The sequence below is a fragment of the Choloepus didactylus genome, chromosome 13 (genome assembly GCF_015220235.1).
Source record: "Choloepus didactylus isolate mChoDid1 chromosome 13, mChoDid1.pri, whole genome shotgun sequence".
In the NCBI taxonomy this organism is placed as follows: domain Eukaryota; kingdom Metazoa; phylum Chordata; class Mammalia; order Pilosa; family Megalonychidae; genus Choloepus; species Choloepus didactylus.
In genome coordinates, this window is record NC_051319.1 from 6,679,519 (window position 1) to 6,823,697 (window position 144,179).

The window sequence follows — 144,179 nt, forward strand, 5'->3', positions numbered from 1 at the left end:
TGATGGATGTAGTAGGAACAAGTTCACTGAAATGTTGCTATAGTATGTAACTTTCTTGGGGTAAAGTAGGAACATGTTGGAAGTTAAGCAGTTATCTTAGGTTAGTTGTCTTTTCTTACTCCCTTGTTATGGTCTCTTTGAAATGTTCTTTTATTGTATGTTTGTTTTCTTTTTAACTTTTTTTTTCATACAGTTGATTTGAAAAAAGAAGGGAAAGTTAAAAAAAAAAAAAAAAAGAAAAAATAAAAACAAGGAAAAAAAAAAAAAAAAGATGTAGTGCCCCCTTGAGGAGCCTGTGGAGAATGCAGGGGTATTCGCCTACCCCACCTCCATGGTTGCTAACATGACCACAGACATAGGGGACTGGTGGTTTGATGGGTTGAGCCCTCTACCATAAGTTTTACCCTTGGGAAGACGGTTGCTGCAAAGGAGAGGCTAGGCCTCCCTGTATTTGTGCCTAAGAGTCTCCTCCTGAATGCCTCTTTGTTGCTCAGATGTGGCCCTCTCTCTCTGGCTAAGCCAACTTGAAAGGTGAAATCACTGCCCTCCCCCCTACGTGGGATCAGACACCCAGGGAAGTGAATCTCCCTGGCAACGTGGAATATGACTCCCGGGGAGGAATGTAGACCCGGCATCGTGGGATGGAGAACATCTTCTTGACCAAAAGGGGGATGTGAAAGGAAATGAAATAAGCTTCAGTGGCAGAGAGATTCCAAAACGAGCCGAGAGATCACTCTGGTGGGCACTCTTACGCACACTTTAGACAACCTTTTTTAGGTTCTAAAGAATTGGGGTAGCTGGTGGTGGATACCTGAAACTATTAAACTACAACCCAGAACCCATGAATCTCGAAGACAGTTGTATAAAAATGTAGCTTATGAGGGGTGACAGTGGGATTGGGAATGCCATAAGGACCAAACTCCACTTTGTCTAGTTTATGGATCGATGTGTAGAAAAGTAGGGGAAGCAAACAAACAGACAAAGGTACGTAGTGTTCTTTTTTACTTCAATTGCTCTTTTTCACTCTAATTATTATTCTTGTTATTTTTGTGTGTGTGCTAATGAAGGTGTCAGGGATTGATTTAGGTGATGAATGTACAACTATGTAATGGTACTGTAAACAATCGAAAGTACAATTTGTTTTGTATGACTGCGTGGTATGTGAATATATCTCAATAAAATGATGATTAAAAAAAAAATAAAAAAAAAAAATAAAGTCCCTAAAAAAAAAAAAAAAAAAAAAAAATGGACCAAAGATCTCAATATAAAAGAAAGTACCATAAAACTCCTAGAAGATAATGTAGGAAAACATCTTCAAGACCTTGTATTAGGCGGCCACTTCCTAGACTTTACACCCAAAGCACAAGCAACAAAAGAGAAAATAGATAAATGGGAACTCCTCAAGCTTAGAAGTTTCTGCACCTCAAAGGAATTTCTCAAAAAGGTAAAGAGGCAGCCAACTCAATGGGAAAAAAATTTTGGAAACCATGTATCTGACAAAAGACTGATATCTTGCATATATAAAGAAATCCTACAACTCAATGACAATAGTACAGTCGGCCCAATTATAAAATGGGCAAAAGATATGAAAAGACAGTTCTCTGAAGAGGAAATACAAATGGCCAAGAAACACATGAAAAAATGTTCAGCTTCTCTAGCTATTAGAGAGATGCAAATTAAGACCACAATGAGATACCATCTAACACCGGTTAGAATGGCTGCCATTAAACAAACAGGAAACTAGAAATGCTGGAGGGGATGTGGAGAAATTGGAACTCTTATTCCCTGTTGGTGGGACTGTATAATGGTTCAGCCACTCTGGAAGTCAGTCTGGCAGTTCCTTAGAAAACTAATATAGAGTTACCATTCGATCCAGCGATTGCACTTCTCGGTATATACCCGGAAGATCGGAAAGCAGTGACACGAACAGATATCTGCACGCCAATGTTCATAGCAGCATTATTCACAATTGCCAAGAGATGGAAACAACCCAAATGTCCTTCAACAGATGAGTGGATAAATAAAATGTGGTATATACCCACGATGGAATACTACGCGGCAGTAAGAAGGAACGATCTCGTGAAACATATGACAACATGGATGAACCTTGAAGACATAATGCTGAGCGAAATAAGCCAGGCACAAAAAGAGAAATATTATATGCTACCACTAATGTGAACTTTGAAAAATGTAAAACAAATGGCTTATAATGTAGAATGTTGGGGAACTAGCAGTAGAGAGCAATTAAGGAAGGGGGAACAATAATCCAAGAAGAACAGATAAGCTATTTAACGTTCTGGGGATGCCCAGGAATGACTATGGTCTGTTAATTTTTGATGGATATAGTAGGAGCAAGTTCACAGAAATGTTGCTATATTAGGTAACTTTCTTGGGGTAAAGTAGGAACATGTTGGAAGTTAAGCAGTTATCTTAGGTTAGTTGTCTTTTTCTTACTCCCTTGTTATGGTCTCTTTGAAATGTTCTTTTATGGTATGTTTGTTTTCTTTTTAAATTTTTTTTCATACAGTTGATTTAAAAAAGAAGGGAAAGTTAAAAAAAAAAAAAAAGAAAAACAAGGAAAAAAAAAAAGATGTAGTGCTCCCTTGAGGAGCCTGGGGAGAATGCAGGGGTATTCGCCTACCCCACCTCCATGGTTGCTAACATGACCACAGACATAGGGGACTGGTGGTTTGATGGGTTGAGCCCTCTACCACAGGTTTTACCCTTGGGAAGACGGTTGCTGCAAAGGAGAGGCTAGGCCTCCCTATGGTTGTGCCGAAGAGCCTCCTCCCGAATGCCTCTTTGTTGCTCAGATGTGGCCCTGTCTCTCTAGCTAAGCCAACTTGAAAGGTGAAATCACTGCCCTCCCCCCTACGTGGGCTCAGACACCCAGGGGAGTGAATCTCCCTGGCAACGTGGAATATGACTCCCGGGGAGGAATGTAGACCCGGCATCGTGGGATGGAGTACATCTTCTTGACCAAAAGGGGGATGTGAAAGGAAATGAAATAAGCTTCAGTGGCAGAGAGAATCCAAAAGGAGCCGAGAGGTCACTCTGGTGGGCACTCTTATGCACACTTTAGACAACCCATTTTAGGTTCTAAAGAATTGGGGTAGCTGGTGGTGGATACCTGAAACTATCAAACTAAAACCCAGAACCCATGAATCTCGAAGACAGTTGTATAAAAATGTAGCTTATGAGGGGTGAGAAGGGGATTGGGAAAGCCATAAGGACCACACTCCACTTTGTCTAGTTTATGGATGGATGAGTAGAAAAATAGGGGAAGGAAACAAACAGACAAAGGTACCCAGTGTTCTTTTTTACTTCAATTGCTCTTTTTCACTCTAATTATTATTCTTGTTATTTTTGTGTGTGTGCTAAGGAAGGTGTCAGGGATTGATTTAGGTGATGAATGTACAACTATGTAATGGTACTGTGAACAATCGAAAGTGCGATTTGTTTTGTATGACTGCATGGTATGTGAATATATCTCAATACAACGATTAAAACAAAAAAAGAAAAAGAGTGGGGGTTGGCGCTGGCAGTCACTGCTGAGCACTGTACTCATGGTTATTCACTGCAGTGTCCCAGCCTCTTTGTCCCACTCTTTTCTGGTTGCTGTACAATGCTCCCCTGGACTCCAGACCCCCAGATCAGTTGTTTGCAGACACTTTCTAACCTGTCCACTAGCTGTTTTTTGAGGAGTGAGTATTGCAGCTCACTACTCTGTCATCTTCCCAGGATTTCCGGCACCAATCCTTTTGATAATTTCTTTGGGAAGGTTTATAAATTCTGAGGCTGTGTAAATGTCCAAATCAAGGTATCATCAAGATGATACCTTCTTCCTGAAGACTGGCTGCCAGTGATCCCAGACTCCTCTGTCCCATAGTAGGACAAATGGCATTGTCTCAGGGATTAGGTTTTATCTTGCCAGGCTGACACACCTGGTCCTGAGCACAGGATGTATTTGTGGGTCCCAGGGAAAGGCAGCAGGCCACTCTTGAACTGTCCCCTACCACAATGGTTCTTGGACCATGTGTGGGAGTGTGCATAGCTAGGTGGAAATGTTTAAAAGGATTTCATTCATTCATTCTTGTAAGCAGTAATTGATCACTCTGCTAAGGGTGGCAGATACAAAGAAGAATAAACCCCTATCCTGAAGAAGTTCATAGCATGGGAAAGGAAGTTCACTGTCTTGCCTCCATCACCTCAGATTTACCAGAATCTGATGAACTTGTCAAGATGGCAGGTGCAACTTCCAGATGAGAAATGTTTTTATGTTATTTATAAACTCCTCTCTCACCCTTCATGTACATACCTATTTACTATCACATCACAATATTATTCTTTAAAGCCCTTATCATTATCAGAACTTTTTTTGCTTGTCTACAACCTCCCCTGCTTTATAAATGAAGACATCTTGTTTGTTTTCCACTGTATTCCCAGAGCCAGAAGAGCTCCTGCACACAGTAGACGTTGAATAAATATTTGTTTTTTGAATGAATAAATATTTCCTCTAAGGGTTTTATTTTTTAGGGCAGCGTGATGCCTGCTCGGTTTCCAGTCCTTTTATGAGGCTAAACTTTCTTAAGTACAGGAATATCCTTTATATTAGCAGACGAAGAAGAAAACAGCACGTAGAAGACGAACTGAAACTCATTCCGACAAAACTCAGCAAAGGTTAAGCCCGCTCCCCGCCGCAAGAGGCGGGGCCCCTGCAGGCGGGTCGCCACGCCCCCAGACTTCCGCGCCCGTGCTCGCGAGGGGACAGAGCCTCGCGCGGCTGCGCCTCTGCCCTTTATTGGTTGGGCCAGGGGGCGTGGCGGGCGGCACGCTCAGGCAAGCACTGGGATTCGCTGGGGAATCTGAGAGGAGGTTGCGCGGGGGTTGAGGCTTCTGGGAGGGAGAGCAAGGGAGGAAGACTGTGACTCTAGGTGGTTGAGTGCTGCTTTTTTGCTCACCTCCCTCCCCAGGTGCCCGCGGTGATGTGGGCCGCCCTGAGGTTAGTCTTGCGATCATTCGCCCGCGCCCGTGCCCCCGGGCTGCGCGCCTATCATGGGGACTCGGTGACTACGCTTGGCACCCAGCCGGACTCAAGCTCCGCCATCTACCAGGTAGGCTGGGTGAGCGCCCCTTGTCTTTGATTCCTTGTCCTCTTGTTCGCCGGTGCCGGCCGGAGGCGAGGAAGGGGTATTTCCTTTAATAGCTGCTCTTCTTTTCTCTGCAAACCAGTCATAGTTCTGGGACGCACTAGAATGTTGTGAAGTTTGAAAAAGAAGGTAATTCTGAATCAAATAAGTTGAAGTTCACTTTTTAAAAAGGCACTTAGTTTGTATCTTTGAAGACAGTGGTTCTCAGAACTGGCTTTAGTATTGTCACCTGGGAGGTTTGTTGAATATGCAAATGCATGAACCCCACCCTGGACCTTTCGGGTCTCTGGGTTGGGATCCTGGTATCTGCATTGTTAATGACGTCCTCAGGAGGTTTGGGGAGGCCAGCTTTGGGAACCACGGCCCAGCACGGTTGTTACCGGACTTTAGTTAAATAGTTGGTCCTATTGACAGAAAATACCCATACCACAGTATCTTTGAATGGCCTTTCTTGGAATTCAGAGGACATCACAAGGTAAAGGAAATAATTCACAGCCTGTGAAATATCAGAACTAGAAAATTTCAGTCTGTCCCATGGTTTCTAAGCCTATTCAGGTAACATTTAAATTGTCCCAGTGTCCTCCAGAGAAGACATTTTAAAGAGTCCCTGCCTTTGGGAAACAAAGATATTGAAAGAATATCGGCAGGCTGAGACAAACAGTATTCATTGAGAGAGGCCCAAGGGTTTTTAGGTTTCTTGGAGTCACGAGTGAAAGTTTAATTCAGAAATATTGTTTGCTATGTATGGTCTAGGAATTATTTTAGGTACTTGGTTTAGCTGTATAGAAATGGAGCTCATATTTTTGTGGGTAAAATGGACGTGAAAGCAGGTAACTAGTGCAGAGTGATAAGTAGTGCCTAAAGCTTGAAAAGATGGATACAGAAAGCTTTGAATGGGAAGTCATGAATGAGTTGAATCTTATTTTTTTCTAAATGGTATAAAACATTTTATTATGCTTATAGATCCTGTGCATTAAATTCAGACAGGGGACCGTGGAATGGTTTGTCTTTGCTCCCTGATGTCGGGGGCCTCAGGTGAGAAGACAGCTGCTGGGATGACTCAGTAGCTGGTAGCTGAGTCATCTGGTGTCTTCTTCACTCACAGGTCTGGTGATTAGTGCAGGATGACCTGAAAGCTGGGCTCAGCTGGGATTGTTAACTGGTATGAGTTGGGTCTTGATGGTTGAGTAGAAGTTGGCCAGGTTCAAGGTGTGGGATGGAAGAAGAGACTGTACAAGCCAAGGGAGTTACAAGAACATCGGTACTGAATTATTATGTGTGTAGTGGTTGGGAGTCCTTGAAAGTTGTGGCCAGGGAGTGGAATTCATGAGTTGTTTCTAGAGACGGGATTTATGATGGGGCCAGATGGAAGAGGGCCATGCATGCAGAAGCCACATTTAGATTTCATTTTGTAGGCAGTCACCTAAGATGTTTAAGTAGAGAAGTGGCATGATCTTATGGATATGGTGGGATCGTCAGTGTAGTGGCAGTGTGAAGGTTGGATTGGTGTGAGGAAGATGCTAGACTAGGGTAACAGTTGGAAGAGTTAAGTCATTAGATACTGGGGGCCAGAGTTACTGTTGTGTTTAGGGGGAGGAGTATGGGTACCAGAGGAGCAAAGAAGATTATAAATTTTTGTGACTGAGTGGAAAGGGAGGAGGTGAGGGAGGAGTCATGGATGACTTTGGGGTTTCTAACTTGGGCAAGGCATCTGAGTGGAGGCTAATGCCATTAATATGGGGTTTATAGGACCAGGAGTGGGTTTGATGGTTGAGGGAGATGGTTTTGGTGATGGGTTTTGTAATAGTCACCTTTTGCTAGGTTATGCTTAGTAACAATCTCAAAATCTCAGTGGCTCACAACAGCTATTTATTTCTTGCTCACATTATGCATTGGTAGTTGTGGTCCGTTGTGACTATTCCACTGCAGTGTGGGTTCAGGTCTTTTCCATGTCTTCCCATTCCTGGACTAAGGCTGAAGGAGCAGCCCTGATTGTACACGCCCTTCGCATAGCAGAGGGCAAACAAGGAAAAGGCTGAACGTAAATTGCATTTAAAGCTGAGAAAGTGATGAACTTCTTGGGTGCTCACATTCTGTTAGCCAAAGCGAGTCATGTGGCCAAGCTCAGCTTCAGTGAGGTGAGGGGCTGGGTATGGAAGAGGATATTTATGAACAGTAATGTCTACCACAAGCTTGTTGAATTAGAGTTTACTGTGTAATCTAGCCTCCAAATTGCATGACCTAGTTTGGTAGTGTTTCCTGATTAAAATAAGAACAATAGTAAATAATAGTAATAGTAGCAGAATTCTGTAGTGTGCCAATCATTTTTCTAAAGACTATATGAATTAACCCATTTAATCATCACAACGGTCCTGTGTAGTAGGTACTATTGTTATATCTGTTTCATAGATGGGGAAACAGATATGGAGAGGTCAAGAATTTGTCTGAAAGAACACAGCGAGGTAAGGGACAGAGCCTGAATTTGAAGCCAGACAGTCTGGCTCTTAACTATTGAGTCCGGGTTCATAACCATTTGTAATGCTTCTCACTCAGTCCTACTTTAGTGGGTTCTGTGGTTTAAAGGACTGGGTGGGAAAGTGTCAATGGCCCAGCTCAAATTCATTATAACCTACAGGTTGCTCAGCCTCACAAGAATCCTATAAGGTAGGTACTGTGATAATTTTGCAGGAGAAAAGGCTGGGGCTCTGAGGGGTCAGAATTTGCCCAAGGCCACAGTACCAGGAAGTGAGGAAGTTAAGATTTAAATTCAGGTCTGTCAGGCTTCCATATCTGCCCTTTTGCCGCTAAACTACACTGCCTCTCTGTGAATGAGGTTGGTTAACAGAGGACGGCCCTTGAGGTAGGTTCTGCCCCATACATAATGTAAGTCTGATGGGTTGACTCAGAGCCTTGCATAGATACTCCCCAGCCTAACTAGGCTCAGTTCAGCCACAGTGGGCAGATGCTTTTGATGATAGGCTGTTACCTAGGGTTTAGGGATTGTGGGACTGAGAATAGCTTCTTTCTGTATATAAAATATATTATGCTCTGGTCCAATCTGTGTACCAGTAATTAGAACAGGAAAGTAGCTGTGGAATAGAAGAAAAGATAGGCCTAGTATTTTGTGTATGCTAGAAACTAATATCCTAATTCCATGGGGAAAAAATTAGGGGAGCATGCTAAAATGTTACAGTGGCCCTAACAGGCAGTGCAGCATATTATTTAAGAGCGAGGTTCTTGAACTAGAGAGCCTGGGTTTGAATCCTAGTTCTACTACTTGCTATCTGAGTGACCTTGTGCTACCTACTTATGTTACCTCAGCTGTGTAATGGCATTAATAATTGTGCCTAGCTCATAGAATTATTGGGACAATTAATGACTTCTTAGAACAGTGTCTGGAATATAGTAATTTTAGAACATGGAAATATTAGCTCTTTGCTGTGTTTTTTTGTTGTTGTTGTTTTGTTTTTAGCAGTCCACAGTTTATTAAGCAGTATAACAGAAGAGAACCTCCATCATAATGAAATAAGGCAAGTACAGGATGGATCTCTGGTGTACATTTTTTATACAGACGAACAATTAAATTTAGGCTTTACAACTTGTAGCAGGCGTGATTTGTTGCATACCAACAGTCATCATTCCCCACTTCTTCCTTCTTAAAAGAGCCCTTATTTTATCAGAGGATGCAATTGTGTCATGTCCAGACAATGCCAACCACAGTCCCCTCTTTCTGGCTTTCCAATACTATCTTGTGAACCAGTACCTACTAACGAAATGTAAGAAGAAATTCTGCTAGGGACTTTGGGGGAAGATTTTCTTCCCAAATGAAAAGACAGAAACATGAAATGAGAAAGCCTTTTGCTCCCTACTCCCAGTCTTTGGGATTGAAATATCTGGAGCAGCAATAAACCATACTGTATTTATGAGGAAACAACCACTGAAGACAAAAAAACCAATATGATAAGGACCCAAGGAGGAAGGACAGAAAGAACCTGGGTCCTTGATAACATTGAGCTGCTTCACAAGCACTGAATTACCTACCATCTTTAGTGGCATTTTAAAAATTGTTCAGTGGCCTCTGAGATGTTTTCAACAGCTTTTTCCAATTTGTTTAACCCAATTCTGGCTCCATGATTCTCATGAACAAGTGAAAATCCAGCAAGATTCTCAGTTTTAAGAAAGATGCTTCCCCTGCACTATCCATAATATGTATGTGGAATGAGGCCTGATGACTTCTTTTGTGATATATCTCATAGTACAGGTACTTTTCCATTTCTGGGAGAGGACACTGTAGGTCCAGTTACCACAAAGACAGGATAGGTCTTTGCTTATGCAGAGCCAGCTAACTATAAGCCGTGGCATTTCTGCATGCTTTTGTGTAGCCTGGGTAGTTGTTGTCTGATAGACTCTGATTTATCTGACAGTGACCAGTTATCAATAAAATACACCTAGGCTATGGAAGCAAATCCAACAATTTAAACAGTTCCCCAAAGTAGTGAGGATCTGGGTCAGATTTAGAAATGAGGTTTTTTCTATCTTCCTTGGGCTACTAGGATAAAACCCTCTCAAGTCTCCATGACTTTGTTTAGAAGTTATTTGTTTGGGCCAAGTTTTTTGTTTAAGGGTTTTTCTGTTCTGGTCAAGATTAACTGTAATGCAGGGTTAAAACCAGCTACTCTGGATTAAATCAGTAGATATATAGAGATGGGAAAGGTTAGAGGGATTGACAGGTGACTGCTATAAGGGGTTTAGGGTTTTTCTTTTTGGAGTAATAATGAAAATGTTCTAAAATTGATTGTGGTGATGAATGCACAATTTTGTGATTATACTAAAAGCCATTGATTGTACACATTGGATGGCTTGTATGGTACGTGACTATCTCAATAAAACTGCTTTAAAAAAAAAACACAAAAAACTAGCTACTCTGGAGTCACGTATCCTTTTTCTAACCAGTGGAAGCCCCAGAAGAAATGGATGGCAAGCTTTTCCAAAGGTCTGTCTGGTGAGATTTTGGGGCGCCCACTCAAGTGGGAAAGACTAAGGAAGAACAAGGCTTTTGTTAGTAGGATTATCAGGGTAGCACTCAGGGCAATAATCAGCACTGTTAATACAGTCTAAGAATACTTGGTAACACTCATTTTCAACAAGTTCAGTTTGGTACAACCAATGGCCTAGTTCTAAACTAGGGAACCACTGTTGTCCACAGTCAGGGCAGTGTGAATTATCTGAGAACATCTGGGTCTACAAAAGCAACACTGGGGAAGCAATGTAACAGCAAGCGGCAGCAATGGTGAAGAGAGATTACCAAAATAGTATTATTACAGGTTTGGTTTAGCAATATCTCAGTCCAACCCACATTACTTGAAGAGTGTTAAATTTGACTTGTACTCCCATGCAGTTCTTCAAAATTTCCTTATTTTTCACTCAGTTGCAATTCGATCTCTGAACTCAGGGTCCCAATCAGTCTGTAATGTTATCAGTCACTTACTAGCAGCACAGATCTCAGAGTAGCTCCTTCAAATCCCTGCTTCTCAAGGTTAGATACGACTCTAGTCTAAACTAGTTATTTTTTTCTTTCATGTTATCAGTTGGTGATGGTATCATGCAGGGGCACTTGGCTTACTCTGCTTTGTTGATAAGGTTATTATGTCTGCTTGGTGAAACAGATGAGCTGACAGTCCAGTGGGTCTTTTGTTGCCTCTGGTGTTCTTGCTGTTGTAATACACGTACCCAAGTCTTAAGGCCTTGGCATTTTACGGCAATGTAGGGGAGTCAGGAAAACCTGGTAGAATCCTCTCTAGCGTGGATACATTGAAGCCTTTCTTGGGAAGACCTTTTTTAGGACCCAGTCACAGGAAAGAAGCTGATGGTGATATGGTTGGAAGGTCTGGGAATGCTTCATATACAAATTCTAGCGAGGTTTTAAATCATTGCCTGTCAATGACAGGGATGCCCTTCAGTGTTCTTTCGGCTCCAGTGCTGGTCTGCACCCCATGCGGCTGCTGCTGAACCTGCTGTTTTTCTTTTCTCCTTAAAGTCACCTCATGATTTGTATTAGCTAGCTTTTGCTTCAATAATGCTCTGTAGCAAAGAATTCTAAGCTCTCATTGTGCAAAAGAAAAAATCTTTAATTTTTGCTCATGGATCCGTGGATTGGCTGCTGTGGCTCTGTCCCAGGCAATGCATCAGATTCAGTCTTCTCTACTTTGCTGTTGGGGGATACTGCTCTCATGGTGGAGGGCAGGCACACAAGAGGGGAGTATGGAATCACATGGTCCCTCTTAAAGCCTCTGCTTTGAATTGGCACACATTTCACTGGTCAACACAAGTAAAATGGGCAGATTTCACTGGAGTGGGGAGGTATATTCTCACATTGAGCTTTGGCAAGGTTGGGAGGGGAGGAAGAATTTTTGAGCAAGTAATGCAATCTACCTCATTGTCCAAAATTGCTGCTTAAGTTCCAACCATTATGTCTGAGTTCCAGGTATAAAGTAGGAGGAAGAATAAGTAGGCAAAAGGACACTGTTGTGGTTTGCTGATGCAAATACCAGAAATGGATTGACTTTTATAAAGGGGGTTTATTTTGTTACACATTTATAGTCCTAAGGCCATAAAGGTGTCCAAACTAAGGCATCAACAAGATGATCCCTTCACTGAAGAATGGCTGATGGAGTCCAGAACACCTCTGTCAGCTTTCCACCTCTGTCAGCTGGGAAGGAACATGGCTGGCATCTGCTGTTCCTTTGCTCCCAGGTTGTGTTTCAAAATGACTTTCTCCAAAATGTCTCCGGGTCTCTCTTAGCTTCTTCAGCTCCTGTTCATCTAAGTGTCGGTGTCCTCTCTTAGCTTCTCTGGGGCAAATTCTGGGCTAGCATCTCCAAATGTCTCCCAGCATCCCCAAGTGTCAGCGTCAGTGTCCGTTCTTAGCTTCTCTCCAAAATGTCCCTCTCAGCTGCTTTGAGTCCCTTCTGTTTGTGAGCTCTTTTATAGGACTCCAGTGATTAAATCAAGACCCACTCTGAATGGGTGGGTCCATATCTCCGTGGATATAATTTAATCAAATCTGTCGCCCACAGTTGATTTAGTCACATCTCCATGGAAACAATCAAAAGATTCCAACCTAATCAACACTAATACATCTGCCCTTACAAGACTGCATTAAAGAATTTGGCTTTTGTGGGGACATAATAGATCCAAACTGGCACAGACACCTTCATTGCTTGTCTCCCTCCTACCCTGAGCAATTTTTATTAAAATCACTAGGAGTAAAAGGTTACAATTTAAAAAAAAATATATCCTAGAATCTCCTATGAGGAACAAGTGCTAGGTAATGAACACCAAACATAATAGTCTATAGGGCTCTAATGTGTATTATGTTAAACAACTTTTTATTTGTCTCATTAAGTCTGTCTTTTATCCAACTTAGGCAAAGGTTATAACAAAATAGGACATTTGTCATTTGAGTGGTTCGTGAAATGGGAGTTGTTGTGCTTCTGAATCTATGCATGTCACATAAAACATAGTTGTCCTGGTTTTGCTCCCTAAGAGATTACTAGCTGATGGTTCCAATCTTACAAGATAAACAGATATGGAAACCTTGTCCATATAATTAGTCCTGTCATTAGTGGAAGTATGACTTACTCATATGCTAAGTGCTTTATAAAGAAATAGCGTATTACGTGCAATTAAAATAGAGAAAAAGATAAAGTCAGATTTTTTCTAGCCATAAATAAATGTCTGTATTTAAAATTTATTAGTAAACAAATATCTGAGGATTTTCCTGTATTTCCAAATAAGATAATGTTGAACATATCTTATAGTGACCTTTTATATTTGACCTCCTTTTTTTTTGTAAATATGGTTGCAAAAACTGAGTGGCAGACCCTTCTTTTCAAAAATTCTCCCCTTTAGATGTGTGTATATATAAATATGTAATATATAATATATAAAAATATATATAATACTGACTTAAAAAATCAAATTCCCCCAACATACTTTTTAAAAATCTGTGCCAGGAATGTGTTTTCAGAGAAAATCTTATTCTCGTACTCAGACTTTGCATCATCACTTATTTGTTGCAGCATGGGCCCTGCCCCCATGACATGGAAGTTTCACGCAGCACCTGTATAAGAAGACAAGACCCTCCTCCTGTTACCTGGACCCTCCTCCCCACACACACACTTCCTAACACTTACTAACTTATGTAACTCTTTTTCTCATCACAGTTTTGTTTTGTGTGTCTATTGGATTACAATCTTTATTAAAAAATGCAACACACATACATACAGACACAAATTCTCCCCTTTAACACACACAAATTCTCCCCTTTAACAAACACCTCTTTCTGGGATGGGTAGAGACAATTTGACACACATGTTGTCAGGGAAGGGATGCCAGTGTTAAGAGAAAGACCTGTGGATCTCTGCTCAGCCCAAACTTCTCCATATAGAGAAGGAGCTATCACTGCATGTCTAGTTAGAGGCAGGAAGCAGAGGTTACCTCTCTATGGGGTTAAGCCTCCTTCCCATCACACACAGGGTAGGGAGCAGGAACCCCTGAAGTGATGCTGTCATGTCCACAGAGTAACTAGTAAACAGAGGAACAAACCCCAGTGGTGTACACTCCCAGGAGAGGACTTGGACAATTTTTGGGCACTGTCTTGGCTGCTATGTATGCAATAGTAATGCTTTTTTGCTATAGACCCAGGCATGCCTTCTGCCTGTCTCTGACATACCCCATATGCAAAAGCACAAAGATCATTTACCCATGCTTCTTTGTAGGGCTCCCGAGTGTGTGTGTGTCATAGAATGTCCACTTTGTGCAAGGCAGTACTTATCTACTCCTGCGGAAATGTTTCATGGGAAGGCCTGGCCAGATCTGGGCACATATACACAATTATAACAGTGGAAGAATGGGCAAGGCCCCTGTGCACTGTCATGCCATATACCATTCAGGTTAGAGATGTGTGCTTTCCTATTCCTATGCCTATGTAACCTTTTACTTATATTTGGACATTTCAGCAACTTGGTACAGTCCCCGTCCCTGTGTATATGTCCACAGACACACAAAGCTCCTGTGTTTCTGAACACCTCACCTGTGCCAAAAAGTTTAAAGTGTAATGGTTCAAAATTTATTGAAAGCTATTTTCTTGTAACTCATGACAGGGTCCTTATTTCCACTGAGAAGTATCTAATGTGGTCTAAAACCTCTGTTGGAGGCACTGCTCCCAGAACCCCTCAGCAAGGTTGAACAGCTTTGTAGTGACTGCTGGAAAGCTGTGGAAATGCACTCGTTTACTTCTGTGGGCTGCAGTGTGTACTTGTGCAGTGCATGTTTTGCAGATGGAAGGAGTAAGGAGATGCTATACCTGAGCAGGGCATCTCCTGTATGACCAGAGGTTTTCAAGATGCAAGGACAGCCACTGACACAGTTTCACAGAAAGCACACTGGAAGTGGTTTCATAAGGCCATAATGGGTACAAGGGATGTAGAAGTAACAAGAGTTTAAATGAAAGTAGGATGAAGCTATATGGAGGTTTATTAATATTTATTTTGAAGCTCAGGTAACTGCTTTGCACACTGTAGGTGTTCGTAACTGTCTTGTCAATGCTGTTGGGTATGTGATGTTGTTAAGGGCAAACTTGGAATACCTCACCGATTTCCCCAGATAACCTTCTCTTCTGAGCCTGCTAATTGTTGCAGTGGCTGAAAGAGTTGAATTGCCATGTATGCACTGAGGTATGTGAAGACACAAAAACTAGGTTTGCAGAGAGTTGAGGTGAGCTTCACCCCTCTGGGCTTAGTTTGGGAGGTGTAGTTAATCCATTTATATGATGAACTGGTTGGCATTGTGATTATACGGACCAGATTTATAAAGAAGGACAATTCCCAACATGGGAGCAGGTTGTACTCTGAAAGTTCATTTGCAAATCTGCTAGGGAGCGCTCTTGAAACATTTTCCCATGGAAGCCGTTATAAATATTGGCTAAATGGCTACTTAATTAACACTGTAGTTAAACTATGATATTTATGGTAACAAACATCTAAATTCTATAAGATTATGCTAATGTAAAGATGTAATCTGTTTGGTAACTTGAGCTACCAGGGACCTACCTGCACTCCAGGTGTACTCCAGGCCTGCAGAGGGTGGGTGCCTGGTGGTAACCTTGGGAATTGTAAGTCAAGCCTGCATACATTTTAGCACCAGTCACGTTCACCCTCTTACCCTAAGTGGCCCTGAATTCTCTGGGCATTCAGGCCCTTCAACCGTAAACCCCCAAAGGTCAGAGAAAGAAGCACTCTTATTCTCTGTCCCTTTGTCTCATGGAGAGCTTGTCATGGAACAGCTGTGTCTGGTTTGGATATATTATGTCCCTCAAAACTCCATGTTCTTTGATGCAGTCTTGTGTGGGCAGACGTATTAGTGTTGATTAAGATGGAACCCTTGGATTAGGTTGTTTCCATGGAGATGTGACTCACCCAACTGTAGGTGATAACTGATTAGATCATTTCCATGGAGGTGTGGCCCCGCCCATTCAGCGTGGGTCTTGATTAGTTTACTAGAGCCTTATAAAAGCTCAGACAGAAGGAGCTCACTGCTGTAGCTGAGACAGACATTTTGAAGATGGCCGTTGGAAGCTGATGCAGACATTTTGGAGAACACCATTTTGAAACACAACCTGGGAGCAAGCAGATGCCAGCCACATGCCTTTTGAGCTAACAGGTTTTCCAGATGTCAATGGCCATCCTTCAGTGAAGGTACACAATTGCTGATGCCTTACCTTGGACACTTTATGGCCTTCAGACTGTAACTTTGCAACGAAATAAACCCCCTTTATAAAAGCCAATCCATTTCTGGTATTTTGCTTAACCGGCAGCATTAGCAAACTAGAATAGATTTTGGTACCAGAAGAGGGGGGGTGCTGCTGAGCTTCCAAATAACCAACATGTTGGAATGGCTTTTTAAATGAATAAGGGGAAGATTCTGGAAGAATTGTGAGGAGCTTGATAGAAAAGGCCTAGATTGCTTTGAAGAGACTGTTGTGGAATCTAAAGATACTTCTGATGAGGCCTTGAGCAGAAATGTTGAATGTGTCATTGCAAACTGGAAGAAAGAAGATCCTTGTTTTAAAGTGGCAGAAAATTTGGCAAAATTGTGTCCTGATGTTAGATGAAAGACAGAATTTGAAAGCAATGAGCTGGGATACTTAGCTGAGATCTCCAGACTACTTGTGGAGGATGTAGTCTGGTTCCAAAGGGAAGGTGCAATTCAGTGACATGGAGAAGACCAGCAACTCAATCTCCCAGAGCTCTTCTGTCAAAGCTGTTTTGTTTGTACAAGGAGGCCTTTCCCTTACAAAGTCTATCCATTTATAAGGCTCTCTCAGACAAAAGAAGGACAAAACCCTTGCTTACAAGGTGTGGTGTCCACCAAGGAGGCTCTCAGTACAGAGGTATCTCTGCTTATGATGTAAGTTTCTGAAAGGCTGCTCTAGGTCTCTTTATACATTTCGAGTGACATACAAGCTACTCTAATGCCACCTCTTGGTGACAGGGTGAACAGACATTCTCTGGTGCAGAGTTTGTTTCTCTCTGAGACAATTCATAAATTGAGGAGTTTCCGTATTTGCTAAATGTGAATAAAAAGGATCTTATAACCTGGACTTAATAGAGCAAAGTACTAAAAATAAATTTCTTGGCTTCCCTTCCTCATGTTGTTGCTATCAACAGATACTATCTATGATAATTTAAGAAAGTTCTTGTGGTGCCAAGGGGGCTTTGCTTCTTACCCAGCCTTTTCTTTTGATATGTTCCCAGTTTACCCTGAGTGGAAACTCAGACATGGAGATTATAGGCTGGCTTTTCTCTATTTTAGCTGCACGTTAGAATCTCCCAGGGAATTTTTTTTTTTTTTTCCATACAAAACAAATTGTACTTTCGATTGTTTACAGTACCATTACATAGTTGTACATTCATCACCTAAATCAATCCCTGACACCTTCATTAGCACACACACAAAAATAACAAGAATAATAATTAGAGTGAAAAAGAGCAATTGAAGTAAAAAAGAACACTGGGTACCTTTGTCTATTTGTTTCCTTCCCCTACTTTTCTACACATCCATCCATAAACTAGACAAAGTGGAGTTTCCCAGGGAATTTTTAAAGATTCTAACGTGTAGGCCACATTCAGAATCAATTACATCAGAATCTCTGGGAGTAGGACCAGGCATCATATTTTTTTTAAAGCTCCCCAGTGGTCCACAGTGCAGCCAAGGTTGAGAAACACAATTCTAGGTAGAATCTTAAGTTCTCAGTAGGTTCCATTTTCCCTAGGATGCAATAGGGCTTGGTGGATTAGAAGGGAAGTACCTCACAGGGCTGTCAGACAGATGCTGTTTGGGAGTTAGGACCTAACTATTCCAGGGCAAAGGTTCTTCCCCCATACCATGTTGCTTCCTTAACTTTCTGGATTTTGGCGAGCAAGAAAATACAGCAGAAACCATGAACTTAGGAGCTCTTAGAGCTGTAGAAAATAGGAAATAATAGTGCCACATTGTAAAGACTGTAAATGCCTCTCATTTTATATAGCAGGAAAGCTGTTTAGCACCCTGTCACATACAAGAAATTCAGTAACCAGAGTTGTTAATCACATTTTGGGGAGCAATATGTGTTACTGAGACCAACTTAGAGGACTAGGAGCTTTCAAATTTAATATCTAAGTATTATTCCAAAATATATGCTCCTGATCAAACAAAATTTAATAATGTGCTTTTGGTTTCATATCTAATAATCCATTGCTGAAGACAAAGCACCCAGGTGAAAAAATGGGCAAATAACTTGAATAAACGTTTCTCCAAAGAAGACATGCAGATTGCCAATAAGCACATGAAAAGATGCTCAAAATAATTAGGCATTAGGGAAATGCAAATCCAAACCACCATGAGATACCACTGCACACTCTCTGGAATGGCTGCTATTAAAACACACACACACACATACACACACAAGAAATCACGAGTGTTGGTGAGGTTGTGGCGATATCAGAACTTCCAGGCATTGCTGATGGGAATGGAAAGTTGAAAACAGTTTGGTGGTTCCTCAAAAAGTTAAACTTAGAATTACTATGTGACACCCACCAATTTCATTCCTAGGTATATATCCCTCAAACTGGAAGTAAAACAAATATTTGTATACCGGTGTTCCTAGTAGCACTATTCTTGACAGCCCAAAGGTAGAAGCAACCCAAATGTCATCAACAGCTAATAGATAAATAGTGGAATATTATTCAGCCATAAAAAGGAATGGAGTTCTGATACAATATAGTTGAGCCTTAAAAGCATTATGCTCAATGAAATAAGCCAGGTACAAAAGGACAAATATTGTCTGATTCCATTTACACAAAATATCTAGAATAAACAAGTTCTTAGAGACAGAATTAGGTAAGAGGTTACCAGGGGGTGGGTGAAGGGGGAATGGGAAGGTATTACTTAATGGGTACAGAGTTTTTGTTTTGGGTGACAAAAAAGTTTTGGTAATGGATGGTATTGATTGGTAGCACAACATTGTAAATGTAATCAGTGCCACTGAATAGTACACTTAAAAATAGTTAAAATGACAAAATTTATGGTTTGGATATATATGTTACCGCAATTAAAAAATAAATTTAAAAAGAGTGTGTTTTTAATTGTAAAAAATTTGGAAAATACAAAAATGTATAGAGAAAATATACTGTTTGTAATGCCACCACTGTGAAGTAAAAAAACAAACAACAAAACCCTTAGAAAGATGAAAAGTTAGTTCCTCTACCCTTTCCTGCTTTACACTGTTAATATTTTCTTTTTTATTACTCCAGAAATGTTCTAAGCATATACAGAGTTTTCGTTTGTTTGTATGTTTTCTTTTTAAACATAAAATGGAATCCATTTTTTCCTGGGCTTTTTAAGTATAATTTGTCAGTAAACAAGTATTTCTGCATTGGTTGAAATTTCCTCAGGAATGTGATTGATGGCACAGGATAAATAAGATGACATTCTAACCCTCAAAGGGATTATATACCTTAAAATATGGAAACAAAGGCCAATTAAGTTTAAGGAAGAAAGATGCTGAAGTGAGCAGGAGTAGCCAGACATGGCATCAGTTACGGGATGGAACATGAATTAGGCTTTAAGAGCTGGGTAAGATGTGGGTAGGTGGAACAGGGAGAGGTGGTGGCAGTGAAGAAGAGCTTGAGCAAAGATAGAAAAGCAGTAATTAGCCTCCTTAGAATGAAGGAGACCACATGGGCGGGGGGTGGGGAGAGGTGGTCCAGACTGATGTTCTCTTTGAGCCTTAGTTTGGTAAGAAGAGAATTGCTTTCTGATATTTTCTTCTCACCCCCTTTTTTGTTTCTGTTTTAGGAAAACTATGAACAGATGAAAGCACTAGTGAATCAACTCCATGAACGAGCACAGTCTGTAAGACTAGGTAAATTCATTGTGTACTCTTCAGCTTATTTTTTAATTGAGATGTCCCTTTATAGCTATTGGTTTTAGGAAAAACATGTAGCATTAAGCATTTGGCTGTTCCAGAATAATTATGCATTTGTTGTTATGTGGACATTTTTTTTCCCCTCATTTTTTTTTTTCGCTATTATTTGGCCTGTTTTTTTCTGCTTATATAGCATTGCCACTGTTTGGGGAAAAGTAGAAACTCACATTCTTAAAATTTTAAACTATTATTCTTAAGGTTTTACTTCGGCCACAGCATCACACTGAAATTTTTGTTCTACTTAAAGCAACAAACATTTCCAGCCCATCAGTCATATTCATATTATATGCTAAATTTTGCATAATTATGCATTTTCTTCTGTGTTGTAAAGCTTGGAAATAATTTCTTCATGGATTTCTTGCTAATTAAATAAATGGAATTTCATAAAAACTTTGTAAATTTTCATTAGCTCCCATTTTTAAAATTGTGGACATAAAATACATTCTTTTGCTTGGAAGAAATGATATCAAAGGGAGGAATATAAAACAATTATGTATAAATGAATACCATGTATTATGATGAGATGTATTATTCTGTTTTATAGTCCTTGCTATATAAGACAGTTTTACTTTTTAAGGCCGTGTGACTTGAAACTAAAGAAACTAAGGAGACTGAGTACAGGCCATATTCAAAGTAAGATTCTTATTATATTACAGGTTTCTAACCAAGAAGAAGCTGTATGAATTTTGTTTAAGGGTATTGTTGCATTCTTAGGCATGATGTTATCACATCCAGAGGACAGATTCCCAGTATAAATAATTCCCTAATTAGATAAATAGTAAATAAAAATGTCACTATATGGTTTTTTCCTCTGAGGACTTTAAGGATGAAGGCAGTGTAATTGATATATGGTGATGAGTAAAGAGATGTTCTGAAGTTGCCTATTCAAGTGTAAAATATATTGGGGAAGAAATAGGCTCGGTATAGTGGTCCTTATAGAATTTGGAGAGTGGTAGGCTGAACTTTATTACTATTTTTTTAAATTCCAATAATTAGGCAACTTTGGCCAAATTATTTCATCCTTCTAGTGTATTCTCAGTACCTAATTTGTAACTTGAGACTTAGGAGTGTTTCTGTAAATTATAGTTATTATTCAGTATAAGAACACATGTCTGTCTTCTTTTGACTAAACAGATTAATCAAACTTAATGGAAAATAACAGAAAATAGAGCCATTTGAAAATGCCCTGTGTCTGAGCTCTTTAGTATCAGGTTACATATCAAACTTGTTTAATTCAGAAAGCAGCATTAATTGTTTTTTGTTTAATTTGGAAAGCAACATTAATTGTTTTTTGTAACCAAACCATGGAAAGGCAGTGTTGGCTAGATCCAGGGCTCCCTTAAGTCCTGCACTCACTCTCTTTGTCCCTCCATCTCATCTCATGATCTGTGGTGGACCTCATTCTCTTGGGCTTCTTTTCATGAAGTGAGGAACTAGATTGCTGGCAGGTCAGGGATGACATCCTCACATTTTACAACCTGAAGGAAAAGATAGTTATCCTTTCCTCTCCAATTTGGAAAATTCTGACTGGTTCACTTTGGTGGCATGGTCACTCCTTGGACCCATCACTGTGTCTGGGAGAGGTGGGGCTATGTGCCAGCCTGGCCCCATCTCCCCTAGGGCTTTGGCACACTGCGGCTGGGATAGCCCTGGAACTTCAAGGAGCTAGCAGTACTGTTTTTTTAGGAAAAGAGAAAAGAAAGCAGAGCAATCAAAAGTGATGAATGTCAATTATACTGACCCTAGCCTACCCTAATTTTCTCCCTTCTAATTAGGGCAGTGTAAGTAGGTGGTTTACTTGTAAAAACGAGCATAGTGGACATTTGCTGTTGTGTTTTTTTTGTTTGTTTGTTTGTTTGTTTTTTTTTTTGACCAGGCAGCTCTTGAACCCCGTACTAGTTTGGGAAAATGGTGTTAAAAAATGATGTGGGGTTTTGTCTTTTGGTTATGATTTGAGATGTAAAATACCCTGCTGGCATACTTTTCAGAAAAGGTGGCTGAAATTCCTACTTGTGAAGCCATTTTGGATTAAGGCATTGTCTGTAGGGGAAACAAAACAAAACAAAACACCTTGTTGAAATGAAAATATGTATGTGTGTGTTGTGTGTGTGTTTTTTGATTTTGGAATTTTGTATTCCTTGCTCTAGGTATTTTCTTCTGTGATTTTGCTACGTGAATGCTCATAGGTTGGCTTAGCAGTTGTGTTGATCAAGAATTAGGGAATTCTACTCATTTTCTTCTTTTTTTCTTTTTCTTTTGCCACTGTAGAATTTAGACAACGTGATTTAAAAAAAAATTCATACAGGAGCAAAAAGCAGGAGTTTCAAGTTACTTTATAAGAAGTTTTTCATTTGATAGAACTTGTGATAAATAACAAGGTTGGGGAAAAGTAGCCGACTCTTGCCCACCTTTTTGTTTTTTTCCTTTTTTTAATTGCTTTTGTTTTAGGTTTCTTCTGGGGGTACTCTTTATTCTCCTTTTGTTCTTGTTTGAGTGTGTCGAGTTGCTTGAGGAGAGACTTAGTCATTTCTGTAGGAGGAAAAGGATCAACCCAGCTGTGTTATAAGAACACAGAACTAAGTATTTTGATTAACACAAGTTAATTGAAGGGTTATGAGTTTTGATAGATTCAGAAGTTCTTAGTTTTTACACTAGATAGTAGCTTTACAACTAAAGAAAGATACGTATAGTTTTGGTGGTTAAAATGGAATTTTAACAACCTAAAGATAGGCCTGTGTGATTTTTTTTTTTAAAAGACATTTAAAATGGCATGGGTAGTATTAATAATGCATGTAACACAGTTGAAGTGACAGCAGTTTGACCTTTGCACATGCAGAGGCAACGACAGCTTTGTCATAACTATCCCCCTGGAAGACAGCAATTGGAAATAAATTGTAAAATGCTGGAGTCAGGAAGATTTCAGGGATGTTAGAATGTGAAAAAAGATGTGTCTTAGAATTGATGCAATATGGTAAATTAGATGCAATGAGATAAATGAGAATTTAAGGAAAACGTCATACTGTGGGAATGGAGATAATTAATGAAAATCCTGAAGAACAATCCTTGGAAACTAAGATGATGGTGTATTGCTGTCTTCTTGTGGTGGTCCAAATATTCTAGGCCAGTTAGAATGCCAGAGAAGCTTAATTCTGTGATCTGAGCGTCTGTATCAAAGCCAGCCCTCTTTCTGCTTCTTTCTAATAAAACCAGAATATTCCAGTTGCTGCTAATTAGCAAGGCCAAATTCTCGGCAGAATTAAGAAAGAGTGATGTTGCTTTTTTTTTTTTTTTAATTTCTTACCACCCTTAGTCACCACACCCTCCCCTGACACCTTCTCCCTTGCTAGCCTCTGGACACTAGTTATGTCAACTTCAGACTTAACAAGGGCCCTCTCCCAGGCATGGCCTTCTTTGCAGTGCCTTAAGTTTATATTCCTTTAATATTTATTTTTAAATGGCTTTATTGAGTTGTAGTTGACATACAATAAACTGCTCTGTTTAAAGTGTACAATTTAGTGAGTTTTGACATACGTATACACCCATGAAACCCTTAGGACAATTGTGATAATGAACATATCCATCTTGTCCAAAAGATCCTCTGTCCTTTTCTAACCCCTCCCTTGCTCTCCCACCCCTAAACATGCCTCAAGGCCTGCTCTGGTATGGATGGGAGAAAAGTAATCATACCTAATTCACACTGATAGGAAAGACGATTAAGCAAAGACTATATTAAGATGAAATTCTTGGGCAACAGTGAAAATAAGCATTCCAAGATGCAGTTTGACACTTTGTTCCTAATCTCTTACCTTGGTTTGCGAGTGGGTTATCGGGATCCCCCAGAGACTGAGCCCCGCAGCCCGTGGGTTGGCTGGTGACGCTTGGAGCACCGCTGGCCTTCAGCAGCCTGGATAAGTCACCTCAGCAGGCTCTTCAGTTACTGAAATTTTCTTTGTCTGTCATGACGTGAATAACATCAGGAAATACTTGAAGACAGTCTCTGACTCAAGATAACAATATTAAGAACTTTCAAATTGCCATATAAAATGTTCAACTCCGTCCCATTTGCAGGCCTAAAAACAAAATTGTGGGTCATTATTGGCACCTTTAGGTAAATTGTACTGTGCTTATCACAGAAGTCAATTCTGAAATAATGCTTTTACCTGGTACAACTTGAAGAGAGGAATTTTTCATATTTCCCATAGCATGTAGCATGGGGTCGACATATATGTATACATGTAATAGGTATTTAATAAATATAAGCGATAAGGCAGTAGTTGCAATGCATGAGTTGCTGAGAAAATGCTGTATAATTTCTTTAAGTCATTACTAAATAACTAGTGAATTCAGAACATGTTTTATATATGGTAGGATCAGGGATAGATTGGTTTTTTTAAAATGTCAGCCTCTTTACTTCAGAAAATTGGCAGCTAGTAAGTTGGTTGAATGATAAGAAAAATTAGTTTCTTGCAGGATAGGTTGAGCTTTTTAAAAGCCACTGTAGTTTGGACTAAACATTATGATTCTCTGACAATAAGTTAAATGAGGACCTTATATCATGTAAATCTAATCTAATGTTTTCTTCATAGGAGGTGGTGAGAAAGCCCGGGCACTTCACATATCAAGAGGAAAACTGTTACCCAGAGAAAGAATTGACAATCTTATAGACCCAGGGTTGGTATATACCCAGGTGCTAACTCAGTGTTCTCTGTTCCATGACACTTTATTAGACCATTTTGTAAATAAATGGTTTTGAATTCTGGTTCTTATTTTAATAATTGAAATAAATACTTTAAATAAAGAAGTATTATCACACTATAGGAAAATAAAGTCTCTTGTCCCACCACCCTGTCATAAATGCTTTTATCATTCATTCAACAACAAATGTTTATCAAGAGCCTGCTGTGTGTCAAGCACTGTTCTAAGCTCTACTGATATATCAGTGAAAAAAACATAGTTCCTTGCCCTGCTGGAGTTGATGTTATCGCAGGGGGAGACAGAAAATGAACAGTAAGCACAATATGTAAGTTACACAGTATGTTAAAAGGTGATAAATGCTGTGGGAAAAGAAAATAGACTAAGGGGAGGAAGGATGGGACAAGTTGCAGTTTCAAATGGTGTGATGAGGGTGGGCTTCTTTGAGAAGGCGACACTGGAGGGAGTAGCGATGGTCCTGCTATGTCTGGAAAAGAGTGTTCCATTCCAGGCAGAGGGGTCAACCCGTGCAGAGACCCAGAGATGCAAGTGCGTCTGATATGCACACGGAATAGCCGGGGGCCAGAGAGGCTGGGGCAGAGACAGTGAAGGGAGAGTAGTAGGACATGGGGCCAGATTACATAGGGCCTTGTCAGCCAATGTAAGGGTTTTTACTCTTGCCCTGAGAGAAATGGGGTGTCATTGCAGTTTTGAGCAGAACACTATTATGATCTTTCTAACTTATGTTTAAGAGTTTATGTGTAAGAGTTACTCTGGCTGCTGCATTTTGAGTAGACTATAGGACAGCAAGGGTGGAAGCAGGAACCAATTAGAAGGCTGTTGCAGTCATTTAAGAGAGAGATGGAACTCTGTATATTCTGCATGATTTTTTGGTAAACATACCAACTCATTTAATAAAAAAGAGAGAGATGATGAAGGCTTGGATTAGGGTAATAATAGAGGCAGTAAGAATGGTTGGATTCTGGATGTATTGTGACACTAGCGCCAACAAGATTTCCCTGACAGACTGGCTTTGGGGTAGAAAGAGGGAGAGTGAGGAGTAAATGAAATCTTAAAAAAAAAATGTCTGTTTTGTTAGGACAAGAGCAGTAGGTGCTAATACAGGAAATATTGCACATACATACACATGCACACAGCCACAAGTCCCACCAACCTGGAGACAAACACCTTTAACACCTAGTGTCTATCCTTCTAAACTATTTTTATGTCTATATATATCAGACAGCTACCTCTATGGTTTTCAAAAGCAAAAATGGAATCCTAGTAAATGTGTTTTGTAATCTCCTTCTTTTCTACTTAATGTATCTTGAAAGTTGAAGTAAGTGAGAGGTAGAGTAATGTGGTGAAGAGCCTGGTTTCAGGATCTGGACTGCTTAGAATAAAATGCTAGCTCTACCACTGACTGTTTTTGTGACTTTAGATGAGTTACTTAATCTTCCCGTGTCTCAGTTTCCTCATCAATATATGGGGATTGTAATAGGGTCCACCTCAGGGTAGTTCTGAGGAGTAAATGACTTAATGTTCTTGAAGCTCTTAGAAGAGTGCCTGGCACATGGTAAATGCTATGTAAGAGTTAGCTTCTGCTCTCTATATTAATAAACACATTTCTACAACATCTTTTAAAATAATTACCTAATGTTCTGTTGTATGGATATACCATATAAATCCCCAAAATATTAACACTGGGTTTTGTTTTAGATATTCTTTCTAGAGTTTATTTACAATATGCATATTTGAAACATCACCCCGTTAAAGAAAAAAAATCTTACCTTTTCCATGTGTAACTAGAACTTTATTTAAAAAATGTGATTTCTTTTCCTATGACATTAATTCAAGTAGTATCCTTTCTTCCCTGTAGGTCTCCGTTTCTGGAATTTTCTCAGTTTGCAGGTTACCAGCTGTATGATAATGAGGCGGTTCCTGCAGGTGGCATTATTACAGGCATTGGAAGAGTATCAGGGTGAGTACTCTGTGTGCACTCAGTAATGTGGGGCGGGAAGAAGACTGACGAGGTGTAGGCATCTGGCATTCACTTTCCCATATTAACATGCAAGTGTTGTGCTGTTTATATTATTTAAGACTGATAACAGTCTATGCAGAATTGTGTTAGAGTCATCTGTGAAGCTTTCAAGTCAAAAATTAAAGGAAAAAAAATGACAGGGAAAATCCTTGGGCTCCAGTCAGACCTCCCTATTCAATCAAAATCTCCAGATGCGGGCTTCACATGTAATTTCCAAAGGTTCCACAGGCATCTTTTTTTTTTTTTTGTAAATTGTGGCAACATATATACAACTTAAAATTTCCCATTTTAGCCACATTCAAGCATGCAATTCATGGCATTAATTGTATTCACAATGTGATGCTACCATCACTATCTTCCTTTACCAAAACTTTCATTAGCAACTTTGCACCCATTAAGCAACAACTGTCCATTCCCCAATCCCCTTTCCCCTGCCCCCCACCCCGGGAGCCTGTAATCTATCTTCTGTCTCTCTGAATTTTATATTCTGGTGACTTCATGTAAGTGAAATCATACAAAATCTGACCTTTTGTGCTTGGCTTATTTCATTCAACATGATGTCTTCAAGGTTCTTTCATGCTGAAGCATGTATCAGAACTTCATTCCTTTTTACAGCTGAATATTATTCCATTATATGTATATACCTCATTTGTTTATCCAGTTCATCCATTGATGCACACTTGGGTTTGCTTCCACCTTTGGTTAATGTGAAGAATGCTGCTATAAACTTTGATGTACAAATCATTTTGAGTCCCTGCTTTCAATTCTTCTGGGAATATGCTTAGAAGTGGGATTGCCAGGTCATGTGATGATTCTATACTGAACTGTCTGAGGAGCTGCCAAAATGTTTTCCACAGTGCCTGCACTATTTTACATTCCCACCAACCATGTACCAGGGTACTTTTTTTACATTTTTGTCAGCAGTTGGTATTTTGTTTTGTTTTTTTTCTTTTAAAGTAATAGCCACCCCACTGGGTATGAAGTGGTATCTCATTGTGGTTTTGATTTACATTTCTGTAATGGCTAATGATGAACATCTTTTCGTGTGCATGTTGGCCAATTTTTATCTTCTTTGAAATAAAAATTCTTTGAAGATAAAAATTCTTGGCCTATCCAAGTCCTCTACCCATATTTTAATTGGGTTGTTTGTTGTTTTGTTGTTGTTATAGGAGTTCTTTATATATCCAATGTAACTGGATATTAAGCCCTCATCATATATATAGTTTCCAAATATATTCTCCCATTCTTTAGGTTGTCTTTTACTTTTTTGCTAATGTCCTTTGATGCACAAAAGTTTTCAATTTTGATGAAGTCCAATTCATCTGTTTACTTTTTTTTGCTTGTGCCTTTGGTGTAAAGTCGAAGAAATCATTGCTCAACACAAAGTCCTGAAGATATTCCCCTATGTCATCTTATAGGATTTTTATAGTTTAAGTTCTTGTATTTAGGTCATTGAACCATTTTGAGTTAATTTTTGTATATGAGTATCCAGTTTTCCCAGCACCATTTGTTGAAGAGACTGATCTTTCCTCATTGAGAACGCTTGGTACCCTTTTCAAAAATCAGTTGTGCGGATTTGTTTCTGAGCTCCTAATTCTATATCACTGGTCTATATGTCTGTCCTTGTGTCAGTACCATGCTGTTTTGATTACTGTAGGTGTGTAATAGTTTTTACAACTGGGAAGTGTGAGTCCTCCAATATTGTTCTTTTTCAAGATAGTTTTGCCCTGTTGGGGCCCTTTGCCCTTCCATATGAATTTGATGATTGGCTTTTCCATTTCTGCAAAGAAGGATGTTGGAATTTTGATTGGGGTTGCATTGAATCTTTAAATTGCTTTGAATAGTATCAATGTCTTAACAATATTAAGTCTTCCAATTTATGACCATATTTAGGTCTTCTTAAATTTCTTTCATCAGTGTTTTGTAGTTGTCCAGTTACAAGTCCTTTACATCCTTGGTTAAATTTATTCTAGGTATTTTATTCTTTTTGTTGCTCTTGTAAATGGAGTTGTGTTCTTGGTTTCATTTTTTGATTGTTCATTGCTGATGTATAGCTGTATGTTGACTTTTGCCCCCCACACCCCATCCCCCATCAACACTTTCCTGAATTGCTTACTTATAAATTCTTTGGGATTTTCTCTATATAGGATCGTGGCATTTGTGAATAGGGATAGTTCTACTTCTTCTTTTCCAATTTGGATGACTTTTTCTTGCTTAATTCCTCTGGCTAGAATTTGCAGTACAGTGTTGAATAATAGCAGATGTCCTTGTTTTGTTCCTGATCTTGGGGGACAAGTTTTCAGGCTTTCACTATTGAGTATGATGTTAGCTGTAGGTTTTTCATAAATGCCCATTATCATGTTGAGGAAGTTGCTTTTATTCCTAGTTTTCTGAGTGTTTTTATCAAGAATGGGTGCTGGATTTTGTTCGATGCCTTTTCTGAGTCAATTGAGGTGACCTTTTTTTTTTTTGTCCTTTATTCTGTTAATATGGTTTATTACATTAATTGATTTTCTTATTTTGAACCACCTTTTGCATTCCTGAGATAAATCCCTCTTGGTCATGGTATATAATCCTTTTAATGTGCTATTGGATTTGGTTTCCTAATAGTTTGTTGAAGATTTTTACATCTATATTCCTAAGGGATATTGGTCATAATTTTTTTTTTCTTGTGGTATCTTTATCTGGCTTTGGCGAGATGTGATATTGACCTTAGAATGAATTAGGAAGGCTCCCCTCCTCTTCAATTTTTTGGAAGATCTGAGCAGGATTGATGTTAATTCTTCTTGGGATGTTTGGTAAAATTCAGCAGTGAAACAGTCTGGTTGTTGGCTTTTCTTTGTTGGGAGGTTTTTGATTACTTCAGTCTTTTTATTTGTTATTGGTCTGTTGAAGGTTTCTCTTTCCTCTTGAGTCAGTTTAGGAAGTTTGTGTGTCTAGGAATTTGTCCATTTTATAACTTACTGATTCTTAATTGGTAAGTTTGGTTATGGCTGGATCCAGGAGCTCAAAGATTATAATAAGGTCACAGGCTGTTTTCTGCTGCTGGGTCTGCTTGCCTGTGTTGGTTTTGTTCCTAGTCTTGCTGTCCAAACATAGGCAAAAATGGCCATAGGCAGTCCCTGGTTTAATAGTCTGTATGCTCAGTGGCTGCTGTGGAAGAGAGCTCCCACAGAAGTTGGGCCTGGGGCCTCTGCCTTTTGCCAAGTCAACAGTTTTGGATTTGATTAGAAATTCCTGTTTTTTTGGCTCACTTGTGAAACTGGGCTCTGGGCCTGCCCCACTTGAACCGCATGGATTAAGAATAGAGGAGGTATATTCTAGAAGGAAAAAGGAGTTCTGCTTATTGGAATAATGAATGCTAGATGGTCATAACCAACTGATGTCTAATACAAACATATTCTTGTGGATTAATTTTGTTTCCATTCTATAATATGTCTGTGACCTTTTAATAGGAAGCAAAAGTGTCTGTGACACTTACTGAAGTTCACATAATTAGCAAAGAGCAGAGCTAGAATTTCAGCTCTAGTTTTGCCCGACTTCACAGTCTGGCCTGTTTCCAGTTATCAGACGCTGCTTGAGTTTTTTTGGGTGCAGTATCCCTAATGGCAGAGAAGTGTGACCACACATCCAAAAGTATGGGGTTATGGTTCAGCAGCCTGCCATAAGCTTAAATTTCTTTTGATTTCTGGTTTGTTTAATGAAAGTCATTAAAAAGTTGTATTCCACCCTGTAAAATGTTAATTTTAATGTAGGAAAAGGTTTCCTATGACCTGGTCAATAAAATTGATGCTCCAAGGAGAGAAGCCATGTTTGGTCTGGTGTTGTGCTCTCGGGCCACAGATGCTAATAACCTGACTAACTCAGGTTGCATGTTTAGTTTGCTCTTCTCCACTTTTTTTTTTCCACACAAAATTCTATGAGTTATTCTAGAGTTTTCCACGGAATATGAAATGAGATAAAACATCATAAATATAAAAATAATTAAATTTTGTAAAGAACTCTTATCATTTCAAGTTTCAAATTAACTTCTGTTTTCAAGAGTTCTTGGCAGTGTTTAAAGGTTCTCCTTACTGGCTATCTTCACTTACCATACTGCCCTTTTTTTGTTACCTGTGGGCCCTTGTGCCCAACAAACTGAATTTCGTGAGAAAGGGATCTGTTGATGACTCATTATTCCTTTCATATGTTTAAATGTGCTATTTTAAAGTTTACATCTATTGTTGATAAGATAAAATTGTATTTTAAACTTAATTTATTTTTATAGAAAAGAATATGCAGCAACACTGAAGAACTTCTGAAAATATAAGAAATAAATATTACTACTCTTGACTGGTCAGTTTTCAGTTTTGCAAATTTCCTTCCAATGAGGAAACTTTGAAGGTTTATTCTGAGAGTTTCCCTCACCCTTGAGATTTGGAATTTTTTTTTTTTTTTAAATGATCTTGTTTAGGACGCTTTCATTTAAAGAAGCATTATGAAATACAGCTTAGTTTTTCACTGTTACTCTAGGATTGATGATTCTTTAAAAATTAAGTATGAATTTGTAAACTTGTTAAAGTGATTATTTTGTGTCATAGGAATGAATAACTGATAAAAGTTTGTTTTAAAACATAAGGTTGTCAACTAATATATGTCAATAGTGGTATGTGCTAGAAGTTGAAGGTTACACTGGAGTGTCTCGGAATGAGATGTGATTGACCTTTAATTTTTAAGAAATCACTCACATTCTCCTTCCAATTGAAATTTCTGCCTTTCAGAGTGGAATGTATGATTGTTGCTAATGATGCCACTGTCAAAGGATGGTACCTACTACCCAGTGACTGTGAAAAACATGTACGGGCACAAGAAATTGCACTGCAAAAACAGGCTTACGTGCATCTACTTGGGTAAGTCACAAGAGCTGTAAAGTAAACTATTATTAGACATTATCAATGGGTATTTTTAAAGATTGTTTCTCCTTTAATTACAAAGGAAATGCATGTTTTTTGGCTGAAAATTTGGGATTAGAGGGAGTAAACAAAAACCTTCCTATAATCTCACTTAGCAGTCACCCTTGATAATACCGTGGTGAATGCTATTTTTTATCTCTTGACATGTTGAATTTTTTCTCCTGTGACTCTTTTCTGTTAACCATAATGGGTTCAAACTATGAAAAATAATAATTGATATTTATAGATCTCTTGAGTGCCAGATACTATATTAAGTGATTATGTATAGAAATTGAGGCAACGTAATTTAAAATAAATTTAATTTGAAGTGAAAGTAAATTTATATTTGAAATTGAAATACTTTTAAACTTAAGAGTATTTCAAAAAGAACCTAAGAGAGGCTCCCGGCAAGATGGTGGCATAGAGAGGTGTTGGATTTAGTTAGTCCCCTGAAGCAACTAATAAACAACCAGGAACAACTAGTAAATAATCTGGAAAAACTGCTGGGGACAACCATGACTGTCCACACATTGTACACCAATCTGGATTGGGTGGAATGGCTGAGATTACAGTATAAAAGCTGTAAGTAAAAACTGTGGAATTGTGCGAGAAGCCCCCTTCCCCCACGGCAGGCTGAGCTGCAAGACCTTGCTGTGGGAGAAAGCAGCATTCCCAGAGCAAGTGAATATAGCGCAACCTAGCTTCAACTGGGATTTTAATTAACAATGTAGACTGCTGAATGCAAGCTACAAACATAGACAAACCCCTAATACGCAGCAGTGTACCCTGAGGTTGCTCCCAGTGGAGAAGAGGTGGGGATGATGGAAAAAAAATTAAATTAAAATAAAAAAAAATACAGAGGCTTTTAGAGACGACTGAACTTAAGAGAGCCAGAAAATGCCTGCTGCCCCAGGAAAGGGAGCCCAGATCAGGTGGTATCTCTGACCAATGGGCAAAATGGGGGGCTGTGAATGGCTCTGAAAAGGGGCTTTCTTTCCTTTTTCTCTCTCTCAACCTGAGTGGCTCAGTGGAGAGAGCCTCAGCCATTTTCAGTTTGCAAGCGCTCTTGACCCAGACAGGGGTGGAGTTCACAGAGTCAGAGGGACAAATGAGTAATTCACGTGTAGATGATAACACCCCCTAGGGGGTGTATCTTCACCTAAGAGGAAGGAGGTGGGGCCCAAGATCTAGTGCCTACCCTCCCATCAGAACTCAGACCCCAGCGCCTGGGGGAAAACAGTCAAAACAGAAACAACGTAAGCTGACTATAATTATAGGGGCCACCACCTCTTTACACCAGTCGGGAACAACAGGCTGACAGGTGCCACTGCTGGGCAGGTTAGGAAAACCACAGTGGCTAGAGGCCACATGGGAAAGTCTATCAGTCTTCTAAAACACACCCTCAGGGAAACTTGACACCGACTATAGCCCCATTCTGAGACCTGAACCCATTCTGGTGGGAAAATCTGATTGGGGGTAACCAAGGAAACCAGATGTCTAGACAACAGAAAACTGCAAATTACACTACAAAAACAAAGATATGGCCCAAAGGAACAATGTACACCTTAGTTGAGATACAGTTGAGATATTGTTTCACTTTAATGAAACAATCAATTAAAGATTTTCAAAGAAATATGCTAAATCAATTCAGAAACCAAGTCAACAAGTTCAGGGAAGATATGGCAAAAGAGATGAAGGATATAAAGAAAATACTGGGTGAATGTAAGGTAGAAATCTAAAGTTTGAAAAAACAGCTGGCAGAATCTATGGAAATGAAAGGCACAACACAAGATTTGAAAAACACAATGGAGACATACAACAGCAGAGTTCAAGAGGCAGAAGAAAACATTCAGGAACTGGAGAACAAGATACCTGAAATCCTACACACACAAAAAAACGGGAAACAATGGAACAATATGAGCAATGTTCCAGGGAATTGAATGACAACATGAAGTGCATAATGTACGTGTCATGAGTGTCCCAGAAGGAGAAGAGAAGGGAAAAGGGACAGAAGCAATAATAGAGGAAATAATCAATGAAAGTTTCCCATCTCTTATGAAAGACATAAAATTACAGATCCAAGAAAGACAGCATACCCCAAACAGAATAGATCTGAAAAGACCTGTGCAAAAACACTTAATAATCAGATTATCAAATGTCAAAGACAGAGAATCCTGAAAGCAGCAAGAGAAAAGCGATCCATCACAACAAAGGAAGCTTGATAAAACTATGTGCGGATTTCTCAGGAGAAACCATGAAGGCAAGTAGGAAGTGGTGTGATATATTTAAGATACTGAAAGAGAAAAACCACCAACCAGGAATCCTATATCCAGCAAAACTGTCCTTTAAATATGAGAGAGAGTTTAAAATATTCTCTGGCAAACAGACAATGAGAGAGTTTGTGAACAAGATACCTGCTCTATAGGAAATACGAAAGGGAGAACTACAGACAGATAGGAAAAGACAGGAGTGAGAGGTTTGGAACACAATTTTGGGTGATGGTAGCACAAGAATGTAAGTACAGTGAACAAAGATGACTGTGAATATGGTTGAAAGAAGAAGGTTAGGAGCATGTGGGACACCAGAAGGAAAGAGGAAAGATAGAGACTGGGACTGTATCACTCAGTGAAACCTAGAGTGCTCAACAATTGTGATAAAATGTACAAATATGTTTTTACATGAGGGAGAACAAATGAATGTCAACCTTGCAAGGTGTTAAAAATGGGATGGTATTGGGGAAAAAAATACAATCAATGCAAACTGTACACTTAACAGAAGCATTATATTATGCTTCCTTTAATGTAACAAAGGCAATATACCAAAGCTAAATGCCTATAGGTGGGGGATATAAGGGAGGTGTATGGGACTTTTGGCATTGATGATTCTGTCTCTTTATTTTACTTTTATTTTAATTGTCTTTCCTTTTGTTGCTTTTTAGCTATCATTTTTTTTCTTTCTTTCTCTTTTTCTTTTGTCTCTCTGTCTTCTTTGACTCTTCCTCCTTTGTGGAAGAAATGGAGATGTCCCTTATATAGATAGTGATGATGGTGGTGAATGCATAAATATATGATTATATAGGGAGCCCATCAATTGTTTACTTAGGACGGAATGTATGGTGAGTGAACAAAACCGACTTTAGAAAAAACAGGTTGGTGAAGAAACATTGAGGGAGGGCACTATATTGAGTGAAATAAGTCAGACACAAAAGGACAAATTTTGTATGGTCTCACTGATATGAACTAATTATAATATGTAAACTCATAGACATGAAATATAGATTACCAGGATATAGAATGAGGCTAAAGAATAAGAGCTGTTGCTTATTATGAGCAGAATGTTTACGTTAAACTTAAGTGTTTGGAAATGGACAGAGGTGACAGTAGCATGTTATTGTGAGAATAAATAACAGTGCTGAATAGTGTTTTAATGTGGTGGAAAGGGGAAGCTTAGAGTCACATATGTCACCAGAAGGAAAGTTGGAGGTTAAAATATGGGAATATATAAAACAGTGAATGTTGTAGTGGGCAATGTCCGTGATTAACTGTACAAATATTAGAATATCCTTTCATGAACTAGAACAATGTATGCAGTATAACTAAAGCTAATAATAGAGGGTTATATAGGGAAAAAGTATACCTATTGCAAACTATGTACTACAGTTAGTACTATTTTAACATTCTTTCATCAACAGTAACAAATGTACTATACCAATACTATGAGTCAGTAATGGGGGGGCAGGGTTAGGGGTATGGGAGGATTTGAGTTTTCTTTTGTGTTTTTATTTGTTTTCTGATGTAATGAAAATGTTCTAAAAATTGGGAAAAAAGATTAATTGTGGTGATGGATGCCCAGCTGTGTGATGGTACTGTGGGCAGTTGATTTGGATGATTGTATGATATGTTAACAATCTCAATAAAATTGAATTAAAAAAAAAAAGAACCTAAGAACAGGGAGTTTACAATTGGCACTTCCTGGATATTAGTTTAGTTTGGTAAAACTACAGCACATATTGTTCATGTGTGCAGGTATTTGATTAGGTACCTGGTTGACTCAGTGTGAATTGCTTTTCACATACAGAAAACAGCAAATAAGGCCCTGCTATTTGCAGGCACTTGCCAAACACTACGGAGGACACAATGAGAAGTTGTCCCTGTCCTTGGGGAACTTGTGATGATTTGGAGACCGAGTATAAAGTGTTAAATAATAATAAAGATTTAATACTTCTAGGCATTAGTAGTCGGTATAGGTCTAGCTAACTTTTTTTTTTAAAAAAACATGTACTGTGGTATATTCACAGTGTGTAGTGAATCAAGTGCTTTATATGCATTATTTCATTTTATCCTAACAACAGCTGTATGTGATAGCTACTGTAATCCTAATTTTACTGATGAGGAATCAAGGCATAGAATGGTCAGGAAATATTCCTATTATAACATAGCTATGAAGTAATGAAGCTCTGTTTTGAACCCAGCTGACATCTTATCCATTCCTCTATTCTGCAATAAAAATAGTATCAGAAGGCAATATGTGATAAAATGCCACATATGAATTCTATTTAGATTTATGTAGTGTGTTAGAAGGGGGAGAACTACTTTTTTAGCTGAACTAGTTAAGAATTTATGGTGTTTTGTGGGGGCTGTAGCTGGTCCTCAAAGGATGGAATGCCATAAACATTTCAAGTGGAATTTTGCACAGAGGTAGGAATGCCTAATAGGTGTTGGGAAAATAGTGAATCAGTTTGGCTGCTTTGGGTGACTGGAGAGAGAGAGTCTGGAATAGGCTGCAAAGAGAGGCTATTGTTTTGTGAATGTGATTCTGAGTGTCGTTGATAAAGTCTCCTTGTGTGTAACATGGAGATATACTTACTTCTCTCATTTCCCTTGTCTTCAGTTGATTCAGGAGGGGCAAATTTACCTCGACAAGCAGATGTATTTCCAGATCGAGATCACTTTGGCCGCATATTTTATAATCAGGCAATTATGTCTTCTAAAAATATTACACAGGTAATTTCTCCTTAATGAGATGTATTGCTTTTTTGTTTCAAATGTGTTTGCTAACCACATGCTCTGAGTTGACTTAAAAAAGAAAACAGAATTTAATTTTTTTTGCACAGCCAGTGTCTAAGGTTACCTCTCTCAGAGCCTTTGGTTAGTTATGAAAATGCTCCTTCCTATACTGCAGTAAAGATTACTTACCTAAGTAAAAACAGGTTTTAAAAAGAAAGGGTGCTCAGTAATTCCTTTCTAAGAGTCTAGGATTTCTTTCCAGTACTCTGTGTATAAGGAGACATTTATGACAGTTTGTTTTAGCATTGTGTGTTATAGCAAAAGCTTAAGAGTGATGTAAATGTCCATTAATGGGAGATTAAATAGTATAATTTTTAGCTGTTGAAATGAATGATCTAGAATTGCATGTATCACCATGAATGAGTCCTCAAAAAATCATAATGTGAGTAAAAAAAATAGAACCACAGGTATAGTCAATTACTACATTATTTAAACTAGTACCTTTATATTTATGTATAAACATGTACATGGGAGGATACACTTCAACTTTAGAACAGCGGTTACCTCTGAGGTAGGTAGGAGGGAGAAGAAAGGGGTCAGGTAGGAAGTATATTGAGGGCTTCAACTATGGCTGGAATATTTTATTCCTTTATCAAAAAGACCTGAAGTAAATATGGCCAAATGTCAAGATTTAGTAGAGCTGGATGTTGAGGGAATGGATGTTTATTTTATTATTCTCTAATCTTTTTTATGTGTTTGAAATATTTTGTAATACTTGGTGATAATCCGTTGTTGCCATTTTGTTAATTGAATTTTCTTAAGTTTGGAAAAACCTTTATTATTCTAATTAATGATCTTCATTTACTATTATTATCTTTTTGATTTATGTCAATATGGTAGGTCTTTATTTATTATATATTTTACTGATGTCTAGTGACCTTGCTTATCTCTATGCTTTATTTATCTAGATAGCAACTTCAGCGTTGCTTACTTTTGCACAAGCACCATGGCCCTTAGAACTTAGACAAGAGGTTCTTGAACTTCATATGATGCTTCTCGTATCTTATAAAAATTCTTACTTGCAATCTTGGGTTTTATAGGGGAAATTAGCCCTTTAAATCTGGTATTAGGATTTATATATCCCATAGTGACCTCCGTCACCTTGCATGCTTATTCTTTGCTCTTTCTATTTATGTAGTTTCTTAGTGGGAAATTATATAAAACAACAACTTACTTATTTATGGAGGGCTTCTGTGTGCCAGACACTGTGCTGGTGAATAAAACCAGGTAGGATCTTTGTTTCCATGAAACCTACAGCTTGATCCTCTTAATAGTCAGGTCTTTTTAAAATTAAAATTGTACATATGTATTTTTTTCAAATAGGCAATCCTTGCCTATGGTAAAAAATTCAAAATGTCTAAGGGGCATATGATAGAATGTCTCTCACCTATTTTAGTTTTGTTTTCCAAAAATTTTAATATTTCTTTAACTGGGGTAACTCCTATAGTATGTATGTATGTATGTATGTATGTTTGTATCTATCTATCTATCTATCTACCTACCTACCTACCTATCTATCTATCTATCTATCTATCTATCTATCTATCTGTATTTCTCCTGGATAGGACATTTAGGGTTTATGTCTGCCCTCCTCTATTCATACGAATCTTTAGGAATTAAAAAAAGAAAATTCTGATTGTAGTTGTATATACTCTTCTTCAGAGTGTCTATTCCAGTTCTTTCCGGGATATGAACTCTAAAGCTAAAGCTGCACTGAATACATGTTCATATTGCTTCATATTTTGCTGAAAAAGTCAGGCTATGTGTGAGCACTTTGTTCCTATTAAAAAGATTTCTTCTTACATCATCCTTCTTTTATACAAGAAAAGAATTGTCTGTCTTCTTCTCTAAGGCTCAACTCATTATTTATAATCTTTTTTCAACTCTTTTATTTACGGGTTGGCTTAGAGGGACTGATAAAAATAATTAAAAAAGTTAATTAAATTTGATTAAGTTTATTAAAAATAAAATAATTCTCTTCTGTTCTATAGATCAGTCTCTGTAACTCCAGTTATTTATTGTATGCATTTGATAGGGAACACTAACTTGTTTACCTCAAGTTCAGCCCTTTCCCCCTGCCAAGGTTGTTTTTTATTTAATGTTACTGACTTTGTCCATTGCTCAATACATTGAGCCCCTGATTTCTAAGATGGTACGTCTCTTAACAATTTTATTCTGCTATTTTCTATATCTTTGTAGCTGTGAAAATGTAGACAGAATCTTACAGGCTTTCAAGATTTATAATGTTATTTTGTTCTCCAGGAGAAAAGGCAGTTACACTTAGGAACTGACCCTTGGATTCTCTTCTGTTTCACCTATCTTCCTTCATGGTTAGGTCTTTGGGACCCCCTCTGTTTGCCTTTGAAGTTTAGTGGCTTGGTATGTTGATGTCTGGGGGCCTTTCATATGACTCGTATGTCCTGAGGGTACCTTTCTGAGACTTCTCCATATCCATGATTGATGCCATGATAACCTTGAAAATGTATTTATTTTCCTCATTGTGGTTACCATGTTTGCTGGCTTATATTATCTTGATAAGTAAGATCTTCGTATTTGCTTTTTTTAGGTCTCAGATTACCACTAACTTCTGTTGTTGTTATCACTAACTTTTAATAATTTTTGGTAGCCTGGTTTGCTGTAGATTGGTCTTTGCTCTGCTGTATCAATTCTCTTCTTTGTTTTACCATAATCCTTAGTATACCAACACCAAGGTGTTTTGTTTTTACTAACAGTTTATTACTTCTGAAGTGGGTAATATTCATCTAGCCATGTTACTTTATAGTTCTTCAGGCCTTTCACTTCTTTAAAATTGTGTTTCTGCCAGTTTGTTCTTTTTGGAAATAAGATTATTCCTAGGTTTCTCCCTCCCTCTCTACCTTCTTTCCTGTCCCTCCTATCCTTAATAATTTATTTATTAAATTTATCATGTTGGTTTTCTTTGCTTCAGACCTAGGTTATTGTTTCAGGGCTCTTAGGAGAGGCACTGCATAACTAATTGTTTTTAAACACATTTCAGTGTGTTCATGAAGCCAGATAGGGCTGGAGAGAAATGAAGTCACTCTGCTTGATTACTTTGAGGCTCTGATAAAAAGATTGAGGAAGAAACAGACTTTTCTGGGTAAGATGGACTTTTTGTATTTTGTGGGCATTTCAGCCTATCCAGTCAGCACAATTAAGCATGAGTACTCCAGAATCAGTGGTATTGAGCAGTCAGTATAGTTGATAACGTTGTTAAATCCTGGACAGCTATTGAATTAAGATGTGTATTTTGTGGCTTTTGGTTTTTAACAGTGGATCTTCAGGTCGAGACAGAAAAAATATGATACAGGCAGTATTTGTTTTGTTAAAATTGCTTAGAATTGAAGAAGAAATAACATGAGAGGTTAAAAAAAAAAAACAAAACCATATTACATTTTTAATGGCTGTTCCCCCAAGCAATAGGGGCTTTTTCCTCCATTACAAGTTATATTCATTTACCACAGTATTCCTTTGAACTGGATAGCCTTTTGCATTATTTTCAGTAGAAGAATGGAGGTCTAGAGTTCACACAGCTTTTCAGAATTTGGTTTCTAAAACCTCTTGACTCTGTCAGAGACTTTTTCCATAGAGCAGGTGCTGACCTACAATGTGTAATTTATTTTTGGTGCAGTGATAACCAGTCTCTTATTTGTTCAGGCAAGACCTGGAGGGTAATGAAATTTTGTCTAAAGTGTTTCCAGACTGTTGCATCTGTTTTATAGTGTACTGTTTTTCACATTTGCCTTTACTGAAAAATTTTGTTTATCCCTCTTGTAGAGGTGATACAAGTATTGTTGCTGTAGTTACACATTTTTCTTGGCTTCTTGCTGCTTTCTTACTCTTGATACAAGTCATATAAACACCATGGGCCTCCTTATCTGGTGAAAGGGGTCTCTTGGTTTGTCCATGTCACAGAGCAGGCCCACTTCACTGGTGTCGGGTGGGCAGGAGCCCTTTCCAGTGGAATTCTTTGGAGTGCACCTGTTTCCTGATGCAGATGAGGTCACTGTGTCATCTCCAAGCACAGGGCCCTGCATTGTGCCTCCAAGGCAAACCATATCTGTATATCTGAGTGTGGTCACAAAAGCTTATGGTCCTGCATCTTATGTGCTTTAATATCCTCCTAGTTTAGAATGCAGCAGATATTTTCCTCATGGGCTCAAGGTAATTTTTCGCAGTGAGGCTTCATGGAAGGTCTTGGTTTACAACAAACAGGTGCTTTGGGACATGGAAAAGTTGTCAGCACTGAGATCTCTCTTCTTTGTGAGAGGAAGCAGCAAACAGAGGACACATCTCAGTACACATCGCTCTGTTCCTGAATGTTCTCTTTCTATTTTGGAAGCGATTGAATTTCTCAGAATTGAATGATGAGAAGAGGGAATTGTAACAGTAAGGACTTCTCTTATCTGTGTTCTTTAATTTTTATTTCTATTATCAGAATTTGCTTTAGCAATATTAAGTTTTATGCTTCTTTTTTTTACTTGTGACTAGAATGGCATCTTTTTCTTATTATGAAAACATCTAGAATTTTGACTCCTACATACTTAGTAACTCTAGCTCTTGTTTTTTAGTATCAGCTTTATTGAGATATAATTCACAAACCACAAAGTTACACCCATTTAAAGTATATTAATTCAGTGGTTTTAGGATATTCACAGTTATGTAATCATCATTAAAAGAAACCCTGTATCCATTAGCTGTCACTTCTTATTTCCTCAGTCCTAGGCAACCACTAATTTTCCTTCTGTTTCTGTGGATTTGCCTATTCTGGACCTTTCATATAAATGGAATCATTTAATATGTAGCCTTTTCTGACTGGTTTCTTTCACTTTAGCATAATGGTCTCAAGGTTTATGTATAGTTGGCCCTTTTTTTGTTTTTTTTTTGTTTTTTTTTAATCACCCTCTGGGCTGGTACAGAATTCTGTTTGTGATCTGTCTCCTGTCTCTTCAATAGATGATCAGTTTTCACATCAATGCATTGTAGAAGAACAACAAAAATGCTTCCAAACAGAATTTGTCTCAAGTCTTTAGGTGTCCTTCAGTTTTGGTGACCTAAGGCAGACGGTTTTTTATCTGTATTATTTACCTCTTCCTGCAGAACAAATTACCCAAAACTTAGCAGTTTAATCACATTTATTATATCAGTTTCTATGGGCTGGGGATTTGGGCATGGCTTTATGAGCTGGGTCCACTGCCTCTGGGTCTCTCACAGACTGCAGCCATTACGTTCTTGCTCACTCACATGGCTGTTGGCTAGGTTCAGTTCCTTGCAGGCCATGGGACGGAGGCCACCCTCCTTTCCTTCTCAGATGGCCTCTCCATAGCACATCTCACAACACGTCAGCTGGTTTCATCAGCACAAAAAAAGGAGAGGGCAAGAAAGAATGCCAGCTAGGAAGAGAGAGCTAGCAAGAGGGGATCACAGTCTTTTGTAACCTAATCATGGAAGTGACATCCCATCACTTGCTCTGTTCTATTCATTAAAAGTAAGTCACTAGGGCCACCTCACTCGCAAGGGGTGGTGGTTATACTAGGGCTTGAATACCAGGAGCCAGGGATTATTAGGGCCATTTCAGAAGTCTGTCTACTACAACCTCCTATCCTTTTCTGAGCATAGGTTTTGTATATTAATGATGTATTAGCTGGTGTCAGAGAAGTGAACTATTGATTTTGGTTGTGGAGGAGCTGTGGAGAAAAGACATCTGAATTGCCCTTAGGTAAAATTCCCTAAAGTAGATATGCTAGTAATTTGTCAGCTATTCACTTGTGTGACCTCTTTTACTAAATTGGTAGATTTTTTTCTCCCCTCCAAGATGGCATGGTGGGCATTAGTTTCATTACTCTCATTTTTGTCCGACTACAGATTGATAAATAAGTGCTCTGTCTTTGTTTCCCCCCTGCCCCCAGCCTCTATCCTTGGTCTTTGAATACTTGTTGACACTTACCTACTCTTTTCTCTCTTCTTTCCTCTCTACTTGTTTTCATGGAACTTTCTATGCATGTTTTGTTCTTTAGGTCTTATTTTGAAAATTTTTCCCTTTGAGATTCTGCATCATTGTTACTCTTCTCTAATTTCCTTCACTTCTTGGGGAGGGTATTGAAACAGTTTTGAACTATACCTGGTGTTCTAGTACAGAGAATCTCCCCACAGAATCTTCTCTAGTTTTTTTTGGCTTAAATAAAATCCCATTAAATTTTCAAACATGCAGAAAAGTACAGAGAACAATGAAACGAACATACACGTATCTTTTAAGATTTAAGAAGTGTTAACATTCATTGTGTTACTTTTGACTCAGATTTTAGAAGACTTACTTATCAATATAATAGATTTACAATTCAAAATGTATTGATGGACATTTAGTTTTATTTGCAAACTTCTGTTAATATAATTCACTGCATGATTACTATTTCTTTATGCTCAGGGGCAAGAATTTTTCTAGCCATAGATATCTTTAAACAAACTTCTGGGTGATAGGTAAGCAAAACAATAAGTGGTAAACTCTTCTGAAATATGTTGAGAAATAAATGTTGTAGGCACTTTTAATAACATACATGAAAGCTTCAGTTAGGAAAAATGTGTTTTTTTTGTGACAAAGCCTATTAGATGGAAAAATGTTAACTCATATTACCTTTCAGATTTAGTTTAATATTAATGTGGCATGCTTTTTTAAAAAACAGATATTTGCATGACTGTATGGAAAACTTTTAGAATGTTGGAATTAGTAGCAAAAACTTCTTTCATATGATACATATTTTTTACAGTCTCCATGACATACTAATTTTCTTTGGTGATATTATTTATTCCTCTCTGGGGATATTCAGCCAAACTCAAATTTATTATTCTTTGTGCCATACTAATCTCTGAACAATAATTTTTTTTTTTTTTTTTTTTTTTTTTTTAATTTTATAATGGGAAATTTGAAACATAGGCCAAAGTAGAGAGAACAGTACGGTGAATCCCCATGTATTCATCACCCAGTTTTCATTCAGCTTTCTTTTGAGCAAGATTTTAACCCCAAGGTTAACATTAAATTTATATTTAGAAAGTATATTCAGGGTGACACAAAGAATTAACAACACTTATTTGGAGAATTATTCCTTATGAGGTAAGTGGTACTTGTTTAGAGGACTTAACTATTTTTAGATTTTTAACTTATCCTTTTGATACAGTTTTGCTAAATTATAGATGTATTGTGGGCTTTGTTTTTTCATTAGTGGCTCAGGCTAATAGTCTAATCAGCCCAGTCTTTTCTCTGACAGTCAGATTGTCCATAAACTTTGTGAAAGTATGACATAAGCCCTTCAAAATGCTTCGATACCAGAAGTTAAAAAACGTTTCCAAAGGTTTAGTGGACTCCTTTTTAAAATGAAGTCCAGGGACCAGCTGGTGACTTCCCCTAGTCACTGAAACATTTGTGGAACTATAGAGCCAAAGATTGTATCGTTCATTATTTCAGTTGTATCTCATGGGTGTGCTGTGTGCTTGGATTCCAGATTGCGGTTGTCATGGGCTCCTGTACGGCCGGCGGTGCTTACCTGCCTGCAATGGCTGATGAAAACATCATTGTACGCAAACAGGGTACCATTTTCTTGGCAGGCCCCCCTTTGGTAAGAACATAATCTCTTGACTAATGTGATTTAGAACATTCTATCCTGATTCTAAGTTTGGTCAGGTCACTGTTCTTAGTTTTCAGAACAAGTACTGGTAGAGATATATAATGAACCTTAAATTTTAATTGTCTGCCTTCATAATTATAATGTGATGTTGTTAAATAAGAAAGGGGAAATTTTAAAGAAAGAGGACAGATCATTGGTGTGATAGGTTTTCCATCAATCATGGGTTCAAATTTTCTTTCATGCCTATAAAAGTTCATATGCTGACATTCAATGTCTAACTTGCCTCACGTGCACAGGAAACCTGAAGATTATGGGAACTTTATTAAAGGTCTTAGAGATAAGTGATACAATCTGTCTAAACACATTTCGATTCTAATGAATATAGATTTTAAGTACCTCTCAAAGTGTCATGCTTTTTCCCCTTTCTTTTCTTTATTAATAGATTTTATTTTTCAGAGCAGTTTTAGGTTTACAGAAAAATTGAACTGGTAGTACAGAGAGTTCCCATATATCCACTCCACCCCTGAACACAATTTCCCCTATTATTAACTTCTTATATTAGCATATTACATTTGTTACACTGAATGAACCAATATTGATACATTATTATTACCTAAAGTCTATCGCTTGCATTTGGGTCCATATAGTTTTGACAAATTCGTAATGTCATATATCCACAATTACAGTATCATTCAAAATAGTTTCACTGCCCTAAAAATACCCTGTGCTCCATCTGTTCATCCCCCACCTTACTGCCCCAAACCCTTGGTAACCACTGATCTTTTTACTGTTTCTATAGTTTTGCCTTTTCCAGAATGTCATGTAGTTGGAATCATACAGTATGTTTCAGACTGGCTTCTTTCACTTAGAAATGTACATTTAAAGTTCCTATATCTTTTCATAGCTTGGTAGCTCATCTTCTTAAAAATTCAGTTTTATTGAGATATATTCACAACCATACAACAATCAGTTGTTCACAGTACCACCATAAAGTTGTGCATTCATCACTGCAATTTTTGAACATTTTCATTACTCCAAAAAAATAAAAGTAAGAATAAAAATACAGGTGAAAAGTACAGCAAAGTAGCAGGATACAAGATCAACACGCAAAACTCAGTAGTATCCTTTACACTAGTAATGAGCTACATGAGGAAGAAATCAAGAAAAAAATTCCGTTTACAATAGCTACCAAAACAATAAAATATTTAGGAATAAACTTAACTAAGGCCATGAAAGACTTATACATAGAGAACTACAGGCAATTGCTAAAAGAAATCACAGAGGACCTACATAAATGGAAGGACATACTGTGTTCATGGATTGGAAGACTAAATATAGTTAAGATGTCAGTTCTACCTAAATTGATTTATAGATTCAATGGAATATCAATTTAAATACCAACAACTTACTTTGCAGAAATAGAAAAACCAATAACCAAATTTATTAGGAAGGGCAGGGTGCCCCAAATAGCCACAAATACCTTGAGAAAGAGCTCGTTTCTTTTTTATCACTGAGTAATATTTTATTGTATGAGTGTACTAAAGTTTGTTTATCTGTTCACCTATTGAAGGACATCTTGCTTGCTTTCAGTTTTTGGCAATTGTGAATAAAGCTGCTATAACGATTCATGTATAGGTCTTCTTGTGGATCTAATTTTAACTCATTTGGGTAAATACCTAGGAACATGTATGGTGTTTCGGTTTGCTAAAGCTGCCAGAAGGCAATATACCAGAAATAGGTTGGCTTTTACAATGGGGGTTTATTAGCTTACAAATTTACAGTTCTAAGGCCATGAAAATGTTCAAATTAAGGCGTCAGTAGGATGTTACCTTCTCCCAGCATCTGTACGTCTCTGTCACATGGGAAGGCACATGGCCAAAGTCTGCTGGTCCTTTGTTCCCGGGTTTTGTTGCTTTCAGCTTCTGGCTTCAGTGACTTCCTCTCTCAGCTCCTCCTGGGCCTTTTTCTCTTTGAGATTCTGGGCTTCTTCTGTCTTATCCTCTCATAAGGAACTCCAGTAGAAGGGTTAAGACCCACCTTGAGTGGTCTGGGTCACATCTCAATTGAAATAACCTAAAAAAAGATGCTACTCACAGTAGGTCTTCACCCACAGGAATGGATTAATAGAACATGGCCTTTTCTGGGGTGCATAACAGCTCCAAACTACCACAGTAAGACTATGTTTAGCTTTGTAAGAAACTGACAAACTGCCCTCCAGAGTGGCTGTACCGTTTTGCATTCCCATCAGCAGTAAATGAGAGTTCCTGTTGATCCACATCCTTGTCAGCATTTGGTATTGTCAGTTTTTATTTTATTTTAGCCATTCTAATATGTATATAGTAGTATCCTGTTCTTTTAAATTGCAATTCTCTACTGATGTATGATGTTGAGCATCCTTTCATATGTTTATCTTCTGTCTGTATATCTTCTTTGGTGAGGTGCCTGTTGAGATCTTTTGCCTATTTTTTAGTTGGGTTGTTTGTTTTCTTATTTTTGAGTTTTAAGAGTTATTTGTGTATTTGGGTAAAATACCTTTATCAATGTATTTTGCTGATATTTTCTCCCAGTTTGTGGCTCATCTTTCTATTCTTTTATCACTGTCTTTCGCAGAGCAGAAGTTTTTAATTTTAGTGAAGTTCAACTTATCAGTTTTTTCTTTCACTGATCATGTTTTTGTTTTTTTTTTACCTAAAAAGTCATTGCCAAAGCCAAAGTCACCTAGATTTTCTCCAATGTAGCTTTCTAGAAGTTTCATAGTTTTCATTTTACTTTTAAGTCTATGATGTACTTTTTTAAATGCAATTTTATTGAGATATATTCACACAGCATGGAAACCATCTGAAGTATACAATCACTGGCCCACAGTATCATCACATGGTTATGCATACAGCCCCCCAGATCAAATTTATAACATTTTCATTACTCCAGAAAAGAAATAACATTTAAAAAGAAAACCCTAATCCTCCCATACTCTTTATCCCCCATATTATTGACTCATGATAATGGTGTGGTATATTTGTTACTGTTGATGAAAGAATATTAAAATTTTACTATTAATTATAGTCCATAGTTTGCAATAGGTACTTTTTTCCCATGTACCCTTCTATTATTAACTCCTTATAATAGTGTAGTACATCTGCTTTAGTTCATGAAAGAATTTTTTTATATTTGTACAGTTAATCACAGACATTGTTCACCACAAGATTCACTGTGTTTTACATTCCCATCTTTTAACCTCCAACTTTCTTTCTGGTGACATATGATTCTAAACTTTCCCTTTCCACTACATTCACACACCATTCAGCACTGTTAATTATTCTCACAATAATGTGCTGACCTCAGCTCTGTCCATTTCCAAAGGTTTAAGTTCACCCTAGTTAAACATTCTGTACATACCAAGCAACTGCTCCCCATTCTTTAGCCTATTTCTATATCCTGGTAACCTATATTCTATATTTTGTATCTATGAGTTTACATAACTCATAACTCTCACGATGTTCCCTTTCCCCATCATATAAAGGGTGTTTATTGTATCTTTTCCAGAGTTTGTTTATGCATATACAAACTAGAAATATATTTTCCCCCCGCATTACACAAAAATTTACATCTTATATCTAGGAATCTTGCCATTTTCACTTCTTGGTTTATCTGTGATTGACCTTGAGTCAAACAGTAGTACTGATGATGTTGACAAAAAAGTAAGTAAAAGTTTATTCTTTCGGCCAAGACCATTTGATAGGGAAAGATTAGTCCTTTGAACAAATGATGATGGGACAAGTGAATGTATACATGCAAAAAAAAGTTGAACCCCTTCCTTACAGCGTACTCCAAAATTAACTCAAAATGGATCATAGACCTAAATGTAAGAGCTTAAATTTATAAAACTCCTAAGGGCTCAGTCCTCGTGACTTTGGATTAGGCAAAACCTTCTTAGATATGACACTAAAGGCACAAGTTACAAAAGAAAAAATAAATTGGACTTTATCAAAATTAAAAACTTTTGTGCTTCAAGAGGACACCATCAAGAAAGTGGAAAGACAACGCACATAATGAGAGAAAATATTGCAAATCCTGCATCTAAGAGACTTGTATCCAGAAAGTATAAAGAATTCTTATAACTCAACAATAAACAAGACAAAAAAATTGTCAGTCAGAAAATTGGCAAAGGGTCTCAATAGATGTTTCTCCGAAGAAGAAAATACAAATGGCCAATAAGCACATGCAAAGATGCCCAGGATCAGTAGTCATTAGGGAAATGCAAATCAGAACCACAATGAGGTATCACTTCAACACCCACTGAATAGCTATAATCAGAGAGACATAGTGGTGAGGAGTTGGGGAAATTGGAACCCTCACACATTGCTAATGGGAATGTAAGATGTGCTTTGGACAGTTTGGCAGTTTCTCAAACTTACCATATGACTTACCGTACGACTTAACAACTCCACATGAAAAGCATGTGTCCACACAAAACCTTGCACACAAATGTTTGTGGCCACATTATTTATAATAGCCCAAAGTGAAAACGATCCAAATGTCCATCACCTGATGAATGGATAAACAAAATGTTGTTTGTTTATCCATACAATGGAGTATTATTTGACCATAAAGGGAATAAAATTCTGATACATGTTACAACATGGATGAGCCTTTAAAACATTACGCTAACTTGATGAAGTCGGACACAAAAGGACAAATGTTGTATGATTCCATTCATATGAAATGTCTCAAATAGGCAAATTCATAGAAAGAGAAAGTAGATTAATGGTTGCCAGGGCTGTAGGGAAGGAGGAATAGAGAGTGAGCTAATGGATATGGTGTTTCTTTTTGGGGGCAATGAAATATTCTGAAATTTACATGATCGTGATGGTTAAATAACCTTGCAAATATAATAGAAACCTCTGAATTGTACACCTTAAAATGGTGAATTTTATGATATGTGAATTGTATATCAATTAAAAAAACTTTTTTGCTTGAAGTCTGTCAAAGTATATCATCTTTGGCTTTGGAATACTAATAAAAGCTTATTAAAAAGAGTATATTAAAAAGAACTTATGCTTTGTAATAAAATAACTATTTCCAAAATGATTGTGTTAAAATGACTTTGTTGAGGATCAGGTAAGACTGAGGCTGCCATTTCAAATGTACAAAAAGTCTCAAGGCGTTATTCAAAAAGCCTAAAGTGTTTATTATTCTTTATTTTTTTCTCCAGCTCTATATGATAACTATCATTGGTTAATAAGAGGAAAATCCACTCAAAATTTTCCTCTGTGTAATAGAGGATACAGACTTTCATGAGTTGTTCTTATTTATATTTCATTAGAAAATGAGTAAAGATATGACTAAAATTTCAAAACATCTTTTTATAGGCAGCATCATAATAATGGAATGCTTTAGCAAGAAAATTTTTTCTACAGGGAAATAGTTATAATGGATCTTTTTTGGGAATACAGGCAGTATATCATATTGGAATAATGTTTAATGTTAGAGAGATTTTGTCTCAAGGGAAATAATTATATCCATTCAGTGGACTCAAATTTGCCATATGTATTAGAAAGAAACAACTTATCTACCAGAGAAGCCAGCAGTTCTCTTAAGGGGAGAAAAAGAAGCAACAACCTCATCTGTTTGAGAATTCTAAATTCTGATTCTTGTTATACTGAAGGTTGAGAAAAGGCTTTGTCATTTTCACAAATAGTTTAGGGTGCAGTTGCTATAGCTTTCAGTGGCTTTGAGTGGTTTTAAAAGATTTGATAGTTTTTGAAGGCGTTTTTTGTTCTCTTGCCTTTTGTTTATCTTCTGTTTTGTTTATCTACTTATTACTTAGTAGAACAAGCTGTTTTATTTTTTTATTTTAATGTTTCTTTGACTTGTATTATCTTTGTACCTGTCTCAGTATTGAGCATGTAGTGGGTGTTCAATAAATATTAACTGATGACAATCCTTTTTTTTTTTTCCAGTTTTTTTTTTTTTAGTCAGATGTCTGAAAATAGAGTATATCTGTTGTTTATTCCTTTTTACAATTTTAGATATCCAGACACTTCTTACAATTAGTTATTGTTTGGACTGACACAATTTTACACTGATTTTTTTGGGGAGGGAGAAGAAAAACAAGAATTTAGTTCTGGGAGTGGAATAATTGGAGATGAAAATTTTAATTACCTTTCTCTGTGGAACAGTATTTAAGTTAAGACAAAGCTTTTGATGTAGGGAATAATAAGTCATTTCTATGCTGTATTTTAGATTAATGCTCATTATTCTAATAAAACCTTTTTCTGTTTTAACAAAAAGAAACATATTAATCAACCCAAAGAAGTAAGAATCAATAAGCAATTCCAAAGGGATCAAGGTAGCATTTAGCACTAAATTATGTTTCTTTCTGTTTCCGGTTAGAATTTCTCATGCAATAATTAAGTCATTATTAATTTATAACTTGAGGTTTCTTTCTTTTTAGCCATATCTGTTGAATCTTAGATGCAGGTAATCTTGGAGATTTTTTCCCCACCTTAAGATATTACACATGGTTTGTGACAGTAATTGGAATTTTTCAGTTTAGGTGATCATGCATTGAGTTGATGAAAAGAAAGTCTTAATTCAATACACATTTATTAAGTCTGCAGCAATCAATAAGCCATAGTTCCTGAATTTGAGGAACTTACAGTATTATATGAGAAGACAGACAGGTAAAGTACTGTAATACAGTCTGGCAAGTGTCACTTGGGAGGTGTAGGTAGAATGCTCTTGGATGAGCTAGCATTTCTGTATTAATATTGCGGGGTGTCATTAACAATGGGGAGGCCTGTGTGGGTCAGGAAAGTCCCAAAAAACAGGTGACTTGAGGTGCAACTTGAAAGATAAGTAGGAATTTACCAGGTAGGCGAGAGGGAGAAGGGATCCCAGGCAGTAGGAACAGCATGTGCAAAGACACAAAGGCTTTCTTCACAAGTGTGTGTTGAGGCAGCAGAATGTAGTTGAAAGAAGGTGGGCTTTGGGTCAGAAACTCCTGGGTTCAAATTGGGCTCCAGTGCTTGCTCAGCTGTTATCTGCAAGTTCCTTAGTGGCTCTAGGTTCAGTTGCTTCATTTGTAGACTGAAGATAATATCATCTAGGTTTGCTGGGTGGATGGGTTGAGAAAATCCAGTGGTCTTCAGCTCTGTGGAAGAGAGTGGTAGATATAGTCAGTTAGCAGATGTGCATGCTAGGAAAGCATTTTTATTATCTCATGATGGGCAAATACCACTGATGACTTTTTAAAAAAATTTTTATTAGAGCAGTTGTAGGTTTACAGAAAAATCATGCAGGAAGTACAGAGTTCCCATATATACCCCCACCCCCAGTTTTCCCTATTATTAACATTTTGCAGTAGTGTGGCATCACTGTTAATTTTTATCCTTCTTGTAGGTTAAAGCAGCAACTGGAGAAGAGGTGTCAGCTGAGGATCTTGGAGGTGCTGATCTTCATTGCAGGTGAAGCAGAAGGCTGTTTCTTTCCAGGATTGACTGTAGTTTTGTTTGTTTAAAAGAAGTTTTAAGTTATTTTTTTCTAAGTGCTAAATTTGTCAGACCAAACCACAGTTTATTTGTTCTTGATCTGCTGTTTTAGGCTTCAGTTCTTTAAACTGTGGAGTTGCATTTCCAAGCTAGAGGGTTAGCTTTCCTCTTATAGCCTGGAAGGACTAGAGAGATGAGTTTCTTATCTATTTAACAAATATTCATTGAACGTTTGTTGTGTACCAGGCACTCTTCTAGATGTTGGAGATAAGGCAGTGAACAAGATGTACACTGTCATTGCCCTCAGGAGCTTACATTCTAGTCAGGTAAATGAGCAATAAATAAATACAAAAAAATCAAATGTAGGTATATGATAAGGGCTACAAAGGAGAAATTATAGGGAGAGCATATAAAAGGTGGATGTATCCTTTGGTGTACTGGTAAATGTTTAACAACTGATTTTCTGGGGGGAGGGGATAAAAAAGCCCTGGTTTGTGGTGTTTGCCAATTTCTGTGGTACGAATTATACCATGATGGCTGATTGCAAGTTACCAACGTGACATCACTGAATGTGGAATCTAAGATATATGGACAGTCAGCTCTCCTAAGACAGGTACAAGCTAGCTGCAGTACACCACTGGGTTAGGGTTCAAGGGTAAGAATACCATCTACCTCCAAGGGTTTTGTGATGATTAAATGAGACAATACATGTAAATTGCTTGAAACAGTATCTACTTTAAGTAAAGACCTAGAAATGTTAACCACCATAATTATCATTGTTTATCATCACTGGTTATTAAAGATCTTGGACTTCTTAAGTCCAAAGGGAAACCATTGAAGGTGTTTTTTTTGGTTGTTTTTTTTTTTTTTTGCCTTTTAAAAAATCTTAATTTTTATTCTAGTACCATATATGACCTAAAATTTCCCCTTTTAACCACATTGACATATATTTATTCAGTGTTGTTCATTACACTCACAATAATGTATTTCCATCACTACCAGCCATTTCCAAAATTTTACAATCAACCTTAATAGAATTTCTGTACAAATTAAGCACCAACTCTTCATTCTCTGCCTCCAGTCCAGTCCCTGGTAACCTATATTCTAGATTCTAATTTATTAGTTTGCTTATTGTAATTAGTTCGTATCAGTGAGATCATGCAATAATTGCCCTTTTGTGTCTGGTCTGTTTCATTCAGCATAATGTCTTCAAGGTTTATACATGTTACCACACTGTATTAGTCAGGGTTTTCTAGGCAAACAGAACCAACAGGAGATAGCTGTAAATATGAGATTTTATAGAAGTGTCTCATGCAACTGTGAGGATGCACAAGTTCAAATTCAGTAGGGCAGGCTGAAGTTCTTTGATGAACTCCCCAGGAGAGGCTGGCTGGCTGAAGGAAAAGTCAGAGTTCTCTCTTTTCCCTTAAAAGTCTTCAACTGATTAGATTACATGGAAGGGTTTTAAGCAGAGATGTGTTATCATCAGATATTTCATTAAAAAAAAAAATCCCTCTGGCTACTAAATGGAGAAAGCTTGGAGGATTGGCAAGACCCTTACGTGGGTGACCAACTGATTGGGTGGTTTTATGGCTAGCATAGGTGAGAGATGCCAGTGCCTTAGATGGGTGTGGTTATAAAGGAGAGTGAAAAGATTTGAGCTCTGTTTTAGAGGTGGAATTGGAAGACTTGTTGACGGATTTCACATAAGGGGTAGAGAAAAGTGAGGTGACAAAGATGATGATGAAATCGTTTCATTTCCTGAGATTGGCAAGACTAGAGAAGTAGCAGATTTGGGGATGGGGCTGGGGATCAGGCTTTTCTTTTGAATCTGCTAAGTTGGAGATGCTTGTGAAACATCCAGGTAGAGATGCTGACTAGACAGTTTCTCCTGGGGTGAATGCAGATAGAGAAGAGAGCCCAGAACCATGCCTCCAGGAACCCAAACTGAAATGGCAAGTACATGCAATCATTGAGCTTGGTGATCTCCTTTTGCTCTGGCAAACTGCAAACCCAGGGAGGCAGATGGTTCCGGGAGGATTCCCATGGGTGGGAGAAGGAAGAGAAGTGGGAGCATTTCTACTTTCCTATCAGTGAACACTGCCATGACATTTGAATAGTTGGATATTTGCCTCAGTTTTTCATTTGTTCCTTTCTCATTGAGCACTTACTGTAGGTAGATTGATTGTACTAAGTGTTAGGAGCAACAAAGATTTATACTTTAATTAGGCAGATAAGAGAATTAAATGAATGAGCTAAAAATACAATTACAAAATAAATTTGTTAGTATGCTTCCACTTTTACAACTAAAGGTTGAAGGAAGCAGGATTAAAGGAATGACTGGCGTGGAATCAAGGGAGTCAGAGTAAAGCTTAGAGGGAGGAGGTGAGTTGCTGGCTGAGTCTGGGCACAGTGCTTGCTTGTTCAGGTGAGCAGGGTGTATGGGCATAGACACAGCGTTAGTGAATATCTGGTCTCTTCCTGACCCTTACAGAGAGACAGTAAAGTGATTAGCCTGGCTAGAGTGGATGTTTCATCCTAGAGAGAGTGAGGGTGCAAGGTTAGGGGACCAGGACAAAGTGAGGTACCTCTGTTTATAGGGCTTCATTAGGGGAAGGAGATAAAGATGATGTTAGAGGAACATTAGCTTTTAAGTTTTTTTTTTTATTTTGACTGTTTTAAAAAAATAATCCAGGGCCCATAAAAGCTGTAAGCAGGATATCAAGTTAGGAGTTACAGGCTCTGGAATTCATCTTCCAGTTGCCTCACTTATTAGCCTTGTGACTTAAACAAACTACTCAACCTCCCTGAGCCTCAGCTCCTAATGTGTAAAATGAAGATACAAATAGTATCTACCTCATAGCCCAGTGCCTGGTGCATACTAAGCACTCTATTACTATTACCTGTTATCATTAATGGTAATCTGTTTTAAGTCAGGAAAATGATTAGGTGGTGATGACTTTTTTTTTTTAATTTGGTCATAAAATTTACACAGGTTGCTTTGGGTTTTCTCTATCTTTATAAATACATATTTATACCTCTCTGATTAGTCATCCCTAAGAGCTACTTAGACACAAAGATTTATATAAACATTCATCAAAGGTTTCCCTCTCTTCCCTTTGTGGTAAATAATGTGCAGTTTTTGTAAAAAAAAAAAGCATTTAATTTGAAAGATTCGCTGATTTAGAAGCAGTTTCTTCTGCTTCTACTTGTTTGCTGAATTATTGCAGTATAGCAAGAAGCCAGCAACTGCAGCTGTATTGTGTGTGAAACATTTTAAAAATATGGTAGATTATAAAATGTTGCATTAAATTAAAGAAACTGAAAGGTCTGCCATTTGCAAGGCATTGGAGGGATAGCAGAGGAGTAAACATCTCTGCTTTTACTTAGGAATACCTAATCCAGAGGTGGAACGTGACATGAAACCGTTGTTAGAAACCTGGATCTTAGAAATGTCTCCTGAGGTTTTGGCCTTTTCCCTATACAAAAAATTCAACATTTAGATTGTGGCAGCTTACTCCTTAATCATAAAATGAACCTAAATTCTCTTTCTTTGCCTAAATTTACAGATTTTTAAAATACTTTGCTAGGAAGTCATAGTACACCTACATCTGAAATAACAAGCCATCTAATCTGGGCAGAACTAATAACCCAAACAAGCCTGTGCTTCACTCACACTGAACTGAAATTAAGCAGGAACCTGCATGGTGCTTACTGCAGAGCCGTTTTATCAACACCCATTTTTAACTATGATCTGAGAGACAGTTGTGTTCAATCCCTTGTGTTGTGTTTGTTACCTATGCTGCCTTCTTTCGGGGGCTAACTTTGTAAGGGAAGGCTCATCAGTCCCTTGGAAATGCTGAGAGAATAGCTGATACATTTATTAGAAGCTCAGTTAGTTACAGTTTCTTCTGTTATGGGCTACATCATGAAAGTTTGCCATCAGTGGTTGGATTTTGTCATATACAGTTTTGTTTGGTGTGCATGGGATGAGCATTTAATAGAAGCCCTAGACAGCAAGGCCCTCTGATCTAATAGAAGGTCAAGATTGAGAAATAGAAGGCGTGGATTCTTACATAGGTACTAGTGGTCCTAGGACACGTACTTGTGCATACCTTATTTTTTTCTTGTGTATAAAAACAAGGATAATATTGTTTCCAGGGACATTGTGAGGATCAAATAAGATGACATTTATTCAGGTGTTTCAGAAGTAAGCATGCTGTCATCTGTAGATGAGAGAAGATATTTGGGGTTTAAGATATTGAATTATTTTACTTTTCCCTGTTCTGATTATTTTAGTGTCCTTTACTCTGTAGAAAGTCTGGAGTGACTGACCACTACGCTTTGGATGATAACCATGCCCTTCACTTAGCTAGGAAGGCTGTGAGGAATCTAAATTATCAAAAGAAATTGGATGTGAGTAGGAGTTACTCTTATATCTTTTATTTTGCTGAAAAACATTTTGGCTAATGTCACCTCAAAATATCTTTAAATGGGTTATTTCTATATTTCTGCAGGTTAACATTGAACCTTCTGAAGATCCTTTATTTCCTGCTGATGAATTATATGGAATAGTTGGTGCCAACCTTAAGAGGAACTTTGATGTCCGAGAGGTATGTAAAAATGGAACTCTTCTGAGCCATAAACCATGTTTTCTATCTCTTTATATGTGTATCCACTTTCAGAGTTAAAGTCTGTTAAGATATGTTCATGTCTGATAATTGATGTGGATCTCAGTAAGGAGTGACATGTAAGGGAAAGATATCTTTCTAGAGTGTAGGTTTCATTGGTACATGGTAAGTACTCGAGATGGGAAAACTTATTATAAGGTTTTCATTATACAGTGACAAAGCTTGGTTTGTTCATAAATAGGATTCCATTTTCCTGTGGAAGGTAGGAGTGATGCAGTGCAGCTTAACAATTTTCAGCTATTTCTTTTCAGTACTGTAATTTTGGGAAATGAATGAAATGTCAGTAAACTGTTGGAAGAGAAAAACATACTCTTTTAGAGCAGTATGACATTAGCAAAGATTAGACCTTTGACTACAGTTGAAGATGTTGCCATGGTTACAGATTGTAGACATAATCATCTGTAATCTAGACTGACAGTTTTTTGTGTTTACATGTAACCTGTGGTCGTTTATTTTGTTCAGTATGGATAGCGGCCCGAGTAATTTTTAAATTAGGAAATTATCTTAATATCATATTCTATGCTAGAAGTCTTAAAATTTTAAATTACCTTTCCCTTTGATTATAAAACAATTGTGTAAAATTTAGAAGATACAGAAAAACATAAAGAAAAATGGCAACATCCAGAGAAAGCAACCAATGTTTTGGTGTTTTGCCTTAATGCATATGTATGCATTTTTATGAGAGAGCACATACATATGTTTTTTCTACTTTTACTGTACTAAATTTTAAACATTTCCCCATGTCTTTCTAAGTTCTTCATGGAACGTTTTTCTGTGGCTAGATCCCTAGGTGTGGTTGGGTCAGTATCTTTTGGCTGGCCGGCATTCTTGGGATTCCTTGCCTTTTTGTCACATGGCAGTGCACATGGCAGCATCTTCTCCTTTCTCTTCTGGTGTCCATTGACTTCCAGCTACTGGCTGCTCCCCATTATTTGTCTCTCTGACTAACTTTCACTTTGCTGATAAAGGACTCTAGTAATCTGGATTAAAGCCCAACCTGAGTCAGTTGGGTCACACTTTAAATGAAGTAACATCTTGAAGAGATCTTATTTGTATTGGGTCCACACCCACCAGAATGGGGACCAAGACCAAGAACATGTCCAAACTGGAGCACACAATTCACTCCATCACACTAGTGGACTTTAAATCCCAAATTTTACAGAGCTTTAACTGATACGTCATTTTAGCAAGTGATTTAGTTAACTTTAAGCTTCAGTATTGGGGTTTTCATTTGATTTTTCAGTTAATTACAGGTACAGAAGAAATGGTAGTTAAAATCTGATATGTTTGAAAAATGACTTGTTCTAGTTAGTGCTAGGTAGTCAAGTTTTCTAGATGGCCAAGAATTCATTCTTTTCACCATAACTACTTTTTCATTTATTCAACAGTATTTATATTACGTATTTGTTCTATGCCAGGCATCATTTCAGGTGCCAGAGATACAGAAGAGAACCAAAGAGATACAAACCCATGCCTTCATGGTATTTCCATTTCATTTTAATAGAAATCTTTTATAAAAGATAGATTCTTTCTTACTTTCTTAAATAGTATCCTGGACTTTTTTTTTTTTTTTTTTTTAAACAAGATCTCACGTAGGTATTTTTATGCATACTTTGCAGATGAGAAAACAGTACTCAGTGAGGGTAAGTGACTTATCCAGGGAAGCTTGGGCCTTCAAAGTCCAGGGTATCAGGGGACTTGGGGATGTGTTGGGGCAGGTTTCTTAGATGTGGAAATTTCAGCTAAAGGGTGTGGAGGGCGAGAAGCCTGAGAAAGGATAGGCAAACAAGGCATAAATCCAAGTGCAGTTTTCCTGGGGTATCTTTTGTTGATTCATGCTCATCATGGTGATGAAAATTTATTTTATTTTTCTCTAATAACAAATAATCCCTAGATGCAGGTCCTAACATTGTGTGCAGCTATAGGACAGCACTAGAATATGAGTCAGAAAATCCGGTTCTAGTTCTTGTTGCCCCAATCCAGAGCTACTGGGATGTAACTTCTATGAGCATTGGTTTCTGCTTCTATGAATAGGAATAGTGCTACATTCTCTGTCTGCTTCCTGAAGTTTGGGTGGCTGGAGAGTGAGAAGGTGGTATTATACCGAATGGCCCTAGATTGTGGTGCCCATTAGTGGCTTTCACTTTGTTTATAGATTTTCTGTTTCTTCTTTTGGTGCTACTATGCTATTACAAAATAGTAGCCTCTTTCCCTTTTAAAAATTGTTAAATCTGCTCAATATGCCCAAGGCAAAATAATTATTATGAGATCATTAATGGTTTTGTTATGTGTAAAGAACGGTAGTTGCTATATGTTGATCGTTTATTAAAAGGTGTAATTTTGCAGATATATAACATCTAGGAAAGAGAAATGTTATAGTCTCATATTGTTGGAACTTTTAGGAAAATAAAGAATAACTCAAAATAAGCTTTTACTTATGGAAATATGTATATTAGGAAGCATTCATTCATTTTTCAGCCTTTGCATCTTAGAAAAGAGGGCTTTGATTGATGTGATAAAGAGAAAGAGACATGCAAGCTAGAGAAGAATATCTATCACGCTTTGAAATACTCGTGATGTATAATGATGAGCCCCAAGTATAGTCATTTCTACTCCTTTTAGGTTAATAATATATATTCAGAATGCTCTTTCAGCTACATCAGATTCAGAATCAATGAACGTTTATTGAATGCTTAATAATAATAGCTGCCTTTTACTGAGAGCCAGGCATTGTGCTTTAGTTAGTATTTTTTCATTATCATTATTATTATTTTACAGATGAGGAAATTGAGGCTTAGAGAGTTGTAGGTAACCAGCCTGTAATTCTGGTATCTCAGTGGTAAAGCTGGTTCTTACTCTCAGCATTATTTTCTTAGGTTCCATTACTTCTGTAGTTCATACACATCTTTTTTCACAACTTTGTTGCATTTTTCCTGAAGTGAAAAACGGAGACTCGGGTTAAATGATACATAGACTATGTGTGACACCATAGGTTGGAACCCATGTCTTCTGACCGTAAAACTTTATCATTTACCCATAACCTGCTTTCTGATTGAATCCCTGAAGCTCTGCAGATACATTTTGAGTAGTCTGAAGCTCTAAGTTGAGCAACAGGCCCATAGAGTCTCTTCTGCTTCTTATGTATGTAGCATGGTGCTGCTGCTCTTTTAGCAAAGTGTAAAATCAGCACCCAGAATGGCTTCAGGGCATTCAACATGCATGTAAAGTGAAATTCTGGTGAGAAGATTTTCTGGATAGGGTGAAATTTTGTCAAAGTGACAGCTTCACTGTGAATTTGTTTTCTTTATAAATAACTTTAATGCAAAAAGTCTTTTGTAATGTAATTTCTCAGGGACATTATTTTTCCTCTCAGGTCATTGCTAGAATTGTGGATGGAAGCAGATTCAATGAATTCAAAGCCTTCTATGGAGACACATTAGTCACAGGTATAAAGAACAAGAAATGAACAGATGAACATTTTCTTTTGCTTTGAAAATAAGTGATCTCTTGTCTCAAGGCTTTGAAATACTTGGCATGAGCTTTATTATTTAGAGCAGTACAAATGTGTGAGTCAGTATTCAAAAGGAGCTATTTTATAAAGATCATTTGTAGCTGAATGGCCTCATGGATCCAAAGAGTGTAAAATTATGGCAACTTGATGCTGTGAGGTAGGCCCTTACCTGTGGCTTTGTGGTATTACCTGTATGAAAATGTTCTCATAGTAAAATTAGCAGCAAATATTTGTAGTTCCTTTTGTTTCTTTGGGTAGCTATGTTTATTTTGAAAATTTCAGAACCATTTCCTTTGCTCTTTAGTATCCACTTCCTGTTAAAAGTTTTATATGATGTTTAGGTTCTCAGAAGTGATGTAGAGTGAATTAAAGCTTCTCATAGCCTCAGTGTAGATCTTATGGTGATTCATGCAAATACTAGATTGAGAATACAGAGCAGCATACCAAGTCTGGAAAAACTATTAAAATAAGGATATTTAGGAAAGTTAATTCATTTGTCTAAATTGTTAAGTTTGCAGGCCTCTGAAGAAAAGTATTTGAAACACAGCTAGAATAATCTGTCTTGGACAGATAGCAGAACAGGTTTTGTAAGTTTTATTTGTTCTTATAAAGCTTGAAAATGTAGAAGGTAATCAGAAGACAACATATCAGAATAGAATAGAAACTTGCTGTAAAAATTCAAATTGTAAAAATATGTTGAGGCTTAAGGATAATTTACAACACTTTCTCCTGATCTGATTTATGAGCAAGAAAAGGGTTCACACTGGGGTGGAATTTGTATTTTTGTATTTAGGTGTTTAAGTGATTAAGAGCTTTTTGTTTGATATATAGGCAGGATTTGTCACAAAATAGTTCAGGATATAACCCTCACTGTGAAGCAGTTTAAAACAAGTCAAAGCTGTTTCTGCTTTCTCTGAAGATGGATGGGCTGTTCTTGTCATCTGCTTTTATGTATTTGCCCTATACTTGCTAAAATACTGTGACCTCCTTGTCCCCTAGAATATATATCCAGTTTGTTCCATCTTGGGGGGAATGAGAGGGTGAGAGGAGAATGAGATGAGGGGGATGAGAAGATGGGGGAGGGATGGGAGGGAGAGGAGGTGAGAAACTAATTGGGGGAGGGAGGTAATGAGAGGGTGAACAGGAGAGGGAGGAGAGGAACAGGCTTCTCTAAGGATCAAGTGTGCTTGGCAGCCATTAAGAATTTCCTCCAGCCTCAGCATTTGCCATATGTAGGCCCTAGTAGTTTCTTGGACATTTTGCTTTTCCGTTTAGATCAGGAAGTTAGAAAGGCCCTTCCTCCATGGGTGTCCCTAGTTGTAGTGGGGGCATGTGCCCATCTCAGCAGGTCCTGTACCTGCCATTCCCCAAGCAAGGCTAATTGTGGGTTGATAATGTCAGTAGTTAACAGGGCAGTACACCATCAGGAATAGCATCTTGCTGGTGAGTGATGTGCTAGTTTCCATCTCTTTTTGTGAGAGTGGAGCGGGACTAAGAGTAGATTGCTAGACCATTTTGGATTTTGTTCCTCTCCGAATTGCTTCTCTAAAGTGACAGTGCTGTTTAGGATGCTCATCATAGGCTTTGAAGTGGGCTTCTGGGCCTGAAAGACAAAGAGAAATCACATGGTCATCAAATCAGTGTTTTATCAGATAAAATAAACATAGTGATTTTAAAAAATAATAAATCAAGACAAGGCTAAGTAAAGAACAAAAATAATCTAAAAACTTGGTATTCTGTGTTGTCAATATGTTGACATTCTCTACTATCCATTAATTTTCATTCACCAGTTTTTTTGAGCAATTGCTTTGTGTCAAGCACCCTGAGTCTCTTAGCCACAGCCTTTCTGTCGAGCTAGAGCTTGAAGAGACAGAGTCCAGTTCCAGGAACTTTCATAGCATGCTTTCTTTGACCCTCTTTCGCAGTTTGTTGACTCTTGGGTTCCAAGTATTTAACATCTATTTTTAGTTATAAGTAGGCTTTTTTATTCCCTCCCCTTGTTGAAAGTCATACTCTTGGGAAAGGAAGGTCTCTCTAGTTGAGTTCTTTGGGGTTTCAAAATAATTAGCTTTCTCTGAAATCACCTAACATATCTGTCTCATCAAACAACAGTTTTTTTTGTTTTTTTCTTCTTTTCCCTTCCTTATTTCTCCTGTGTTTGTGTGTATGGAGGGTAGGTGTTTGGAGCAATAGAGGAAATGGTGGTGAGATATAAAGGAAAGTTGTGGGAAGGAGAAAGAAAAAGATGTAAATATAGAGAAAATGAAAGTGGAGTGGTTCATTTTCTTGTAAGCTTAACTACATTTCTTACTTTAGAATTAGTTATCACCAGGCTTACCTGTTCCTGACTTTTTAAAAAATTGCCTTTGCTGAGCTTATCCTTTTTATTTTAAGGGACTGTGGTTACCACATGCCTTTTCAGGAAAGCTCATCATCTGAAACTAGCTATTAGCTCTGAAAGTTGACTGTTACAGCTCTGTATGTCTTTGTTTTCCTTACCTCTATACACCCCTAATGTCTAGTATGTAATACATAGTAAGCACTCAGTTACATATACATAACAATTATATGCCTGTCAGATGAGTAGATATCTTTACATATATAACACAACCCTCTCAAGAGAGCAAAAGAGAATAGACTCCAGTACCTTATTAATAAAATTTGTGACAAAACCATAGACAAAATCTCTTTACATTTAACTTTGATCAGAAATTAACGAATGTAAATATGTCTGTTTTTATTGTGCATTAAAAGCCCTCCGAAATCATAAAGTCTTTTTTTAATTTTCTTTTGAGGATTTGCTAGAATATTTGGGTACCCAGTAGGCATCATTGGGAACAATGGTGTTCTCTTTTCTGAATCTGCAAAAAAGGCAAGTACTGTTTAAACTGTTTCAAGATTTTTCTGTTTAAATTGAATTAATTTTGAAGGACAAGTAATGAATTAAAATTTATTTCATAAAAGCTTTAAAATGTTTAAGTAGATGCCTTAGCAAACAGAACTCTGTGCGTGTGTTAGAAACAGTTTTTATGGTGGTTTACCTTAACATAATGAACTATCTGGAGCACCATTAAAAAAATAAAATGCACTAGTTTTAAGAAAGTTATTATAAAATACTTGAATTACACTTGTTATAAAGGACATGTACATATTCTAAGAAGACACGGAACATGTCTTGAAAACTTCATTCTCTAGTGTTCCATGCAGTTGTTCTGAGACATAGTCTGATTATTCTGTTCTGTGCTGTCACTGGTTTAACTCTTCGATTTTAACTTTTTGGAAATGGGAGGGTAGTGGGACTTGTTTCTGGAGCTCTGACTTTAAAGAGGGAATTCTTGAGTATCTTTTGGCTTAGTATTTAATTTCCTACATCTTCTCAGGTTTACTTAAATTTGGATAAATGTGATTCATGTATGTATTTGATAAAATATTTTCTTAAAAAAAAAGATATTTAGCCTTGTTTTTCCTCTTGAAATGGTAGAGTAGATCACAGGATAAGACATCTTTTATTGCTGTCTTCTTTCATACCCTAATTGAGGAAGAATTTGACTTTTGTGAAATCTTTCACCTATAAAAATCAGTTTTTATATTGTATTCATTATTGTTCTCTCAATTCAATTATAAAACAATAATAAGAAAGTATATTAAAATCACCTATAATCATACTAGAAATATATTCTTCATTTTTTCTATCCCCTTTTTTTAAAACAAAATTGGTATTACCATATATATAGAAGTTTTGCTGGTGTTCATTCAATAATGTATATATAGAGAGCATTTTGAAAAATATGAAATATTCCTGAAATAATGACTTAATGAATAATTAATATATTTATTTCAATAAAGGAAATGTCAGATTGAGGCCAAACAGAATTCCACCTGGTTTTATATGTTGGCTTGGCATGAGAGCTTTGTTTGGCCTCAATCTACCATTTCATTTATTAAAATAAGCCCCAAAGGTCTATATGATTTCCTCTTTCTTGTAAACATAGGAAGTGTTTATGTATGGTCGAAAAGTTACTTTGAGATTTTGTACCTGCCCAGGCATTCCCAGCAAAAGTGCAAGGATATGCTATAAGAGTTTGTGTTACAATCTCAAAAAACAGAAGGGAAATAGTTCATAAGAGTTTTCTTTCTTAATCTTTAGAAGAGACAGAAAGCAATAGTTAACAATTTTGTTTCTTTACATAATTCATTTTCTAGACTCAAGCTTAGAAGGTCCCTAGCACTTATCTAATAAAAAATCCCATTTATTTAGGGTGTATTGTTAAGAACAATATATTTTATCATAATCTTGGTGCCTGAAAGGATTTTAGATGTTCATTAAAAAGTAAATGTTGTCCTAGGCATACGGTTTATAGTCTTATCTTTTTTAAAGTGGACAACTAGAGAATATCTTTTTTTTTTTTTTTCTATTAGTTACAGTATCTAGTTTATGCTGATTGCATCCCTCCCCCAATGCCTCTCCATTTTTAACACCTTGCAAGGTTGACATTTGGTTGTTCTCCCTCGTAAAAGAACATATTTGTACATTTTATCACAACCGTCGAATACTCTAGATTTCACCAAGTTACACAGTCCCAGTCACTATCTTTCCTCCTTTCTTGTGGTGTCTCACGTGCTCCTCATCTTCCTCTCTCAACCGTAGTCATAGTTACCTTTGTTCAGTGTACTTACATTGTTGTGCTACCATGTCCCAAAATTGTGTTCCAAACCACACTCTCCCGTCTTCTATCACCCTGTAGTGCTCCCTTTAGTATCTCCTGCAGGGCAGGCATCTTGTTCACAAAGTCTCTCATTGTCTGCCTGTCAGAAAATACCTTGAGCTCTCCCTCATATTTGAAGGACAGCCCTGCCGGATACAGGACTCTTGGTTGGTGGTTTTTCTCTTTCAGTATCTTAAACATATCACACCACTTCCCCCTTGCCTCCATGGTTTCCACTGAGAGATCTGCACATAGTCTTATCAAGCTTCCCTTGTATGTAATGGATCGCCTTTCTCTTGCTGCTTTCAGGATTCTCTCTTTGTCTTTGACATTTGATAATCTGATTATTAAGCGTCCTGGCGTAGGCCCATTCATATCTCTTCTGTTTGGAGTACGCTGCGCTTCTTGGATCTGTAATTTTATGTCTTTCTTAAGAGATGGGAAATTTTCATTAATTATTTCCTCTATTATTGCTTCTGCCCCCTTTCCCCTCTCTTCTCCTTCTGGGACACCAATGATACGTACATTATTGTACTTTGTTTCGTCTTTGAGTTCCCGGAGACGTTGCTCATATTTTTTCATTCTTTTCTCCATCTGCTCCTTTGCGTGTAGGCTTTCAGGTGTTTTGTTCTCCAGTTCCTGAGTGTTTTCTTCTGCCTCTTGAGATCTGCTGTTGTATGTTTCCATTGTGTCTTTCATCTCTTGTGTTGTGCCTTTCATTTCCATAGATTCTACCAGTAGATTTTTTGAACTTTTGATTTCTGCCGTATACATGTCCAGTGCTTCCTTTACAGCCTCTATCTCTTTTGCAATATCTTCTCTAAACTTTTTGAATTGATTTAGCATTAGTTGTTTAAATTCCTGTATCTCATTTGAAGTGTACGTTTGTTCCTTTGACTGGGCCTTAACTTTGTTTTTCTTAGTGTAGGTTGTAATTTTCTGTTGTCTAGGCATGGTTTCCTTGTTTATCCAAATCAGGTTTTCCCAGACCAGAACAGAGGGAAGAAATATTCAGTATCTGGTTTCCCTGCGGGTGTGTCTTAAAAAATTGCTCCACCCTTTGATGCCTCAGGTCACTCTGCTTTTCTGCCCAGCAGGTGATGCCTGTTAGCCTATAATTCTTGACTGGTGTGAGGAGGTGTGGCCGTGTTCCCCCAGGCTCTGGGGTCTGGTTCTGAATGGAAAGGGCCCCACCCCTTTCCTTCTAGAGAAGACAGAGCCCCCAGGTGGAGGTCATTAGCATTTCAATGGTCTCACTCTCTGCTTGTGCTGTCTCCGCCCTTCCCCGAGTCACAGCCCTGGAAACTTAAAATGACTGGGGCTTTCTCCACTGAGCCGAAAAAGAAACAGATAGTCCCCTTCAGACCCAGTCAAGGCGACCCTCCGGCTCTCCCAGGTCAGTTGTCACCCAAAGCCTCTGTCTGTTTTTTGGGGCTGCGTACCTGTAGTGAGCAGTTCACACTCGCTACTTAAAACCCCAGTTGGAGCTCAGCTGAGCTGTATTCGCTTGCTGGGAGAGAGCTTCTCTCTGGCACCACGCGGCTCCGCAGCTCGGGCTATGGGGGAGGGGGTCTCCCGACCTGGTTCCGCAGGTTTTACTTACAGATTTTATGCTGTGTTCTCGGGCATTCCTCCCAATTCAGGTTGGTGTATGATGAGTGGATGGTCTCGTTTGTCCCCCCGCAGTTATTCTGGATTATTTACTAGTTGTTTCTGGTTTTTTGTAGTTGTTCCAGGGGAACTGCTTAGCTTCCACTCCTCTCTATGCCGCCAACTTGCCCCTCCTTTGTTTGTTTGGGTTTTACAATGGGGGTTTATTAGTTCACAAATTTACAGTTCTAAGGCCCTAAGTGTCCAAACCAGGGCATCAACCAGAGGATACCTTCTCTGAAGAAAGGCCAGTGGCATCCAGAACACCTCTGCCAGCTGGGAAGGCACGTGTCTGGCGTCTGCTGGTCCTTTGCTCCCGGGTTCTGGTTTCAAAATAGCTTTCTCCAAAATGTCTCTGGGCTTCTCTCTCAGCTTTTCTCTCTCAGCTTCTGTGCATCCTTTCTTGTTCTCCCAGGGTGTTTCTCTCCAAGCAACTGGTGGTCTTTTCTCTTTTCTGGGGCAAACTCTGGGTTTCATCTGTTAGCTTAGCATTTCTAAATGTTTTTTGTTCTGCATCTCCAAGCATCTCGAGAATATCTTAATGCAGGTTTCAACCTTTCTTACTGACAGGCAGTTCTGTCTTTTCTGTTATTTAACTTTCACTTGCTGTAAGGAATATCAGTGATTGACTTCCTGCCTGATATGGGCAGTTGTCCTACAGCCGTGTACCAGTGATTACACAGATGACAGTGCAAAATGAGGCAGAACAAACCTATGGTAACATGTCCTATTGTTAACACATCAGCACCATTGTATTTTTTTTTTTTTTTTTTTTTTAATCATCATTTTATTGAGATATATTCACATACCACGCAGTCATACAAAACAAATTGTACTTTCAATTGTTTACAGTACCATTACATAGTTGTACATTCATCAACTAAATCAATCCCTGACACCTTCATTAGCACACACACAAAAATAACAAGAATAATAATTAGAGTGAAAAAGAGCAATTGAAGTAAAAAAGAACACTAGGTACCTTTGTCTGTTTGTTTGCTTCCCCTACTTTTCTACACATCGATCCATAAACTAGACAAAGTGGAGTTTGGTCCTTATGGCATTCCCAATCCCACTGTCACCCCTCATAAGCTACATTTTTATACAACTGTCTTCGAGATTCATGGGTTCTGGGTTGTAGTTTAATAGTTTCAGGTATCCACCACCAGCTACCCCAATTCTTTAGAACCTAAAAAAGGTTGTCTAAAGTGTGCGTAAGAGTGCCCACCAGAGTGATCTCTCGGCTCGTTTTGGAATCTCTCTGCCACTGAAGCTTATTTCATTTCCTTTCACATCCCCCTTTTGGTCAAGAAGATGTTCTCCATCCCACGATGCCGGGTCTACATTCCTCCCCGGGAGTCATATTCCACGTTGCCAGGGAGATTCACTTCCCTGGGTGTCTGATCCCACGTAGGGGGGAGGGCAGTGATTTCACCTTTCAAGTTGGCTTAGCCAGAGAGAGAGGGCCACATCTGAGCAACAAAGAGGCATTCAGGAGGAGACTCTTAGGGACAAATACAGGGAGGCCTAGCCTCTCCTTTGCAGCAACCGTCTTCCCAAGGGTAAAACTTATGGTAGAGGGCTCAAGCCATCAAACCACCAGTCCCCTATGTCTGTGGTCATGTCAGCAACCATGGAGGTGGGGCAGGCGAACACCCCTGCATTCTCCACAGGCTCCTCAAGGGGGCACCACATCGTTTTTGTTTTTGTTTTTTTTTTTTTTTCCTTGTTTGTCTTTTTTCTTTTTTTTTTTTTTTAACTTTCCCTTCTTTTTTCAAATCAACTGTATGAAAAAAAAAGTTAAAAGGAAAACAAACATACAATAAAAGAACATTTCAAAGAGACCATAGCAAGGGAGTAAGAAAAAGACAACTAACCTAAGATAACTGCTTAACTTCCAACATGTTCCTACTTTACCCCAAGAAAGTTACATACTATAGCAACATTTCAGTGAACTTGTTCCTACTACATCCATCAGAAATTAACAGACCATAGTCATTTCTGGGCATCCCCAGAACGTTAAATAGCTTATCTGTTCTTCTTGGATTATTGTTCCCCCTTCCTTAATTGCTCTCTACTGCTAGTTCCCCTACATTCTACATTATAAACCATTTGTTTTACATTTTTCAAAGTTCACATTAGTGGTAGCATATAATATTTCTCTTTTTGTGCCTGGCTTATTTCGCTCAGCATTATGTCTTCAAGGTTCATCCATGTTGTCATATGTTTCACCAGATCGTTCCTTCTTACTGCCGCGTAGTATTCCATCGTGTGTATATACCACATTTTATTTATCCACTCATCTGTTGAAGGACATTTGGGTTGTTTCCATCTCTTGGCAATTGTGAATAATGCTGCTATGAACATTGGCGTGCAGATATCTGTTCGTGTCACTGCTTTCCGATCTTCCGGGTATATCCCGAGAAGTGCAATCGCTGGATCGAATGGTAGCTCTATCTCTAGTTTTCTAAGGAACTGCCAGACTGACTTCCAGAGTGGCTGAACCATTATACAGTCCCACCAACAATGAATAAGAGTTCCAATTTCTCCACATCCCCTCCAGCATTTGTAGTTTCCTGTTTGTTTAATGGCAGCCATTCTAACCGGTGTTAGATGGTATCTCATTGTGGTCTTAATTTGCATCTCTCTAATAGCTAGTGAAGCTGAACATTTTTTCATGTGTTTCTTGGCCATTTGTATTTCCTCTTCAGAGAACTGTCTTTTCATATCTTTTGCCCATTTTATAATTGGGCTGTCTGTACTATTGTCATTGAGTTGTAGGATTTCTTTGTATATGCAAGATATCAGTCTTTTGTCAGATACATGGTTTCCAAAAATTTTTTCCCATTGAGTTGGCTGCCTCTTTACCTTTTTGAGAAATTCCTTTGAGGTGCAGAAACTTCTAAGCTTGAGGAGTTCCCATTTATCTATTTTCTCTTTTGTTGCTTGTGCTTTGGGTGTAAAGTCTAGGAAGTGGCCTCCTAATACAAGGTCTTGAAGATGTTTTCCTACATTATCTTCTAGGAGTTTAATGGTACTTTCTTTTATATTGAGATCTTTGGTCCATTTTGAGTTAATTTTTGTGTAGGGGGTGAGGTAGGGGTCCTCTTTCATTCTTTTGGATATGGATATCCAACTCTCCCAGCCCCATTTGTTGAAAAGACCATTATGGCTCAGTTCGGTGACTTTGGGGGCCTTATCAAAGATCAGTCGGCCATAGATCTGAGGGTCTATCTCTGAATTCTCAATTCGATTCCATTGATCTATATGTCTGTCTTTGTGCCAGTACCATGCTGTTTTGGCAACTGTGGCTTTATAATAAGCTTCAAAGTCAGGGAGTGTAAGTCCTCCCACTTCGTTTTTCTTTCTTAAAGTGTCTTTAGCAATTCGAGGCATCTTCCCTTTCCAAATAAATTTGATAACTAGCTTTTCCAAGTCTGCAAAGTAGGTTGTTGGAATTTTGATTGGGATTGCATTGAATCTGTAGATGAGTTTGGGTAGAATTGACATCTTAATGACATTTAGCCTTCCTATCCATGAACATGGAATATTTTTCCATCTTTTAAGGTCCCCTTCTATTTCTTTTAGTAGAGTTATGTAGTTTTCTTTGTATAGGTCTTTTACATCTTTGGTTAAGTTTATTCCTAGGTACTTGATTTTTTTGGTTGCTATTGAAAATGGTATCTTTTTCTTGAGTGTCTCTTCAGTTTGTTCATTTCTAGCATATAGAAACATTACTGACTTATGTGCATTAATCTTGTATCCCGCTACTTTGCTAAATTTGTTTATTAGCTCTAGCAGGTGTATCGTTGATTTCTCAGGGTTTTCTAGATATAAGATCATATCATCTGCAAACAATGACAGTTTTACTTCTTCTTTCCCAATTTGGATGCCTTTTATTTCTTTGTCTTGCCGGATTGCCCTGGCTAGCACTTCCAGCACAATGTTGAATAACAGTGGTGACAGCGGGCATCCTTGTCTTGTTCCTGATCTTAGAGGGAAGGCTTTCAGTCTCTCACCATTGAGTACTATGCTGGCTGTGGGTTTTTCATATATGCTCTTTATCATGTTGAGGAAGTTTCCTTCAATTCCTACCTTTTGAAGTGTTTTTATCAAAAACGGATGTTGGATTTTGTCAAATGCTTTTTCAGCATCTATTGAGATGATCAATTGATTTTTCCCTTTCGAGTTTTTAATGTGTTGTAATACATTGATTGTTTTTCTTATGTTGAACCATCCTTGCATGCCTGGAATGAACCCCACTTGGTCATGGTGTATGATTTTTTTAATGTGTCTTTGGATTCGATTTGCAAGTATTTTGTTGAGGATTTTTGCATCTATATTCATTAGGGAGATTGGCCGGTAGTTTTCCTTTTTTGTAGCATCTTTGCCTGGTTTTGGTATTAGATTGATGTTAGCTTCATAAAATGAATTAGGTAGTGTTCCATTTTTTTCAATGTTTTGAAAGAGTTTGAGTAAGATTGGTGTCAGTTCTTTCTGGAAAGTTTGGTAGAATTCCCCTGTGAAGCCATCTGGCCCTGGGCATTTATTTGTGGGAAGATTTTTGATGACTGATTGGATCTCTTTGCTTGTGATGGGTTGGTTGAGGTCTTCTATTTCTTCTCTGGTCAGTCTAGGTTGTTCATATGTTTCCAGGAAATTGTCCATTTCTTCTACATTGTCCAGTTTGTTGCCATACAGTTGTTCATAATATCCTCTTATAATTTTTTTAATTTCTTCAGGATCTGCAGTTATGTCACCTTTTTCATTCATTATTTTGTTTATATGGGTCTTCTCTCTTTTTGATTTTGTCAGTCTAGCTAGGGGCTTGTCAATCTTGTTGATCTTCTCAAAGAACCAACTTTTGGTGATATTTATCCTTTCTATTGTTTTTTTGTTCTCTATGTCATTTATTTCTGCTTTAATCCTTGTTATTTCTTTTCTTGTACTTGGTTTAGGATTGGTTTGCTGTTCATTTTCTAGCTTCTTCAGTTGATCCATTAGTTCTTTGATTTTGGCTCTTTCTTCCTTTTTAATATATGCGTTTAGTGCTATAAATTTCCCCCTTAGCACTGCTTTTGCTGCATCCCATAGGTTTTGGTATGTTGTGTTCTCATTTTCATTCGTCTCTATATATTTAGCAATTTCTCTTGCTATTTCTTCTTTAACCCACTGATTGTTTAGGAGTGTGTTGTTTAACCTCCAGGTATTTGTGAATTTTCTAAGTCTCTGATGGTTATTGACTTCTAATTGTATTCCATTGTGGTCAGAGAATGTGCTTTGAATAATTTCAATCTTTTTAAATTTATTGAGGCTTGTTTTATGTCCCAGCATATGATCTATTCTGGAGAAAGTTCCGTGAGCACTAGAAAAGTATGTGTATCCTGGTGATTTGGGATGTAATGTCCTGTAGATGTCTGTTAAATCTAATTCATTTATCAGATTGTTTAGGTTTTCAATTTCCTTATTGGTCTTCTGTCTGGTTGATCTATCTATAGGAGAGAGTGATGTGTTGAAGTCTCCCACAATTATTGTGGAAACATCAATTGCTTCCTTTAGTTTTGCCAATGTTTCTCTCATGTATTTTGTGGCACCTTGATTGGGTGCATAGACATTTATGATTGTTATTTCTTCTTGCTGAATTGCCCCTTTTATTAGTATGTAGTGGCCTTCTTTGTCTCTCAAAACATCCCTGCATTTGAAGTCTATTTTATCTGAGATTAATATTGCTACACCTGCTTTCTTTTGGCTGTAGCTTGCATGAAATATTTTTTTCCATCCTTTCACTTTCAGTTTCTTTGTGTCCCTGTGTCTAAGATGAGTCTCTTGTATGCAACATATTGATGGTTCATTTTTTTTGATCCATTCTGCGAATCTATATCTTTTAATTGGGGAGTTTAATCCATTTACATTCAACGTTAAAACCGTGAAGGCATTTCTTGAATCGGCCATCTTATCCTTTGGATTATGTTTGCCATATTTTTCCCTCTCTCTATTAATATCCTTTATTGTACCTATACCGAATCTCTTTAGTACTGAACCTTTCTCCAAGTCTCTCTGTCCTGTCTTTGTTTCTCTGTCTGTAGGGCTCCCTTTAGTATCTCCAGTAGGGCAGGTCTCTTGTTAGCAAATTCTCTCAGCATTTCTTTGTCTGTGAAAAATTTAAGCTCTCCCTCAAATTTGAAGGAGAGCTTTGCTGGATAAAGTATTCTTGGCTGGAAATTCCTCTCACTCAGAATTTTAAATATATCGTGCCACTGCCTTCTCGCCTCCATGGTGGCTGCTGAGTAGTCACTACTTAGTCTTATGCTGTTTCCTTTGTATGTGGTGAATTGCTTTTCTCTTGCTGCTTTCAGAACTTGCTCCTTCTCTTCTATGTTTGACAGTGTGATCAGTATATGTCTCGGAGTGGGTTTTTTTGGATTTATTCTATTTGGAGTTCGCTGAGCATTTATGATTTGTGTATTTATGTTGTTTAGAAGATTTGGGAAGTTTTCCCCAACAATTTCTTTGAATACTCTTCCTAGACCTTTACCCTTTTCTTCCCCTTCTGGGACACCAATGAGTCTTATATTCGGACGTTTCATATTATCTATCATATCCCTGAGGTCCATTTCGAGTTTTTCAATTTTTTTCCCCATTCTTTCTTTTATGTTTTCATTTTCCATTCTGTCATCTTCCAGGTCACTGATTCGTTGTTCAACTTCCTCTAGTCTTGTACTATGAGTGTCCAGAATCTTTTTAATTTGGTCAACAGTTTCTTTAATTTCCATAAGATCATCCATTTTTTTATTTAGTCTTGCAATGTCTTCTTTATGCTCTTCTAGGGTCTTCTTGATTTCCTTCATATCCCGTACTAGGGTCTCATTGTTCATCTTTAGTTCTTTGAGTAGCTGCTCTAGGTGTGTCTCTTCTGGTCTTTTGATTTGGGTGCTTGGGCTTGGGTTATCCATATCGTCTGGTTTTTTCATATGCTTTATAATTTTCTGTTGTTTTTGGCCTCGTGGCATTTGCTGACCTTGATAGGGTTCTTTTAGGGTTTGTAGACCAGTTGAAGTCCTTATCTCTAATTTATCAGATCTACAGCTTCGTGGAGTACACTTTCTCTAACTAACCAGCAGGTGGCGTCCACGAGCCACCTGTTCTCCACAAGCCAGATCTCCCCTGCTTAGCCTTTTTGGTGAGTGGGGGAGTGAGTCTTGTGGGGCCCAATTGGTGTCCCAAGCTTGCGTGTGTAGTTGGTGTTGCCTGCCCTGTATGTGGGGCGTGTTTCTGGGCAGTCGGGGAGGGGAGGTGGCCCTAACAATCAAATCTCCCTGATGATCCTAGAGTTTTAAAGCTACTGCAATAGTCTAATCCTTCAGTTCAGTCCTGCCACAGTTTGTCTCTGCCACTGACCCACAAGTCTTTGGTATTGGCGTATGGCTCCTGAGACTTGCAAGTGGGCCCCTCTTCCAGGCTGTGCACCCCGGGTCCTCTGTTGAGGGATGACTGTGCTATGTCGCAGGTGAGTGCCGTCCCCCCAGGGCAGTTCTGGGCTGCTGGGCTGTGTTGGGAGGCTCCCAGTCTGCTCAAATGATGGCTGAATGGGGCTCTGTTAATTCACACTGCTCCCCCTTCCCAGCTCTGGGACATTCAGCTGAGGTTGCAGGGAAGGCTAATGTCCACGCCCAGTTTTGTGGTGTGTGCCTGTTATTTGAAGCACTTCCGTCACACTGGGTTGTCTGGGGCAGCTCTGGGCTATGGGGCTGGCGATGGGCAGGAGTGTTTCCTGTCCACGAGGATGGTGGCTGTGAGCGGACACCCCCCTTTTCTTGGGAAGTTGTGTTGTGTAGTGAATTTTCTCAGCCACTGGATTATTGCCTTTTGTCTCAGAGCTCTCTTAGTTCTGCTCTTGACTTGACGTGCCCAAATTTCAATTCTTTGAAGCTTTCTGTATTGAGCTTCTTAGAGTAATTGTTTTAGAAAAAGCAAAAAGGATTTAAAAAAAAAAAAAAAAAAAAAAAAAAAAAAGGCCCTCCTCAGAGATCTAATGGGTTATTGAAATGCTAATAGACAAAGCAACCAGGGCCATTAAGGAAAAGTGCCCAGGGCAGAGAGATCAGCCTTGCTTCGGGATTTGCATATGCGCCTCAAGGCCTGATCTCCGCCCTTCCCCTTTCTGTGTTCACCAGAACTCCAAAAATCCTCTGCTTTTATTTTGGAGTTTTTCGTGTTGTTTTTTTTCTATGCCTGTCTCCTCTCTGCTGGGCTGGCTGCTCTCAGAGTCTCTGGTGTCTGGCCTCAGTCTATCTATGGTTGGAGTTTGAATCAGTAGAATGAGTTTCCGGTAAGAGCAGCCACTGCAATTCTCCCTTCTCCTTCCTGGAGCTGACAGCCCCTCCTCCCCCGGGACTGAGCCTGGCAGGGAGGGGCGCGGGTCCCCTGGCCGCAAAAACTTACAGATTTCGCTGATCTCAGCAGTTCCACGTTTTCATGAGTGTTGTATGAAGTATGCCCAAAGACAGATTGCTCTGTGGTGTCCAGTCCACGCAGTTCCTGGCTTTTTACCTACTTTCCTGGAGGAGTAACTAAAACATACAGCTCACCAGTCTGCCATCTTGCCCCGCCTCCACCATTGTATTTTTGTTACTATTAATTTAAGGGCAGACCGGCCAAGCAAAGTGTATTCTTTCTTGTCTTTGACCCAAGTTTTCATGTTTGTAGGATGCATGTTGATTATAGATTTGTTAATCCCCCTTTCAAAAGACTTGTATTAATTTTTAGGGTGCTCACTTCATCCAGTTATGCTGCCAAAGAAATATTCCTCTGCTGTTCCTTCAAAACGTTACTGGTAAGAAAATAGCTTAACCAGTTTGGTTGCATTTATTCTAGAGCTGTTCTGTCTAGCAAGGTTCATGTACTAGACAGCTCAATATAGATAGAACAGTTTCATCAGAGCAGAAAGTTTATCAAACATGCTATTCTAGAATCTCTTTAAGAATTAGCACTCTCCTTCATGAATGTTAAATATTTTGAGGGGTTTATCCATTTTTACTAAGTGAAGCAATTTCTGACCTAGATACATCACAGACATTCAAGTGGCCTCCCTTTATTCCTACACATACATGTGCACACGCACACCCAGAAAACAACGGAGCCATTCTCTGCTAGTAACACCATCTCCTTACTGCCAGTGTGTTGTCTGACCATTGTCTTTTACCCAATCCTTCGTTCTCTCTAAGGGATTTCAGGCACATACTGTGGTATTCTCTTTTCATTGTTTTTAATTGTGCAGTTAATTTTACCTGAAGCAACATCTTTTTAAAATTCTCATATGCATGTTTTATATTGTCTCTTTTTACTCTGTTGGCAAGGGAGAAATTCCCACCCCAGAGTTACAGAGATGGTTGAACACATAACACCTAACACCGGACAGATGAGATCGACAGCAGTTTATCAGTTACATGTACTCACAGCTCAAGGCAAGAGGATGCCACATACCATGCAGGGCTGCACAGGGGTTGCTCTCAGGAACAGAGGGAACAACCAGGGGCTGTGGGAGGCAGGCTTTGTAGTGGGAAAAGGGAGGATGTAATTTTTTTTTTTAATAATTCTGCAGATGGCAGGGATCTGAAACCCACTACTCAAGAAAAAGCAAGGTCTGCACCTGGTCCTCTTGATAAAGAGGGTTGTTTGGCTAGGGGAACTCCATCTGCTGGAGCAGTGGGGCAGAAAACTTGCAGTTAGGCCAGTGGAAGCCCTCTTCATCCTACGGTACATGGATGAAATGCTTTCACTGGAACCAGATTGAGTAGGGGGACAAACAAAGCCTGTCTTCGTGTCTGTAAGGAGGGAGTAGTCCAAGGTCTGGGGATCATAATGAAGCCACAGATCTGTTTCACCAGAGCTGAGGGGCTTGAAGAATAGACAGATCCCATTATGCTAATGAAATTTTTTCTACTTTGCTGTTGAGCCACTGGCCAAGGACTCCTACCATCTCTATAAAACATTAATCTTTATTTCATCAAAGTTTTAAAGCAGCACTTCAGAAGGAGCAGTACATATTTTTCAACTAGGTCATTGGACACTGAAGCCTCTCAGTTTGGCTTGCACATAGTATGTTTTCTTTAATTCACTATGTCACAGTCTTTCATCATCAAGCTGCTGTTTTGAGAAAATTTCTTGAAGATAATTTGCATCATTGTATTGTTCAAAGATTTCTGTGTGCATCCAGATGAACTGCCTTAAGAAAATTTAAAGTGTTTAGAAAAAATTCTGTTTTGCCTTTTAAGGCAAACTTTTTGGAGGTATTTTTCTTATATAAATTTTTAGTTAGGGTAGAGTCTGTAGTAAAATCAGTTTAAGACAAGATGTATTTGCAAATAAATGCCTTGGTGGATTTGACTACCGCACATTAATCCCATCACCCAGAGGTTTGTTTCTGTTCTCTCCCTTAGGATTTATGGTGGGTAGAGACTATGAAGCTGAAGGAATTGCCAAGGACGGTGCCAAGATGGTGACTGCAGTAGCCTGTGCCAATGTGCCTAAGATAACCGTCATCATTGGGGGATCATATGGGGCTGGAAACTATGGGATGTGTGGCAGAGCATACAGGTGGGTAGTATCATGATTTTATCTGGAAGAACATCTTCTAAGTTTAATTATAAATGATTAGTTTATTTTGGGTTTATTTAAAGTATAAAATGAAATTCACATACCTGATCAATTATACCATAATTGATATTACTAGGAGGGGTGAAATTAAATTTAATACTAAAGATTCTATTTGGAAAAATCCACAATGGGAAACACTTTGAAATGGATCATAATGAAAATGAAAACACTATATGTCAAAACTTTTGTGATGCAACTAAAGACTGACTTTGAGAACGGTTTTTATCCTTAAATATTTTACTGGCAGAAGAAAGGCTGAAAATCAGTTAGCCAAGCATCCATGTCAAGAAGTTAGAAAAAGAATACCATATTAAACACAAGGGAAATTGAAAAGGCATAATAAACAGCAGGCATAATATAGAAGAGACAGTAAAGCTAAAAGTTGGCTTGTTTGAAAAGGCTAATAAAATTGGTAATCTCCTCTAAGTCTGAAAAATAAAGGCACATATCATCACTTTTATACCCAGTAAATTGGGTGAAATGGATAAATACAATTTATCAAAACAGATATAAGAAAAAATTAAAAATCTGAATAGTTTTATAAATATTAAAGAAATTACAACTATAAAAGTCTTCCTACTAAGAAAACTCCAGGCCAAGATGGCTTCACCAGTAAATTTTACCAAACTTTTAAGGAAGAAATAGCACCAATCTTACAGAAACATCTGTAAGATGAGAAAGAAGAGAAAGAAAGAACATTTCCCACTTTGTTGTATGAAGCCAGCATAACCTCAATTATAGACATTACAGGAAAGGAAAATTGCAGGGTAATTTCATTCATGAGAATGGATGCACAAAGTGTTAGCAAACTGAATCCAGCAATATATAAAAAGGTTAATCCATGATGACTAAGTTGGGCTTATTTTAGGGTTGCAAGATTGATTCAGTATTTAAGAATCAATCAGTATAATTCAGCACGATAACTGAACAAAGGAGAAAAAATATACAATCATTGCAAAAAATGCAAAGTATTTGGTAATATTAAAAAAAACACCACCACGGACCTCTTAGCAAACTAGGAATAGAAGGGAACTTCTTTAATATGATATTGGGGTACTTGCAAAAAACTTGGAGCAAATGTCAGGAAGGGTTCCATACTTGATGGTGGCGATATACCTCGTGGTAATTCACTGAACTCTGCATTTATGGTTTTGTGTACTTTTTGAGTACTTTTTTCTTCATGTGTATTATACTTTAGTTAAAACAGTTTAAGAACATTCTACTGATGCATTTGTCATGGGCATTATTATTTTTTAAAATGTTAGATGATTTCAGTGTCCACATTTTGAAGAATGGTAGTTTGGGGACAGTTGTGATTGAAGAAATTGAGACAGAGGTAAAGTGACTTGTAGACTTGGGAGTGGGAACTCAGTTCCTTTGATCTGGACTCCAGTAACTTCTCTGCATCCTTCCCTTCTCCTTTTTATTCTCCCTCTGGCTTACTGTAATTCAGACACACTAACCTTGCCATTTTACACACATGCTAGGCATGCTCCTATCTCCATGCCTTTATACTCACTGTTGCCTCTGCTGGGATTGTTCCACCCACGTAGCTGCATGACTGGCTCCTTCCACTTCTTGGTGATGTGGCTTTACCCCGGCATTTTTCTCTCTAGAATTGCAAACTCCCCTTGCCCTGCATTCCCTATCCCGTTCTCTGCTTTATTTTTCTTCACCTGACATACCAAATGTTTTACTTGTCTCCTTCTAGTTTGTCTTCCCTCTAGAACATAAGCTCCATGAGGTCAGGGTTTTTGTCCTATCTTGTTCACTGTGTATCCCAAGTATATAAAACAGAGCCTGGCATACCGTCAACACTCAATAAGTGTCTTATTGAACGAATGAATCTGTTTTATCAATTCAGTACTGCCCTTATGCCACGGTTAACTTTGACTTTTTGATAATCTTGCCTTCTGTGTGTTGACTAAGTGGTTCAAATGTCATTTGTTGAAAAGAAAGACTGTCACTCAAGACTACATTTGTAATCTTGTCCGGATGGAATGTCGAGATGAACTTTAGAGAGCTTGCTCATGTACACTCTTATTCACCCTCTAAAAGTATAAAATCTTGTTGAAAATGGAACAAGAAAAGCTTTCTTTGTGTGTACAAGTGATCTAAAAATAAAAGTAAGAGGCTTGTTTATAGGTTTTCTGAAATGAATCAAAGTATATTTATTGCAAATTAAAATGAGATCCTTATTTTTGCTTATCCGATTGGCAAAGGTGGAAGATCTCAGGCTTACTCCCACACTATTACCAGTTGTGTAGAGCAATTTGTCATTTTCTGTTAGGAAAGCATGCCTGCAAATATCTAGAGAGATAAGTACAAGAAAGTTTACTGCAGCATTATTTTAGAAGCAAAAAGTTAGGAAGATCTGTAGATGGGGAATAAACAAGCTATCATACAGCCATTCAGTGCAATACTGTTTTGCCATTCAAAAGAATGAAGCAGATTTCTTTAAGCTGACGTGGAAAGGTTTCCAAGATATTCTAGATATGCTAAGTGAAAACTCAAGTTGGAGAACAGAATTATTGTAAGATCTTTTTTTTTTATGATGATAAATAATAATAGTAATATTGTACTGGTGAGTTTCTAGAAAGAAAAGGAAGACAGATATTATCAACCTGTCAGAAGGATTGAGAATCAGTGATTGAGATTTGGGGGACTTTGTCTTTTTTCTGCTTTATGTAAGGTTTGGAGATTGTATTACATTGTAGTTACAAAGTTTATAAAGGTATGTATATATATTTAAAGTATATTAGGTAAGCTGCTCAGTTGGAATCATTTACAGGAGTGGTTGTCAACAGTCACTGCACATCAGAACCACCTGGAGAACTTAAAAATCATATTCCTGCTTATACCCCCACCCTTGGAGATGGGTCTGGGGTAGGTTCCAGGCATTGGTTGTTTTTTTTTATTGGTATTTTTTTAAGCTTCCCAGATACTTGTGCAGTGCAAGTAGAATTAAGAACCACTGATTTAAAGGGAAAATATGCTTTTCTGTCAATCAGCAACCACTGTTTTACATTGAATTAATTTGATCATCCTTTCTTCCCCCCCATCCCCCCCCAGTCCAAGATTTCTCTACATGTGGCCAAATGCTCGTATCTCGGTGATGGGAGGAGAACAGGCTGCCAATGTGTTAGCAACAGTAGCAAGGGACCAAAAAGCACGGGAGGGAAAACAGGTAAATGCCATTTCTGATCAATCTCTGAGTTTGGGTTTTGCCAGTGAACTCCCCGGAGACAAGGGGCAGAAAGCCCAGAATCACTCTGTGTTCATGGGCAGGACTCTAACCCACAGGGCTCATCTTTATTGAAGAAGGATGCTGACCTGGAAGTTGTTTCAGTAGATTAGGCTTATTCACGTTTTCTGTGTCTCTCTTCTAAAAGTCATTTTACCTTCTTTGCGGTATTTACAATTTTTTTGAGATTTCCAGGAAAACTATTAAAAACTGTGCTTGTGCATGCCTGAGGCATAAAGATTTTTGAGTCTTAGTCATTTGTAATTAGTGAGATTTAAATATGCCTGATTTATTTTCTTAATTTTATGACCTAAGTAGCAAAATTTTATTTTACTTTTAAGTTGTTGTTAAGGATACCTTGAGTGGGAAGACTCTAGTCATCTAATGAGAATTGAATAACATAATTATGCTGTGAAAGTATAAATGAAGAAAAGTAGAAAGGTCAGCGGAAGTTTGATGAAAGGCAAATCAGCAAGTTGCTGTTTTCCAAATAGATTCTTTTGTTTGTGTGTCTGTTAGATTCTCTTTAATTTTTACAGTAGTTTTTTTTTTTCTTTTTTTGAGAACTTGTGAGTTTACAGAACAATCATGCATAAAATACAGGTTCCCATATACCATCCTATTATTAACACCTTCCATTTAGTGTGGAATATTTGTTACAATTGATGAAAGCACATTTTTATAATTTTAATATTTACTGTAGTCCAGGATTTAAGTTAGGGTTCACTGCATAGTACAATTTCATGGATTTTTTTTTCCAATTTTTACTGTTACCATATATACAACCTAACATTTCCCCTTTTAACCACATTCAGATATGTGTTTCTGTGCTGTTAATTATGTTCACAGTGTTGTGCTACCATCAGCACCATCCATTACCAAAACATTTCCAGCATTCCAAATAAGAACCCTGTAATTTTAAGCCTCAAATTCCCATTCCCTCTTCCCACTTGTATTAGTATTACGATTATAACCTTGTATTAGTTTTTACGATTATAACTTTTAACTCTTCTGTATAAGTGACAAGTCTTGAATGGTCAGTTCATATTCCAGAAATAAAACAGAGGTGGCCCAGCCTTCTCAGGGATCATCTGGTCAACCACCTAGTTTGCAAATGTGGGAAAAAAATACAAAGCCAGAGGATGGTTACTGCCTTCCCTGAGTGCATCCACCCATGCAGCTGTAGCTCATACGTAACTCATACTTGAGTTGAGGTGTCCAATTCACTTTAGTACCAACTAGTATCAAAGCAAAAGGAAAGTTCTGTGGGCGATAGTGAGGGTGGAGGAATATGGGGTGAGTGGTTTAGGGCAGTGAAGGTGTGAGGGGTGGCTTATGAAATCCCACTTGATATTTTGAACATGTCTTAAACTCTATGAAGCCTAGCATGGTGATCTCTTATTAAATAATTGTTCTTTGATTAATTTGATATACATATGTATGAGAAGAAAGTACAGGTCATTAATGCTTCTCCAATTTTTAAAAAAAGTTTTATTGTGATAACATATGTAACACAAAATTTCCCATTTAAACCACTTTCCCTCCAAATTCTTGACCTGTAAAATGATATTAAAGTATTTTCAAAGAAGAAGATGTGATTTATTTGAAATAAGTCATTTGATTTTGGTATGAAAATTATCTTTGAAAATATTTTTCAGGTTTAAAATAAGTTCTCATGAAGATTTTTACATCTGAATTAATTATCACTTGGTCTTGATAATACTGATGAGCTAGGAATTAAATTTTTAATTAGGGAAAAAAAAACAGCTATCTGGGAAATTTACTGATGAGGTTATTCAAGGTGTGGATGATGGTTTTCTCCTGTAAGCTTTAATTAAAAAAATAATTAACCGTTTTGAATAAAAATTTCATATTTCTCCACCACCTTAAACAGAATCTGCTGAATGTAAACTAGACCTTTTGTTATAGTGTATAATCCACATCCATTATTGTACCCTGCTGTAATAGTGATACCTGATACCCTTATAATTTTTTAAAATTGTGGTAAAATATATGTAACAACATTTCCTATTTTAACCATTTTGAAGTATACATTTCAGTGGTATTAATTATATTCACAATGTTATGCTACCATCATCACTCTATACTAATTGAGCAAAAATTCCCCTTTCCCCTCCCCCCTGGCCCAAGGTAACCACTAATGTACTTTCTGTCACTGTGAGTTTGCTTATTCTAGATGTTTCATATAAGTGGAATTATACAGTATTTGCCCTCTTGTGTCTGGCTTATTCAGTTCAACATAATGTTTCAGGTTTCATCCATGTAGCCTGTATCGGCATATTATTCCCTTTTGGTGGCTTAATAATATTTCATTGTATGTACATACCATGCTTTATCTGTTTATCTTTTGATGGACACTTGGGTTGTTTCCACCTTTTGGCTATTGTGAGTAATGCTGCTATGAACAATGGTGTATAGATATAAGTTAAAGTTCCTGTTTTGAATTATTTTGGGTATATATCTAGAAATGGAACTGCTGGATCATATGGTAATTCTATGTTTAACTTTTTGAGGAACCACTACGGTGTTTTCCACAACAGTTGCACCATTTTACATCCCCACCAACAATGTACAAGGGTTCCAGTTTTTCTACATCTTCACCAACTATTGTTATTAAAAACAACTTCTGTTTTTAAATAATAGCCATGGTACTCTTGTTTTTATTTATATTAAATGGTGTCAGGGTGTTATCTGTCATAGGAAGATGTAATGGTGCCCAAATTTACTCATGTCTCAGGTGAGGTAATGTATGTTAAAGCATCACTTGTAATCTATACAGCTCTGTATACATGTTAGTCGTAATGAATTGTTGTCCCTTTAATCTTGAAGTTATCTCAGCAGGATCAGTTGTTTCTCTGAAGCCAACTTACACTTGATCCCTTTTCTTTCAGTTCTCCAGTGCAGATGAAGCAGCTTTAAAAGAGCCCATCATTAAGAGGTTTGAAGAGGAAGGAAACCCTTACTATTCCAGTGCCAGGTGGGAGCCAGTGAACAACTCCCTCATAGGCGCAGCTTGGCAGGGCAGCAGCTGTATATGGATTTGAGCAGTCAGGGATGGTCCAGCCTTTGTGGGAACCAAAAAATGATGTTTGGACACACATCATTTGTCTCTTTATAATGGGAATGCCTGCTGCTGAAACACCGCAGGGGCGCTGCAGCCAGGAGTGGGCGAGTTGTCAAGCTCTGGATCTTGGGCCATGCTAGGAGCTGGGATGTTGTAATCCTGGTTCCATCACTCTAGGAGTTAGTTCTGGAATGTGGATTCCTGTCATGCCCCCTCTCTAATAATTTTGTTTTTACTCCAATTTAAACATGAGATTGGGTGAACACTTTTTGGCACTTTTTAACAAGTGGGCTCGTACATACAGAGGACAGCCAGAGTCCTCGTGTCAGCACCAAGTAATTCCCCTATGTGCATTGTAGCTGTGGGTTCCATTTGTTTCTTATAGCACCTAATGAGGTAATAAGTTATCACCACCTTTCCCAGCTGGAGACTTGCTGTCCTATTTTCAGACTTTTTTTCAACAACTGTAATGTTGCATTCTGAAGAATAATCTTAAGTTTCATGTCTTCTTTTCATCCCTTGGGAAGATGGAAAACAGAAAATAACCATTTATGTCTTTTTTAAAATTAGGCTGCGCTGTGATTTATGCCATTTACTTGTGAAGGCAACCTAGAGGGAAGAAGAAAAAAATCAGAAGTTAGAATCCATTTCAGTCATTTGAGTTCATCCTTGTGGCAGGCCTGCTCTTAACACTGGGGTTACAGAAACCAAAATAACTGTTTTCAAGAGTGTAACTGGATTCAGAATAATACCATTTGAGGTTTTAAAAAAGTCTGTTTCTTTCCTTGATAATTATATATCTTTATGACCAAATTTACAGACATTTTTTTGTTGTTGCAGTGGGTCATCACTTATTTTCATTAAGAATAAAATATTTTTTAAGTCTTTGATTTGAGAAATAAACATGTTCCTCTTTTTACCATCATGTAAACAGACTTATATAGTAGTCAGTAGAAACAAGAGAAATATAAAACTGTGTATAAGAGGTTTAAGATAAAATATATATATATTGCAAGCTCATTTTTTTTCCACATAGAATTTTGACAGAAATTCACAAGGACAGTTGAAATATTAAACTTTGAAATATAGCATATTTTGTGTGAGCCATTAATTTGTTTTTCAGCCCTGGCTGAGACAAGATATCTCTTGCAGAAGATTGAATCCTTTATTATTTTCATATTAACATATTTTAAATGGATTACACACAAGGCAGGAAAGCAAATGATCCAGTTAGACTTACCTCTGGAAGTAACTGTTAAAACACAGAAATGTTTTTCTGTTAATTTGTAGATGCTTAACTCTTTGAATGAACAGGAGATGGCGTGGAGACAACAGCTTTCTTTCAAAGATGAAAGATTTCAAGCTGGCTTATGGCACCTTTCTTGGGTTTGCTAAATCTCAGCTTAATACAGTTCCCTGGCCTGTTTAGGCTTAAACATGGGTATATCAGACTTTTCAGAGTTCTGGCATCATCTGCTACTGTAACCTCCTTAGGTTTTCTTAATCCTTACATGTTACATATGCAGCATGCCCGTTTTCTTCTGTTTTTAGAACCAAACTTTAGTCAGATGTTTGATTAAAACCTCTTACCTGGAGCAGTCTTTTTAATGAACATCCTTAGCCAGCCCCTTCATTACGGTGTTGAATCGTCTTGGGCTACAGAAAGGAATGTAATCAATTGACATGGGTTACAAATTACAAGGGTGGCTTTTTTAATTGGGTATTGATACTTCAGAGTCCCTGTTTTAAATGTTTTATGAGCAAAAATTTGATTCATGATCTGTGGTAAGTATGGTTTAATGATTGATGCTATGTCCAGATACTGAAGGCAGTTTATTTAAAGAAAGGAAAACTGCCACCTACTAATATTCCTTTAAAAAACAATATTTCTTGTTCATTTTTCTTCATAAATTTGAAATAGTGACAGGCAAACTAAAATTTCTACTTAAAAGTTTCTTCTGAAAGCAAAGTTATATTTTTATATTGTAGCAAATAAACAACTACACTTGAAGGTATTTTCTTTATTAATAAAATATACTCAAGGTTATTCAGTAATTACGTACATTTTTATGAGTTTGGGGGAATTTTTGGAGGCACACCCACTCCACTGGAGACTTTGGTATGAGATTATTACTGGGTATATGTGGTTCTCCATATTCACAAGACAAATACACCAACGTGATTTGTACATTTGTGTGGGCAGGAGGGGGACAGGAAAGTTTTTTCTGAAATGAATAAAAAGATTTTTAAACCAGGGTTATTTTGAGATTTCTTGTGGTGAGTAGTTCCTAAGCCTTAAGCGTGATACCACATTCTTAGGTGACTTGGGACTAAAGTCATGTCATTTTTCTTTCCACCTTTCCTCCCTCTGAACATGTTTTCTATTGTGAGATTGCAGTTCCGAGATTCTAATCAGTGGATTATACTCCCTGAAGAAAAACATTGTCGGTATTTTGGGGGACAGAGTATATAAATGGTAGTTTGGTGGTGAATTCCTAATAAATCACTTTTTGTTCTTTTATCAGGCTGTGGGATGACGGGATTATTGACCCAGCAGACACCAGACTGGTCCTGGGACTCAGTATTAGTGCCGCCCTCAATGCACCAATCCAGAGGACTGACTTTGGCACCTTTAGGATGTAACTGGAGGATAATGCGTTTTCCACTGGACATGTGCTGAACATTAGCGCATTGGTGGCCTTAGCATTTTAGACTCTTTAAACACATGACTGTTACAGTAAAATTGCTTTCTTAACACAGTGCATTGCACTTTTCTACCTTAAAATATCAGTGAGGATACTGATTTGATGAACGCCAATTCATTTTAAATTTTCTTAGAGGAATTTTTCTGTGGCCTAGTTTTACCACCCTTAAAAGGAAGAGAATAACTTACAGTAATCTTTTCTAACTCACAAGTAGTATGAAAAATTTTGTCATCCATAAATTTGAATTATTGAGATTATTAATATAAAGTTGTATTTCCACTGAAATGATTGCTGATTATGCATGATGATATGTTAACACACTTATTTTAAAAAATCATCTGTTACTTTTCCCTCCAGCCACTATCCTGTCTCCTTCCCATAACAGATGTCTCACTGTGTGTACTCTGGGCTGTATTTCCTATCTCATTCTCTCCTCACCCTACCCCTTTCTGGCTTCCACTGTCCAACAGCCCTGTCCGATGTGCGCTGGCTTCCATTTTGCTGAAACCAGTGGATTCTTTCCCATCGTTAACTGATTTAACTCTCTGCAGCATTTTAATCAAACACTTCTTCCTTGAAATGCTGTCCTTAGCTTCCATGACATAACACTCCAGGTTTTTACCAACCTCTTGGCATTCTTTTTCTATTTCCTTTATAGGCCCCTGTTCTTCTACTGATTCTTTTCCTTCCCTTTCATGTACTTTGTTCTGATTTTTCATTAGTAATACATGAATACATTGTTTTAAAAAGTATAAACAATACATAAATATCTCCTCATTCTTAAATGTGTTCATTTCTCCTGGTTTGATTTATTCTCATGGGCCTATTTTAGCCCCTCTCTGGCTTCAGTTGGCATCTAAATATGGATGATTGACAGTTCTTAACATAGTTCTCCCCTGAGCTCCAGACCTGCTTATCTAACAGAGCTGTTGGATTTCTACACTGGTTGTCTGACAGGAGCCTCAGACTTGTCATCAAGATGTGTTGATTTTGCCTCCTGACTATCTGGAATTCCCCTTTTTATTTTTGTCTTTTATTACCACAGACCTCTGAAGTGGTCTCCCTGCCTCCACTCTTACTTAGCCCAATCTGTTCATCACTTTAGTTAAAATGGCCATTCGAAAGTGATCTGGTCATGCTCCTCCCTTACTTAAAACCCTTCAGAGGTTTCCTGTAAGAAGAAGTACCAAGCCCTAATTCCCTCCATTGTCTTGATTGTCACTTCTTCAGTCTCATCTCCTTGATTCCTCTTGCACACACAGGGCCATAGCCATTTTAGACATATTCTGGTTCCTTGAACCAAGTCCTTCCCGCCTTACGGTCTACGAAGTTCCCTCTACCTGAACTGTTCTACTCTCTTTCCTTCCTCTCTCCTCTTTCCTTCCTCTCTCCTTTCTGCTTAAGCATTTGGTTCTCTCAATTTGAGTCCTACTTCCTCAGGGATGTCTCTATGACTTCCCTGGACTGGGTTAGGTACCCTGCTTTATGCTCTTATAAAGCACCATCCATTTTCTTTGTCACTAACTCATCACGTTATCATAAACATTTCTTTAGTCTCACCCTTCTGCAAGAATGTAAGCTCTTTGAGGGCAAGAATCCTCCTGTTTACTGTGTATCTCCAATGAGTGGCACTCTGTAAGTACTCAAATGTTTGTTGAATGAATGAAAAAAACCCATATTGTAATTGATATAGTCAGTTCATGTCATTTTAAAAATAGGTAATTGATTATATAATGTAATACAACCGTCATACTTTTTTGTAATAAAATTAATATGTCAACCATTTGTGTGGTATTCATTTAGGCTCTATTTGTGAATCAGGAAGCCAGCTTAGTTTTGGTGGGATATGCTGATAAGATGATCACAATTCAGAGGTTGCATTTTCAGAAGGAACACATTAAATATTTAAAATAGCAATTTATATTAAATTTTCAATTCAAATGCATAGCCACATTAGAAAACAAAATGATTTTCTTTATCAAGACTAGAAGATATTTGTTTTAGTTTGCAAGAGCTGATGAATGCAATATACCAGAAATTGGCTTTTACAATGGGGATTTATTAATTTACAAGCTTACAGTTCTTAAGCCATGGAAATATCTAAATCAAAGTATTGACAGGACAATACCTTCTTCCTGAAGAAAGGCTGCTGGTGATCTGGGACTCCTCTATCACATGGGAAGGCACATGACAGTGTCTGCTGGTCCTTTTCTCCTGGGTTTCATTGCTTTCAGCAGCTTCTGGCTGCTCCATCTGTGGCTTTCCGCTTTCTGTGTGTCCTTGCTCAGCTTTTCTTTTCTTCTCTGAATTTCATCTTTTATAAAGGACTCCAGTAAGAGGATTAAGATCCACGTGGGGCATACATCAACTGAAATAACCTAATTAAAAGGTCCCACCCACAATAGGTCTACCCACAGGAATGGATTAGCTTTAAGAACATGATGTTTTCTGGGGTACATACATACAGCTTCAACCCATCCAAAGGAATACTGTGTAGGAGTTCATCAATAAACAAAGGATTCATGGATATTTTGGTAGCATGTTTGCCTTTCTCTATGAGGAATATCACATCATCACTAAAAACACATTTAAATTAATTATTTTGCATATTTTACCCAGTAATAAACATAATTGTTTTACCAAATTAGGAAGTTTTTTTTTTTAGCATTTTGATTATCATAAATTGAATTTCAGCCAGGATAATATGAGTAACCTGGAATTTTAAGAACTATACACCTAATTAGTCTATAAATTTGCCCCTTTGGGTACTTAAAAGAATTGAAAGGAGGCAAGATTATTTATATATTTTTAAGTTTTCAAGAAAAATGCATTCAAATTAAAAGTTCCTAAAAACATTTTTTCTACACCAACAGAAGGCACCATTGTGGAATGTGTAAGTGACCAATTAATTTTTTTTACCAGTCATGTGCTTGAATATTATGTGCATGGTGTTCTGCTGGTGCACGGTGCCTACAGCAGGACTAGAGAGAGGCCATGGATTACCCTAATGGGTAAGTGATAGCAGGTTTTTTGTATGATTTCATTTAAGACTTTTTATAGCCCTTATTAATTCTAAAATGAATTGGTGTTGGTGTTCTGGAGGGATGAATGTTGATGGTTCTGGTCAAAACCAGTTCTTACTCATCTTTTAATGATTGGCCCCAAAATCCAATATTTAGAAAAATGGCAAGAAAATTAACTGTAGATAATCATGGCCTGGTATCATAGCATTTCTCTAAAAATGTTACAAATTAAGTACAACTAATATTAATGGCAGCATAGGTTTTTAATGGTTTTGACAAAAAAGCCTTTGCACAAATCACTTAAAAGTAATTTTTTATTTAGTGTGCCTCAAGTTCTCCTGTACCTGGAATCAGGATGCTAAGGATAAAGTGGTTCTTTTCCAGCTAAATGAAATTTCTATTCACCTTTTACCTTTCTGGTAAAAGATGAGGCCTGTAATCAAGGTGACAATATAATTTCTTGTCCACGCAGTAATAGTTTCAAGAGTGCAAAGGGGTCCAACTAATAACTACACCGGGAAACAGGTGTGACCTGGGGCTGACCTGGGCAGGTCTGGACGGGTGGTCACTCCCTCTCACCATTGACACGGACTGTGTACTTAGGCTGCATGTCAGGTTTTGACAGTTCCTACAAGCCAGTATTCCAGCTAGCTGCATTGTAACTTTAAGAAAAGATTTCAGTATGATGCCAATCACATAATATGTATTAGCATTCTAGAGAGCAATTTAATTGACCCCAGAGAAGATCTTACCATAGGGCAAAGGTGATTTTGTTTCCTGTAGCCTCCAATGATTAGTTTTCTGAGATCAGAATTCCAATGTGTCTGGCAGTGTTTTCTTTCACAAAGGTGACTCAAATCACAGGCTACGTTAAGGGAGAGAAGTGTTTTTGAGGGAGAGCAAGATTTTAGGAAGGTGGTGATCTCATAGAGAAATTACTAAAGAGAAAATATGCCAAGAACTACTTGTTAGAAGTAAGCTGGAGAAAAAAAAAATTTAAGTGTAATTCAGTAAGTGTAAATTGTAAGAAGTGAACTCAGAAGAAAAATAACTAGAATTTTGGAGTACTCAGACTACTCAGACTAATATCAAGAGGTATCTGTAAGGAAATGTATTCAACATTTTCCAACCACACAGCTCTATTAATCACATTCCTATATTAAAATGACTTGTTTAAAAACATTTGTAATTTAAAATCTGTTATTTACAGAAAATTTAGAAAAAGAAAGTAGAGAAAGTAAAGTAAAAAAAATTCTCCATAATCCCACCACCTAAAGATACTTGCTGCTATTTTCTTGTATATTCTTTTTTTTATTTGTAGGAATTGTTTTGCAAAACTGATATGTTATTTTGTAATCTGCATTTTCACTTAATGTATTATAAATATATTGACATGTTCCCATGTCATTTAATATTTTTCTACAATAATTTTGATGTTGCATGGTATTACATTGTATGGATGACCTGTTTGATTTAACCAGCCTCTGTTGTTGGATATTAAGGTTATTTCTGGTTTCCCTCTATTAGAGATAAAGCTGCATTGAATATCTTTATAGTTTCTTTATATATCTGTAATTATTTTCTCAGTATAAATTCCTAGAAGTGGAATTGTTAGGTCAAAGGAAAGCATACACAGACTTAAGATGTGTTGCTAAATTACTGTCTATAAATGTACTTTTATGGTAGAAGTATTCCTGGATATAATGATGAGCCTGGTGCTTTCAGATACTGAAATACCTTCCAATAGATTTAAATTGTTTAGTATAAATCAGTGTCTCCTTTAGTTTTTTATAAGTTGTGTCTAGGTGACCATGTCACATTAGCAACAAGTCATGAAGGCTTAGCGTAAATATACGGCAGGCATCGTAGTCATGGAATGAGCACTAGACTGGGAGATCAGGTCAGCTCTAATTCTGCTACTAAAAAGTTGTATGAATTTGAGAAAGACAGGAGGGGACCAAGATCAGCTTCTCTGGGCTAGCAGTTGTTTTTCTTCCCTCTTTCCAGATGCCCAAGTCTTCTCTCCACCTCCCCAGATCTCCTTTTTCTTCAGCCAGAGCTGAAAGGGTGAGGGTTGAGGGATGAGAAGAAGGTCAAATAAGGTGCGGAGAGAGCTTTTTTCACTCTACCTTGTTTTACTGCATTTCACAGATAATTGCTTTTTTTTTTGTAACCAATGAAGGTTTGTGGCAATGCTGCATTGAACAAAGTCTAACATGGCCATTTTTCCAACAGCGCATGCTCACTTCATGTCTCTGTGTCACATTTTGGTAATTCTTGTAATATTTCAAATTTTTCCATTATCATTGTATCTGTTATGGTGATTGTGATCAGTGATCTTTGATGTGACTGTTGCAATTATTTTGGGGTACCACAAACCATACCCATCTAAGACAGCAACTGTAATCAGTAAATGTTTTGTGTGTTCTGACTGGCTGATCCCCCATATCTCACCTCTTCTTGGGCCTCCTTATACCCTGAGACACAACAATATTGAAGTTAGACCAATTAATAACCCTACAATAGCCTCTAAGTGTACAAGTGATTTTAATGTGGCCTCTCTTTTAAACTTCTCTTTCCCCCATGAGGGATATGGAAAAGGTAACTGCAGGATCAAGTTCCCAGAGCTGAGCACTGTAAGCAGCAATGAAGTCTTCTACTGAGGATCATAATTTAAATCTGTATTAGAATGGTGTTGGGGATTATATCATGTCCCCCACAAAAGGCATGTTTGGGTACTGTGCTGGTTTAAACCTATTATGGCCCCCACAAAAGTCATGTTCTTTAATGCAGTTGTGTGGGGGCACACTTATTAGTCTTTTGATTAGGGTGGAATCTTGATTGAATGTTTCCATGGACATGTGATCCACCCAACTGTAGGTGAGACATTTTGATTAGATCATTTCCTTGGAGGTGTGGACCCTACCCATTCAGGTTGGGTCTTAATTAGATCACTGGAGTCCTTTAAGAAAGCTCATGGACAGAAGGAGCTCAGAGAAGCTGACAGAGACATTTTGGAGAGACACTGAAAGCCGACACAGACACTGATGCTTGGAGAGGCTTGGAGATGCAAACAAAGATGTTTGAAGATGTTAAGCTAAGAGATGAAGCCCAGAGTTCGCCCCAGGAATGCTAAGAAAGGACCCCCAGAAGCTTAGAGAGGAACACCCTGGGAGAAAGAAGCAAGAACGCACAAGAGCTGAGAGGCAGGAGGGAAGACAAGCTCAGAGACGTTTTGGAGAAAGCCATTTTGAAACCAGAACCCAGGAGCAAAGGATCAGCGGACTCCAGCCACATGCCTTGCCAGCTGACAGAGGTGTTCCACACACCAGCAGCCATTCTTCAGTGAAGATATCCTCTTGTTGATGCCTTAGTTTGGACAATTTTATGGCCTCAGAGCTGTAAATTTGTAAACTAATACATCTCCTTTATAAATGCCAACCCATTTCTGGTATTTTGCAATAATGACAGCTTTAACAAACCAGAACAGGTAGGTACCAACCCCTAGTCTTGTGGGGGTGGATTGCGGTGGCTTGGAGCTATGTACCCCAGGAAAACATGTTCTGAAACGTAATCCAGTCCTGTGGGGTGTGAACCTTGAAAATAGGACCTTTTCATGAGGTTACTTCAGATAAAGTGTGGCCCAGGATGGGTCCTTATCGTATTACTGAAGGCCTTATAGGGAAGATCACAAAGGGGCGGGGGGGGGGGGGGAGACAGACAGACAGCAGAGGAAGTAGCCAGAAGATGAAAGTCAGTGGAACATGGAAGAGAAGGGAGAGGTCAGGAGAAGCCGCATGTCACATTGTCATGTGACAGAGGAGAGAAGGACCAAGGGTTATGGTCAGCCAGCCCCAGAATGCCAGTTTTTGGGAAGAAAGAAAGCATCGCCTTAATTTGGACTTCTAGCCTCAAAAACATGAGCCAATAAATTCTCATTGCTTAGGCCAACACTTTGCATGGTATTTGCTTTAACAAGAGGGAAACTAAAACATGGACCCCTTCTAAATAGCAACTCTTGAAGATGTTATTCTTGATGTTATTTCAGTAACAATCCAGATTACTGGAGTCCTTTAAAAGCAGAATGAAATTGAGACATGGAAAAAACAAAGCCATGGGAAGAAACCAGAAGTCAGTGAAACCCAGGGTAAAAGGAGAAGACATTGCCATGTGTATTGCCATGTGACAGAAAAACCATGGACCAGGGAATGCTGGTAGCCAGCCAGTCCTAGAACGCCACTGTCTTCTGGGGAAAAAAGCATCACTTTGTTGAGGGCAAAATCTTAAATTTTATGTTGTATATAAATTTTCTAGGTGTAACTTACAACCCAGGTAAAACTGTTTGCCTTATTTTGAGTTCTATTAGTAACCTCACTTCAAGGTAAGTGCTGAAAGTGGTTACCAAAAGCTAAAAAGTTTCTAATGTAATTTACCCAAGGTGATGAACAAAAATAAGATCAGAGCACAAGCACACAAAAGCAGAAGTATTTGACATAATGTGCCGTAACAGAAAGCAGCTGGCATTTTGCTTCCACAGAATTGTTTTCTGAGTCACTTCTTTATGCCTTGGTGCCTATGTTTTAACTTCTCAGTGGATTAGACAGAGGATTTAGGTTTCTGAGGACTTCTGTCAGTTCTTCCTCATTTCCATCCAACCGTAACTAGACTAAAGAAGGGAATATTCATCACCAACATGGATGGTTGATAATTTGAGATTATTCTTGATCAAATAAATTGGCATCACAATCGAATTCGTCCATAAAGGTGGCTGTCTCATTTCAATTAAATACCCAGGTGATATAGAGAGCCCCCATTTCCTTGGAGCATTTGGGAAATCTGTGGGATGGGATGAGGAACTAGGCATTTAGTTCTAGCTATTTAGTCCTAGTCATTGTGAATCTTCCCTCTTCCTTACACTGACATCTAATTTTCCAATAAATATTATTGATTCTGCCTCCTAAACAACCCCCTAAATCCTTCTTTATTCCCACTGAACTAGCCTCAATTCTTGCCTTTTTTCCTTTTTTCTCACTTGGATCAGTATCAGAGCCGCCTAACCAGTCTCCCTGCTTATCATTCCCATCAGTCATTCTGTCATTAATTCATTCAGCACATATGATATTGCATGCACATTTCATGTCAGGCATTCAGCTGGGCTCTGGAGTTAAAAAGTCTTCCACACAGCCACTTGAGCCATTTGTTTCAAACAAACCTGATTTTACCCAGGTCTGTCTGACTCTAGAGCACAAATTTTCCAAGTCCACTCACTGCTTTCCAATAAAGACAGAGTAAAGGGTCAAAACTCTTGGCAGGTTAAATCAAGTGTTCAAACAACAAGATGGTATTTATGAGCAATAAATAAGAGTCCTACATTTAAATTCAGGAAAAAAATAACTTACGTATACACTGGGTAAACTTGACTTTGCAGCAGTTCATATGGGAAAAAAAAAATATCCTGGAATTTTGGATATCGACAAGCTTAGGATGGGTTAACAGTGTGATAAGATTTGTCATAGGAGCTAACCACATTTTAGGCTATACTAACTAAAAAAATATATTCTTATAATAGGCCACACTAATCCCTATTTAATGTGTTAACATATGTAAAATGATTAGCATCGAGCAAGGGCTCAACATGTGCTGCCCATCATCATCATCATCATCAATATTAAATTATTATTTTAAGCAGAACTTGACAATGCATCATTACCCTTCCTACTACACCAGTATCCTTGGAGGATTCTTGAGATTCCAGTAAACATCACAGAATGTGTCAGTGAGATCTTAGAGGCCAGGTACTCTCCCTATATTTCTGTAAGAGTACAGGAAATAGTTTTCTTGTGGGTCTCATGTCCTTCCTTTTCAGAATTTTTTTGACTTTCACCTTCCCAATTCTGGAGCTAAATATTTCTCTACTTGTATTGATTGACCAAAGTTATCAGTTAATTTAATTTGATTTCATGATCCCATAAGCCGTTTTTTGTTTAGATGCCATAATACAAGCTATGGCTTGTAATACACTGCCCAGCATCCATTCCCCCCTTTATTCCCTACAGATCCCTGATTTTGTTCAGTTATCTATGCCTATAGATCCATGTGCCTCATGGAAGCGGATCAGCGCTCAGCTCCAGTGTGGGTCTGTTTTAAAAATGATCCCATTCCCATTGCCATTGAGTGACTCAGGAATTGCCATGCGGTTGGGAGGGAATCTATTCAGGGGTAGTTCTCAGAGACATTCCTTGACCCAAGGAACATGATAAGATGCTCCTGGATCTTGTCACGTGGGGGATGTGGCTCTGGGATCTGTGGAAACTTCTTGCAACCTGTTAGCAGATGAGGCTGACATTGAGGGGGGCAGAGCAGGGATTGAGGGGATCTGTGATCACATTACTGAGCCTCCGAACTGACAACTTTGAAGCTGTACCTCCAGACTTCACGCTGGGTAAGATCATAATTGTCCTTAAAGTTGAAGCCGTTTTGAGTTGTGTTCTCTGTTACTTTAGCTAAAAGTATCATTTCTAATACCGATGTCTCTGTCTTCAACAGGACATCCTGAAAGAGGAGAGAGAATTTAAAATGTATTTAAAATACCTTATGTAATCTCAAAATACTGGGGAAGGAATTTTCTCCTCCTTTGAGAAATAATTTTTTTTTTGATTATGATAACAAACTTTGTTTTTGGCCATCTTCTGAATTCCAAATTAGATACAGTTCTCTAACTTTAGTGAAAGCTCTGTGTGTGTGTGTGTGTCTGAGACTGTGGGAGCCAACAAAGGGTAGTGTTTGTCCCACTGAATTTTTTTTATTCAGTTTTATTGAGATATATTCACATACCATACAGTCATCCATGGTGTTACAATCAACTGTTCACAGTACCATCATACAATTGTGCCTTCATCACCCCAGTCCCTTTTTGAACATTTTCTTTACAACCATAAAGAATAAAAATAAGAATAAAAAACAAAAGTAAAAAAGAATACCCAAATCATCCCCCCATTCCAACCCAATCTTCATTTAGTCCCTGTCCCCATTTTTCTACTCATCCATACATACACTGGGTAAAGGATATGTGATCCACAAGGTTTTCATCATCACACTGTCACCCCTTGTAAGCTTCATTGTTATACAATCGTCTTCAAGAGTCAAGGCCACTGGTTGGAGTTTGATAGTTTCAGGTATTTACTTCTAGCTATTCCAATTCTCTAAAACCTAGAAAGGAATATCTATATAGTGCATAAGAATGCCCACCAGAGTGACCTGTCAACTCCATTTGAAATCTCTCAGCCAATGAAACTTTATTTTGTTTCATTCTGCTTTCCCCTTTTGGTCAAGAAGATGTTCTCAAACCCATGACGCCAGGTCCAGGTTTATCCCCGGGAGTCATATCCTGCATTGCCAGGGAGATTTACACCCCTGGGAGTCAGGTCCTACATAGTGGGGAGGGCAGTGAATTCATCTGCTGAGTTGGCTTAGCTAGAGAGAGAGGCCACATCTGAGCAACAAAGACGCTCTCAGGGGGAGACTCTTAGGCACAGTTACAAGCAAGTTTAGCCTCTCCTTTGCAGTAATGAGCTTCATAAAGGCAAGCCCCAAGGTAGAGTGCTCGGCACACCAAACTGCCAGTCCTCAATGTTTATGAGAACATCAGCAGCAATCCAAGCGAGGAAGCCCAACACTTCCACATTTCCCCCCAGCTCCTCAGGGGGCCCTGCATATATATTTTTATTCTTTGCCCAAATTACTCTGCGTCCCACTGAATTTAAATTTCTCTGCACATTATCCTCTTGGCTGGCCAGATGAGAGAGGCCCTTGCCAGCCCCATACTCTTTAAGTACAGACATGCACTTTTTTTTTTAAACAGTTTTATTTACACACCATACAATCCTTCCTAAGTGTACAACCTATAGCTGTTGGTGTAATCATGTAGTTATGTATTCACCACCACAGTCAATATGAGAACATTCTCATTTCTTCTGAAAGAAAAAATCCCATACCTGGTTATATCCCCCTATTATTGACATTTAGCTTTGGTATGGTGCCTTTGTTACAATTAATGAAAGAATATTACAATGTTACTGTTAACTATATACCTTAGTTTACATTAATTGCATTTTTCCATATACCACCCTTGTTCCAGCTTGCTAATGCTTCCCTTATGCAAAATACCAGAAATGGATTGGCTTTTGTAAAGGGGGTTTTATTTGGTTACAGAGTTACAGCCCTAAGGTCATAAAAGTGTCCAAACTAAGGCATTAACAATAGGGTACCTTCAGAGAAGAATGGCCAGTGGCATCTGGAACACCTCTGTTGGCTGGGAAGGCACGTGGCTGGCGTCTTCTTCCTTTGCTCCCAGGTTGTGCTTCAAAATGGCATTCTCCAAAATGTTGCTCTTGGGGCGTTTTGTCCTGTCTAAGCTTCTAGGCTACCATCTCCAAAGCCTCAGCAAAAGTCTGCTTTCAATGGCTGTCTCCAAAAAATGTCTCTCTCAGCTGCAGCACTGAGCTCCTTCTGTATGAATTCTTATAGGGCTCCAGTAAACTAATCAAAACACACAATGAATGGGCGGGGCCACACCCCCATGGAAATAATCTAATAAAAAATATCACATACTTGGGTGAGTCACATCTTCATGGAATCCAAATATCCCACAAGACTGGATTACAAGATCATGGCTTTCTTATGTTTGGACATAATATATCCAAATCGGGACATTCCACCCCCTGGGCCCCAAAAAGACATGATCTTTCCATATAGAAAATAATTCATCCCATCACAATATCACAAAAACTTAAATCATTTCAGTATCAAAATCAGTTATAGGCATGGTCTATCCTAAGGCAAAACTCCTCTTTGGCTGTGGACCTGTGAAACTTAGAACAAGTTATCTGCTGCCAATATACAAAGGAGGGACTGTCATACGATACACATTCCCATTGCCATAGGGAGAAATTGAAAGGAAAGCAGGGTTTAAGGGACCAAAACAGTTCAGAAAACCAGCAGGGCAAACCCCATTCGATTGCAAAGTCTGAGAGTCATTTACACAATGACGTTTTACCCTTGGGGCTTGAGAGAGTGGGAGTCCAACCCTTTCCAAGGGCCTCCCGGCACCCTTTTCTCTCCAATGCTGGGGTGATTGCTCCAACATATCCATGCACTGGGGAGACCACCTTCTTCTCGGCCCCACCCTCCTCAAGCATTGGGGTGCTACCCAGACTCGGCCTCTCCCAGGCAAAGGCTCTCCCCTCTCTGAACAGTGGGGTGGTGGCCAGGCTCTTCCCAATTCCTCAGAAATGTGCTGGTTTGAATGTACTACGTCCCCCCAAACGCCACTATCTTTGATGTAATCTTGTGTGGGCAGAAGTATCAGTTTTGATTAGATTGAAATTCTTTGGAGATGCGCCCCACTCAACTGTGGGTGATGACTCTGATTGGATAATTTCCATGGAGGTGTTGGCCCACCCATTGAGTGGGTCTGAATTAAATTCCTGGCGCACTATATAAGATCGGACAGAAGGCATGAGCTTGCTATAGCCAAGAGGGACACTTTGAAGAAAGCACAGGAGCTGCAGACGAGAGACAGTTTGAAAACGGCTGTTGAAAGCAGACTCTTGCTCCGGAGAAGCTGAGGGAGGACAAATATCCCAAGTGCAACGGAGAGTGACATTTCTGAGGAACTGCAGCCTAGAGAGGAACATCCTGGGAGAAAGCCATTTTGAAACCAGAACTTTGGAGCAGACGCCAGCCATGTGCCTTCCCAGCTAACAGAGGTTTTCCGGACACCATTGGCCATCCTTCAGTGAAGGTACCCGATTGCTGATGTGTTACCTTGGACACTTTATGGCCTTAAGACTGTAACTGTGTAACCAAATAAACCCCCTTTTATAGAAGCCAATTCATTTCTGGTGTTTTGCATTCCAGCAGCATTAGCAAACTAGAACACCTGGGGTGGTAGCACTCTTCCTGAGCGTCTAAGAGGAAGGCCTGCCCTCTGCCTCTGGGGCAAACTCACCCTTTCCATGGACATGGGTTGCTCTGCTCTCCTTGCCCGGGATTTCTTGACTCCAGACCTCAACCTCCATTGTTCTGTCTTTGAAGAAATTTTTCCTTCAATTTGTCCCCTCTCCATCTCCTCCAGTCCAGACTGATAGTGGCTCTATTTATACAGATCTCACAAAAAATTCGTTGGCTTGGCACGAAGCACACAGGGGTCAAAACCATCAAACAACAGGAATTCCCACAAATCCTTTCTGGATAACTCCATCTCCAATCCTGACTTGTGCTGAAATGGCTGGCTGGTTCCAGGTTTCATTAAATCCTCATGTGGGGCTGTAGCCTTGGGGGTTTCACTTTCTAGAAACCCAGAGTTTTCCAGACAACCAATTTCTGGTTTCTTTGAACCCAAGAGTTCATTTCTCAGCTTATCCCTCTCCTCTCGCATTATACTATTATCCCTCTCCTCTCACTTACTATAAGCTGCAAGGAGAAACCAGGCTACATCTTCCAAGTGTAGCTTGGAGATCTCTTTCCGCTAAGTATCCCAGGTTGTTGCTTTCAAATTCTGCCTTCCATCTGACTCTTGGACTCAGTTTTGCCAAATTCTCCACCACTTTAAAACAAGGATAGCCCTTCTTCCAGTTGGCAATGACACATTCCTCATTTCTGTTTAAGGCCTCGTAAGAGCTATCTTTAGAGTCCATATTTCTACCAACAGTCTCTTCAAAGCAATCTAGGTCTTTCCTATCAAGTTCCTCACAATTCTTCCAAAATCTTCCCCTTATCCATTTAAAAAACCATTCCAACGTGTTTAGTATTTGCAAACTTAGCAGCACTCCACTTCTCTGGTACAAAAATCCTTCTGTCTGTGTGCTCTTATAGGGCTCCAGTAAACTAATCAAGACCCACACTGAATGGGCGGGGCCACACCTCCATGGAAATAATCTATCAAAATATCACCTGCAGTTGGGTGAGCCACATCTCCATGGAAACAACCTAATCAAAAGTTCCCACAAGATTGGATTACAAGATCATGGCTTTGTTATGTTTGGACATAATATATCCAAACTGGCACAACCTATTATTAACACTTTGTAATAGTGACATACGTTTGTCCTAGTTCATGCAAGAGCTTTCTTATGTTTATACAATTAACCACTATCATTTTCCACTCTAGGTTTCGCTAAGTTTTACAGTCCTGGTTTTTATCCTCCAGCTTTCCTTCTGTACAAACATGACTCTAGCTGTCCTCTCTCAACCATACTCACTCTCAGCTTTGTTACTTAGACTTACAATATTGTGCTACCATCACACAGTACGATGCTATCCAATTCTGAACCTTTACAATCAACCTTATTGAACATTCTGTGCTCCTTAATCATCAATTGCCCAATCTGTGCCCACTTTCTATCTCCTGCTCTCGAATTTCACACTCAAGAGTTTGCTCATTACAGTTAGTTCATATTAGTGAGAATGAATACATACAATATTTGTCCTTTTGTTTCTGGCTTATTATGCTCAACATAATGTCCTCAAGGTTCATCTACATCATTGCATGCCTCACCGCTTTGTTCCTTTCTGCATCCTCACAATATTCCATCATATATATACAACACAGTTCACCCTTCCGCTCATCAGTCAAAGGACCCTTGGGCAGCCTGTGTCCATTGGCAGTCGTAAATAATGCTGTCATAAACATCTGTGTGCAAGTATCTATTGGTATCCCTGTTTTCAGCAGTTCCAAGTAAATATATACCTATTAACCGGGTAGCTAGATCATATAGCAATTTTATTCTTAGCCTCCTGAGGAAAAGAAGTAATTACTTCTTAAAGTAAAGGATTCTTCATCTATGGCAATTTTTAGGAACCTGATTCTAAAACTCTTCTTGAAATAGAAACTAACCACATACCTGTATTATGTTTGATTTGTTTAAAATGTGACTGCTGCGGGCGGGGGCTCCCAGCCGGGTGAGGGTGCCTTGACCCGTGCAGGTGCGGGTCCCCTTCCTCATAGCCCTCCCCTCCCCCTCCCCTCCCCCTCCCCTCCACCTTCCCCCTCCTGCGCTCGCTCTCCCCCTGTCGCTCGCCCTTTCGCGCCACGCCTCAGGTTCGTGTGCTAGAGAATCTGGTAAAAGCACCACTGTGGAGCAAATGAGGATCCTGAGTGTAAATAGGTTTAATGGAGAAATGGATTATCCCTAGATGATGGCTACAGTTTCTCATCTCCCGGGCCGTGTCCTATCACTCTTTTCATGCTGGGTCTTTAGGAACTTCCAATAATAATACTTACTCTTCTGTTGTGGGAGGGAGTGGGTGTGGGTTCCCCACTATCTGATCCTTAAAGATAACTGAGTAAATCTACCCAAAATGAAATTATTGATTGGCAAACGTGTGGTATAAAAACAGTCAAAAAATAGCGTCTACACAAAAGCTAATTGACAGTCTATTGTACCCAAAGCTGGCATTTGAGGAATATGAGCAACCTGCTATGTATAGATGTGTGACCTTTGAACCCCACTAATACCATGCCTGCAAGTCTGTGACTCTGTTCTACAAGGAAAAATAAATAGTAACAATATACGTGATAAATAAAAATTCTCTGCATGGCTCAGCAAAAAAAAAAAAGGACTGCTAACTGCTAAGAACCATTAAGAACCATGATCCCTGCATTTGACATCCCTGCATTTGAGAGAAAGGCTACTTCCTTTTATGCTTATTCAGCTTTGATATTTATTTTGGAGGAGTGAAGAGTAAAGTGGAGACACACTGACTCACAGATAACTGATACATTTTAGGATTTTTTTTACTCTTAATGAATTATTCTCTTCCTCCTTCTCCTTTCCTCTTTCTTCTTTCTTTCTTCATCCACAGACTCTGCATAAACATTTTGGGTGAAGATTTGATGGGGAATATTCTAAGATATAATTTGCAAATTCAGGATCCAAGATTGAGTGTGCTGACCGTGAATTATCCCCCTCCAAGTCTGACCCAGGCCTGCCAGGAAGACATTGGTGTGGAAGAACCCTAAAGATGCCGGAGGAGACAAGGCTCACTCTTCACCCCCTCGTTCGGTCCACACCCTTATGCCATGCTCCCATGGCTGCTAAACCCCACGTGTCCATCCTGGCTTTTTGTCCTTAGCCAAAGATATAACCCCTACTCATCCAGATTGGGCCTCAGTCAATATGCAGTATTACAATACAAGCCACGTGTAAGTCTTTATCTCCCAAGGCAGTCATAATTGATAAAAAAGAGGAATAAAAGAAAAGGCCTGTGCTAGTGTGCTCTCCCACTATTTGGGAGGGGCAACTGATATCTTCTCACTGTCAGAGGTGAAGAGGGTTCTGAACTCCTCAGAAGAGGGTTCTGAACTCCTCAGGTGTGGGAATCATGCCTGTGGGAAGTTTACCTCCTGATAAGTCTTCCTACAATCCTGCACCCCACTGCCCCAGCCCTCTAGTACACTCTTCACATTGTACAGCTCTCTGGCCTTCATTACAGACATGTTTTTGACCACACCACTCCCTTGTTATGATATTTTGCTGGCTCCTTTTCACTTAGGCTTACAATTTAAATGCATTTCCTTAGAATATAAGGTATTCTGGTTCTGGCTTAAACTCTTTAAAATTCATCTTAAATCAAATAATATATACAAATGGTCAAAAAATAAATAGAACACGCAGTCTCAAAATAGTTCCCTGCCCTGCTTTTCTCATCCTTCCCCCATCCTGCTTCAGAGGCAACCACTTTTAATTATTTCTGTATTTTGTCCTTTTAGTGATTACCTCCATATACCTATATAAATGCTTACTTTAATATTTCTTTGCTTTCCAATTTCAGACATCATCTATTTACCTCACTCACACAACCAGCCTGTCTCCTTCCCTTCTCCACTCAATATCGTTATATTACCATAGACTCATAATCCTTTTTTGTTTTGTTTTTTCATATTCATAATATTTTACATACAGTTTTAAGATTCAAAAAGCTATGAAATCTGAAAGTTTTCTTTTTTTCTTTTTAGGTTTGGTGCCAAAAGCCATGTGTTGGTACAGTCAGCCTCTGAACTGTCTCATGTGCAGTTATGTGATGAAGTGCTTACTGAAGCAACTACCTTTGGGGAACAAGTGATTGTTGCACTTAACCATTGTGACGGTAATGACTACAAAGGACGATAATATGGAATGCGTTCTTCTGAGCACCCTGGAGCACTTAGAGAAAGAAAATGACAAGTTTAGATTCTTATATTTTCTGCTCTAGCCATAGAGAACCAGAGAGCTTCTAAGGCAGCCCTAAAAGCATTTATTTCTTAAACCTGCAGGTCCAGTCTTGTTTAAAATCAGACACAAACTTTAATTGAATTCATAGCCTTGCTTTGTCTCTCTTGCAAGAGTTAAGACATGGATTGAGAAGGAATAGGACTGGGAACATCTGGGTGGGTAAAGGTGGCACTGAGAATCTTGAATCCCCCAGTCATTCTGAGCGTCCTTTGTTGGTGGAAGCAAGAACCCTTTCTGTTTCTGCGGAGACCACCCTTCAAGACTCTTGCCTAAGGCAGTTGCCTTATAAGAGGATGCCCATCGTCCTCAAGACCCACTCTAATCTCCCCTCGTCACTAGTCCCATAACTAGGGAGATCACTACAGAGTATGACATCGGAGGTAATAGGTCATAATCTGTGTATTCGAGATTCGACTGCCATTTAAAAAAAATCCCAGCTGCCAGAGGCATGCAGCAACTGCGTGTACCTCACTGAGCAAGAGGACTTGTCAGAGACACTCGGAGCTATGCCTGACTCCAAGCGACAGGATGGAATGATTCAGAAAGCCTGCATGACTTGTCACTTGAGCTCTGATATATGTTTGTCATCAACAACTGGATGTTCCCTGAAGGGCTCGCTCAAGCCCAGGTCACTGTGTCTTTGTTGCTCTGGAAACATGGATGCAGAAAAGGAACTGAGCCTTAGAAAAATTGATCCCTTGAGAATGAGAATGTCAGCGTGTTTCCACTTTGGTTATGATACATGAAACTGTATTAAAAGATAGATCTAGTGTCAAAGCTTCAAGACCCAGGCTTCTCTGGTTACGTTATGGGTTTATGATGAGGATACTTGGATTCCATTCAGTTGAATTCTCTCTGTGGACACCCCTGACTTAATTGTTTATGTCTAGTTCCTTTACGAGTTTGTTCAGGTGGGTTTGGTTTCCTCCATATTTTGAAGTGAAGATTAGGACCAAAGAATGAGAGCAGAGTCAGATTGTTAGAGGACATTTTTATTTTTATAGCAGGAAGTGAAAATATTGGAGAAGTCTGGCTGCATCTCTCAATGAGGGATCCTTTCTTTAAATACTAGTTATTACTTTGAATGATGTATTTACATGTATTTACTGTCTTCTTTCATATTTTTTGTTTTAATTATTTAGAAGCTGCTCTAGGGTTTACAATATATGCCTTATCACATTCTCCTTCAAATAATTTACCACTTCATGGATCTTATGTTCATGTTTTCCTTTAAATCCTTGATCATAAAGTCCTTGCCTGCCAATTCCATCATCTCTGTCATTTTTTGGGGTCTATTTCTATTGAATGATTTTTCTCCTGGTTTTAGGTCACATTTTCCTGCTTTTTTACATGTGTATAATTTTTATAGGATACTAGGCTTTGTGACTGACACATTCTTGAGGGCCTGGAGTTTTAAAAAAAATTGCTTTAAAAGTATTGTTCTAATAGGCAGTTAATTCGCTTGTCCATCAATTTTGTCCTTTTAGGCTTGTTTTAAAGCATTATTAGGTTGGTTCTAGAGTAGCCTTTATTCTAGGGCTACTATAGTGTATTTCTAAAGTGTGGCCTTTTGGGGGTTCCTGTTGATTACTCTGGGTGTTCAGCAAGGTTTCTCCATTCTGGTTGGTTGCAGCTTAAACTTCTCCCAACCCTGTGTAAGCTCTTGTAGTGGCTCAGTTTATTGCTCACTAGTAGTTGCTGCTTTGCTGGGATTTGTGGAGGCTCGCTTTACACGTGCATCCTTAGAACTCAACCAAAGACTGAGGGGTCTCCCAGGCAGATTTCTGGAGTTCTTTCTCTGCACAGCTCCTTCCTCTCAGAAACTCTCTCCTCAAATTTCAGCTGCTTCATCCTCCCATGCTCTGATCTCTTCTTTAGCTCAGGTTGACCTCCATATTCTGCTTGGATTTCCCTTCCCTATGCTGGGGTCTGGTCACAGGGCTCACCTTATTTGATTTTCTCCTCTTAGGGATCACAGGGCTGTGTTGCCTTATGTTCAATGTCTGGAAACAGCTGTTTCATACATTTTGTCCAGTGTTCTGGCTATTTACAGGAGGTGCAGTCCAGTATCAATTCACTCTTTGCCAGAAGCAAAGTCCTTATGGAATAAATTTATATGTGTGTGTGTGTGTTTTCTCTTTTGTTCTTGCAGACAGGAACCATTCCTCATCTCCTCCTTTTTCTCCTTTTCCTATTTTTCCTTCTTCTTCATCATAATTTTCATGGGTGCCATTGATGGAGCCCTTTCTGTAAGCTTGTTCCTGTTCTGTGCATTATTTAATTTAATTCTCTTAACAATTCTAGAAGGTGAATGCTGTTTTATAGATAAGGGAACTGAGGCTCATATATGTTAAATAACTTGCTCAAGGTCCCACTGCAATCTATAGCAGAGAAGGGCTTCAAATCTAAGACGGCTGATTCCAAAGCCTTACCTGTTGTACTAGTAGCTTTCATCCACTGAACACAGAATCTTACATACAGAAGTACTGTACCAGTTTGAATGTATTATGTCCCCCCAAATGCCATTATCTTTGATGTAATCTTGTGTGGGCAGACCTATTAGTGTTAATTAGATTGTAATTCTTTGCATCCCACCCAACTGTGGGTGATGACTCTGATTGGATAATTTCCATGGAGGTGTTGGTCTGACCATTCAGGGTGGGTCTGAATTAAATTACTGGAGCATTATATAAGATTAGACAGAAGGAGCAAACTGCTACAGCAAAGAGGGACTCTTTGAAGAAAGCACAGGAGAGGCAGATGAGAAATGATTTGAAGACGGCCATTGAAAACAGACTCTTTCGCCGGAGAAGCTAAGAGAGGACAAATACCCAAACTGCAACTAAAAATGACGTTTCTGAGGAACTGTAGCCTAGAAAGGAACATCCTGGGAGAAAGCCATTTTGAAACCAGAACTTTGGAGCAGATGCCAGCCATGTGCCTTCCCAGCTAACAGAGGTTTTCCGGACATCATTGGCCATCCTCCAGTGAAGGTACCCGATTGCTGATGTGTTACCTTGGACATTTTATGGCCTTAAGACTGTAACTTTGCAACCAAGTAAACACCCTTTATAAAAGCCAATTCATTTCTGGTGTTTTGCATTCTGGAAGTGTTAGCAAACTAGAACAAGCACCCATCAGGGTTTTTGATTGCAAACAATGAAAGCTGACACCGGTTAACTTAAGCAGAAAAGGAATCAATCAGGGGACATTGATTCCTTCCTAGAATTGACAAGCGCCCGAAGGGCCACACTTGAAAGATATTCAAGAGCCAAGAGAAAGATTGACAGGAATGGCAGTCAAGGTCCCAATCCAGGAGCATCCTGTCAGGGTGCCACCACCACTGCCATTGTGCTGTTGGCATCACCACTCACACGCCAGAGGCCGTGGCCTGTTGCCACCATAGTGGACTCTGAATTGCCCTGCTTCTTTGCTACGCTTGGATTAGAGAGTCCAGTCCTCAGGTGGGAACATGCAGTTGGCCAAACAGGGTGTGGCCTGGAGGCCAGGGATCAGAGGGACCAAGTGTCTGGCCGTTATGGCCTCTGTGAAAGAGTTGGGATCCTGTCTCTCACCAAGCCTTACACAATGGGGGATTTCCCAAGTGCAGGAAAGGTGTTTAGACGCTGAGGGGCCAAAAAGATGATAAATGGCCACTCCAGGCATCTTATACCATTGTTTGTGTAATGACTGGTCAGTTTGATGCTAGTTTCCTTCTTCAGACCTACAATGAAAAGAAAGAACTACTTTTTTTCCTCTCTCTTTTTTTTAAGGTTTTCTTCTTTCTAATGAAGCCAGTCCAACACTTACATCACCTTTTCTTGTCTTTTTAAAATACCTCTCACATTGCAAAATTGTAAGAAAGTGAGTCTTTGCATCTCACATTGCAAAATTGTAAGAAAGTGAGTCTTTGCATTCTCTCAGCCACTTTGCCCCTACTATGTACCAATAAGTAGGTGTTTTAGTTTCTCTGCTGCTAAAACAAATGGGTTTCGCCTAACAACAGAAATTAATTGGCTCACTGTTTCAGAGGGTAGAAGGCTTGCTTCCTCTTGAGGTCAGTATTTTCTGGCTGGCCAGCAATCTCTGGGGTTCCTTGGCTTTTCCAGCACATGGCAATGCACATGGCTGTATCTTCTCCTTACTTCTCCCAGTTCCATTGACTACCAATTCTGGCGGCTACTGGTAGACTCTCTCTCTGTGTCTAAATTTCATTCTTCTTATAAAGGACTCTGGTAAGCTGAATTTCCAATCTGATTCAGTTAGGCCACACCTTAACTGATAAAGCATCTTCAAGAGATCCTATTTACAATGGGCCCAACCTACAGGACCAGGAATTGGGATCTGAACATATTGTTTGTGGGGGACATGATTCAATCCCCAGCAGCAGGTTGGAGCTGACTTAGTCTCGAAAATAATAGTTACTATTTCCTTGGCACCAACAAGGTGCTTTACATACATGACCTCATTTAGTTTTTGCAACAGCCCCAGGAAGCACAGGCATTTATCTCCTCAACATCTTTATTTTACAGAGGAGGACCCTGAAACTCAGAGAGCATCAGTAGCTTACTCAATAGTATAGCTGGAATTTATGAGTTTTTTTTCCTTTTGTTTGTTTTTTCACTTTTCTTTTGAGAAATTAAAAAAATACATAAAATCCAAGGAATCTTAGAACATATATACACACATATCTATTTAATAGACTTTATTTTTCTGAGCAGTTTTAGATTTACAGAAAAATTGAGCAGAATGTACAAAGAGTTCCCATATAACCCCGCTGCCATCCCCTCACATCCCTGAACTGGTGTTCCCCTATTATTAACATCTGCATTAGTGTGGTACATTTGTGACAATTGATGAACAAATATCGATACATTATTACTAACTAAAGTCTATACTTACATTGGAGTTCACTCCTTGTGTTGTACAGTTCTATGGATTTTGACAAATGCATAATGTCATGACAAATTCATAATGTACTGTTATGTAATTGTAGTAATGTACAGAATGGTTTCACTGCCCAAAAAATGCCCTGTACTCCACCTATTCATTGCTTCCTCTCTCCCCCTGAATCCTGGGCAAGCACACAAATTTTTATCCACCATAATAAACTATGTTAGAAATTTTAAATATTTGCTCTCTAGCTTTTCTTTTTAAAGAAATAAAACATTAGTGATACAGTTAAATTCTCTTTGATCACTTTCCTGTCCTAAGGTCTTGCTACCTTTTCTTTCTTTAGAAAACCACAACCACTCTCATGAATTTGGTGTAACTTCTTCTAGTCCAATTAAAAATAGTTTTACAAATTCATTTATATATTAATAAGCAACACACGGTGGTAGTATCATAATATGCATGTGCTTTTTAAAAAATTTTAATGCAATTTTATTGAGATATATTCACATACCATACAATCATCCAAAGTGTACAATCAGTTGTTCACAGTATCATTATATAGTTGTACATTCATCACCACAATCAATTTTTTGAATGTTCTCATTACTCCAAAAAATAGAACTAAAAATAAGAATAAAAATAAAAATAAAAGTAAAAAAGAGCACCCCAGACATCTCATACTCCTTTCCCCCCTATTATTCATTTACTTTTTGTCCCCCCTTTTTCTACTTATCTGACCATACACTGGCTAAAAGGAATGCAATTCATAAGGTTTTCACAACCACACAGTCACACCATATAAGCTATATAGTTATATGATCTTCTTCAAGAATCAAGGATACTGGATTGCAGTACAACAGTTTCAGGTATTTCCTTCTAGCTAATCAAATACACTAAAAAATAAAAAGGGATATCTATATAATGCTTAAGAATAACCTCCAGAATGACCCCTCAAATTTGTGATCTCTCAGCCACTGAAACTTTAGTTTCTTTAATTTCTCTCCCCCCTTTTGGTCAAGAAGGCTTTGTCAATCCCATGATGCTGGGTCCAGGCTCATCCCTGGGAGTCATGTCCCACATTGCCAGGGAGATTTACACCCTTGGGAGTCATGTCCCATGTAGGCGGGAGGGCAGTGAGTTTACCTGCAGTGTTGGCTAAGAGAGAGAGGCCACATCTGAGCAACAAAAGAAAGATTCTCTGGTGGTGACTCTTGGGCACAATATAAGTAGGCTTAGCCTCTCCTTTGTAGTAACAAGCTTCATAAGGACAAGTCCCAAGATCGAGGGCTTGGCCTACTACAGTGGTAGTCTCCATTACTTCTGAGAATATCAGGAATTTCCCAGGTGGGGAAGTTTAATGTTTCCACATTTTTCCCAGTCCCTCAAGGAGGTCTGGCAATTACTTTTTGTTCTCTGCCCAAATTACTCTGGGATGTATCGGGGTTTCACACTAACTGGTACAAACCAACAAGGTCTCAACCTTATTCAAGTTTCCATGTAATTATGGTGTTTGAATAAACTGACCATTCAAGTTAACTTATATAGTGTGCTACAGAAAATATTGATTTTGCACCAAATAAACATCTCTTCCTTTGGGCTCACATAGATGCTGAGGTTTTAAAACACAGTCAATATCATCCTTTTCCCTTTAGTTTGGTTTACCTTAGTTCTAATCAAGTCCTTTTTGTTCAGATCTCTAATTAAAGTCTAATCTCTTTTTCAGCTTCTTTAACATTTGCTGTAGGAAGTAATGCTGACATTCATAGTTGCTGAACTCTGGCTCTGAGTCTCAGGTGTCACCCAAATACCCAAAGTTCCAGGGGCCAACCAGGTTGTACACAAACAGCTCAGCATCTCAGAATTTAGAGACAGCCATTACAACACATGATGTGTTACAACACATAGATGTAAGAGCTTACAATCTAGGAACCTTTACCATAAGCCTTCCCCTGATAACCTATGCTCTCAGATTCAGTTCTCAGAATTTGCATATTATAGCTAGTCCATATTAGTAAGGCATTATAATGTTTGTCTTTTTGATTCTGGCTTATTTCATTCAACAAATTCTTCTCAAGGTCCATTCATCTAGTTGCATACCTCACAACTTCATTTCTTCTTGCCGCCGCTCAGTATTCCGTTGTATGTACACACACCACAGTTCACCATTCCATTTATTGGTCGATGTACCTCAGGCCACCTCCATCCATTGTGAATCATGAATTCTGCTGCCATAAACACCAGTGTGCAATGTCTGCTCACGTCCCTGCTCTCAAGTCTTCCAAGTATATACCAGATAATGGGGTTGCAGGATCGTAGGGCAACCCTATAGTTAGCTACTGTGGAAACAGCACACTGCCTTCCAGCTGGGCTGTGCCATTCTACCTCCCTACCAACAGGGAATAGGTACATCCCTCTCTCCACATTTTCTCCAGCACTTGTATCCCTCTGTTTATTTTTTTTCCTTGTTTTTCTTTTTTCTTTTTTTTAACTTTCCCTTCTTTTTTAAATCAACTGTATGAAAAAAAAAGTTAAAAAGAAAACAAACATACAATAAAAGAACATTTCAAAGAGACCATAACAAGGGAGTAAGAAAAAGACAACTAACCTAAGATAACTACTTAACTTCCAACATGTTCCTACTTTACCCCAAGAAAGTTACCTAATATAGCAACATTTCTGTGAACTTGCTCCTACTATATCCATCAGAAATTAACAGACCATAGTCATTCCTGGGCATCCCCAGAACGTTAAATAGCTTATCTGTTCTTCTTGGATTATTGTTCCCCCTTCCTTAATTGCTCTCTATTGCTAGTTCCCCTACATTCTACATTATAAACCATTTGTTTTACATTTTTCAAAGTTCACATTAGTGGTAGCATATAATATTTCTCTTTTTGTGCCTGGCTTATTTCGCTCAGCATTATGTCTTCAAGGTTCATCCATGTTGTCATATGTTTCACGAGATCGTTCCTTCTTACTGCCGCGTAGTATTCCATCGTGTGTATATACCACATTTTATTTATCCACTCATCTGTTGAAGGACATTTGGGTTGTTTCCATCTCTTGGCAATTGTGAATAATGCTGCTATGAACATTGGCGTGCAGATATCTGTTCGTGTCACTGCTTTCTGATCTTCCGGGTATATACCGAGAAGTGCAATCGCTGGATCGAATGGTAACTCTATATCTAGTTTTCTAAGGAACTGGCAGACTGACTTCCAGAGTGGCTGAACCATTATACAGTCCCACCAACAATGAATAAGAGTTCCAATTTCTCCACATCCCCTCCAGCATTTGTAGTTTCCTGTTTGTTTAATGGCAGCCATTCTAACCGGTGTTAGATGGTATCTCATTGTGGTCTTAATTTGCATCTCTCTAATAGCTAGAGAAGCTGAACATTTTTTCATGTGTTTCTTGGCCATTTGTATTTCCTTTTCAGAGAACTGTCTTTTCATATCTTTTGCCCATTTTATAATTGGGCCGACTGTACTATTGTCATTGAGTTGTAGGATTTCTTTATATATGCAAGATATCAGTCTTTTGTCAGATACATGGTTTCCAAAAATTTTTTCCCATTGAGTTGGCTGCCTCTTTACCTTTTTGAGAAATTCCTTGAGGTGCAGAAACTTCTAAGCTCGAGGAGTTCCCATTTATCTATTTTCTCTTTTGTTGCTTGTGCTTTGGGTGTAAAGTCTAGGAAGTGGCCGCCTAATACAAGGTCTTGAAGATGTTTTCCTACATTATCTTCTAGGAGTTTTATGGTACTTTCTTTTATATTGAGATCTTTGGTCCATTTTGAGTTAATTTTTGTGTAGGGGGTGAGGCAGTGGTCCTCTTTCATTCTTTTGGATATGGATATCCAACTCTCCCAGCCCCATTTGTTGAAAAGACCATTATGACTCAGTTCAGTGACTTTGGGGGCCTTATCAAAGATCAGTCAGCCATAGATCTGAGGGTCTATCTCTGAATTCTCAATTCGATTCCATTGATCTATATGTCTATCTTTGTGCCAGTACCATGCTGTTTTGGCAACTGTGGCTTTATAATAAGCTTCAAAGTCAGGGAGTGTAAGTCCTCCCACTTCCTTTTTCTTTTTTAGAGTGTCTTTAGCAATTCGAGGCATCTTCCCTTTCCAAATAAATTTGATAACTAGCTTTTCCAAGTCTGCAAAGTAGGTTGTTGGAATTTTGATTGGGATTGCATTGAATCTGTAGATGAGTTTGGGTAGAATTGACATCTTAATGACATTTAGTCTTCCTATCCATGAACATGGAATATTTTCCATCTTTTAAGGTCCCCTTCTATTTCTTTTAGTAGAGTTATGTAGTTTTCTTTGTATAGGTCTTTTACATCTTTGGTTAAGTTTATTCCTAGGTACTTGATTTTTTTAGTTGCTATTGAAAATGGTATCTTTTTCTTGAGTGTCTCTTCAGTTTGTTCATTTCTAGCATATAGAAACATTACTGACTTATGTGCATTAATCTTGTATCCCGCTACTTTGCTAAATTTGTTTATTAGCTCTAGTAGCTGTATCGTCGATTTCTCAGGGTTTTCTAGATATAAGATCATATCATCTGCAAACAATGACAGTTTTACTTCTTCTTTTCCAATTTGGATGCCTTTTATTTCTTTGTCTTGCCGGATTGCCCTGGCTAGCACTTCCAGCACAATGTTGAGTAACAGTGGTGACAGCGGGCATCCTTGTCTTGTTCCTGATCTTAGAGGGAAGGCTTTCAGTCTCTCACCATTGAGTACTATGCTGGCTGTGGGTTTTTCATATATGCTCTTTATCATGTTGAGGAAGTTTCCTTCAATTCCTACCTTTTGAAGTGTTTTTATCAAAAAGGGATGTTGGATTTTGTCAAATGCTTTTTCAGCATCTATTGAGATGATCAATTGATTTTTCCCTTTCGAGTTTTTAATGTGTTGTAATACATTGATTGATTTTCTTATGTTGAACCATCCTTGCATGCCTGGAATGAACCCCACTTGGTCATGGTGTATGATTTTTTTAATGTGTCTTTGGATTCGATTTGCAAGTATTTTGTTGAGGATTTTTGCATCTATATTCATTAGGGAGATTGGCCGGTAGTTTTCCTTGTTTGTAGCATCTTTGCCTGGTTTTGGTATTAGATTGATGTTAGCTTCATAAAATGAGTTAGGTAGTGTTCCATTTTCTGCAATGTTTTGAAAGAGTTTGAGTAAGATTGGTGTCAGTTCTTTCTGGAAAGTTTGGTAGAATTCCCCTGTGAAGCCATCTGGCCCTGGGCATTTATTTGTGGGAAGATTTTTAATGACTGATTGGATCTCTTTGCTTGTGATGGGTTGGTTGAGGTCTTCTGTTTCTTCTCTGGTCAGTCTAGGTTGTTCATATGTTTCCAGGAAATTGTCCATTTCTTCTACATTATCCAGTTTGTTGCCATACAGTTGTTCATAGTATCCTCTTATAATTTTTTTAATTTCTTCAGGATCTGCAGTTATGTCACCTTTTTCATTCATTATTTTGTTTATATGGGTCTTCTCTCTTTTTGATTTTGTCAGTCTAGCTAGGGGCTTGTCAATCTTGTTGATCTTCTCAAAGAACCAACTTTTGGTGATATTTATCCTCTCTATTGTTTTTTTGTTCTCTATGTCATTTATTTCTGCTTTAATCCTTGTTATTTCTTTTCTTGTACTTGGTTTAGGATTGGTTTGCTGTTCATTTTCTAGCTTCTTCAGTTGATCCATTAGTTCTTTGATTTTGGCTCTTTCTTCCTTTTTAATATATGCGTTTAGTGCTATAAATTTCCCCCTTAGCACTGCTTTTGCTGCTTCCCATAGGTTTTGGTATGTTGTGTTCTCATTTTCATTCGTCTCTATATATTCAGCAATTTCTCTTACTATTTCTTCTTTAACCCACTGATTGTTTAGGAGTGTGTTGTTTAACCTCCAGGTATTTGTGAATTTTCTAAGTCTCTGATGGTTATTGACTTCTAATTGTATTCCATTGTGGTCAGAGAATGTGCTTTGAATAATTTCAATCTTTTTAAATTTATTGAGGCTTGTTTTATGTCCCAGCATATGATCTATTCTGGAGAAAGTTCCATGAGCACTAGAAAAGTATGTGTATCCTGGTGATTTGGGATGTAATGTCCTGTATATGTCTGTTAAATCTAATTCATTTATCAGATTGTTTAGGTTTTCAATTTCCTTATTGGTCTTCTGTCTTGTTGATCTATCTATAGGAGAGAGTGATGTGTTGAAGTCTCCCACAATTATTGTGGAAACATCAATTGCTTCCTTTAGTTTTGCCAGTGTTTCTCTCATGTATTTTGTGGCAACTTGGTTGGGTGCATAGACATTTACGATTGTTATTTCTTCTTACTGAATTGCCCCTTTTATTAGTATGTAGTGGCCTTCTTGTCTCTCAAAACATCCCTGCATTTGAAGTCTATTTTATCTGAGATTAATATTGCTACACCTGCTTTCTTTTGGCTGTAGCTTGCATGAAATATTTTTTTCCATCCTTTCACTTTCAGTTTCTTTGTGTCCCTGTGTCTAAGATGAGTCTCTTGTATGCAACATATTGATGGTTCCTTTTTTTTGATCCATTCTGTGAATCTATATCTTTTAATTGGGGAGTTTAATCCATTTACATTCAACGTTATAACCGTGAAGGCATTTCTTGAATCGGCCATCTTATCCTTTGATTTATGTTTGCCATATTTTTCCCTCTCTCTATTAATATCCTTTATTGTACCCATACCGAATCTCTTTAGTACTGAACCTTTCTCCAAGTCTCTCTGTCCTGTCTTTGTTTCTCTGTCTGTAGGGCTCCCTTTAGTATCTCCAGTAGGGCAGGTCTCTTGTTAGCAAATTCTCTCAGCATTTGTTTGGCTGTGAAAAATTTAAGCTCTCCCTCAAATTTGAAGGAGAGCTTTGCTGGATAAAGTATTCTTGGCTGGAAATTTTTCTCACTCAGAATTTTAAATATATCGTGCCACTGCCTTCTCGCCTCCATGGTGGCTGCTGAGTAGTCACTACTTAGTCTTATGCTGTTTCCTTTGTATGTGGTGAATTGCTTTTCTCTTGCTGCTTTCAGAACTTGCTCCTTCTCTTCCGTGTTTGACAGTGTGATCAGAATATGTCTCGGAGTGGGTTTATTTGGATTTATTCTATTTGGAGTTCGCTGAGCATTTATGATTTGTGTATTTATGTTGTTTAGAAGATTTGGGAAGTTTTCCCCAACAATTTCTTTGAATACTCTTCCTAGACCTTTACCTTTTTCTTCCCCTTCTGGGACACCAATGAGTCTTATATTCGGACGTTTCATATTATCTATCATATCCCTGAGGTCCATTTCGAGTTTTTCAATTTTTTTCCCCATTGTTTTATGCTTTCATTTTCCATTCTGTCATCTTCCAGGTCACTGATTCGTTGTTCAACTTCCTCTAGTCTTGTACTATGAGTGTCCAGAATCTTTTTAATTTGATCAACAGTTTCTTTAATTTCCATAAGATCATCCATTTTTTTATTTAGTCTTGCAATGTCTTCTTTATGCTCTTCTAGAGTCTTCTTGATTTCCTTTATAACCCGTACTATGGTCTCATTGTTCATCTTTAGTTCTTTGAGTAGCTGCTCTAGGTGCTGTGTCTCTTCTGGTCTTTTGATTTGGGTGCTTGGGCTTGGGTTATCCATATCGTCTGGTTTTTTCATATGCTTTATAATTTTCTGTTGTTTTTGGCCTCGTGGCATTTGCTGAACTTGATAGGGTTCTTTTAGGGTTTGTAGACCTATTGAAGTCCTTATCTCTAAATTATCAGATCTACAGCTTCGTGGAGTACACTTTCTCTAACTAACCAGCAGGTGGCGTCCACGAGCCACCTGTTCTCCACAAGCCAGTTCTCCCCTGCTTAGCCTTTTTGGTGAGTGGGGGAGTGAGTCTTGTGGGGCCCAATTGGTGTACCAAGCTTGCGTGTGTAGTTGGTGTTGCCTGCCCTGTATGTGGGGTGTGTTTCTGGGCAGTCGGTGAGGGGGGGTGGCCCTAACAATCAAATCTCTCTGGTGATCCTAGAGTTTTAAAGCTGCTGCAATAGTCTAATCCTTCAGTTCAGTCCTGCCACAGTTTGTCTCTGCCACTGACCCACAAGTCCTTGGTATTGGCGTATGGCTCCTGAGACTTGCAAGTGGGCCCCTCTTCCAGGCTGTGCACCCTGGGTCCTCTGTTGAGGGATGACTGTGCTATGTCACAGGTGAGTGCCGTCCCCCCAGGGCAGTTCTGGGCTGCTGGGCTGTGTAGGGAGGCTCCCAGTCTGCTGAAATGATGGCTGAATGGGGCTTTGTTAATTCACACTGCTCCACCTTCCCAACTCTGGGACAATCAGCTGAGGTTGCAGGGAAGGCTAATGTCCACGCTCAGTTTTGTGGTGTGTGCCTGTTATTTGAAGCACTTCCGTCACACTGGGTTGTCTGGGGCAGCTCTGGGCTATGGGGCTGGCGAGGGGCAGGAGTGTTTCCTGTCCACCAGGATGGTGGCTGTGAGCAGACACCCCCCTTTTCTTGGGAAGTTGTGGTGTTTAGTGAATTTTCTCAGCCACTGGATTATTGCCTTTTGTCTCAGAGCTCTCTTAGTTCTGCTCTTGACTTGACGTGCCCAAATTGCAATTCTTTGAAGCTTTCTGTATTGGGCTTCTTAGAGTAATTGTTTTAGAAAAAGAAAAAAGGATTAAAAAAAAAAAAAGGGCCCTCCTCAGAGATCTAATGGGTTATTGAAATGCTAACGGACAAAGCAGCCAGGGCCATTAAGGAAAGGTCCACAGGGCAGAGAGATCAGCTTTTCTTCGGGATTTGCATATGCGCCTTGTGCCGGTTTGAGTGTCTTGTGTCCCCCAAATGCCATTATCTTTGTAGTCTTGTGTGGGGCAGAAGTTTTTGTGCTGGTTGGATTTGCTTGGAATGTGCCCCACCCAGCTGTGGGAGATAATTTTGATGAGATGTTCCCATGGAGGTGTGGCCCCACCCATTCGGGGTGGGCCTTGATCGGTGGAGCTATATAAATGAGCTGACTCAAAGAGGAAAGAGAGTGCAGCTGGGAGTGATGTTTTGAAGAGGAGCAAGCTTGCTAGAGAGGAACGTCCTGGGAGAAAGCCGTTTTGAGGCCGGAGCTTTGGAGCAGATGCCAGCTGCCTTCCTAGCTAACAGAGGTTTTCCAGAGGCCATTGGCCATCCTCCGGTGAGGGTACCCGATTGCTGATGTGTTGCCTTGGACGCTTTGTGGCCTTAAGACTGTAACTGTGTAGCGAAATAAATCCCCGTTTTATAAAGGCCAATCCATCTCTGGTGTTTTGCATTCTGCAGCATTAGCAAACTAAGACACGCCTCAAGGCCTGAGCTCTGCCCTTCCCGTTTCTGTGTTCACCAGAACTCCAAAAATCCTCTGCTTTTATTTTGGAGTTTTTGTGTTGTTTTTTTTTCTATGCCTGTCTCCTCTCTGCTGGGCTGGCTGCTCTCAGATTCTCTGGTGTCTGGTCTCAGTCTATCTATGGTTGGAGTTTGGATCAGTAGAATGAGTTTCCGATAAGGGCTGCCACTGCAGTTCTCCCTTCTCCTTCCCGGAGCTGACAGCCCCTCCTCCCACGGGACTGAGCCTGGCAGGGAGGGGCGCGGGTCCCCTGGCCGCAAAAACTTACAGATTTCACTGATCTCAGCAGTTCGACATTTTCATGAGTGTTGTATGAAGTATGTCCAAAGACAGATTGCTCTGTGGTGTCCAGTCCACGTAGTTCCTGGCTTTCTCGAGTTGTTTATTTCTATTGGGGATATAGACTTAAGCTGAATCCCTTTTGTGTCCTGAAGCAAGCATTACCAATGTGGAAGTGGACTTGAAATCACTTGTTATAGAACAGAAATTTGTCCAGTTATTCCACTGTAAGAACTTGACAAATATGAGCTATTGTCATTATCTAAATCATTTCTTTTAACTCTTTTATAATCTATCATATAAATACATTTCCTTTGGGATTTAGGTTGTTTCTCATTTTTCTCTATTAAAAACAATGCTGTGATACTGAGTATTGTCTTAGTTCCCTTGCTGCTAAGACAAATACATACAATGGGTTGGCTTAACAACAGGAATTTTGTTAGTGCATACTTTGAGGCTAGGAGAAGTCCAAAAAGCAAGGCATCAGCAAGGTGATGTTTCTCCCCAAAGACTGTGGTGTCCTGGTGCTGGCTGCTGGTGATCCTTGGGTCCTTGGTTTTTCTATCACATGGCAATGTGCATATCAGTGTCACCTCCTTTTTCATCTGGATTCAGTTACTTCCAGCTTCTGCCCCTCCATGGGGCTTTCTCTCTATAAAGTCTCCAGTAATAGGATTAAGATCCAACCTCATTCTGTTAGACCACACCTTAACTAAGAACTACATCTTCAAAAGATCCTTTTTACAATGGGAAATTGTGAAATTTCCCACAGGATTGGATTAAGATTAAATGCATGTTTTTTTCCTGGGGTACATAATTCAACCTACCACGTTCATCCATGTACATGGTTCTTTATGCACGTGTGAGAGAGTGAAATTGCTGGGTTGGGTTTGAACCTGGGCCTGTTTAATGCCAAGACACTGTTATGCTTCTCCACTTACAAAGTCAGGTGTACAAACATACTTAATAAATTTAGAGAGTGGTGATGATCCATGTGCAATGGTTAAGTACATGTGTCTACTTGGCTGGGTTATGGTGGCCAATTGTTTGGTCAAGAAAGCACTGCCTTCATTGTTACTGTGAGGGTATTTTCATGTATTTAATTCATTAGTCAGTTGATTGCATCTATGGCTGATTATATCCACAATCAACAAGGAAGATTGCCTTTGGCAGTGAGAGAAGACTCTTCCAATCAGCTGATGGCTGTAAAGGAAGAAATGATGATTTCAATAGCCAGAAAGAAGAATTTCTACCTCTGCTTCAGTCTGCCGGCTTCTCCTGGGGAATTCATTGAAACCTTCATCACTGTTCCCAATTTGTGGCCTGCCCTATGGAATTTGGACTTGCCAATCCCTATGGTTACATGACCTAATTCCTATAATAAATCTTATAATATTTACATATCTATCCAGTTGGTTCTGTTTCCCTGGAGAGCCCCCACTTATATACCATGGTTAATGGAAAAATTCCCCAGAGATGCACATGATTCCTAAGAGACAGCAGTCATCCAAAGGGGCCTCTGGCAGGGGAGACATTAAGTCTCCTCACTTTATAAATGAACTTGCATTTAGCATTTAACTGACAGTGATACAAGGGAAGGCAAACAAACAAAGAGACTTGCAAGAGTGTTCTCAACATGAACAGTTTTTATTGCATCAAGAATCAGGTTTTATTAGAAATTTTGCATATAATTTATTTATTCTGCAGACATTCAGAGACATTTGTTTCAGACTTGAAAGAATGGTGATTTGTGGGGGCAAAAAGTGTTGAAACAGTATCTCTTTTCCAGTCCGACATAGTAAGTCTTAAATTTGAGCCAAGAATCATTTAATTGTCTGTATAGCAAAGAGCTCCAAGAATTATTGGATGGTGTGACTAATGTTTAAACAAATGGTAAAGTATTTTAAAATGTCAAATTAGTGAAGAATTACAGAGAAGGAGAAAGAAAAGGGACGGACAGGAGAAAAGAAAAGAGGACTTCACTGGAGGTGGTGAGAGTGGGGTGGGGCAATAGTTTTGATGGAAACAAGTGGTTCAAATGGCCAGCAGAGAGGACTCTCCATTCTGTCTTTTAAAGACCATCTCCAGGAACAGACCCTACAGTCTCTCTTGGGCAGAACTTTCTCTGCTTTCAGCATCCCCAAAAGAAATTAGAAAATTCAGGTGCAGCCCCATTTTCTCTCCTTCAGGCCCCAGAGGGCAGAAGACAAGAAAGGACCAAGTCCCTGGCATCCTTTCTTCCATTATTCTACCCAACGCACCAAGACACCTGGAGGGGTTGCTGGGATGTCCTACAGGCAGAGGTGTGTTCTTGGTAAGGGTTCTGGAGCCAGATGACCCAGTTTTGCAGTCTCAGTCTGAGCCTCCTTTTTCTCATCTGAGAAAAAGTGTGAATAATAGAACTCATTCTGTAGAGTGGAATTCAGGCAAAGGGCTCAGCACAGTGTCTGACAAATGCACTGCCATAATAGTTGCTTGGGAAACAAGAAGAGCACCTCAGTATGATTACAGAGGAAGAGAGGAAGTAGCCTCAGCCTTTGAAATGCAGGGCATGGCTTTGGACCGTTCCTATCCCTACCCCTATCCCTAACCCAAACTCTGATCTCTGAAGTACTTGCAGAGATACACAGGCAGCATAGAGCAGGCTTTCCCAACTAGTGGGCCCCTTGGTTCTTTGATTTGGTGGGGGCTAAGGCAGGCAGGTTAGTTCTAGTCAAGAGCAGCTGGAATTTTAACCCCATGGGCCTTACAGCCATTATCCTTTTCCATGTGTGCCATGACATCTGGGAATTTATCTTGAATAACTGCAGGGTTAACCAGCCACTGAAAGCAAAAGGGAAGGGAGACACTTGCCTCAAAGGTTTAGTTAAAGGCCAAGAAAAGTAAATTATGCTGTTTAAAAAAGCACTTTAAGGATATGGAATGCAGCTTACAGGCATTTTTCTTCTCTTGGTGTGACCCAATTGTACTGAGGACTGACCATTTTCCCCCTTCCTACTTTTTCTCCTTGGCCTACCCTGTAGCTGATGTCTTTTTATTTTTTTAACCATTTTATTCCACACCATACAATCCATCCAAAATGTACAATCAATGGCTCTCAGTATTATCACCGAGTTGTGCCTTCATCACCACAATTAATTTGAGAACATTCCCATTGCTCCAAAAAGAAAAGTACCATACCTGTTATTGACACTTAGCATTGGTATGGTACCGCTTGTTACAGCTCATGAAAGAATGTTGTAATGTTACTGCTAACTGAAGTCTGCAGTTTGTATTAGTTGTATTCTTTCCCATACACCACCCTATTATTAACACCTTGTAATACTGATGTACATTTGTTCCTATATGTAGCTCGTGAATTGTTCAGAATTATTCTCTTTGTGGATTATGATTTCTTGACTAGCAATAGACAATAAATTAATAGCAATTCCATAGATGTTTTCCACAAAACTCCTTGTTTTCTGTTGCTTTTTGTTGTAGTTTAAAGTAACTCACCTAGAAAAAGGGAGAAAGAACAGTTAGTCTTGTTAAATTAAAAAAAAAATACTGCAAAAGAAGGAGTTCCCAGCTTGTATCAGACTTCTCCACAGAATTTTACACTAAAATCAATCAAGTAAATAATTCTTTAAATGATAACCAATATGATTTATGGAAGTCCCAAGAGATATGAAATTTATAGAGGATAGAAAAGTAATAGATTAAAGAACAGCAGGTAAATTATACTTTAGGAAAGATAGGTCTATTTATCTCTTCCTGATTAATCGTTTTATAACATAGCTTCAGAGTTCTAAGGGAAAAGTCTGAACTGAAATCCCTTCTCATCCTATTCTTTCAGAGAGTCAGTGTGGTGAGTAGAAAACACGTAGGCTTTGGATCAGATCTGCTTCAAATTCTGGCTCTACCGCTCATGTAACTGTGTGACAGCAGACACATCCTACATTCTACCTGAGTGTTTTGATTCTCATCAATAAACCTTGGAGGCTGCTGCATGTTACACACACACACACACACACACACACACACACACACACACGCTCACACTGAGGTATGTGTCCCCCAAGATTCATCTGCATGTAGGTTTTAGCTGATTGTCCACTAAATGCACAAACCATGCCTGTTAATTTATAAATGGTGACGCTGACAAGTCACAGTTAAGAGTGCATGTAAGTGTTATAATGTTATAAGCACTTCTAAGTCTTCACTTAATCCTTAAAAATTGGAATCTCATAATGCATAACTTTAAACACTCTTCATCTATTTTGACTACACAGTGTGTAAGAGTGTTCTTACGAATTGTACCTGATGCTGTCTCTGTCACAGGGACAGACTCTTGCCTGAATCAGCTTAAACAATTGCATTCTTTTCATGCAGTTATCATTTGCTCTCACAACAGTTCAGTCGTTGGAATCATTAAACATTTGAAGCAGCAAGTTACAGAGGTTACAAGCTTAAAATTGGGCTGCTTGAGTTTAGTCTCAGCTGTGCTACCTACTATCTGTGTGACCTTGAGCAAGTTACTTATTTTCTTTGGGCCTTGATTTCCATCTGCAAAAAAGGGATAATAACATAGGGTTGTCAGGAAGACTAAAGGAATTAATATTTACAGGGCCTGGCACTGTTCCAAACTCTAAGTGTTATGAAAGTGCTAGGCCTGAAAGAATGAATTTGTTGATTTTGCTAATGATTAAAAATAGATAAATAAAATAGTTTAATATTTTGTTTATAACTCTTAAGGTACCATTAATAACTATTAAATTAATAACTATTAAACTATTAATATAGTATACATTATTCTGGATACAGCTACTTAAAAAATACATATATACTTAAAGCAGCTGATACATAGTAAATATTCAGTAAATAGTAGGGCCTTATTCTATCAGAGAAGCAACCTATGCTAGATTATATTTAAATGGCATCCTTTAGATTCAGCTCTATCGAGCTTTGAAGGAAAGAAGCTTTTTAAAAATACACTGTTTTCAGGTTCAGGAGCACTGTTAACGTTTCAAAGCCAGGCCTTCAAGAGTCTGTGTGTGATGGGAGGCGCTGGATGTGGGTGAACGGGGCAATGTGAATAGACGGCAAGTGAGGGTCTTGGGGCTTGTGTCCTTCTGTCCTATGTTTCCCCCACTGCTTCTGCTCCTATTTCTGAGCTACAGCTTTGAGAGCCATCTGGTCCAGGGGGGCTAGTGATGAGGCCTCCTGAATGGGGCAGGGGAGGACCACAGGGCCGTGGATGGTGGAGGGAGGCTTCCTTCTCCATCACACGCCGGTTACCTCCTCTGGCTTCTTTGCTGGCCCCCCAGGTTCTAAAGGACAGAGACTATTGAAGGAAGAACTGATGGAGCCAGGGGCAAAGGGCTCAGACTCTACCATTCATAAGCTGTGTGACTACTTAACCTCTGTGAGCCTTAGTTTCCTCATCTGAAAATGGGATAATAATTCCTTTTGCTTGGTTTAAGTGAGAACTGCCTGTAAAGCGCTTTGCTCAGTGCCTGGCTCAGAACAGGGGCTCTATTAGTGGTAACTTACTGCTACTAGGATACATGGTGGGGTTCTGATGTTGAAAACTACTGCATGCACCTCCCCTGGAGCACAAATGCATCTTTTCTTCAGGGCTGCTGCTAAATATGAAGCTGTATGTTACTCTAAAAATTAATTATGATTCCCCTCAATTTCTTCACTATACAACTGTAAAAGATTTTTTTCCTCCCATTTCCCTTATACTATAAATTTTAGAGCTAAAATTTCCCTGGTGGATGAAGCTATAAAGGAATAAGATATCTCTTGGCAAGACTCAGGCTTAGTTCAAGGAAATGGTCCTTGAGATGCAATCAGGGGGTATTATCAACACCCATTTCAGCTCAATCTGTCTGATCCCTAGGAAAAGAGATCTCAGCTATTTCATTCAGGAGGCATCAAATCTGTATTTTCCGGATCTTACGGTGAAGCCCGTGCTCTGCTGCACTGAAAGCCCAGTGCTGAGTTCATGCGTGATGTCATCCAGCAGCTCACTCGTGCTCACTCGCACTGTCAGTGGCTCTGATCCCACAATAGCCTTGTTAGCAACGTCAAGGCTCTCCCTGAGGCTGACTCCCTGGGGGTTTAGGCAGAGGCCCTGAAACAAAGGCCCAGCAGAGACTCCCTTGGGAAATACCTTGGGAATGAGGTGGCCAGGATTCTAAAATCTTAGAATAATCCCCAACAGGCTCACTGCTCTTGGGCAGGTTTGGGTCTCCTTCTGCAGGACCCTAAGTGTGATCTCCTCTTTTGCACCCTAGGTGTGTATGTGTGCATGCACGTGTGTGTGTGTGTGTGTGTGTGTGTGTGTCTCTTGGGAAGTGGAGGGAAAAAGCAAGGCAGTTGCAAAGGAGCCCTGAGATGTTGCTGGATGTACAAGGGGCTGTGGGAGCATCTGCTCTGCCATGACCAGGCAAGGGAGCCAGTTAATTGCAGCTACCACCACCCTGGCACTTCAGGGGAGGGGCAAAGGGAGAAGGGCTGCCCAGGTAAAAGATGCTGCCCATAAAGCTGACAGTCCACTCATTTACTTGTTCAGGACTCTTTAGGTGGTGTTTCAGGAGGCTAAAGCTGCTGAATGCAATATACCAGAAACAAGTTGACTTTTACAATGGAGATTTATTTGTTTACAAATTTACAGTTCTAAGGCCATGAAAATGTCCAAATTAAGGCATCAATAGGAGGATACCTTCTCTGAAGACAGGCTGTCAGTATCTGGGAAACCTTTGTCACATGGGAAGGCACATGGCCGGCGTCTGCTGGTCCCTCTCTCTGGGTTCTGTTGCTTTCAACTTCTGGCTTCAGTGGCTTTTTCAGCTCCTCTGAGGGCTTTTCTCTCAGCTGTCTCCGGGTGTTTCTCTCTCTAAGCTCTCGGGTTTTCTGCCTTTTGTCCTCTCATAAAGTACTCCAGTAAAGAATTAAGACCCATCTTGAATTGGGTGGGTCACATCTCAATTGAAAGATAACAAAAAGGACCCACCCACAATAGGTCTATACTCACAGGGACGGATTAAAAGAACATGGCCTTTTCTGGGACACATAACATATAGCTTCAAACAAGCATGGGAGGTGAAGACTCTGTGCCTGGCCCTGTGTTAGTGGGACCAGATCCTTAGCCTCATTAAGTTTACCGTCTGACAAGAAAGATATTGATGTACCGAACAGATAAATAAATTATAGCTAGTGATATGTGCTCTGTAGGAAATGAAGTTCTGGGATAAAGAATAAGGAAGGGCAGTATATAATGAGGTGACATTAAAGCAAGAGACTTAAAGGATGATAAAAAGACATCCAAGAATGTGTGGGGTAGAGTCAGGGAGTGGCATGAAATAAGATTAGCAGAGGCCTGCAGCATAACAGATGCTCAAAAAATAAATGAATTTCCTAAAAAAAATTAAACATAGAACTACCATATGACCCAGCAATCCCACTCCTGGGTATACATCCAAAGGAATTGAACAGGTATCTGTACACCAATGTTCATAGCATCATTATTCACAATAATCAAAATGTGGAAACAACCCAAGTGTCCATTAACAGAAGAATGGATAAATGAAATGTGGTATAAGCACAGAATGGAATATTACTTAGCTGTAAAGAGGAACGAAGTTCTGATACATATGACAACATGGATGAACAGTGAAAACATTAAAATAGGTGAAATAAGCCAGACACAAAAGGACAAATATGGTATGATTCCATTTATAGGAAATATCTAGAATAGGCAAATTCATAGTGACATAAAGTAGATTAGAGGTTAGACAAGAGCTGGGGGAAGGTGGGAAGGGGGAGCTATTGACTAATGGGTACAGAGTTTCTGCCTGAGGTGATGAAAATGTTTGGGAAATAGATAGTGTGCAGGTTTGAATGTATTATGTCCCCCCAAACGCCATTATCTTTGTTATAATCTTGTGTGGGTGGACATATCATTGCTGATTAGATTGTAATTCTTTGAGTGTTTCCATGGAGATGCGACCCACCCAACTGTGGGTGATGACTCTGATTGGATGGTTTCCATGGAGGTGTGGCCCTGCCCATTCAGCATGGGCCTTGATTAGTTTACTAGAGCCCTACATAAGCTCAGACAGAAGGAGTGAGCTTGCTATAGCCAAGAGGGACACTTTGAAGAATGCACAGAAAGCTGAGAGTAGCTGCAGATGAGAGACAGTTTGAAGACGGGTCACCGAAAAGAGACTCTTGTTCCGGAGAAGCTAAGAGAGGACAAATGCCCAAAGAGCAACTGAGAGTGACATTTTAAAGAGGAGCTGTGGCCTAGAGAGGAACGTCCTGGGAGAAGGCCATTTTGAAACCAGAGCTTGGAGCAGACGCCAGCCATACAGCCAGATAGTGATATGTGCTCTGTAGGAAATGAAGTTCTGGGATAAAGAATAAGGAAGGGCAGCTATACAATGATGTGACAATGGATGATAAAAAGACATCCAAGAATGTGTGGGGTAGAGTCAGGGAGTGCCATGAAATAAGATTAGCAGAGGCTTCCCAGTTAACAGAGGTTTTCTTGATGCCATTGGCCATCCTTCAGTGAAGGTACCCGATTGTTGATGCGTTACCTTGGATATTTTATGGCCTTAAGACTGTAACCAAATAAACCCCCTTTATAAAAGCCAATCCATTTCTGGTGTTTTGCATCCTGGCTGCATTAGCAAACTAGAAAAGATAGTGATGATGGTTGCACAACAATGCAATTAATGCCACTGAATTGAACATTTAAAATAGGAAATTTTATATTACATATATTTTACCACAATTAATATATATATTAATTGGTTTGTTTACATACAATATATATTAAGTGGTATTTTAGATTCATTATATCTAATCATCACAATTCTACAGTGAAGTATTATTTTGCCATTTTAGGGATGTGGAGCCCGAGGCTCAGATAGGTGATTTGGTTTGGCTGCTGCAGTACTGCGGACAAGTGTCTGGCTTCAAAGTCTGTGCTTTTTCCTCTATGAAAAGGCTCAACAATTATATTTTGGGGTTTAGTTATCCCCCTTCTTAATTTTGTGGGGTTTCCTCTAACATCCTGGACCCAGTGGCACATCCTTGTCTAAGCCCTGGTGAAGCCTCTTAGGGCCAGAGGCAGTCTTGTTCTTGGGGATATTCCTGCACCTTTCCCCCAGCCACAGTCTTATTGAATGTCAATTAGAGACACAAATGTATAAACGAGACCCCACCACCACCACTCACACACACCACTGGAGACTAAATGGGGCCAATGTTTACCAGGTCATGGAGTCAAGCCCTGCAGACTCGCGCTCTCTTTCCTCAATCTTGCTAGTTTATCCCAGGGAGAAAGATACAGAGGTCGTCTGGGAACTTGGTGTAGGAGATGCTTGGGGAAGGGGCAGGGAGTAAGGCTGTTGCCGGTGCATCTTCAAAGAGTCTCTCTTTCAATCAGTCGTCAAAATTTTAAGATTGGGACATTTCACATAAAAATCCAAATTTTCACCTTCTTTTTTAAAAAATCAAGAAATCTACCATTCTGTTACCCTGTATCAGGCCCTCTTTGTCCCTTACAGTACTTGCTAGCCCCCATAGATATCTGAATCTGTAACCTCTAGGCTAGAACAAAGCTAGATGGCCCAAATGCCAGCTGGTAGGCACCAAAAGGGCCCTACTGACCGTTAAAAGATTGAAATACTCCGCTTCCATCTGGGAGTTTTTAAAAACACCCTGCCTGGGCACCACCCCAGGCTAATTGAATCAGCATCTCTGAGAGTGGGGCCAGGTAGAATGGTGGGGTTTTCAAAGCTCTCCAGGTGATTCTAATCTGCAGCCAGGTTAGGCAGCTCTGCTTTAGGGCTTCCCTGTGCATAGCATTCCAGCCTCTTGTCTGTGTGTCAGAGAAATGGGTTTATGAAACTTTGCATGCAAAATTGCTGTTTTACCTGCCTCCCAGCACCTCCTGCCCAGCCCTAGTCACCTCATGCTAACTTACTCATATGTAACTGGGCCCTTATGATTTTTAAGTCCGTGACTCTAGAGCTAAGGTATGTTTTTACAGAATTCTGGGTGGGAGAAGACAGTGGACAAGAAAGGAGCATAGAATTATTTCAAAATTTTTCCCTGAAATGTTTCAAACATCAAGGCTATCTTATGGCAAATCTTAAAAGATTCCTGGGAAATAGGTAATGGCATCTAGAAGTTACTTGCTCATTTTTGTGCATCCATGCCTCAGAAATAAAAAATAACGAGAGAAAACTAAGCCAAATTTGATAGTTTTCTCTGAAGTCTTTTTCGTTCCCTGAGAAGTTTCATCAGCAAGTGCAGGGAGAGGTTGGTTTCCAAGGGTTTCTGACAGCTGCTGTGGGCAAAGCTGCAGTTTTAGTCCATTTCAAACCCTGCTGCAGGATGCTGGCAAAAGTCATGCCCAGCAGTGACATCTTCATCCATGCTGAACCTGGTCGAGAGTGCAATGGCAGGAAATGACATTTGTGTCTGGGCAAAAGCATAGTTAACGCTCAGCTGTCACTTCTTGGTGTTTTGTGTTGGGTTTTTGGCTTTTCCATCAGCCAAAAGGGCCTCTCCCATCTACCCAGGCGGAAGATTTTCCATGATGTGCCAAGTCAAATGTCAGCCCAAAGTTTAAGTTCTCAGACATAAAATGGCCAGTTCTATTTCATGATTGGAAAGAAAGTCAAAGCTTGGACTTAAGGACTCAACTTGACATTTTCCAGCTTCCAGCAGAAAATGGCTTGGTTTTTCTGCAGGCAAGGAGGATCTTGATCATTAGGGAATTTCTTTCATAATATTTAAAAAATTTTCAGATTCAGGTTTTATTTTTTCTCTCTCTTGCTCCCTCTTTTCCTCATCTCTTTTCATTTTTACAATAAAGTTGATAAAGTAGAAGGACTCACAATGAAAACAAAAATAAAACATTAGGTTTTCAGAGGATTTGGTCCAAATTTTGCTATTCCTTCCCACTTGCCTGGGGACCTGGATCCAGTTACTTACACTATCACTTTTAGCATCTGCAAAACTGGAGAAACAATATCTGTTCAGGGTGAGTATAAATAAGTATTTCATCAAAGTTTAATTACTTGTTTTCTTTTGGGGGCTTATTTCTGAATGCCAGCTACTCTTGGAAAGTCACTTGGAATGTGTTCATGGCATCTTAATCTCTGCTGAACTAAAAGTGACTTTACCCATCCAGACTGACTCAACTATAGAATTTTTGTGTTTTATAAGTGAGGAGTGTTTGAACCCTGGAAAGACTTGTCCTTGGAGATTTGCAGGGCTTGAAATTGTAGGGCAAAGTGTGCTCCCTGACATTTCACTAGAAGACACAATGATTTCCTTAACAGCGGTCCTCAACCACTCTGGTTCAGAATCACCTGGGGCAAGTTTTGCAAACTACATGAGCTGAACTATTCTTTTCCACAGAGATTCTGGTTCCCCAGATTTTGGAGGTGGGGTATAAGCATAGTTTGGAAAACAAAAATTTCCAGTTGATTCTTATATTTCCACCTGAGTTTCCACCTACTTGGTCTTCCATTGATGTATGATGTGCCAGAGATACGCTGGTTTGGAGAAAGCCAACTGATGAATTTAGATTGAAGAGAGAACAGTGACATTGACATTCCTGCAATGCCTGTGGATGGCCCTGAAGAAGCCTAAGCTTGGTCAGTCCCTTCCTCAATGTTCAACTAAATCTTCCCACTCTTCAAAGCCCAGCTCATATCATGACCCACCTTTTCCAACTGCCCCAGCCAGAAGAGTGCCTTCTCTGCACTTTTAATTTACTCACTGGATGATTTATTTAAAATTCAATTGGCAATTTATGTCCTAGCTTCTGTTTCAGTAGAACGCAATTTGTCTTTTACTCTTATTTAATTTTTAATTTATTTCTGTCTAGTGGAAATAGCACTGATGTGAATTTTAGTTCCAGCTTTACTCCTTATTAGGTAACTGTGCCAATTTGAAGGTATTATGTCCCCCAGAAAAAGCCATGTACTTTGATGCAATCTTGTGGGGCAGATGTTTTAGTGCTGATTAGATTGGAATCCTTTGAGTGTTTCCATGGAGATGTGACCCACCCAACTGTAGGTGATACCTCTGATGAGATAATTTCCATGGAGGAAAGGCTTCACCCATTCAGGGTGGGTCTTGATTACTGGAGCAATATATAAGCTCAGACAGAAGGAGCAAGCTTGCTACAGCCAAGAGGAACACTGTGAAGAAAGCACAGGAGTTGCAGATGAGAAACGATTTGGAGACGGCCATTGAAATCAGACTCTTGCTCCCTAGAAGCTGAGAGAGGACAAATATCCCAAGTGCAACTAAGAGTGACATTTTTGAAGAACTGTAGCCTAGAGAGGAACATCCTGGGAGAAAGTCATTTTGAAACCAGAACTTTGGAGCAGACGCTAGCCATGTCCCTTCCCAGCTAACAGAGGCTTCACGGACACCATTGGCCATCCTCCAGTGAAGGTACCCGATTGCTGATATGTTACCTTGGACACTTTATGGCCTTAAGACTGTAACTATGTAACCAAATAAACCGCCTTTTATAAAAGCCAATCCATCTCTGGTGTTTTGCATTCTGGCAGCATTAGCAAACTAGAACAGTAACCTAAGGAAGGTATTAACATTTGTGAGCTTCAGGGCCTAGTTATGAAACTCAACAATTCTCTTTCTTACCTTACCACCCAAGTTTAGGTTCTTGCACAATTTTTGTCGACTTTATTCTCTTTTTGACAGAGTCATTGTGGTAGGCAGTTTCTAACATGATTCCCAAGGATCCTCCCAGCCTCCTGCTATTCATGCACTTGTGTGATCCCCTCCCCTTGAGTGTGGGCTGGACACAGTGGAGAGACTATGGCAAAAGTGATGGAATGTCACTTCTGTGATTAGATTGGAAGAGACTGTAACTTCTGTTTTGCTAGTATTCTCTCTTAGGCTCTGACGGAGAGGGTCACTAGGAAAGGAACATAGGGCAGCCTCTGGTCAACAGCCAGCAAAGAACTGAGGACCTCAGTCCAACAGCCTGTGAAGAACGGAATCCTGCCAACAACCAATGAGTGATACTGGAAGTGAATTTTGCCCTGGTTGAATCTTGAGATGACTGCAGCCCTGGAGGACACCTTCTCATTGCAGCCTTGGGAGAGACCCTGAAGCAGAGGACTCAGTTAAGCTGTACCTGGATTTCTGATCCACAGAAACTATGAGATAATCAATGTGTGTTTGTTTAAGCCACTAAGTTTTGGCATAATTTGTTATACAGCAGTAGATAAATAATACTATCTATGTGATGGGTTCATTAATCTGCCTACCTGTATCAGTCAGATTGGGCTATGCTGCAGTAACAAATGACCCCCAAAACTCAGTGGTTTACATCCATAAAAGTTAATTCCTCACTTATACTACATGTCCGTTGAAGGTTGGTTGTAGCTCTGCTCAACATTTTTCTTCCTTCCAGAACCCTTCATAACCCAGAGTGAGAGAGCTGCTCTATCGGGAACATTGCCAATCATCATGGAAGAGGAAAAATAAACTGGTTTTTAAAGCTTCCCTCTGGAAATGACACATTTCTGCTAGGTATTTTGTTGACTAAAGCAAGTACGTGGCCATATCTGAGTTCTGCAGGGCATCAACATATAATCCTCTGGAGAGGAGCACTAAATATTTGTGACCTGTTACACAGTGTACCATATGTCATCATACATAGGGACAGAAGGAGTGGGGGCCACAGGCTGCCATGACATACAAAAGAGAGAAGGAACAACTCACATCCTCAGATGGGGGTGTTGATGCCCCAGAGTCAGTCTAGGAGAGGAGATGGCAAATGAAAAGCTATCTTTCCTAGAAAAGGGTAGAAAATAATGGGGCACTGAAGGAAGTTGAGGGTTTTTAGTATCCTCATAATCTCCATAATCACCCTCCTAAATCAACCCCAGTGAACTCTTTCTGGCAAATGCAGCTTCAAGATTGTGCCATCGCATCACTCTTTAAATTGGATTGTCCCACGCCAACTTCATTAAGCTTCTTGTGTATAGAAATCTAAGAGCCTCCCTTGTATACAATCATATTTATGTAGCTAAGCTGGGTTTTCAAACAGTTGCTCTCTAGCAGTCAATTAGTAAGAGAGGAAAGCTTGACACACGACCTTGGTCAAGCCTGTCATTCTCTCCGGGCTTCAGTCTTCTCAGAGTCCCCCTCTAACCTAAGTCCCCCTCTAATCTCACCTTCCTGAGAAGGCCCTGTGGGATTTCTGAAAATGTTGGAGGAGCTTAAGGAATGACTGCTAGCCCATTCATTTCAGAGGCCTTACCAGGCTGGCTTTAGAGAGGAAATTCAGATATGAGTGCCAATACATCTAGCTTTGCAAGAGCAGCAGAAGTTGGGCCCTGTTTTAGCTGGTGAGCCATGCTAACATAATGGATCTGTTGTTAAAACCAGAACCATATTAAACATCTGCTGACGCACAGTAAATAAATGTCAGGGCCAGAGATCCCCCCAAAAATAAAGGAAAAACTAGTTGATAATCCTTCTTCCTATAAAATATAGTTTTGCCCTCAGGCTCTGCCTCTTTGGATCATGGAAGTTGGTTTTCTGTTTCTCCTGAGGTTATAGTTTATGTCAAAAGAAATAGACTTCACTTAGATGAGTTCTGAAAGAGGCATAGAATCATGCTTTTAAAAGTGAATTTAGATACTATCTAAACCAAACCCCTACCCAACACAGGATTAATTTCTCTCATATCCTTGATCTAAGACCATTAGGATGCTCTGGAGATTGGTTTTAAACTTCCCAAGATTCTTTAGGATGTGATCCTGTCCCAGTTTCCTTTCCATATTGCACCACAGAGAGTGTAAGGCAAAAGCAACAGAGTAGAAATCAATCACAAAAGTGTGGAGATAATACCCTTCTTTCTAGTGACATAGAAAGTTTTGCATTTTTCAAACATTTTCCATTTTGCAACTGAAGTGCACATACTGATAGGAGAAACTGTTGAGAGAGGCCATGGTCTGTACTCTGGAAATCCTACTTCTGAAACTGACTAGTTGTGAAACTATTTTACCCCCTTCTGGCACTTTTTTTCCTGATACAGAGTGATAATTGTGTTTCTAGATAGTAAGTTGGCAATGCCTTTAAACTGCTTGATGAATCTATTCCATATTAGATTGTTTATTTTACTGAATGGTCATCTTGTTAGTATCTAAAGGTTATCATTCATTTCATAGCAACTAATTTTCCCCTCTAGGTCTGTGTATCAGGCACCATGCTAAACACTGGGAATACAAAGGTGATTAGATCTGTTCTCTGCTCTCAAGGGTCTCCCTGTCTAGCCAGTGATATAAACAACTAACAAATAATATGATATTAGGTGTAATAATAAACATATGCATAAAGCTTTATGGAAACAAAGATGAAGCAAACCTGGTGTTGTGATGGAACAGTGGTTGAGGGAGGCTAAAAATAGGATTAGATGCTCAGGGTGTGGCAAGGACATTCCAGGCATAGGGAAGAACACGAGGGAAGGCAGAGGTGACATGTCAAGTGCATGCAGCTGTCATTAATGCTGTCCTACAAATATTCGTTTCTAAGCAAATGGTAGCACTGCACTTCCTAGTCCACTTTTACTTTGGTGGAGTCGTGTGACTTATTAAGACTGATGAGTTGGAAGCCAAAGGGAAGTATCAGTTCTGAGCCAAAGCTTTTCATGGCTGGTTCAAGACTATTCCGAGCTCTTTTTTCTCTGGAACACAATCAGCAACATCAGAGATTGTGACTGTTCTGTCAGTCTGGGTCCTGAGTGATCATGATGAACAGAACACTTTGTCAACACCTGATACATACATAACATGAGTGAGAAATAAATCTCTGCCTTTTTCAGGTCACTGGGATTTGGGAGTTGTTTGTTACAGCACCATAACCCAGTTTATTCCTCTGATTCAGTGCAATATTAAGAAATAAGTATGGTATACTGGAAAAATATAAGGTTATCTGATGGGAATGTTTGGGAGTGGAAGAAAATGAGGTTGGAAATATCCGCCAGGGCTAGATTATGAGAAATGTTGACACCATGCTGAGAAGTTTACTTGGACCTACAGGCAATGAGCAATCATTTAAGGATTCAAATTGTTCTCTATTTGAATCAGATAGTTCAGTCTTGGGGCATTCTAATCTGCTGCTTTAGTGCTAATCCTATAGGCCCTATAAGCCTAGGAAGTCTGGATCTAGAAAAGTTAGAGGAGATGGGGACACAGGCAAGTGTGCAGTAAGTATGCCACTCCTTCTGCTGTGTGCTGGCAAGGTGTGCTGTGCTGAACCCAGAGAAGTTTCCCTTGTTCAAGGACAAGTATCTCTGGGTCAGTGACACCAACCTATAGCTAACAAGGGCCACTCTTCTTAGGCTAGATTATTAAAGCCAGAGAGCTTGCTTTTAGCGTTAGTATTTGCAAAACTGAATTCTTTGGGTTTATCTATTCTCCTGCCACCAGTTCATTGGATCATTGGATCCAAATTGGGAACTGTTGCTTGCTGCTCTGGACTTTTCTTTTTATGCTTCATAGTTTCTTTCTGCCAGTTACCCATTATACTTCTCTACCTCTCACATTACCCATGTACCCTACTTTCCACCAGCCCCAGACCACTCATTGTCTGCCCAGATGTTGTTACCTCCATGACTTTACTCATACTTCCCCTGTTCCCTGCCCACAAGGCCCCAGAGTGGGATGTTTATTATTGTTTTACCTGTTCTCTAAGGCCCAGACACACACATGCTATTTTTCCATGAAATTTCCTCCTCCAGAAGGAATTAATCTCTGACTTCTCTGGGCTTCTTTTTTCAGTTAGGACTCTCACCTCACTGGGTTTTCTTGTACTATGGGTATTTGTGGGCATGACCAGACCTGAAGATCCTCAAGAGGGAAAACTGTGTCTTGATCATTTTAGCAGGCCTCATAGTTCCTTAGAAGTATGGTGAACACATTGGGCACCCAGGTTTCTTTCTAATTGAATGAAAATCCTTGTATACTTTCCCTATTTTCTCCTTCAAAGGATGTCTGTAAAGCACATATTCTTTCCTACTGTATCACTTGCACTTCCAAATTTAGCACCAACTCCAAGCATCCTTTACTTGCAGATTATTTTCTTCCAAATAGTGATAAAGATATTTAGTCAGTACAGAGCAAACATTAGTTACTTTGGAAAGCTATGGATTGAAAGTCGGTAAACAGAAGATGAATGTCAATGGAAATGAATCTGTCTTCTGGAGGCAGAAAGAGTTGAGAGCAGACAACATGGAAATGAGAACTGCAACCTAAGAGATTATAAATGTGTACCAAAGAGAACAGAGTGATGTTTAACTGGGAGGAGAGTGAAGCTAACACAAGTGAAAAGAAATTGTCTTAAATTCAAATATATAAGAAGTCAATGAAACTGAGGGAGTTTTAATGTTGAATAAGACCTTGGTTGGGGAGGGGAGACAGGTTGTTAATGGATGAGAAAGTAATCTGACATTTGAGTAATATGACAATCCTAAAGGCCTGTGCTATTCTGGGCTGCATAGGAAAAGAAATTATTCAAAATGGAAGGACGGAGAGAGAAGTACAGGAACTTGGAAGAAAACATTATAGTCATCTTCTCATTATTTAGCATTTTGAGCTCTAGAGTCCTCATTTAGAAATATTGGCCAGTCTCTATATTAAGGGTCTTTTGACCAAAAACCAGAAGAGACTCTTTTCTTTCACCAAGTCACAAATCAATTAATAGATTATTTTTATCATGTAAGGTTCAGAACTCCAAGAGATGGACATCAATAAGAAGATGTTTTCCCAACCTTTCAAACTTTCTTCTCAGATAACAGCACATTGTAAGTAGATCTTACTGGCACTCATTTCTCAGTTCCCTGCTGATGAGGTTTATCTCCTCGAGCTGTTTTGACTAGCAGAACTGGAAGCCTTCTCTATCTTAGGAGGGGTAGTTAAGAGTCGTTTGTCCATAGTAAATCTCCATAGACACATCCTGGCCACTGCTACTCTTCTGAGAGGTGACATGTCTCCCTTTTCTATATCTGACATGAGAAGTAGTGATTCACTTACATTATGACTTCTCTTTACTTGCATGGAGGCATCACAGTGAGACAGTGAACTTTTTTTTTTTTTTTTTTTTTTCCCCTAATGGTGTCATTACAAAGTAGCAAGAATAGATAAATTATCCTGATAGGGTATGAGGTAAGACTGTAGAACATCTCATGCTTTTGTTCTGTTCATTGCCATAACCTACATAAGTTATCTTGCAGGAAAAAAAGGGCTTAAGCCTTCCTTTACCATGCTTCCTAAAGATAGTTTTTCAAGTCTTAATGTTCATGGATGAAAAAAACTTTGTGACATGTAGAAGACCAAGACACCCCCTGGTTTGTTTCACAGGATTGTCCAGGAAAGCTTTCCCCAATATCAGCAGGATTTGAACTTTTGAGTTATTTTTCCAGGAGAAGTGGCATGAAGGGAAAGCTATCACCTCTGGATGGGTAGAACAAAATGAGAGAAAGTATTACATTGGAAAGATCCACATCCTTGGGAAAGGATGAGCAAAAATCTTATTTAGGGCCATTTATTCTTTTGAATTGTAGAATACCTTTCAGATCACTGGAGGTGGTATTTGTGATTGTTCCAGTTTGCTAATGCTGCCAGAATGCAAAACACCAGAAATGGATTGACTTTTATAAAGGGGATTTATTTGGTTACACAGTTACAGTCTTAAGGCCTTAAAATGTCTATCAACAAAGGGTACCTTCACTGGTGAAAGGCCATTGGCATCCAGAAAGCCCGTTAGCTGGGAAAGTGTGTGGCTGGTGTCTGCTTGCTCCCAGGTTGAGTTTCAAAATGGCGTCCTCCAAAATGTCTGTATCAGCTTCCAATGGCTGTCTTCAAAATCTGCAGCTCCTCTCTCAGCTCCTGTGCATTCTTCAAAGTGTCCCTCTTGGCGTAGCAAGCTCGCTCCTTCTGTCTGATTTTACATAGTGCTCCAGTAAACCAATCAAGGCCCATGCTGAATGGGTGGGGCCACACCTCCATGGAAACTATCCAATCAGAGTCATCACCCACAGCTGGGTGGATCACATCTCCATGGAAACACTCAAAGAATTACAATCTAATCAACACAAATATGTCTGCTGGTACAAGATTGCATCAAAGATAATGGAATTTTGGGGGACACAACACATTCAAACTGGCACAGTGATGATTGCCAATTTATCTCCCTAAGGTTTAAACACTAAAATGTGCGGTCACTGCAGTTTTATTGTGCAGAATTTAAAGGTATGCCTGAAATGCAGATCTGGAGAAGGTGTTAGATACATTTTCAAGTTGGATTTACCCCAAGGCAAAATATTTTGATGTTGTTAATATGTGTGTTATTCATTAGAAGGGGTATCACTTCTTGACTTGCTTTCCAATATGCATTTGAGTAACAATTAAATACTTGATAAATGAAGTGGTCAGACACATTATGTATTAATCATCCCAATGAACCATGTCATCTGCAAAGCAATAAATCTTTGGGAGAATAAATTGGTGGATACTTTAGACTGGGTGGTCAGGGGCATTTGAGCTGAGATTTGAATGACGTTTGAATGACAAGAAGCAGTCAGTCATTTGGAGATGCAGGAGACTTTCCTGGCAAGGAGGACAGGGAGAGGAAAGGGAATGAGCTTGGCTTGTTAGAGGACCAAAAAGTCCAGCGAGGCTGGAGTGGAGAGGTCTGGAACAAAGTGGTAGACATGAGGTTGGAAGGAGGGAGGTGCAAATTATGTAGTACATTGTAAATAAGGGGGAGGAATTAAAACTCAGTGCTTAGTAAGATGGGAAACACTCAAAGAATTACAATCTAATCAACACTAATATGCCTGCCCATACAAGAATGCATCAAAGATAATGGCATTTTGGGGGACACAATACATTCAAACTGGCACAGTGATGATTGCCAATTTATCTCTGTAAGGTTAACACTAAAATGTGCGGCCACTGCAGTTTTATTGTGCAGAATTTAAAGGTATGCGTGAAAGGCAGATCTGGAGAAGATGTTAGATACATTTTCAAGTTGGATTTACCCCAAGGCAAAATATTTTGATGTTGTTAATGTGTGTTATTCATTAGAAGGGGTATCAATATTGAATTGCTTCCCAATATGCATTTGAGTAACAATGTGTGTTTAAGCAGAACAACACTCTGGCTGCTGGTGAAACAAGGATTGGTGGGGGATAAGAGAAGATGGACATGGGGGTTAGTGGACAGGCAGCTGGACAGAGAGTGGACAGAAAGCCAGGGCAGTTTTCAATGACTGGGTTGGTAATAATGAGATGGAGAAGAGTGGATGGATTCAGGAACAGTTGAGGGAAAGAGATTGTGGTGAAAGATGAAGCCAGGTGCCCACCAGGCAGGCAGTAAAGACATCTAGGTTTAAGAGGGAAGGCACTGCCTCTCTACAGGAGCTTTCATTTGCATTCAGGCTCTAAGTACCCCAACCCTGTAAAAAAAGAACACAGTGTCTTCACAAATCACTGAGAACCTGACTCACCATTGACTTCTGATCTCTGGAGATAGTACCATCATCGGGGTTTTGCATTTGTTTCACCCTCTATTTTCCTGTTAGAAAGGTTTCCTGGATACCCAGGTGGGTGGTGAGTGGGAGGGGTTCTAAAAATGGTTGAATTTACTCTAGAATAGAACTGAGTCCAGCACACAACTTCTTACCTGGACAGCTTCAAAATTCAAAGAGGAAGGGGCAGAGAGGGGTTAAGATATATTGTGCAAAAGGCCAGGAATTTTGCATACCTAATCCCTTATTTCTTCCTCATGATAACCCTGAACGTACATCATTTAATCTCAGTTTTACAGAAGAAAACAGAGATGTTCTTTATTTTGCCGAAAGTCACATAGCTTGTAAGTGGCCACAGCCCGGCTCTCTGCACTCCCACATCGTCCCTGAATCCGGTTAATTTGTTTTTCCTGCCTTCTCTTCATTGTTACCTTACAGATTCTATCAATGATCCCATAGTGGGCGGGGGTGGGGTGGGGCGGCAGGGGACGACGATTTCTCTTTCCTTTATGTACTTTTTGCCTTCCCTACCCCAGAGTGCTGTCACACATCAAGCTCTAGTGAGAGGCAAGGCAAGACTGCCGAGGAAAATTGCGCGGCTGCTTCCGCTACTAACCAACGGCTAGCGACTTTTCTGTCTGTGCCTTGCCCTGAAGGCATTTTCCATTTCCTAGCCCCTTCCTGCTCTCCATCCCTCACTCCACGTCCGCAGCTTCAGGTCGCCCCCCACTCCTCTTCCCGCAGGGGGAGTTACTCGCCCCGGGGCTGATCGCACTTGGGAGCGCGGGGTCCCTGTTCTCTGCGCTCCAGCCCCACTGGGCTCAGTGCCTCGTTCCGGGCGCCCGGAGCCCAGCGGGCATTGACGTCAGGCGGCGGCGGAGCGCTGCCTACAGACGGTTGACCCGGACCCTCCTCCACAACCCTTTCCTTCCTCTCTCCCTCCCTCCTCCCTGCACCCAGACTCCGGCTCCCTATAAAAGGCGGGAGCCTGGGGTGCCCCGGCAGAGCTGCATTTCAGCACCATGGAGAGCACCCGCCTGCGGTTGCTGCCGCTTCTGGGCGCCGCCCTGCTGCTGCTATTACCTCTGCTGGGCGCCCGTGCCCAGGAGGACGCTGAGCTCCAGCCCCGAGCCCTGGACATCTACTCCGCCGTGGAGGACGCCTCCCACGAGAAGGAACTGGTCGGTATTCCCCTCGGCCTGGAGCCCCTTGGGCTGCCGCGTGGTCCCTTCCTTGGAACTACCCCCGCCACCTTCCTCCCGATTCCCAGAGCCAGGGAGCCCCAGATACCTGGGCACAAAGATCGGGCACCCGCTTCCATCCGGACAGGGTCTCGAGACCACAGGTTCCAGGCAGTCTTTAGAGCGAATCCCTTGTCCCAGCCCCTCAGAGCGACACGATACCAAGAGGCTCCGGGACCGTCCGTCAGTCTCGCTAACTTTCCACCCCTGAACGTCCCTTTTGTTCGCGGAGTCCCACGGCCAGAGTGTGTGTACGTCAGGGGCCCCATATAACTAGGGTTGAAAGCGAGAGCCTGGGCTGGACTCCCAGCCAAGGCGGCAATTCGGGCTCATGGGCGGTGTGTTGCAGATCGAAGCGCTGCAGGAAGTCCTGAAGAAGCTCAAGAGTAAACGCATTCCCATCTATGAGAAGAAGTACGGCCAAGTCCCCATGGTAAGGCTTTGGGGTCACCCCTTCCCGATGTTTTTCCAAGAGAAAATCCACCACCTCGAATCTTATACACCACCTTCTTCTTAGTAGGTGGCTAAATAACTCAGGTAAGGGGTTTGCAGAATTCTGTGGACTCGCTCTGAATCCACCTTCGGCCCTCCCTCCTTGGTCTTCAAGGGCAAAAGTAGATCGCCATTTCGGGGGAGCTGAACAGCTATGCCAGGAACCAGCTCCTGGGTCTGTATGGGAAGGAGCATTTTCTGAAGATGAGCTTTTGGTTTCAACTCATGAAGCATCCTTTGAGTTGGGTGATCCCTTTGAATCTACTCAGTTTTCGTTCCCCCAGTTTCTTCCTGTTTTTTTTTCCCCAAGTATTCCCAGTTTTTAAATCTAAATTCTGGGGTCAAAATTCTGATTCAGGGCTTGTCACTTTCCTTGGTCAGCTCTAGTAACAATAATGCCCACATCCACCCCAGACACACACTTTAATCTTCCTTCTTAGGAGGAGAAGGAGAGAAAGCAGGGAGCAGGGTATGTAAGAAAATATAGATCTGTTGCTTATTTTTTAGAAAAAAGGTCTGGCTAATTTTTTTCTTTTGTATGGGCAAGAAAACTAGCCTCCAAATTTGACTTTTTTCCCACAAAAAAGGCGGGAGCCTGGGGAAGAAAGGAGGAAGGGTCCCAATACTTTAAATTTCTTTCTTCTATCTTTTTTTTTTTTTTTTTTTCCTTTTTTCTTTTCTCCTTTTGCTGAAATTATAAGGGTAAGGCTACCTGTGTTTCAGGCCTGAATATACTTTGACCTCTGGTACTGGTGGTAGGGTCTATCTGTCTTGCCCAAGGAGGGAGAAATTGTATTGGTGGGAGATATGTCCCTTGAGAGCCTGGGGTTATTCATGCCGAATGACCACACATATGTTGCTTGCAGTGTGACGCTGGGGAGCAGTGTGCAGTGCGAAAAGGAGCCAGGATTGGGAAGCTGTGTGACTGTCCCCGAGGAACCTCCTGCAATTCCTTCCTCCTGAAGTGCTTATGAAGGGGTGCCCACCCTCCCCATACATCCCCACTCCCCTTACTTTCCCCAAGAGGACAAGCCTTGATCTCTGGAACTTGGCTTTAGCAACAAAGTTTGCATTTCCCTCTGTGGGCCCAGGGGCTGTTTTGCTGTTTCCAAATAAAAGAATACATTAGATATTACTGTGTGAAGGATAATGCTGTGTATGGTGTTGCTATGTGTGCAAAGCATTCTTTTTTCTCATCTTATTTGTCTGACAAATTCCGTGTATCTTTGTGTAAAGAAGGGGAATTTTGCTTTGAAAATTGTATTTTTTATGTGGTATGACAGGATGAAAATTAGATCTAGTTAATCTTGGTAGATGACATCACAACCTGGAAAATAAAGTACACCAAGCAACCCAAATTGAAGCATGTACAAATTATATATAATAAAGTGTTTTCAAAGAATTTCTCAAAGGGTATTGTTGTTTCTACATAAGTAATTTAAGTAGGAATGGTGGGATTAATCATGCTGTTGTTTTTCAAAGAGGAATATTTTAAAAATAGCATCTGTTGGGAGACAAATACCTTGGCCCCAAGGAGTTTTGACTGTTAATTAGGAGTTTGTCACACAAGCTTTGGTACATTCTATTTTTCTTTGATTGTGGTGGTGTATTGTGTCTGTGCATGTGTGTGTGTGTGTGTGTGTGTGTGATGAGATGAGATGGGGATGGTTGGTGTGGAGCTGATATGATTTTGATTATTAAAACCTTTAGATAGACCTCTTAACTTTAATGGTAAGACCAATAAAAGATAAATTGTTCAGACTTGAGACAAATCAAAAGCAATTTGAAAAATAAGTTCTTTTATTAGGAAATACACATTGATTTGAAAAATCAGTTCTTTTATTAGGAAATATACATTGATAAAAAGAAATTAACCCTTTAGGAGCTGTTATTTGTTCCAAAGGAAGGGAAATAGCCCTATCAGGTGGTTCTAAGGGCGTGAGACCAAATCATTTCTGCTAGTAAATACACAATCCTGCAAAAAATAATCTGTCCAAAGGGAAAATAATAATTTCAGTAAATAGCTTTGCGCTGAAAAAATGGAAATTGCTGGGGGCAGATTCAAGTAAAGAAATACAGAAATCTTAAATGTAAAGTTTAGCAGCCTTTAAAAGTTTCTGGGTGCTTACATGAGGTCACATTTTCAAAGATTTAAACCAGGCTATGTAACATTTAAGAAGCAGTATCATGAAAGGAACACATGCTAACAGGTTCCTAATGCAAACTCAACAGGCCTCTACAATTTAAAAATAAAGTCCCATTTTTACTAATTTTGCTTTGGAAATAGACGAAGATTGCACATGGTATTTATCTCAAACATTTCGGAATTTAAAATACATGTCATTAAAAGTTAGCTTGCATTTGTAGGTGGACATACAAAAAAGTTAAATGTTATATATTTAAAAAAACACATAGAAACTGCAATCCATACCCTCTGTGATATACACAAAGGACAAAGAAGAGCAGTAATAAAATTTTAAATTAATTTTAGTAATAAAAAATAATAAAGTTCTTCCACAGATTCAGGGGAGATATAGTATGCTGAAAGAAAGTATTCTCTCACACACACAATTAACATTTAAATTGTTCTTATTATTACTATTAGCATGTCCAAGCACAACAATTTTGCAATGTAGATATTATTGCCATTTTTCAGAGAAGGAAATAGAGGCCAAGAGGGATTAAGGAACTTGCTTAAGTCATACAATGCCAGGGTCATGATTTCAGCTTTAAACCCTCTGACTCTAAAGATGTGTCATTTCCTTCCATGTCATTCTGCTTAATAGGACAGGCTGTTAGGGCTCCCAAATTCCCCAGAAAGCGTTTCTGTCTTTAACAGAAGCGACCTTACTGGGGATCAGTGTCCAATTTTTTGGGTCTCATTTCCATTTAGATTCCCTTATGACAGGTCTTTTGTGATTAAAATGTGGTCCTTTATGATCTTTAAAAACTGCGAAGAATTATTTAACAGTTTTACAGTTTGCTGTTTTTCCAGAAAGCATTTCAACTTCAATCCTAACCTTTTTCTTGAGCCCATTAACCGTTCACATCTCTGTCAGTCCTAGATCAGTCCTGGAAATTAATTTCATCATTGATTAATATCCAGACAGGACCTTCAGATAGCACTTAGAACTGCTTCCTATTTCAGCCTGGAATGTTTCCATGAAAGCAAGAGATGCTGAAAGAATTTGTGGTTCGGAGAAAGGAATAAAAACCCTGCTCTAAACTTGTCCCTCACTCATACTCTTCCAGTAGCATCCCTCTTTTCTTGTCAAATAAGACTAAAGTGTATGGAAAAGTGGTTTTCAGGGATTAGTGATGGGGAATCTGTGGGCTGGGTATGAAAAGTCTTTCCCAAAAATTCTGTCTGGGGGCCCAGATTTTAAATTCATGGTGATAGTGACATTCTACTTAATATGGCAACATTTAATCTGGAGGGGCTTATTAAAAGTAATGTTGCCGTCCCATTTTATCAATATTAGAGTTCTTCTTCAAATAGAATGCCTTAGTATGTTTAATAATTGAAGGTTCCTAGGGTAGGGACAAGACTGTTGAAGATTAAGAAAATTTTAATGAGAAAAGTAGCCCAGAGATCAGTTTCCAGGATTGGCTGAAAGGGGTCTGAGGTTTAACACACAGCTACATCTAAAGATCTGGGAAATATTAAAAGGCATAGGAATGATGTACCTAGAGCAATGGATTTCATGGGGCACTGGAGATGGTGTATGGAAATCACTTTTTTCAATTACAGTGATCATTCCTATAGAGATTACTGATATATACTTCTCATCCAATGTCTGAAACTTGGGGCTGTGAAGATACATGATGTATTTGTGTATCCACACTTCCCTCCAAATTCTGATAATGGTATGCCTGAATCTAAGTATAGGGGAATGTAGTTAGGGAAGGAGGTTCAGGATTGTGTACTTTAAATAAGATCCTCAGGTAGTTCTGATAAATGTCCCCCCATAGAACCACTGCAGTAGACAATGCTGATCTTCACTCATTCATTCCACACATTTTTGAGGGCCTACCACATGCAAGGTGCTGAGAACATAATGGTAAGCAGCGTCGACATGACCCCTGTCCTCAGGGTTTTATAGTGGGGAGAACAGACAATTAAGTAGAAACGAATAAATAAAAGTTATAAGCCCTGAGAAATTCTGTGAAGGACACGGTAACAGCATTTGCGGTGTTCAGGGAAGGT

The 144,179-nt window shown here is 39.1% G+C and overlaps 2 protein-coding genes and 1 pseudogene across 2 annotated transcripts; 2 read left to right on the plus strand and 1 right to left on the minus strand.

The window, feature by feature from the left end:
* Nucleotides 1-4,881: 4,881 nt before the first annotated feature.
* Nucleotides 4,882-87,565, plus strand: MCCC2 (methylcrotonoyl-CoA carboxylase 2). Its single transcript, XM_037801646.1, is given in 18 exon segments — nt 4,882-5,114; nt 19,548-19,614; nt 24,264-24,348; nt 26,249-26,350; nt 31,171-31,213; nt 31,215-31,299; nt 36,232-36,344; nt 43,922-44,035; nt 51,446-51,510; nt 55,851-55,950; nt 56,052-56,147; nt 59,599-59,671; nt 62,532-62,608; nt 74,859-74,925; nt 76,532-76,688; nt 79,821-79,935; nt 82,905-82,990; nt 85,603-87,565. Coding segments are annotated over 18 exon segments (1,692 nt in total). The 5' UTR covers nt 4,882-4,985; the 3' UTR covers nt 85,721-87,565.
* On the minus strand, nt 9,743-10,385 carry LOC119508143 (annotated as a pseudogene).
* Nucleotides 87,566-139,261: 51,696 nt separating the features above from the next.
* CARTPT (CART prepropeptide) lies at nt 139,262-141,085 on the plus strand. Its single transcript, XM_037802209.1, has 3 exons — nt 139,262-139,420; nt 139,830-139,913; nt 140,839-141,085. Exons 1-3 carry the CDS (start codon nt 139,262-139,264, stop codon nt 140,944-140,946), a joined length of 351 nt encoding a protein of 116 aa, XP_037658137.1. The 3' UTR covers nt 140,947-141,085.
* Nucleotides 141,086-144,179: the final 3,094 nt, after the last annotated feature.

Coding starts and splice junctions, on each gene's coding strand:
- CARTPT (XM_037802209.1), top strand. CDS start 139,262: ATGGAGAGCACCCGCCTGCGGTTGCTGCCGCTTCTGGGCGCCGCCCTG. Junction 139,421..139,829: donor CCTCCCACGAGAAGGAACTG/GTCGGTATTCCC, acceptor GGTGTGTTGCAG/ATCGAAGCGCTGCAGGAAGT. Junction 139,914..140,838: donor AGTACGGCCAAGTCCCCATG/GTAAGGCTTTGG, acceptor TGTTGCTTGCAG/TGTGACGCTGGGGAGCAGTG.